This window comes from Xenopus tropicalis, chromosome 8 (assembly GCF_000004195.4).
Source record: "Xenopus tropicalis strain Nigerian chromosome 8, UCB_Xtro_10.0, whole genome shotgun sequence".
Lineage (NCBI taxonomy): Eukaryota > Metazoa > Chordata > Amphibia > Anura > Pipidae > Xenopus > Xenopus tropicalis.
This window is the reverse complement of record NC_030684.2, coordinates 39,421,420-39,524,505: the sequence shown is the minus strand read 5'-3', so window position 1 is coordinate 39,524,505 and position 103,086 is coordinate 39,421,420. Positions and strand designations below refer to the sequence as shown.

The 103,086-nt window shown below is 41.6% G+C and overlaps 4 protein-coding genes and 1 pseudogene across 4 annotated transcripts; 2 read left to right on the top strand and 3 right to left on the bottom strand.

The window, feature by feature from the left end:
* Positions 1 to 11,636: 11,636 nt before the first annotated feature.
* LOC100485581 (cyclin-O protein B-like) lies at positions 11,637 to 14,333 on the bottom strand. Its single transcript, XM_018096981.2, has one exon. The coding sequence runs from the start codon at positions 13,692 to 13,694 to the stop codon at positions 12,282 to 12,284; it is 1,413 nt and encodes a 470-aa protein (XP_017952470.2). The 5' UTR covers positions 13,695 to 14,333; the 3' UTR covers positions 11,637 to 12,281.
* A 2,954-nt stretch (positions 14,334 to 17,287) lies between these two features.
* Positions 17,288 to 81,206, bottom strand: LOC105948133 (annotated as a pseudogene).
* On the top strand, positions 25,259 to 27,718 carry LOC100497169 (cyclin-O protein B-like). The gene has a single exon (XM_031891491.1). It carries the CDS (start codon positions 25,691 to 25,693, stop codon positions 27,071 to 27,073), a length of 1,383 nt encoding a protein of 460 aa, XP_031747351.1. The 5' UTR covers positions 25,259 to 25,690; the 3' UTR covers positions 27,074 to 27,718.
* LOC101732872 (cyclin-O protein B) lies at positions 33,546 to 36,078 on the top strand. The gene has a single exon (XM_004916784.4). The coding sequence runs from the start codon at positions 34,051 to 34,053 to the stop codon at positions 35,431 to 35,433; it is 1,383 nt and encodes a 460-aa protein (XP_004916841.1). The 5' UTR covers positions 33,546 to 34,050; the 3' UTR covers positions 35,434 to 36,078.
* A 3,427-nt stretch (positions 81,207 to 84,633) lies between the features above and the next one.
* On the bottom strand, positions 84,634 to 96,195 carry ccnb3 (cyclin B3). The gene is made up of 12 exons (XM_002939199.5): positions 96,032 to 96,195; positions 92,318 to 92,424; positions 90,114 to 90,197; positions 89,287 to 89,405; positions 88,422 to 88,533; positions 88,219 to 88,323; positions 88,030 to 88,122; positions 87,311 to 87,448; positions 86,947 to 87,102; positions 85,638 to 85,787; positions 85,396 to 85,526; positions 84,634 to 84,912 (listed from the first exon to the last, which is right to left on the bottom strand). Exons 2-12 carry the CDS (start codon positions 92,408 to 92,410, stop codon positions 84,843 to 84,845), a joined length of 1,251 nt encoding a protein of 416 aa, XP_002939245.1. The 5' UTR covers positions 92,411 to 92,424; positions 96,032 to 96,195; the 3' UTR covers positions 84,634 to 84,842.
* Between the last annotated feature and the right edge of the window lie 6,891 nt (positions 96,196 to 103,086).

The window sequence follows — 103,086 nt, the reverse complement described above, 5'->3', positions numbered from 1 at the left end:
TAGGAAAAGGAAAGGTGAAATCACAGTGGGTGACTTTCATAGTGACTCTAATCACTAACCTGCTACACCGGGACAGCAATCCTCTTTGTCACAAAATGCACTAGCCCAGGGTACATTCTCCTGAGCGCTGCACTTCCATGTTTTCCGCCCTTTCCTACGCAATGCCTGTGCTGCCCTAAGCAAATACATTGCACCCTGGGTACCACCACTTAGTGATTTTACCCTTATCACTTCTTTAGCCAAATGCAATCTATTTGTAAGTGATATTTCTTCTATAATAATTCTAATCACATGTTCTTTTTTACCTAATGTGTTTTTGTGCATATGTAAATAGACTGGCTCTTCCCCAATACAGGAATGCTGGCCAATTTACTCATAAGCACATAAACATGATTATACTTGTAGAATGCTGAAAGGAAACATAACTATTGTGCTGTGAGCAACAAATGTTTTTTTTTTTACCTCAATATTCCTGTTTCTCTTACAGTCCCATAAGTGTATCTATGCTAGTGTTGCCATGCTGTTTCTCTTCATGAGAAGTTGTGTTTGGAAACAGAGTAGCCAGACACATAGATTAGGTCAGGTATGAGGAAATGGTTTGTATTTTTCATTTTCTAAACCATTAATAATTATGTACAAACAGCACTAAGCCAATGGTAGCGTGGTTATTCCAGAGGACTGCTTATAAGCAGGGTTATAGGGATCACAAAACTCTCTATTGTATTATTTTGTAAAGCCTTTTGCTTAGGAAATGTATTGTAATAGTGTATTGGTGAAAAGAAGTGTTCATTGATTGTTCCAGTATAGATATTGCACCTGCCCCGTGCAGGTAACACACCAGGGAGCAATACAGATCTAGATCTACTTATAGGCTTATTATTATTAACATTTATTTATAAAGCGCCAACATATTCCGCAGCGCTGTACAATAAGAGCATATAGGGAGTACAGGTCTGGGCTAATTAAGATGTGGCAAGCAAAGCAAAAGGAGACCTTTGTGACTTGGAGTTGTTTTATAGAAACATCTTTGCACCATTTATTCATTAAAGGGATAATTCAGCTTTTCAGATCATGTAGATGGTGACAGTCTGAGACAATTTTCAACTGGTCTTCAATTTTTGGCGTTTTTACATTTTTATCCAGCTCTACAGTTTGGAATTTCAGGCACATGCCCAAGGACTATAAGATGCCATGAACTGTCACTATTTATTGGCCAGACGTGGTGTGATCTTTTCTAGGCAGGAGTAGGCAATGTGTGTAGGCACAACGCATTAAAGGAACAGGTCAGTGTAAAAATGATACTGGGTGAAATATACAGACGGCACAAAATAAAAAATATTTTTAATATAGTTAGTTGGCAAAAATGTAATCTATAAAGGCTGAAGCGGGCAGATGTCTAACATAATAGCCAGAACACTGCTTCCTTCTTTACAGCTCTCTAAGCTGTCAGTAACCAGTCAGTAGAGGGGGGGCCATATGGGACATAACTGAAGGCAAATGAAATGCCAGGGCCTATTTTGAATCCCAGTCCAGACCTGAGTAAATGGGTAAGAAAGATGTAACTAAGCCCCTAATTAAAATGAAATTGTCGTAATTTAAAAAAAAAAAAAAAAATATATATATATATATATAAATTTTCAACAGACACTCATTAGCATTTGTTTAAAGTATCCTTATTAGCCAAAAAAACAGTGGCTCTATACTGGAAATCACCAGAGGGCCCCAGAGTTGCAGCATGGGAATCCATGATTAATAAAGCCATACCCTTATACAAGTTGACATACATAAGACGGGGGTGCCCTCAAAAATTTGACAAAATATGGGCAGCATGGTTGGATGCAGAACCCTCTTAAGATCTGTAGGCCAGGGAAGGCCCCACCCCCAAACCCTCCCTAGACAGCCCCCCCGCACCTCACACAAAAGGGTGAAGCTAGTACCCTAATCATGCCCAGGATGGTACACAGACGGGTGAAAAGGAAGGACCAACGGCTATAAAATACATGCACTAGCAAAGAAGACACTGCAATGTTTTTACTGTTAAATTGTTAATTTGGTTTTATTTACCTATTGTACAATAAACAAATGTCATTGGATTGTAAAATACTGCAAAATATGTACATTCAAACTCAATAAAAGAATTGTTAAAAAAAAAAAAGTATCCTTATTAAATGCATTTGTTTTCCTTAACTCTTTGCCTTCTATTCACAGGTTCAACACAAAAGATGCCCTCTCACGGCCCGGTACATGCTGCCTGCTTAGCAATGACTTATGTGTTGGCAGACAGCTTCTTCCTCTTGTGTCCAACTCACTGCACCCTTCTTTAGTATTGTTTTTTGCATTCTTTTATTGAAAACAATAATAACGGCTTAGACAAAGGGCAGACAAATAATCTGTAAAGCAGGGCTCTTACAAGGTGTTTTTTTTAAAGAATTAACCCCCACCATTCCCATAGGCTTTAGACAGGGTAATGCATTCACATACAGGTGAGGAGATACAAAGTTGCACCTAAATAGCGACTCTGTTGGAGTGATATGTTTGCTCAGATGCAAATGTGGACATTTACAATTATTTATATCTGTGGACATATACAAACACTAGGACCCCAGACTAAGGGAAAACATTAATATAGATTAAAGGAGAGCAAAAGTAAAAATACCCTAAATGTTGTAGGCAATAATGAGTAATATATGTGTCCGCTTTCACTCAAAAATGACCATTATCTTTAAAAATGGCCCCTTTACTGGAGCTCCCCATAGATCTGCTTTGGTCCCTATCTGTGTTTCAAATGAAGGGTGGGCGTGTCCTAATGGTTCCTGCCAGAAGCTCAGTAGGAGAGCCAATCACAGCTGCAATCAAACAAGCAAATATGTCCCTGTCAGGTCCACCTAGTTGCTGATTGGTTGCTATCCTACAGCACATGTACTGAAGGCCTGCCCAACACCCCCTGCACAGTCTGGGAAAGGGGTGAGCAGTAGGTTGATCAAATGGGCATGACTAGCATGGGTTAACAATAAATGAGCCCGATAATATTATTATATATCTATAAGAATATAATACACTGGCACATTCTTGTTCATTACACATTATACCTCCTTTAATGTTTATAGATGATGTGACTATAATCAATTTAAATGTATCATACTGATGGCAATCATGTTGTCACTATATTATTACTGTATATATTTCTCTCTTCATGTATAATTCTTGCATTTTGCTGGGGAAAAGTTATGTTATCAAACAAGTACAACGCCCATCCTCCAAAATACTGTTTATGAATACTAAATACTGCATTTTGAAGTGCAGGGTCCTTTGGCTTGGCCCTTGAATAGAACACTTCCAGAGTGAAGCAGAGCTCTATCCAAGGGGGGGCATGTAGGCGTATGCTATTCTTCCCTCTACCTGTCCATCATTCAGATTTGCAAGTTAAAGAGCAGCAAAAGGAGCACAATGTCACAATGTAACAGGGTAGGGGGCAGATGCCTCTGTACCTCCTCTGCCTGCCCCTTTTGGATAAAGTGCTGCATAACACAGTGTTCTCTCCAAGGGGCTAGCTGCAGGCCTCTGCTATTCCCTTTAGTGCTTGCGCCCCAGGATCACGTAAATGTCCCCTCATATGTGCCTTTTACAGGTTTTCTTCATGGATTCTCTATAATGCAGAAGGCCTCAGCAGCCATTGGGTGGTATAAATTTTGGGGCCAAGTAATTTCTGGGTCCCTAAGAATGACACAGGATGCCTTTAACTTGCAGTTGTATGAAGCCATAGTGAAGAAATAGGTTTTTGATTAATGCTAAGGGCCTAGAGACAGCAACACATTCTTAGCCCAAATCTAAATCACATGATTTGTACCAGAAAATGGTAAATTAAAAGAATTTTAAGGACCAGCAGATCCTTCTTGCTGTAGAGTACAAGACTTTTCAGATTGCAAACATTGCTGCACAAGAGGTTAACGTAAGAGATATAGGTTGACATAGCAGATATATAGACATATCTACTGATAGGGTGCCCTCCTGTGGTGACTTTTTAAATTGACAACCAAATACAAGTTAATAGAATTCTAGCCAACAAGTGAAATGCAGGTAAACAAAAAGTCAATTTGCAGCTGACTAAACCCCACAACCTACCAGGCAAGCTGGTATATTTATATGAAACAAAACAATTTTTCAGTGTGAATGAAATGTATAACCCACTCCAGATACCTTGTGCTTCGGTTTAAACAAAAAAAAAAATACTTAACTCTGGAGCGCCCTCCTCTGTCCAGACTTCTCAGATGAGGTCTTATGGGGTAAAGTAAAATAAATAATAAAAAAAAAAAAAAAATAGCGTAATACAGTAATGAGATATTAATAATCACCCCTCTAAAACGTGTTTATATCTAAAACAAATCTAGTGAACACCACTAATAAATTTACTTCACTTTTCTGTGAAAACACATGAATACAATCCACCACAAATTGTTTAAAGTTCGTGTCTATTTAAATAAGTGAATTTCCGTATTTCACACTCTTCCGTGACTTCTTTTTATCCTTAACCAATTGTGCATATACTTACAGACCAACACTATGGTCTTGGAGCTTGTAACAAATTCCCTCGTGGTTGAACTATAACTCCCAGCTTCTCTTTTTCCACTTTCTCCTGCTGCTGGACAAATATACAACGGACATGTGTAAAATCCTAAAACTTTATTCTAAAACATATTAAAAGTTTAAACTCACAAACGCCATAAAAATTGCGCCCATCGGGAGTCCTTTTATAAACAGCGTCGGATCCTTGCTTGCTTATCAGTCCCTTTATGCGATCTGCAGTACTCGCTTTGATCCCGGCTTGCAAATCTCTCCGTTCGCGTTCTCCCTTTGGCGTCTCTCTCCACCGCTGACGCGTTTCGCCGACTGGCTTCCTCTGACAGAGGAGGGCGCTCCAGAGTTAAGTATTTTTTTTCGGTATATTTATATACCCACCCTAACCTGCCTAGCTTAAGGAAGGGGGGCGGGGTGAGCATGAGTGTATAGATAGGTCAGTATAGGCTTGTGTGTGTGCTGGGTTTACTTGGAAAGGTTGAACTTGATGGACTCTAAGTATAATGTAGATAGCAGCGCAGTGTGCAAAGGGCAAAGTCAGATGAAATCAGCACCAGAAGTACTGGTAGGCAGAAGAGGCACTTGTCTAGGGGGCATGGGTGTGGGGTGCTGGGCACGTACCGCTTCTGCCTTCAGTTTGCCCCTTCTCTTAGTCCGACACAGCTCTCTCTTCCCTTTGGCAATGCGCTGCTGTCTTACTGAGGGGAGGTTGTGAATAGGGTGGCCACCTATTAAATCCACATCCTGCATGGCTAGTTAGCAATTATTTTAGATGCTGCATGGCTGCATAAAAATCAGTTTAGTCTGCAGCATGAGTCTAAATTAATTGCTAATTGGCCATGCAGGATGTGGATTCAACACATGTGCTGCTGCATTTTCAGGCAGAATCCTGTGCCAGTCACTTTTTAGCACTATGAACGTGGCAGTAATTTCCATTGCCTTTAAATGGGAGGGGGGATTTATTATCCCTTTTGTTGGTAAATATTTAGGAGACCTTCGTCCAATGACGGACCATGTCTGTGGTTGGATACAGGCCCAATATTAGACTAATTAGTCAGGATAAGGTAACAGAAATGTCTGACATTGCAGTAACAGATTGATAACCATTTTAGAGAAATGTCAAAATGCCATGTAACACATATTGCTGGAAGAGATGTCTAGCAAACTGCCCCTTTGCATTATGTGACAGCTAGTTACTGTGCTAGGGCTGCACCTCACAGGAAAAACCATAAGCTAATGGTAAACTTATATTCTGTAGAAAGATATTTCTGTTTTTACCTTTTCTGGAAATCATTGTGCCTTTTGATAAAAAAACGTCACGTATATGTTTTCTATAAAAACACAAGACCGCGTTATTTTCAATCCCCTCGTATCACATGTTGTAGCCTCCGTTTGTATGTGTTACTGAGACGGCCTCCACAAGACTTGTATTTTATTTGCCTAATAAATATCTCTCCCAGTCTGAGAAAGCCTTGTTCTCGAGTCATTTTTGTACAAAGTGCTTTGGGTTACAAAATTCCATTTTCATTACCAGCATAGGCTGTATATCTATTTGTGTGTATTCAAAGGGTTTGTTACCCTTACATTAACTTTTAGTATGACGCAGACATTGATTTTCTGAGACAATTTGCAATTGGTTTTCATTTTTCATTATTCATGGTTTTCCAGTTATTTCGCTTTTTGTTCAGCAGCTCTGCAGATTGGAATTTCAGCAGCTATCTGGTTGCTACGGTCTTGTTTACCTTAACAACCAGGCAGTGGTGTGAATGAGAGACTGAAATATGAATAGGAGGGGGCCTGAAAAGATAGAAAAGTAATAAAAAGTAGTAATAATAACACTGTAAGCTCTCAAAATAGTGTTTTAGCTATCGGGGGCAGTGACGCCCATTCAAAATCTGGAATGATGTAGAAGAGCAAGGCAAATAATTCTATAAAAAATTAATATTGAAGCCCAAATGCAAAGTTGCTAGGAATGGGACATATAACTTAAAGGTGAACCACCCCTTTTATATGGTTTCTGGGTCCTTGTACCTTCTGTGGGGCCATTCCTCCTCAGCAGGCTTTGGGTATTTCAGGCAAACAGAAGGAAGAATGGATGGTGCAAGCTACTGGTAAAAATACCACAAAGGGACCAGTTTTACTTTTAGCGGGACCAAACACCAAGGCCAGTGTAACATAGGAGTGACTCACAAACAAAATGCAATGGCCCAGTCAGAGCCTGAGAACTTCTGGCACTGTTTGATATTGAGATCAAGTGTCATTGGACTAACCTGAACAACATGGAGACGATCTGCCCGTTAGAATGGCCACAATCACTCCTGAGCAGACTGCAAAGCTGGAATCTACTTACACTCAAAGCAGCAAATGCAGCTAAAGGCCGTTCTACCAAGAACTGACTAAGTGGGGAAAAATTCTTATGCAACCAATACATTGACTTTTTGTCACAATAAAAAATACTTTGTCCCTTCAAATTGTTCAGTATATGATGTCAATTAAAAGGGAAGAATCCAATACAGATCCATTTTCATTGTATGGAATCAAACCGTACAATATGGAAAGTCTGAATGGGCTTCATATTTACATTTATAGGGCAGCATATAAGCACTTACGCCACATCTCACCCTAACTGGTGATTGGGTGGGGAATAGAACTACAGTATGGAAATGGGGATTAGAAGCGTGTAAAATGGTCTCATCTCTTGATGAACTACAATTCCCACCATCCCATGGGAGCAAAATCGACCCCTACACACACACCAATGTGGGATTGTAACACCAGCGTTTCAGTCACATATGGTAACAATCCAAAAGGGCACAAATGAAGGTCACCCTATGTGAGTGAAATGTTTTAATGAGATTTTTGCACAAGTTCTGATGAGTGAGGTGCCAGGGTGTTTGTACTTGTACTTACCTGCAGAGGGCATGTTGGTACAATCTGTTAGGGGTGTTCCTCTGTGTTGCACCGAACTCCTCCTGAACTGCACGGCCCAAGCATCAAACAATACGACTTGCTCACATGGCTCCTTCTCGCTCAGTATTCAAATGTGGGAAGCTGTCTCCCCAATATGGTAATATACAGAGTGCCAATGTGCTGTTATACAGAGTCACCCCAATATGGTAATATACAGAGTGCCCAATGTGCTGTTATACAGAGTCACCCCAATATGCTAATATACAGAGTGCCAATGTGCTGTTATACAGGGACACCCCAATATGGTAATATACAGAGTGCCAATGTGCTGTTATACAGGGACACCCCAATATGGTAATATACAGAGTGCCAATGTGCTGTTATACAGGGACACCCCAATATGGTAATATACAGAGTGCCCAATGTGCTGTTATACAGGGTCACCCCAATATGCTAATATACAGAGTGCCCAATGTGCTGTTATACAGGGACACCCCAATATGCTAATATACAGAGTGCCAATGTGCTGTTATACAGAGTCACCCCAATATGGTAATATACAGAGTGCCCAATGTGCTGTTATACAGAGTCACCCCAATATGCTAATATACAGAGTGCCAATGTGCTGTTATACAGGGACACCCCAATATGGTAATATACAGAGTGCCAATGTGCTGTTATACAGGGACACCCCAATATGGTAATATACAGAGTGCCAATGTGCTGTTATACAGGGACACCCCAATATGGTAATATACAGAGTGCCCAATGTGCTGTTATACAGGGTCACCCCAATATGCTAATATACAGAGTGCCCAATGTGCTGTTATACAGGGACACCCCAATATGCTAATATACAGAGTGCCAATGTGCTGTTATACAGGGACACCCCAATATGCTAATATACAGAGTGCCCAATGTGCTGTTATACAGGGACACCCCAATATGCTAATATACAGAGTGCCAATGTGCTGTTATACAGGGACACCCCAATATACTAATATACAGAGTGCCCAATGTGCTGTTATACAGGGACACCCCAATATGCTAATATACAGAGTGCCCAATGTGCTGTTATACAGGGACACCCCAATATGGTAATATACAGAGTGCCCAATGTGCTGCTATACAGGGACACCCCAATATGGTAATATACAGAGTGCCCAATGTGCTGTTATACAGGGACACCCCAATATACTAATATACAGAGTGCCCAATGTGCTGTTATACAGGGACACCCCAATATGGTAATATACAGAGTGCCAATGTGTTGTTATACAGGGACACCCCAATATACTAATATACAGAGTGCCAATGTGCTGTTATACAGGGACACCCCAATATGCTAATATACAGAGTGCCAATGTGCTGTTATACAGGGACACCCCAATATGCTAATATACAGGGCTACCCCACTATGATTTTATATAGTGGATATGATGTTATACAGAGAAATCCCATTATGCGGATTTCTCTATATAAGCTCTTTTGGGCAGGACCCCCTTTACCTCTTTTTACACATTTTTCTTAGAGTGATATCCGCTGGAAGTAACTGTGTCAAAATGGTGTTTGGAAAATAAAACACACCTTGATAAATTCACCATTTATTTTACTTTTTAAACCTTTTTTCTGGTGAATATTGTTTTACACAGCACAACAAATAGGCCCTTAGGAGTGCACTTCTGTGTGATGATATACAGATCCCGCACCTCTCAGTTTCCCACATAAGGCCAAGATAATCCACCTTGTTGGTTACCAGGAGGGTTGGGCCTTTCCCAATATGTGGGCAGGGTTTGTGTGGATTGGGCAAGAAGGGGTGCGGCAGAGGCAGATTTTGGACTAGAACATTCACCTTTTTTTATTTTGGAATGTTGTGAGTTACAGGAATGTGAATTGCACTGTAATATAGTGACACCCAGTATTCTAATATAGAGATTGTGCCCAATACTGCTTCTGTTGTGAGATAAAGTAAGTAGAAAAAAATACACCAAAAAGCCAAATTTCAGGTTTTTTTAACTTAAAAAAATCCCTGACTGTGCAGTGTGCTGTGATACAGAGATACCAGTACTATTCTGTTACATATCATTGAGCTCACACAGCCTGTGCCCTATATGAAAACCAAATGGAACAATACATTTATTGGGGCCTGTCTTAAGGAGGCCGTACACTTGCCGATAAAAGCTGCTGGCAGTCCGGCAATTTAATAGTCTGTTATGGGGCCCCCTGACAGGTCTACCTGACTAAAATGTGGCCAAAAATCAGCCAGATGGTGATTGGGCAGGTTTAAAAACCCTCGTCCCGAAGGCCTCTATCCCGGCAATGTGATCCAATCATTAAGGGCCAAGCGATCGGATCAATCTGATATTGTTCACCTCAAGGGGTATGGCCCCCTTAAGAGACCCATACAAATGAAGAGGGGATTTATCAATGCACTTTCCCTGTATCTAAGTATCTATGCAAGGGCAGGTATGGGACCTGTTATCTAGAATGCTCGGGACCTGGGGTTTTCCGGATAAGGGATCTTTCCGTAATTTGGATCTCCATACCTTAAGTCTGCTAAAAGTCCTTTCAATATTTAATAAAGCAGGATTGTTTTGCCTCCAATAAGGATTGATTATTATCTTAGTTGGGATCAAGTACAAGCTACTGTTTTATTTTTACAGAGAAAAAGGAAATAATTTGCTTGTAATGGAGTCTATGAGAGATTTCCTTTCCGTAATTTGGAACTTTCTGGATAAGGGGTTTCAAGATGAAGGATCTCCCTACCTGTATTAACAAAAGTTTTTAGTTACAAAATTATAGTCATAACATTGTCAAGCCACCATACTACGTTAAGGGAAACACCATATGGTGGTCCTAATTATTCACCGGCCATATTTTTCAAAGGCTGACACTTCACCGCACGGTGGCTTTTTTGGGGATAAGTATCTCCTGACCAGGGCATTTATATCAGTCACCAGGATCAAAATATCTCAGTAAAAATATTGTGGACTGGATTTTACTCACTCACTGCCCGAGTGGCACTGGTTGGCAGGGTCAGACTGGGCCGGTGGGCACTGGGAAAAACCCGGTGGGCCCTGCCAGCCTGGACCCGATCCCTGCCCCTACCTGATTGTACCAGACTGGCACTTTAGGAAGGCAATTAAATTTATGTAATGTTCCTCTATCTATATCTAGTACCACAGATATAAATAGGCCACTCAATTAATATTAATGGGTTCTCATTTGATACTATGGCAGGTTTGTATGGTGTGAGGCATTGTAGCATTTCTGGGTATCATGCATCATAAGGAATGTGATTCTGAAAAAAATAGTTTTTTCCTTTTTGTTCTTGCAAAGGAAAGTACAAACCATTGGCTGGCGGGGATCTATAATCTAAAGCAAGTTTCTGATTTTGTGAAAATAGAGCACAATAAGTATATTTGTCATTTATATTCATTGTTTATTCTTAACTAATTTTAAAATAAAGTGGCTGTTTCGCGGTGCGTCTGCCAGTGGAGCTATATCAATAGTACACATACATAATCCCGGAAAGTGCGCAGGCACATATGCCCAAGCCCGTGTGTGGACAAATAGAAGGCAAGTAAATGCTGGTGCGGAGCTTGGGCAGTTTTTTCAGAAGAGGAGCACCAGCCAATGAAAAATGTAGGGATTTCTTTCCCAGGGGGGAGGAGTTCCCAACATTTTGGCACTGCCCAGTAAAGCAGGCTTTCCTTGTCCTATTGGATGTCCTTTACTGCCGAGTTCCCTTCTGCAGGTGGCCTACAAGTGCCGGAAACTGGCAGATAGGGGAACCATCATGGCATTGGCACCTATGGAAGCCTTTGCATTGGCTTTCATGCATTCTGGGTACTGTCCTGCATACAGAAAGAAATGGCTGCATGGCAACCCCTCACAGATAATTTTAGCTTTTATACACACACATTGGCCTAAAACTATACATACAGGGAATATCCTACTGGAGCGCAGAGACAACAGCTTGAAAAATGTACAAACACAGACTGTGATATTATGATCATTATGTGTTTGATTATTTCTTCATTCCTCATTTTATCCAGTCTCATACTCCTTCTCCCTGTATGTTTCAGTATATTAAATCTAACTTTATCCTGTAGTACTCAGAACCCATTAATAATGACGCAGACAACAACTTTATGTTAAATCTGTGAAGATGACAGCTTTATTAAAACTATAATTTATGAAATGTGATGCTGACTGTAGGGTTATCAGATCACTGGAAATCAGAGGGCACATATAGAAAGAGCTGCACGCTGCAATATAAATGCACCTTCTATACGTGTCCTCCCATCACCAGAGGGTCTGGTAACCCCACCACATAGGGCTGTTTGATCCCAAGAAAGGCAAAAAACCTAGAGAGAAGCTTGGGCCAATCTGCTTCACTAGAGGCAAAAATTCCTTTCTGACTCCTAAATGGCAATCGGAATTACTCCCAGGATCAATACACCGCTTTCTAGTCCTGATGTCTGTCTGTAGGGAAACATGTTCTTGGTTTTTGGTAAAAACTAAAGCTGTGAGTTTAATATCAGTCATCAGTACGTAATGTGAGGATCTGTCAGTTTGGAAATGTCTGTCTGTATCTGTGAGATTAAATGAGCATGAATGCATTCTAATACAATCATGACTTGGATGGCATGGGCTCAATGTCACTATAGATGGATGGAAAGGCAAATTGCACTTCACCCATGGTCTTACCAGAAATAGTGATCCCCAATACTGGCACGTGTAGTAAATGGTAAGCAGTATGGGTATGTAGACCTCAGTGTGTGCCTGTGTGTCTACCAGTAGGGAAATGGGTATCCATATGGCAGTGAATGCATGTATGGGTGCCAGTAGGAAACTGGGGCCATGTATGGGTGCCAGTAGGAAACTGGGGCCATGTATGGGTGCCAGTAGGGAACTGGGGGCATGTATGGGTGCCAGTATGGAGGTGTTGGCATGTAGGGGTGCATATATACTTGCCCGTATGGATCAGTGGGCCAGTATGTGTTGTGTAGCACATAACCGGCCCCTTCCATGTCCTGAGAATGGCTGGATCTTTCTGCCATCTCTACGTGCTGGGAACCTGCTGTGTCCCTGGATGTTGTTGCCACCTCTGGTGTTCTCTCTCTGCCTTCAGGTAGATGTTGGCCCCTCTCCTGTTCTGGTGTTCTTACTCCAGGAGAATTTATATCCTTAGGTGTTGCTGCAGGCCTTGTGGTGGGAGGATTAAAAGCTGGAAATATTTCTGGATAAACTCCTGGCAGCAGCGGATGTAAAAAGTAGTGGCCTATAGTAACTAGATGGCAGATCTTTTCCATGCACTCCTCAATTTGGTGTTCTGGGTAGTCAGTGGGGGCCACTTTGACAGGGTTGTTATAATGAAACAATTTGTCTGCCACATTGAGGCAGCACAGTGCCATGAGAGATGGTTGGTGCATGTAGAAGTCTTGATGTTGGTTCAGGCACAGTGCTGCGATGCCTCGGGCAGCTGTTAGGCTTTTGGCTGCTCTTGTGAGCTGGGCAGGGGAACACTCCTCCTGGTTGGTCAGTCTTAACAGGGAGAAGTGCTCCAAAAAGAAATCGATGGTTGGTACCCCCAGGCGAAACAGCAACTTCCTTAGGATGGTTCTCTCCAGGTGACGCATTTCAGCTGGTGTCATTCTGTAGTCAAACAGAGGTAGGAAGTGCTTGGGGGGGAGGGGGTACCTTAATTCAGCCACTTTGTAAGCCATGTAGAGGCAAGTGGCTCCCACTCTTGTTAGGGTGTCGGGGTCAGTAGGAGTGCAGGACACATACCGCTCCAGGAAGTTGATACCCAGGCACAGGGTCTGAAAGTCCAATCTCAGGTACCTGTGCACATTAATCATTAGGGTGGTGATGTGGTTCCAGGATGTTGGATTTATTTCCTTCTGATCTTCTAGGAAATTTTCCAGCTGATAACCTCCCTCCAGGCCTTTTTTATAGAGGTAACACTCCTCTCCATACTCCCTGAAGGTCTGCAGGGCATCAGCCAGGTTGGTCAGGGTGTTCCATGGCTCCCCCTCTGGCACCGGTTCCTCAGCTGTAGGGGTGCTGGTCCCACGCAGATCACCCTGGGGCTTGGCCCTTTTGAATTCAGGGCTGCACCCAGGGGAAATGATCTCCTCTTCTTTCTCTTCTTCTTCTTCTCTTCTTCTTTTTCGCATGCCAACGCTCAGAATCTCCATCATTTTGCTCCTCTCTCACCAACTGTCACAAAAGACTGTTGGGACCAAGGATCAGTTATCCACAAGTCACCTCTGCTCTTCCCTGATTGGCTGGGCATGTAAACAGCTGATTGGCTGAATCTGAAGTACAAATCCATGAGTTGCTCTGTCACTTAACTTTATTAACTTTATTTCTAGTGCCTTGCCTTGTACTTCATCCTCTACTCTTATATGTGAATAAAGCTCTGTAGCTTTCAGAAAATCTGATACTGAAGCTTATGTAATGCAAAAATGATCTCTATATAGCTTTTGAATTTACAAATAGTTTCCCATAAAGTGACAGCAGATATATGTCAGGGTATATATGCTCGCTGTGTAGCTGAGTGCTAACTGTCCCACATTTATCCCATATTTTTATCTCACCAAATCTTTGAAAATGTTTTTGCCACAATTATGCCGATATTGCTTCTGATACAGAGTGCCCAATGTGCCGTTATACAGGGACACCCCAATATGCTAATATACAGAGTGCCCAATGTGCTGTTATACAGGGTCACCCCAATATGCTAATATACAGAGTGCCAATGTGCTGTTATACAGGGTCACCCCAATATGCTAATATACAGAGTGCCCAATGTGCTGTTATACAGGGACACCCCAATATGCTAATATACAGAGTGCCCAATGCGGTGTTATACAGGGACACCCCAATATGCTAATATACAGAGTGCCCAATGCGGTGTTATACAGGGACACCCCAATATGGTAATATACAGAGTGCCAATGTGCTGTTATATAGGGACACCCCAATATGCTAATATACAGAGTGCCCAATGTGCTGTTATACAGGGACACCCCAATATGGTAATATACAGAGTGCCCAATGTGCTGTTATACAGGGACACCCCAATATGCTAATATACAGAGTGCCCAATGTGTTGTTATAAAGGGTCACCCCAATATGCTAATATACAGAGTGCCCAATGTGCTGTTATACAGGGACTCCCCAATATGCTAATATACAGAGTGCCAATGTGCTGTTATACAGGGACACCCCAATATGCTAATATACAGAGTGCCAATGTGCTGTTATACAGGGACACCCCAATATGCTAATATACAGAGTGCCCAATGTGCTGTTATACAGGGACACCCCAATATGCTAATATACAGAGTGCCCAATGTGCTGTTATACAGGGACACCCCAATATGCTAATATACAGAGTGCCAATGTGCTGTTATACAGGGACACCCCAATATGCTAATATACAGAGTGCCAATGTGCTGTTATACAGGGACACCCCAATATACTAATATACAGAGTTCCAATGTGCTGTTATACAGGGACACCCCAATATACTAATATACAGAGTTCCAATGTGCTGTTATACAGGGACACCCCAATATACTAATATACAGAGTTCCAATGTGCTGTTATACAGGGACACCCCAATATGCTAATATACAGAGTGCCAATGTGCTGTTATACAGGGACACCCCAATATGCTAATATACAGAGTGCCAATGTGTAGCCAGATCCAACCTGGAAGGAGAAAGAACAATACCATTCTGATCAAACAAACACAGTTCAGCTTAAACTTAACTTTTTATGTCACAGAGACGGCAGCATTCCAACACAATATGCAATTAACCATTATTTAAAAAATGTATTTGATCAGAAACTCTCAGACTTGGAACTGCAGCTTCTGTCTGCCTGGAATCACCCCCATTCATTTCCATGGGAATTGCCTGGACCAGGGGGCCATGTGACTGTGGTCTGAAAATCAGGCAGACTGCAATTTTATGGGTTCAGGGGATTGTCATAGAAAATAATGGGGGTAATTTTGATCATTTTATTTGCCACATACAGTTTCTGGTTGAGTATTGGTCTTATGAAATAAGGTGTAAATGTGCCGTTATTACAAAACCCCTATCTCTGTTCTTTACTGTGATTATTTGAGGTCTTTTTTTATTTTACATCTTTACATTAACTCTAACCCTTCCAAACAAATCTCTATTTTATATTACAGGGGCAGCAGAGATGGGCACGTGTGCCAGTAGAACGCCCGGCTATTTACAGGTAAAGGTGCTCATAGCTTGTTTCCTCATTTTATTTTCTGGCAGCTAAGAAAGGAACCTTAGGGGTTAAAGAGGAGCCTGATCCAGTTATAAGCATTGTATATGATAAGGGTTGAGCTTAGTGTGTGCCCTGAGCATTACATTTCCCATATATCAGTTTAAAACTTACTAGTGAGAGTTGCCATATTCTTTCCCCTGTCTATAGCGATTAATTCAGCAGCACCCCTACTGGTAATAAATACACATTGTTTTTTGTGCTAAGAAATTGTCACTCTCATTATTACTACTGGGGATTAAAGAAAAACTGCTGGAGGTCTTAATGTCTTAGTGTTTGCTGCATTTCTCTAGGACACTTCATGGATCTACAAGATGCCTTCTGAGAATCCACAGGCGGGCGCTCATTTGGCACAACAAGAAAAGAACATCATGGACCAATTCAGGAGCAGAATGTACGACTATGTGGTGGCCACTTACTGCAGAGAACGTTCCCCAAATTGAGGGCCGAATACCGTCAGGACAAGAAGAGGGCCAAAAGACGTGTAGAATATCTGCAAAACAAACTAGTGGGGATAGAGATCCTTGTGATGACAATTGAGAGCTAATCAGGTGCAGTATATAAACCATCCTTCTCTCCCTTCCTTCTTTGTATGCTCAAATTAATATATTTTTTCAATCATGGTATAATAGAAAGAGTAAGGGGCTGATGTATAAAGTCCACTGCAATTCTGTGATTTTGTAAAAAAAAAAAAAAAATTGCATCAAAATCCCGTCCGGCTGAAACCTGTTCAGATGCCATACAAACCAATGGGAAGTAGAAAACTGCAACTCTCCCAAAACAGGCAGAAATCACTATCGTGCAAATGGTTAAAAAATGCACAGAAAACGGCATTTTCCAATTTTCCCCACAATCACAAAAGTTGTGGCAAAGGTGCCTCCATCCCCGTCCACCACAATTCCACCAGCAGTTCCCTTTCCCTTAATCCACAATATGGTTTTATACACAGGGGCACATTTAAGCTACAAGTAGACACTGCATTCCTTTTCACTCCAACCCTCAGACTGCAGGAGCCGGGTCTTTAGGCTGCCTGGGGTCCAATGGAATGAAAGGGATTGCGGCATTCACCTAATGGCTAAACTGCGCTCATGTGTATGCTGCTATATTATATATTTAATATGATACATTGCTGTACTGTAGGAACATTCAGCATCCAATCTATTTCATCTTTAGATGTATGAAATTCACCAGACCAAGAAGGGAAAGTCACTAACCCAAAGAAACTTTTCAGTAGCTCCATTATTAAAGTTTTTTATTCTGCAGCCCTACAGTTTACAATTTTAACAGCTATCTAAGTTGCTAGGGAGTGACTTACCTTAACAACCAGGCAGCAGTTTGGAAGTCAGATTTCTCCTTTAAACCAAGGAGCAGATTTACCAAAGTGTAATATTAGAGTTCACTACAGAAAATCTCACCCATATTCTATTCATTTTTATAGGATTTGGGATGGGATTTTTAGAAGCATATTTATGAAATACGCTTCTAAAAATCCCATAGGAATGAATAGAAAGTGGGTGAGATTTTCTGTAGTGAGCTCTATTTCCTAACTCCACAGAACTGTCACCATCTACTGTCACCGAGCTATTTTTAAAAATGATGGCCAAATTGCCCCCTAGCGAGTGATAAACCAGTGTCCCAGCTCACTCGTTATGCTCATACATGTGACACAAGAATAGGGGAGGAATCCACCAATCCCACGACAAACACATGTGCATAATCAGCCAACTGGGACACTCATTATGGGCATGCACTGATCCCAACATGGCAGCATATTGCTCACTAGGGGCAATTCCTGGCCACACCAGTATTGTTTCCCAATATGAACAATTTTGCTATGACAGGTGCCCTATAAATGAGTTCCGTGCCTTTTGCAGAGGGATACATGTGTATAACTATACAAATATCAGCCAGGGAGAACTACTTATCAGCAGTGCCAGTCTCTTCTTGCAGCTGGATGCACTTGTGCTTAAAGCTCTTCTACTCACTCCTTCAGCTCCACTTTCTCCTCCATCAGGTCAGCAGACTGGAGCTGAAAACCAATTAAAACAGATGGAAGAATTCCAGGTCTCTGCTGAGCAGTTTGATGCCCAATATGCATGGGTTAACTCAAGTATATGGCATAAATAATGACAATAATGCTTATGCTTTTTCATGGTTAACACTGCGGCAGCTGCAGAATAAGCACCCTCCATGCATTTTGTGTGTCATAAGAGCCCCAAAGAGTATGAGGGCCCATTCTGTGAATCTAAAATGGGTATGTCTTTCCAATCCAAATTGCAAATTATAGAAATTTCTCCAGCGCCGATGGCTATGGGATAGAAGCACAGAACAAATAACAAATATTATAGAATATAAAACATAGGGGCACATTTACTAATCCACGAACGCTCTGAGCATTCGTTCGATCGAACCGGTCGTATTTTCCGCGACTTTTTCGTACCATGTGTATTTTCGCCGATTTTTTAGTTACTTTGTGCAACTTTTTCGTACTGTGTGTTAAAAATTACACAACAAAATTGTATTGTCGCAAGTAGTAGGAAAGTTTCGGATTCATTCAAGCTTCATTATCGTGACTTTCCTTGGGCCAAGTTAGAGATGCAGAGTGCCATTGAGTCCAAAATCATGCACTGAAGGTTCAAAGTCGGAAAGGTTTTCCTGCATCTTACAATTGTTCGGTACGAAAATTTTGTGACTTTCGGATGGCCAATACGATATTATCATGACTAAAACGATTTTTTCGTAAGCATATTTGTGATATTTGCGATCAAAAGAAATGATCATATCCAATCCGAATTTATCCCATTCGAGATTCAAACTTGTGTTTTAATGAATCGGCCCCATAGTGTAGTACTTTTATCTTTGTTAGAAAACCCCTTTGTGAAAAGTGCTCAAATAACGGTGCTCAGTGTAAGAAAAGTGAACTTTCATAATCTGTTCTAAAATCAGACCCCTCTTATTTGGGGCAGACACCAATTAGAGCTTAAGTAAAGAGATTCAGATAAAAAGTGCAGCAATGATCTTGATGAACTACGATTCCCACATGGAGTGCTGGGTTAAATTGTAGGGGGGTACTCACAGACCCTCTGTAGATTCAGGAACATTACAAAATGCAGTTAAGACCTTCTCTTGTGGAATTCCTCCAGCATATTGTAAATCCTCACTTGCCAGTATAGAGAGCAGGAAGAGCGCCACATAGAGTAAAACCTTTCTATAATAAATATATAAATCCAAAACATTGCTCTTACAATGTTAAAAATCCCCAGCAGTCCAGAACTGCAGTGAAAGGAAAGTTACTTGGCCTCTTGATTCCTCCACGAGTTTACAGCAGGGCAGAAGGAAGTACATCTCACCTTTAAAAATATTAGACGTTTCTATGGAATTTCTAGCAGTTTCCTAAAAATTACTGCAGATGCATCTTGCACAGTTTCTTATATACAATATAAAACACCATAAATATGAATGCCGGGGATCTACTGAACAGTTGGATGCTCAATATGAATACTTGGCCTGTAGGGACCCTAAAATGAAAATAGTGCACATAAACGTTTAAATGTTCTCAGCTGGCAACTCAGCTTCTGATGCGAAGGGTATAAGGCTGATGCCACACGTGGCGTTTTTACGCTGCGTTTTTTCTCAGCCTAAAAACGCCGCACAAGCCACACAGCCCCTGACTATGGCGTTTTTCAGCCTAGAACTGGTGACGTAGCAAATCCCGTTTCCATGGTGCTAATAGTGCAAAATAGTAAAAAACGCCGCGTATTTCAGCTAGGTCTGGCAGCTACCTTTGTGTATACATAGGAATAGCTTGCTTTGCAAATACTGCCGTATTTCAGCCAACGCTTGAAAAATCCGTGCTAAGGCATTTTCTAGCGTATTTACGCTTTGTGTGGTTTGCCTCGAGTCTTTTCAAGTTATTTCTATGGATGATGATATTGGGCGTTTTTCAGCCGCTGAGAGAATTAGAAAAAATGCAGCATAAAAACGCCACGTGTGGCATCAGCCTAACAGAAACAGCCAGCACTGACCATTGTAGCCAGAATTCAGTGTGAATATTGTTCCATCCTCAAGGACATAATTTTCCGTTGGACTACTCAGTTGGCCCCAGACCATGACATTCAGCTGCTGTTCTGTCAGGCTTCCTTCCCTGGCACATGTAAAGCACAGACATGGGTAATGAATTAAAGTACAGGAGAAGATTTTCCTCCAGGCTCTGAATTATTGCTGGGGGGTGAAAGAGAGCCAGAGCTAAGGGTGTAACTAATCACACAGAGGTACTGCCCGTATGCCACAGCAATCCTGCAATAAGCAATTAGCCCTGTCACTTTTTGAAGGGGAAATTACATTTCAATTGAGATGGGGCGAAGGGGCTAAAAAACTGGGCAAGAGACTTGAAGAGAGAGAAGGGATTGATGGGTCTCTAACATGTAGATTTAAAATGAGTGCTAATCATCAGTGACCTTTGAGCTGACTGTGAGTCCACTCTTCATTTTGTTACGCTCCTGAGCAGCAATTGGCCATTCTCAGGGCAAGGGTGGGACTATCCACAATGCACCTGGTGCTGTGGGGGCTACTAAGGTTTTTTGGCAAAGATGAGGAAATAGGGAGGCCTTTCCTGTGGCATATTTAATGCTAGAAATATAATAGAAGAACAGATCATTTGGTGAGGTCATCAAAAGCAGCTCTTTCTCCAATGTGGCATCCCATGCACTGGTTGGCTGGTCCAATTATATGGAGACTTGTTGGATACAAGACCACATTAACAAGCCAATGTGGTCCTTATCTGGATTTTCTAACCTGCTCAATAGCTATCTGGGTGACTTTCTGCCAGGTATCAGTCAGGCAGGCCATTGGAAATGCCTATCTAGACAAAACCAGCTGCTTATAGTAATAACCTGCTGATTTGGTCTGGAGGGGAAAAGCTTGCAGCTTTTATTGGCCAGTGTATGGTCACATTAAAAGTTATTCAATTCTCATGTATTGCTATTAACCTGATTTTGATTCGGATCTGGACTTGTATGCCCTTGCTTCGCCCGCTTTGCATGTATACATGGCACATAATTCTTGTGAGATGTGAGAGACAGGTTGCCTTTTTAAAAGTGTTAATGATCTACTGGGTGGTTTCTGGCACATCCAGAATTAAGTCTTAAAGTATTGTCAAAGGGCCTAAAAACCCCCACCCCAAAGGGGCAACCAACTGAACTGTAAGGCAATAGTTGCCTGGAAAACCTTTCCAGGTATCAATCCGCTGACAAGCGTTGGTAAGGTGACAACTATGCAAGTTAATGAGGGCACTTCTAGACTCTTCTTCTAACCAGATTAAGGCTAATGCCAGACGAGGCGTAGGGCGGATACTTTTGGCAAGTGGAAAAGCGCTTGCTCAATATACCGCCCTACGCCTCCTACATGTGCCTGTACCCGAATGAATGAGATACGCTCGGGTGCAGGCACATGTCTTGACTTTGCATTCTCTCACATTTTTATGAGTATTTCGGCTACATGTGCCTGCACCCGAGCGTATCTCATTCATTCGGGTACAGGCACATGTAGGAGGCGTAGGGCGGTATTTTCAGCAAGCGCTTTTCCGCTTGCCAAAAATATCCGCCCTACGCCTCGTCTGGCATTAGCCTAAATGTGAAACTCAGTGAACCTTAAAATGCCTTGTTTGCCATTACCCTATACCTTAATTAGCTTTTAATTCTGCTTTTGTATTTGCCTTAATGAAATATTAAAAAATACATGTATAGTTGTTTGTCTCTTACGTTCAGCAGTATCATAATCTCCATAGGGTGAGTTGTCATATATTATGGTTTTGTCAGCTAAAAACACTCACAGCATTAGCCTGTGTGCCCATAACCTGCAGAGAGGGATTAAACAAAACTATACCAATATACTTAGTCCCCAATGTTGCAATGCTTAGTTTATTAGCAGGCTGCAGAATACCTAACTAATACCTTCACTAGTGAACTAGTGAAATTTTAAAAAATAAATGACCCATTTTCTTGAATAAATAAAAATACTTTTACATAGTATGACATAAAGATCTAGATCATGATTCCCCAACTACTCAAATGCACTGCAGGCTTCATTTATCAGTTTCCTGGACACAACTGCTAGAGCTCTTCTCCAGTGGAAACAATCCCAACGTGGCCAACATTTCACTCCTTCTAAAGGGGTTGTTCATCTTTAAATTAACTTCTAGTATGATGTAGAGAGTAATATCCTCAGATAATTTGTAATTGGTCTTTATTTTTTGTGGTTTTTAAGTTATTAAGCTTTATGTTCAACAGCTCCCTCTGTCTGGAATTTTAGCAGCTATCTGGTTGCTAGGGTCTTCAATAGGAGGGGGACTGAATAGAAAGATAATTAAAAGCAACAATAAAAATATAAAATTGTATTCTCATACATCAATTGTTTTTTAGCTGCCAGGGTCAGTGACCCCCATTTAAAAAAAGATGTAGCAGAGTAAGGCAGATAGTTTACAAAATAATACAAAATAAACAGTGAAGGCCAATTGTAAAGTTGCTAGGAATAGGTAATTCTATAATATACTATAAGTTAATTTAAAAGTAAACCACCCCATTAGCAGCTTATTAGCTCTTTCTTAGTCTTTATTCATCAATATCCCATTAAAGCACTGGTGACTAAAACTGCATTTGGTTTTCTAACCAGGGGCTTCCAGACTTTCTACGCTTAGCCTTAGGAATCGCTGGTATCATCCAGGCCAGCAACCTGGCCCCTCCCCCCGGATGCATGGTGACATCCACTTCTCTCCAAATGTTTTTTATATACAGGTGGAGCAAAGTGGATCTGCTCCCATCAGCTAAACAGAGCAGATATCATTGTGGAAAAGTGAAATTACACATTTTCAAACCAATATTTGTTCCGTGTAGCTGCATACAGGCCAATGCCATACCTATCAGTGTAGCTACACAAAGAGACGATGGCAGCAGATGCACTTCTCTCCTGTGTAGCACAGGTGGAGAGAATCAAATGATGTGCATTACAGAGGAACACTAAATAATGCAACAATAAAATATTGTTTAAGTAAAAAATACACTGCAAAGTTTGAGCATTCTAGACTAAACACCCCATATTCCTGTACAGGTATGGGACCCGTTATCTAGAAAGCTTAAGACAAGGGGTCTTTGGGGTGACTCTGTATAACAGCACATTGGCACTCTGTATATTACCATATTGGGGTGTCCCTGTATAACAGCACATTGGCACTCTGTATATTACCATATTGGGGTGTCCCTGTATAACAGCACATTGGCACTCTGTATATTAGCATATTGGGGTGTCCCTGTATAACAGCACATTGGCACTCTGTATATTAGCATATTGGGGTGTCCCTGTATAACAACACATTGGCACTCTGTATATTAGCATATTGGGGTGTCCCTGTATAACAACACATTGGCACTCTGTATATTAGCATATTGGGGTGTCCCTGTATAACAACACATTGGCACTCTGTATATTAGCATATTGGGGTGTCCCTGTATAACAACACATTGGCACTCTGTATATTAGCATATTGGGGTGTCCCTGTATAACAACACATTGGCACTCTGTTTATTAGCATATTGGGGTGTCCCTGTATAACAGCACATTGGGCACTCTGTATATTAGTATATTGGGGTGACTCTGTATAACAGCACATTGGCACTCTGTATATTAGCATATTGGGGTGTCCCTGTAGAACAGCACATTGGCACTCTGTATATTAGTATATTGGGGTGTCCCTGTATAACAGCACATTGGCACTCTGTATATTAGTATATTGGGGTGTCCCTGTATAACAGCACATTGGCACTCTGTATATTAGCATATTGGGGTGTCCCTGTAGAACAGCACATTGGGCACTCTGTATATTAGCATATTGGGGTGTCCCTGTATAACAGCACATTGGCACTCTGTATATTAGCATATTGGGGTGACCCTGTATAACAGCACATTGGCACTCTGTATATTAGCATATTGGGGTGTCCCTGTAGAACAGCACATTGGCACTCTGTATATTAGCATATTGGGGTGTCCCTGTATAACAGCACATTGGCACTCTGTATATTAGCATATTGGGGTGTCCCTGTATAACAGCACATTGGCACTCTGTATATTAGCATATTGGGGTGTCCCTGTAGAACAGCACATTGGCACTCTGTATATTAGCATATTGGGGTGTCCCTGTATAACAGCACATTAGCAATCTGTATATTAGCATATTGGGGTGTCCCTGTATAACAGCACATTGGCACTCTGTATATTAGCATATTGGGGTGTCCCTGTATAACAGCACATTGGGCACTCTGTATATTAGCATATTGGGGTGTCCCTGTATAACAGCACATTGGGCACTCTGTATATTAGCATATTGGGGTGTCCCTGTATAGCAGCACATTGGCACTCTGTATATTAGCATATTGGGGTGTCTCTGTATAACAGCACATTGGGCACTCTGTATATTAGCATATTGGGGTGTCCCTGTATAACGGCACATTGGGCACTCTGTATATTAGCATATTGGGGTGTCCCTCTATAACAGCACATTGGGCACTCTGTATATTAGCATATTGGGGTGTCCCTGTAAAACGGCACATTGGGCACTCTGTATATTAGCATATTGGGGTGTCCCTGTAAAACAGCACATTGGGCACTCTGTATATTAGCATATTGGGGTGACCTGTAAAACAGCACATTGGGCACTCTGTATATTAGCATATTGGGGTGTCCCTGTATAACAGCACATTGGCACTCTGTATATTACCATATTGGGGTGTCCCTGTATAACAGCACATTGGGCACTCTGTATATTAGCATATTGGGTGTCCGTATAACAGCACATTGGGCACTCTGTATATTAGCATATTGGGGTGTCCCTGTATAACAGCACATTGGCACTCTGTATATTAGCATATTGGGGTGTCCCTGTATAGCAGCACATTGGCACTCTGTATATTAGCATATTGGGGTCCCTGTAAACCAGCACATTGGCACTCTGTATATTAGCATATGGGGTGTCCCTGTATAACAGCACATTGGGCACTCTGTATATTAGCATATTGGGGTGTCCCTGTATTGGCACTCTGTATATTAGCATATTGGGGTGTCCCTGTATAACAGCACATTGGGCACTCTGTATATTATCATATTGGGGTGTCCCTGTATAACAGCACATTGGGCACTCTGTATATTAGTATATTGGGGTGACTCTGTATAACAGCACATTGGCACTCTGTATATTAGCATATTGGGGTGTCCCTCTATAACAGCACATTGGGCACTCTGTATATTAGCATATTGGGTGTCCCTCTATAACAGCACATTGGGCACTCTGTATATTAGCATATTGGGGTGACTCTGTATATTGGCACTCTGTATATTAGCATATTGGGGTGTCCCATAGGGGTCCCTGTATAACAGTACATTGGGAACTCTGTATCAGAAGCAATATCGGCATAGTTGTGGCAAAAACATTTTCAAAGATTTGGTGAGATAAAAATATGGGATAAATGTGGGACAGTTAGCACTCAGCTACACAGCGAGCATATATACCCTGACATATATCTGCTGTCACTTTATGGCAAACTATTTGTAAATTCAAAAGCTATATAGAGATCATTTTTGCATTACATAAGCTTCAGTATCAGATTTTCTGAAAGCTACAGAGCTTTATTCACATATAAGAGAGGAGGCTGAAGTACAAGGCAAGGCACTAGAAATAAAGGAGAAGTTAAGTGACAGAGCAACTCATGGATTTGTACTTCAGATTCAGCCAATCAGCTGTTTACATGCCCAGCCAATCAGGGAAGAGCAGAGGTGACTTGTGGATAACTGAGCCTTGATCCCAACAGTCTTTTGTGACAGTTGGTGAGAGAGGAGCAAAATGATGGAGATTCTGAGCGTTGGCATGCGAAAAAGAAGAAGAGAAGAAGAAGAAGAGAAAGAAGAGGAGATCATTTCCCCTGGGTGCAGCCCTGAATTCAAAAGGGCCAAGCCCCAGGGTGATCTGCGTGGGACCAGCACCCCTACAGCTGAGGAACCGGTGCCAGAGGGGGAGCCATGGAACACCCTGACCAACCTGGCTGATGCCCTGCAGACCTTCAGGGAGTATGGAGAGGAGTGTTACCTCTATAAAAAAGGCCTGGAGGGAGGTTATCAGCTGGAAAATTTCCTAGAAAATCAGAAGGAAATAAATCCAACATCCTGGAACCACATCACCACCCTAATGATTAATGTGCACAGGTACCTGAGATTGGACTTTCAGACCCTGTGCCTGGGTATCAACTTCCTGGAGCGGTATGTGTCCTGCACTCCTACTGACCCCGACACCCTAACAAGAGCGGGAGCCACTTGCCTCTACATGGCTTACAAAGTGGCTGAATTAAGGTACCCCCTCCCCCCCAAGCTCTTCCTACCTCTGTTTGACTACAGAATGACACCAGCTGAAATGCGTCACCTGGAGAGAACCATCCTAAGGAAGTTGCTGTTTCGCCTGGGGGTACCAACCATCGATTTCTTTTTGGAGCACTTCTCCCTGTTAAGACTGACCAACCAGGAGGAGTGTTCCCCTGCCCAGCTCACAAGAGCAGCCAAAGCTCTAACAGCTGCCCGAGGCATCGCAGCACTGTGCCTGAACCAACATCAAGACTTCTACATGCACCAACCATCTCTCATGGCACTGTGCTGCCTCAATGTGGCAGACAAATTGTTTCATTACAACAACCCTGTCAAAGTGGCCCCCACTGACTACCCAGAACACCAAATTGAGGAGTGCATGGAAAAGATCTGCCATCTAGTTACTATAGGCCACTACTTTTTACATCCGCTGCTGCCAGGAGTTTATCCAGAAATATTTCCAGCTTTTAATCCTCCCACCACAAGGCCTGCAGCAACACCTAAGGATATAAATTCTCCTGGAGTAAGAACACCAGAACAGGAGAGGGGCCAACATCTACCTGAAGGCAGAGAGAGAACACCAGAGGTGGCAACAACATCCAGGGACACAGCAGGTTCCCAGCACGTAGAGATGGCAGAAAGATCCAGCCATTCTCAGGACATGGAAGGGGCCGGTTATGTGCTACACAACACATACTGGCCCACTGATCCATACGGGCAAGTATATATGCACCCCTACATGCCAACACCTCCATACTGGCACCCATACATGCCCCCAGTTCCCTACTGGCACCCATACATGCCCCCTGTTTCCTACTGGCACCCATACATGCATTCACTGCCATATGGATACCCATTTCCCTACTGGTAGACACACAGACACACACTGAGGCCTACATACCCATACGGCTTACCATTTAATACAAGTGCCAGTATTGGGGATCACTATTTCTGGTAAGACCATGGGTGAAGTGCAATTTGCCTTTCCATCCATCTATAGTGACATTGAGCCCATGCCATCCAAGTCATGATTGTATTAGAATGCATTCATGCTCATTTAATCTCACAGATACAGACAGACATTTCCAAACTGACAGATCCTCACATTACGTACTGATGACTGATATTAAACTCACAGCTTTAGTTTTTACCAAAAACCAAGAACATGTTTCCCTACAGACAGACATCAGGACTAGAAAGCGGTGTATTGATCCTGGGAGTAATTCCGATTGCCATTTAGGAGTCAGAAAGGAATTTTTGCCTCTAGTGAAGCAGATTGGCCCAAGCTTCTCTCTAGGTTTTTTGCCTTTCTTGGGATCAAACAGCCCTATGTGGTGGGGTTACCAGACCCTCTGGTGATGGGAGGACACGTATAGAAGGTGCATTTATATTGCAGCGTGCAGCTCTTTCTATATGTGCCCTCTGATTTCCAGTGATCTGATAACCCTACAGTCAGCATCACATTTCATAAATTATAGTTTTAATAAAGCTGTCATCTTCACAGATTTAACATAAAGTTGTTGTCTGCGTCATTATTAATGGGTTCTGAGTACTACAGGATAAAGTTAGATTTAATATACTGAAACATACAGGGAGAAGGAGTATGAGACTGGATAAAATGAGGAATGAAGAAATAATCAAACACATAATGATCATAATATCACAGTCTGTGTTTGTACATTTTTCAAGCTGTTGTCTCTGCGCTCCAGTAGGATATTCCCTGTATGTATAGTTTTAGGCCAATGTGTGTGTATAAAAGCTAAAATTATCTGTGAGGGGTTGCCATGCAGCCATTTCTTTCTGTATGCAGGACAGTACCCAGAATGCATGAAAGCCAATGCAAAGGCTTCCATAGGTGCCAATGCCATGATGGTTCCCCTATCTGCCAGTTTCCGGCACTTGTAGGCCACCTGCAGAAGGGAACTCGGCAGTAAAGGACATCCAATAGGACAAGGAAAGCCTGCTTTACTGGGCAGTGCCAAAATGTTGGGAACTCCTCCCCCCTGGGAAAGAAATCCCTACATTTTTCATTGGCTGGTGCTCCTCTTCTGAAAAAACTGCCCAAGCTCCGCACCAGCATTTACTTGCCTTCTATTTGTCCACACACGGGCTTGGGCATATGTGCCTGCGCACTTTCCGGGATTATGTATGTGTACTATTGATATAGCTCCACTGACGGATGCAGCGCAGTACAGCCGAACAACGAATTGGCAAACAGGGATCATTACTTTAATACTTATCCGGAAACCCGTTATCCAGAAAGCTCCGAATTACGGAAAGGCCATCTCCCACAGACTCCATTATAAGCAAATAATTGTAATTTTTAAAAATGATTTCCTTTTTATCTGTAATAATAAAACAGTACCTTGTACTTGATCCCAACTAAGATATAGTTAATCCTTATTGGAGGCAAAACAATCCTATTGGGTTTATTCAATATTTATATGATTTCTAGCAGACATAAGTTATGGAGATCAAAATTACGGAAAGATCCCTTATCCTGAAAAACCCAGGTCCCGAGCATTCTGGATAACAGGTCCTATACCTATATATCAAACAGCACCCTGAGGGCTCTGGCACACGGGGAGATTAGTCATCCCACCCGTGAAAATGTCTTTTTCGGCGATTTCCCGAAATCGCCGCCGCGTGTGCCATCCCACCGGCGACTTACATTTTCGCCGGTGGGATGGCAGGGGGAGGCAACTCGGGGAGATTAGTCGCCCGCGAACAGGGAGTTTTGTCGCAGGCGACTAATCTCCCCGTGTGCCAGAGCCCTGAATGTATGCCCAATCTGGGCTTCTCCTATATATGAAGAGAACAGAATTTGGGTGAAGGATTAACACTGTATATGCTGTAAAATACGGTACTAGCACATTTGTACTTACATGGCAACATGATGCAGCAGGTCAGCACACGTGTGTGCCGGAGGCACGGCTACTCACTTTCCATTGGCTGCTGGATTGGAGCAACAACTTGTTGAACCTGCGGGTAAAAGAAACAGCCACTTTATTTTAAAATTAGTTAATAATAAACAATGAATAAAAACTACAAATATTCTTATTGTGCTCTATGGTCACAAAATCAGATACTTGCTTTAGATTATAGATCCCCGCCAGCCAATGGTTTGTACTTTCCTTTGCAAGAACAAAAAGGAAAAAACTATTTTTTTCAGAATCACATTAGTGCATTGCACATTGTTTTTAAGCACAAAAAAAAAATCTAAATATTCTGAGGATAGTGTTTCTTTATAGCAAATATTGGCAGAGGAAATGGAGGCAACCATACAGGTATGGGACCTGTTATCCAAAATCCTTGGGACCTGGGGTTTTCCGGATAAGGGATCTTTTCGTAATTTGGATCTCCATAACTTGTCTGCTTAAATTAATTTAAATATTGAAAAAAACCCAATAGGATTGTTCTGCCTCCAGTCAGGATTTATTATACCTTAGCTGGGATCAAGTACAAGGCACTGTTTTATTATTACAGAGAAAAAAGAAATCATTTTTAAAAATTAGAATTATTTGCTTACAATGGAGTCTATGGGAGATGGCCTTTCCGTAATTCAGAACTTTCTGGATAACGGGTTCCCGGATATGGGATCCCTTACCTGTACTCACTTTGAAAAGTACCATTGCAACTTATTATTCTGGCTCAGGAAGTTTCTCCCAGTAAGGCAGGAACAAAAATTAAAAAAATCAAGTTCCTTATGATGCATTATGAAATGCTACAATGCCTCACACCATACAAACCTGCCATAGTATCAAATGAGAACCTGCTTATATTAATTGAGTGGCCCATTTATATCTGTGGTACTAGATATAGATAGATAGATACATTACATAAATTAAATTGCCTTCCTAAAGTGCCAGTCCGGTACAATCAGGTAGGGGCAGGGATCGGGTCCAGGCTGGCAGGGCCCACCGGGTTTTTCCCAGTGCCCACCGGCCCAGTCTGACCCTGCCAACCAGTGCCACTCGGGCAGTGAGTGAGTAAAATCCAGTCCACAATATTTTTACTGAGATATTTTGATCCTGGTGACTGATATAAATGCCCTGGTCAGGAGATACTTATCCCCAAAAAAGCCACCGTGCGGTGAAGTGTCAGCCTTTGAAAAATATGGCCGGTGAATAATTAGGACCACCATATGGTGTTTCCCTTAACGTAGTATGGTGGCTTGACAATGTTATGACTATAATTTTGTAACTAAAAACCCCTGCTTTTGTTAATACAGGTAGGGGATCCGTCATCTGGAAACCCCTTATACGGAAAGGCAATCTCTCATAGACTCCATTACAAGCAAATAATTCTAGTTTTTCAAAAGGATTTCCTTTTCATCTGTAAAAATAAAACAGTAGCTTGTACTTGATCCCAACTAAGATAATACTCAGTCCTTATTGGAGGCAAAACAATCCTGTTTTATTAAATATTTAAATGATTTTCAGCAGACTTAAGGTATGGAGATCCAAATTACGGAAAGATCCCTTATCCGGAAAACCCCAGGTCCTGAGCATTCTGGATAACAGGTCCCATACCTGCCCTTGCATAGATACTTAGATACAGGGAAAGTGCATTGATAAATCCCCTCTTCATTTGTATGGGTCTCTTAAGGGGGCCATACCCCTTGAGGTGAACAATATCAGATTGATCCGATCGCTTGGCCCTTAATGATTGGATCACATTGCCGGGATAGAGGCCTTCGGGACGAGGGTTTTTAAACCTGCCCAATCACCATCTGGCTGATTTTTGGCCACATTTTAGTCAGGTAGACCTGTCAGGGGGCCCCATAACAGACTATTAAATTGCCGGACTGCAAGCAGCTTTTATCGGCAAGTGTACGGCCTCCTTAAGACAGGCCCCAATAAATGTATTGTTCCATTTGGTTTTCATATATGGCACAGGCTGTGTGAGCTCAATGATATGTAACAGAATAGTACTGGTATCTCTGTATCACAGCACACTGCACAGTCAGGGATTTTTTTAAGTTAAAAAAACCTGAAATTTGGCTTTTTGGTGTATTTTTTTCTACTTACTTTATTTACTTACTTACTTACAACAGAAGCAGTATTGGGCACAATCTCTATATTAGAATACTGGGTGTCACTATATTACAGTGCAATTCACATTCCTGTAACTCACAACATTCCAAAATAAAAAAAGGTGAATGTTCTAGTCCCAAATCTGCCTCTGCCGCACCCCTTCTTGCCCAATCCACACAAACCCTGCCCACATATTGGGAAAGGCCCAACCCTCCTGGTAACCAACAAGGTGGATTATCTTGGCCTTATGTGGAAAACTGAGAGGTGCGGGATCTGTATATCATCACACAGAAGTGCACTCCTAAGGGCCTATTTGTTGTGCTGTGTAAAACAATATTCACCGGAAAAACGGTTTAAAAAGTAAAATAAATGGTGAATTTATCAAGGTGTGTTTTATTTTCCAAACACCATTTTGACACAGTTACTTCCAGCGGATATCACTCTAAGAAAAATGTGTAAAAAGAGGTAAAGGGGGTCCTGCCCAAAAGAGCTTATATAGAGAAATCCGCATAATGGGATTTCTCTGTATAACATCATATCCACTATATAAAATCATAGTGGGGTAGCCCTGTATATTAGCATATTGGGGTGTCCCTGTATAACAGCACATTGGCACTCTGTATATTAGTATATTGGGGTGTCCCTGTATAACAGCACATTGGAACTCTGTATATTAGTATATTGGGGTGTCCCTGTATAACAGCACATTGGGCACTCTGTATATTAGCATATTGGGGTGTCCCTGTATAACAGCACATTGGCACTCTGTATATTAGCATATTGGGGTGTCCCTGTAGAACAGCACATTGGCACTCTGTATATTAGCATATTGGGGTGTCCCTGTATAACAGCACATTGGCACTCTGTATATTAGTATATTGGGGTGTCCCTGTAGAACAGCACATTGGCACTCTGTATATTAGTATATTGGGGTGTCCCTGTATAACAGCACATTGGCACTCTGTATATTAGCATATTGGGGTGTCCCTGTATAACAGCACATTGGCACTCTGTATATTAGTATATTGGGGTGTCCCTGTAGAACAGCACATTGGCACTCTGTATATTAGCATATTGGGGTGTCCCTGTATAACAGCACATTGGCACTCTGTATATTAGCATATTGGGGTGTCCCTGTATAACAGCACATTGGCACTCTGTATATTAGTATATTGGGGTGTCCCTGTATAACAGCACATTGGCACTCTGTATATTAGCATATTGGGGTGTCCCTGTATAAACAGCACATTGGCACTCTGTATATTAGCATATTGGGGTGTCCCTGTATAACAGCACATTGGCACTCTGTATATTAGCATATTGGGGTGTCCCTGTATAACAGCACATTGGCACTCTCTGTATATTAGCATATTGGGGTGTCCCTGTATAACAGCACATTGGCACTCTGTATATTAGCATATTGGGGTGTCCCTGTATAACAGCACATTGGCACTCTGTATATTAGCATATTGGGGTGTCCCTGTATAACAGCACATTAGGCAATCTGTATATTAGCATATTGGGGTGTCCCTGTATAACAGCACATTGGCACTCTGTATATTAGCATATTGGGGTGTCCCTGTATAACAGCACATTGGCACTCTGTATATTAGCATATTGGGGTGTCCCTGTATAACAGCACATTGGGCACTCTGTATATTAGCATATGGGGTGTCCCTGTATAGAGCACATTGGGCACTCTGTATATTAGCATATTGGGGTGTCCCTGTAACAGCACATTGGCACTCTGTATATTAGCATATTGGGGTGTCCCTGTATAACAGCACATTGGGCACTCTGTATATTAGCATATTGGGGTGTCCTGTATAACAGCACATTGGCACTCTGTATATTAGCATATTGGGTGTCCCATTGGGCACTCTGTATATTAGCATATTGGGGTGACCCTGTATAACGGCACATTGGGCACTCTGTATATTAGCATATTGGGGTGTCCCTGTATAACAGCACATTGGCACTCTGTATATTAGCATATTGGGGTGTCCTGTATAACGGCACATTGGGCACTCTGTATATTAGCATATTGGGGTGTCCCATAACAGCACATTGGCACTCTGTATATTAGCATATTGGGGTGTCCCTGTATAACATTGGCACTCTGTATATTAGCATATTGGGGTGACTCTGTATAACGCACATTGGGCACTCTGTATATTAGCATATTGGGGTGTCCCTGTATAACAGCCCATTGGCACTCTGTATATTAGCATATTGGGGTGACTCTGTATAACGGCACATTGGCACTCTGTATATTAGCATATTGGGGTGTCCATAAACCCGCATTGGGCACTCTGTATATTAGCATATTGGGGTGTCCCTGTATAACAGTACATTGGGAACTCTGTATCAGAAGCAATATCGGCATAGTTGTGGCAAAAACATTTTCAAAGATTTGGTGAGATAAAAATATGGGATAAATGTGGGACAGTTAGCACTCAGCTACACAGCGAGCATATATACCCTGACATATATCTGCTGTCACTTTATGGCAAACTATTTGTAAATTCAAAAGCTATATAGAGATCATTTTTGCATTACATAAGCTTCAGTATCAGATTTTCTGAAAGCTACAGAGCTTTATTCACATATAAGAGAGGAGGCTGAAGTACAAGGCAAGGCACTAGAAATAAAGGAGAAGTTAAGTGACAGAGCAACTCATGGATTTGTACTTCAGATTCAGCCAATCAGCTGTTTACATGCCCAGCCAATCAGGGAAGAGCAGAGGTGACTTGTGGATAACTGAGCCTTGATCCCAACAGTCTTTTGTGACAGTTGGTGAGAGAGGAGCAAAATGATGGAGATTCTGAGCGTTGGCATGCGAAAAAGAAGAAGAGAAGAAGAAGAAGAGAAAGAAGAGGAGATCATTTCCCCTGGGTGCAGCCCTGAATTCAAAAGGGCCAAGCCCCAGGGTGATCTGCGTGGGACCAGCACCCCTACAGCTGAGGAACCGGTGCCAGAGGGGGAGCCATGGAACACCCTGACCAACCTGGCTGATGCCCTGCAGACCTTCAGGGAGTATGGAGAGGAGTGTTACCTCTATAAAAAAGGCCTGGAGGGAGGTTATCAGCTGGAAAATTTCCTAGAAAATCAGAAGGAAATAAATCCAACATCCTGGAACCACATCACCACCCTAATGATTAATGTGCACAGGTACCTGAGATTGGACTTTCAGACCCTGTGCCTGGGTATCAACTTCCTGGAGCGGTATGTGTCCTGCACTCCTACTGACCCCGACACCCTAACAAGAGCGGGAGCCACTTGCCTCTACATGGCTTACAAAGTGGCTGAATTAAGGTACCCCCTCCCCCCCAAGCTCTTCCTACCTCTGTTTGACTACAGAATGACACCAGCTGAAATGCGTCACCTGGAGAGAACCATCCTAAGGAAGTTGCTGTTTCGCCTGGGGGTACCAACCATCGATTTCTTTTTGGAGCACTTCTCCCTGTTAAGACTGACCAACCAGGAGGAGTGTTCCCCTGCCCAGCTCACAAGAGCAGCCAAAGCTCTAACAGCTGCCCGAGGCATCGCAGCACTGTGCCTGAACCAACATCAAGACTTCTACATGCACCAACCATCTCTCATGGCACTGTGCTGCCTCAATGTGGCAGACAAATTGTTTCATTACAACAACCCTGTCAAAGTGGCCCCCACTGACTACCCAGAACACCAAATTGAGGAGTGCATGGAAAAGATCTGCCATCTAGTTACTATAGGCCACTACTTTTTACATCCGCTGCTGCCAGGAGTTTATCCAGAAATATTTCCAGCTTTTAATCCTCCCACCACAAGGCCTGCAGCAACACCTAAGGATATAAATTCTCCTGGAGTAAGAACACCAGAACAGGAGAGGGGCCAACATCTACCTGAAGGCAGAGAGAGAACACCAGAGGTGGCAACAACATCCAGGGACACAGCAGGTTCCCAGCACGTAGAGATGGCAGAAAGATCCAGCCATTCTCAGGACATGGAAGGGGCCGGTTATGTGCTACACAACACATACTGGCCCACTGATCCATACGGGCAAGTATATATGCACCCCTACATGCCAACACCTCCATACTGGCACCCATACATGCCCCCAGTTCCCTACTGGCACCCATACATGCCCCCTGTTTCCTACTGGCACCCATACATGCATTCACTGCCATATGGATACCCATTTCCCTACTGGTAGACACACAGACACACACTGAGGCCTACATACCCATACGGCTTACCATTTAATACAAGTGCCAGTATTGGGGATCACTATTTCTGGTAAGACCATGGGTGAAGTGCAATTTGCCTTTCCATCCATCTATAGTGACATTGAGCCCATGCCATCCAAGTCATGATTGTATTAGAATGCATTCATGCTCATTTAATCTCACAGATACAGACAGACATTTCCAAACTGACAGATCCTCACATTACGTACTGATGACTGATATTAAACTCACAGCTTTAGTTTTTACCAAAAACCAAGAACATGTTTCCCTACAGACAGACATCAGGACTAGAAAGCGGTGTATTGATCCTGGGAGTAATTCCGATTGCCATTTAGGAGTCAGAAAGGAATTTTTGCCTCTAGTGAAGCAGATTGGCCCAAGCTTCTCTCTAGGTTTTTTGCCTTTCTTGGGATCAAACAGCCCTATGTGGTGGGGTTACCAGACCCTCTGGTGATGGGAGGACACGTATAGAAGGTGCATTTATATTGCAGCGTGCAGCTCTTTCTATATGTGCCCTCTGATTTCCAGTGATCTGATAACCCTACAGTCAGCATCACATTTCATAAATTATAGTTTTAATAAAGCTGTCATCTTCACAGATTTAACATAAAGTTGTTGTCTGCGTCATTATTAATGGGTTCTGAGTACTACAGGATAAAGTTAGATTTAATATACTGAAACATACAGGGAGAAGGAGTATGAGACTGGATAAAATGAGGAATGAAGAAATAATCAAACACATAATGATCATAATATCACAGTCTGTGTTTGTACATTTTTCAAGCTGTTGTCTCTGCGCTCCAGTAGGATATTCCCTGTATGTATAGTTTTAGGCCAATGTGTGTGTATAAAAGCTAAAATTATCTGTGAGGGGTTGCCATGCAGCCATTTCTTTCTGTATGCAGGACAGTACCCAGAATGCATGAAAGCCAATGCAAAGGCTTCCATAGGTGCCAATGCCATGATGGTTCCCCTATCTGCCAGTTTCCGGCACTTGTAGGCCACCTGCAGAAGGGAACTCGGCAGTAAAGGACATCCAATAGGACAAGGAAAGCCTGCTTTACTGGGCAGTGCCAAAATGTTGGGAACTCCTCCCCCCTGGGAAAGAAATCCCTACATTTTTCATTGGCTGGTGCTCCTCTTCTGAAAAAACTGCCCAAGCTCCGCACCAGCATTTACTTGCCTTCTATTTGTCCACACACGGGCTTGGGCATATGTGCCTGCGCACTTTCCGGGATTATGTATGTGTACTATTGATATAGCTCCACTGACGGATGCAGCGCAGTACAGCCGAACAACGAATTGGCAAACAGGGATCATTACTTTAATACTTATCCGGAAACCCGTTATCCAGAAAGCTCCGAATTACGGAAAGGCCATCTCCCACAGACTCCATTATAAGCAAATAATTGTAATTTTTAAAAATGATTTCCTTTTTATCTGTAATAATAAAACAGTACCTTGTACTTGATCCCAACTAAGATATAGTTAATCCTTATTGGAGGCAAAACAATCCTATTGGGTTTATTCAATATTTATATGATTTCTAGCAGACATAAGTTATGGAGATCAAAATTACGGAAAGATCCCTTATCCTGAAAAACCCAGGTCCCGAGCATTCTGGATAACAGGTCCTATACCTATATATCAAACAGCACCCTGAGGGCTCTGGCACACGGGGAGATTAGTCATCCCACCCGTGAAAATGTCTTTTTCGGCGATTTCCCGAAATCGCCGCCGCGTGTGCCATCCCACCGGCGACTTACATTTTCGCCGGTGGGATGGCAGGGGGAGGCAACTCGGGGAGATTAGTCGCCCGCGAACAGGGAGTTTTGTCGCAGGCGACTAATCTCCCCGTGTGCCAGAGCCCTGAATGTATGCCCAATCTGGGCTTCTCCTATATATGAAGAGAACAGAATTTGGGTGAAGGATTAACACTGTATATGCTGTAAAATACGGTACTAGCACATTTGTACTTACATGGCAACATGATGCAGCAGGTCAGCACACGTGTGTGCCGGAGGCACGGCTACTCACTTTCCATTGGCTGCTGGATTGGAGCAACAACTTGTTGAACCTGCGGGTAAAAGAAACAGCCACTTTATTTTAAAATTAGTTAATAATAAACAATGAATAAAAACTACAAATATTCTTATTGTGCTCTATGGTCACAAAATCAGATACTTGCTTTAGATTATAGATCCCCGCCAGCCAATGGTTTGTACTTTCCTTTGCAAGAACAAAAAGGAAAAAACTATTTTTTTCAGAATCACATTAGTGCATTGCACATTGTTTTTAAGCACAAAAAAAAAATCTAAATATTCTGAGGATAGTGTTTCTTTATAGCAAATATTGGCAGAGGAAATGGAGGCAACCATACAGGTATGGGACCTGTTATCCAAAATCCTTGGGACCTGGGGTTTTCCGGATAAGGGATCTTTTCGTAATTTGGATCTCCATAACTTGTCTGCTTAAATTAATTTAAATATTGAAAAAAACCCAATAGGATTGTTCTGCCTCCAGTCAGGATTTATTATACCTTAGCTGGGATCAAGTACAAGGCACTGTTTTATTATTACAGAGAAAAAAGAAATCATTTTTAAAAATTAGAATTATTTGCTTACAATGGAGTCTATGGGAGATGGCCTTTCCGTAATTCAGAACTTTCTGGATAACGGGTTCCCGGATATGGGATCCCTTACCTGTACTCACTTTGAAAAGTACCATTGCAACTTATTATTCTGGCTCAGGAAGTTTCTCCCAGTAAGGCAGGAACAAAAATTAAAAAAATCAAGTTCCTTATGATGCATTACCTGAAATGCTACAATGCCTCACACCATACAAACCTGCCATAGTATCAAATGAGAACCTGCTTATATTAATTGAGTGGCCCATTTATATCTGTGGTACTAGATATAGATAGATAGATACATTACATAAATTAAATTGCCTTCCTAAAGTGCCAGTCCGGTACAATCAGGTAGGGGCAGGGATCGGGTCCAGGCTGGCAGGGCCCACCGGGTTTTTCCCAGTGCCCACCGGCCCAGTCTGACCCTGCCAACCAGTGCCACTCGGGCAGTGAGTGAGTAAAATCCAGTCCACAATATTTTTACTGAGATATTTTGATCCTGGTGACTGATATAAATGCCCTGGTCAGGAGATACTTATCCCCAAAAAAGCCACCGTGCGGTGAAGTGTCAGCCTTTGAAAAATATGGCCGGTGAATAATTAGGACCACCATATGGTGTTTCCCTTAACGTAGTATGGTGGCTTGACAATGTTATGACTATAATTTTGTAACTAAAAACCCCTGCTTTTGTTAATACAGGTAGGGGATCCGTCATCTGGAAACCCCTTATACGGAAAGGCAATCTCTCATAGACTCCATTACAAGCAAATAATTCTAGTTTTTCAAAAGGATTTCCTTTTCATCTGTAAAAATAAAACAGTAGCTTGTACTTGATCCCAACTAAGATAATACTCAGTCCTTATTGGAGGCAAAACAATCCTGTTTTATTAAATATTTAAATGATTTTCAGCAGACTTAAGGTATGGAGATCCAAATTACGGAAAGATCCCTTATCCGGAAAACCCCAGGTCCTGAGCATTCTGGATAACAGGTCCCATACCTGCCCTTGCATAGATACTTAGATACAGGGAAAGTGCATTGATAAATCCCCTCTTCATTTGTATGGGTCTCTTAAGGGGGCCATACCCCTTGAGGTGAACAATATCAGATTGATCCGATCGCTTGGCCCTTAATGATTGGATCACATTGCCGGGATAGAGGCCTTCGGGACGAGGGTTTTTAAACCTGCCCAATCACCATCTGGCTGATTTTTGGCCACATTTTAGTCAGGTAGACCTGTCAGGGGGCCCCATAACAGACTATTAAATTGCCGGACTGCCAGCAGCTTTTATCGGCAAGTGTACGGCCTCCTTAAGACAGGCCCCAATAAATGTATTGTTCCATTTGGTTTTCATATATGGCACAGGCTGTGTGAGCTCAATGATATGTAACAGAATAGTACTGGTATCTCTGTATCACAGCACACTGCACAGTCAGGGATTTTTTTAAGTTAAAAAAAACCTGAAATTTGGCTTTTTGGTGTATTTTTTTCTACTTACTTTATCTCACAACAGAAGCAGTATTGGGCACAATCTCTATATTAGAATACTGGGTGTCACTATATTACAGTGCAATTCACATTCCTGTAACTCACAACATTCCAAAATAAAAAAAGGTGAATGTTCTAGTCCCAAATCTGCCTCTGCCGCACCCCTTCTTGCCCAATCCACACAAACCCTGCCCACATATTGGGAAAGGCCCAACCCTCCTGGTAACCAACAAGGTGGATTATCTTGGCCTTATGTGGAAAACTGAGAGGTGCGGGATCTGTATATCATCACACAGAAGTGCACTCCTAAGGGCCTATTTGTTGTGCTGTGTAAAACAATATTCACCGGAAAAACGGTTTAAAAAGTAAAATAAATGGTGAATTTATCAAGGTGTGTTTTATTTTCCAAACACCATTTTGACACAGTTACTTCCAGCGGATATCACTCTAAGAAAAATGTGTAAAAAGAGGTAAAGGGGGTCCTGCCCAAAAGAGCTTATATAGAGAAATCCGCATAATGGGATTTCTCTGTATAACATCATATCCACTATATCAAATCATAGTGGGGTAGCCCTGTATATTAGCATATTGGGGTGTCCCTGTATAACAGCACATTGGGCACTCTGTATATTAGCATATTGGGGTGTCCCTGTATAACAGCACATTGGCACTCTGTATATTAGCATATTGGGGTGTCCCTGTATAACAGCACATTGGCACTCTGTATATTAGTATATTGGGGTGTCCCTTTATAACAGCACATTGGCACTCTGTATATTAGCATATTGGGGTGTCCCTGTATAACAGCACATTGGGCACTCTGTATATTAGCATACTGGGGTGTCCCTGTATAGCAGCACATTGGGCACTCTGTATATTACCATATTGGGGTGTCCCTGTATAACAGCACATTGGCACTCTGTATATTAGCATATTGGGGTGTCCCTGTATAACAGCACATTAGCACTCTGTATATTAGCATATTGGGGTGTCCCTGTATAACAGCACATTGGCACTCTGTATATTAGCATATTGGGGTGTCCCTGTATAACAGCACATTAGCACTCTGTATATTAGCATATTGGGGTGTCCCTGTATAACAGCACATTGGGCACTCTGTATATTACCATATTGGGGTGTCCCTGTATAACAGCACATTGGGCACTCTGTATATTAGTATATTGGGGTGACTCTGTATAACAGCACATTGGGCACTCTGTATATTAGCATATTGGGGTGACCCTGTATAACGGCACATTGGGCACTCTGTATATTAGCATATTGGGGTGTCCCTCTATAACAGCACATTGGGCACTCTGTATATTAGCATATTGGGGTGTCCCTGTATAACGGCACATTGGGCACTCTGTATATTAGCATATTGGGGTGACTCTGTATAACAGCACATTGGGCACTCTGTATATTAGCATATTGGGGTGTCCCTGTATAACAGCACATTGGCACTCTGTATATTAGCATATTGGGGTGTCCCTGTATAACACCGTATTGGGCACTCTGTATATTAGCATATTGGGGTGACTCTGTATAACAGCACATTGGGCACTCTGTATATTAGCATATTGGGGTGTCCCTGTATAACAGCCCATTGGCACTCTGTATATTAGCATATTGGGGTGACTCTGTATAACGGCACATTGGCACTCTGTATATTAGCATATTGGGGTGTCCCTGTATAAACCCGCATTGGGCACTCTGTATATTAGCATATTGGGGTGTCCCTGTATAACAGTACATTGGGAACTCTGTATCAGAAGCAATATCGGCATAGTTGTGGCAAAAACATTTTCAAAGATTTGGTGAGATAAAAATATGGGATAAATGTGGGACAGTTAGCACTCAGCTACACAGCGAGCATATATACCCTGACATATATCTGCTGTCACTTTATGGCAAACTATTTGTAAATTCAAAAGCTATATAGAGATCATTTTTGCATTACATAAGCTTCAGTATCAGATTTTCTGAAAGCTACAGAGCTTTATTCACATATAAGAGAGGAGGCTGAAGTACAAGGCAAGGCACTAGAAATAAAGGAGAAGTTAAGTGACAGAGCAACTCATGGATTTGTACTTCAGATTCAGCCAATCAGCTGTTTACATGCCCAGCCAATCAGGGAAGAGCAGAGGTGACTTGTGGATAACTGAGCCTTGATCCCAACAGTCTTTTGTGACAGTTGGTGAGAGAGGAGCAAAATGATGGAGATTCTGAGCGTTGGCATGCGAAAAAGAAGAAGAGAAGAAGAAGAAGAGAAAGAAGAGGAGATCATTTCCCCTGGGTGCAGCCCTGAATTCAAAAGGGCCAAGCCCCAGGGTGATCTGCGTGGGACCAGCACCCCTACAGCTGAGGAACCGGTGCCAGAGGGGGAGCCATGGAACACCCTGACCAACCTGGCTGATGCCCTGCAGACCTTCAGGGAGTATGGAGAGGAGTGTTACCTCTATAAAAAAGGCCTGGAGGGAGGTTATCAGCTGGAAAATTTCCTAGAAAATCAGAAGGAAATAAATCCAACATCCTGGAACCACATCACCACCCTAATGATTAATGTGCACAGGTACCTGAGATTGGACTTTCAGACCCTGTGCCTGGGTATCAACTTCCTGGAGCGGTATGTGTCCTGCACTCCTACTGACCCCGACACCCTAACAAGAGCGGGAGCCACTTGCCTCTACATGGCTTACAAAGTGGCTGAATTAAGGTACCCCCTCCCCCCCAAGCTCTTCCTACCTCTGTTTGACTACAGAATGACACCAGCTGAAATGCGTCACCTGGAGAGAACCATCCTAAGGAAGTTGCTGTTTCGCCTGGGGGTACCAACCATCGATTTCTTTTTGGAGCACTTCTCCCTGTTAAGACTGACCAACCAGGAGGAGTGTTCCCCTGCCCAGCTCACAAGAGCAGCCAAAGCTCTAACAGCTGCCCGAGGCATCGCAGCACTGTGCCTGAACCAACATCAAGACTTCTACATGCACCAACCATCTCTCATGGCACTGTGCTGCCTCAATGTGGCAGACAAATTGTTTCATTACAACAACCCTGTCAAAGTGGCCCCCACTGACTACCCAGAACACCAAATTGAGGAGTGCATGGAAAAGATCTGCCATCTAGTTACTATAGGCCACTACTTTTTACATCCGCTGCTGCCAGGAGTTTATCCAGAAATATTTCCAGCTTTTAATCCTCCCACCACAAGGCCTGCAGCAACACCTAAGGATATAAATTCTCCTGGAGTAAGAACACCAGAACAGGAGAGGGGCCAACATCTACCTGAAGGCAGAGAGAGAACACCAGAGGTGGCAACAACATCCAGGGACACAGCAGGTTCCCAGCACGTAGAGATGGCAGAAAGATCCAGCCATTCTCAGGACATGGAAGGGGCCGGTTATGTGCTATATATGCACCCCTACATGCCAACACCTCCATACTGGCACCCATACATGCCCCCAGTTCCCTACTGGCACCCATACATGCCCCCTGTTTCCTACTGGCACCCATACATGCATTCACTGCCATATGGATACCCATTTCCCTACTGGTAGACACACAGACACACACTGAGGCCTACATACCCATACGGCTTACCATTTAATACAAGTGCCAGTATTGGGGATCACTATTTCTGGTAAGACCATGGGTGAAGTGCAATTTGCCTTTCCATCCATCTATAGTGACATTGAGCCCATGCCATCCAAGTCATGATTGTATTAGAATGCATTCATGCTCATTTAATCTCACAGATACAGACAGACATTTCCAAACTGACAGATCCTCACATTACGTACTGATGACTGATATTAAACTCACAGCTTTAGTTTTTACCAAAAACCAAGAACATGTTTCCCTACAGACAGACATCAGGACTAGAAAGCGGTGTATTGATCCTGGGAGTAATTCCGATTGCCATTTAGGAGTCAGAAAGGAATTTTTGCCTCTAGTGAAGCAGATTGGCCCAAGCTTCTCTCTAGGTTTTTTGCCTTTCTTGGGATCAAACAGCCCTATGTGGTGGGGTTACCAGACCCTCTGGTGATGGGAGGACACGTATAGAAGGTGCATTTATATTGCAGCGTGCAGCTCTTTCTATATGTGCCCTCTGATTTCCAGTGATCTGATAACCCTACAGTCAGCATCACATTTCATAAATTATAGTTTTAATAAAGCTGTCATCTTCACAGATTTAACATAAAGTTGTTGTCTGCGTCATTATTAATGGGTTCTGAGTACTACAGGATAAAGTTAGATTTAATATACTGAAACATACAGGGAGAAGGAGTATGAGACTGGATAAAATGAGGAATGAAGAAATAATCAAACACATAATGATCATAATATCACAGTCTGTGTTTGTACATTTTTCAAGCTGTTGTCTCTGCGCTCCAGTAGGATATTCCCTGTATGTATAGTTTTAGGCCAATGTGTGTGTATAAAAGCTAAAATTATCTGTGAGGGGTTGCCATGCAGCCATTTCTTTCTGTATGCAGGACAGTACCCAGAATGCATGAAAGCCAATGCAAAGGCTTCCATAGGTGCCAATGCCATGATGGTTCCCCTATCTGCCAGTTTCCGGCACTTGTAGGCCACCTGCAGAAGGGAACTCGGCAGTAAAGGACATCCAATAGGACAAGGAAAGCCTGCTTTACTGGGCAGTGCCAAAATGTTGGGAACTCCTCCCCCCTGGGAAAGAAATCCCTACATTTTTCATTGGCTGGTGCTCCTCTTCTGAAAAAACTGCCCAAGCTCCGCACCAGCATTTACTTGCCTTCTATTTGTCCACACACGAGCTTGGGCATATGTGCCTGCGCACTTTCCGGGATTATGTATGTGTACTATTGATATAGAACAACAAATTTGCAAACAGGGATCATTACTTTAATAGAAAGCACAGTTATATTACAGGTATGGCATCCCTTATCCAGAAACCCATTATCCAGAAAGGTCCGAATTAAGGAAAGGCCATCTTCCATAGACTCCATTATAAGAAAATAATTGTAATTTTTAAAAATGATTTCCTTTTTATCTGTAATAATAAAACAGTACCTTGTACTTGATCCCAACTAAGATATAGTTAATCCTTATTGGAGGCAAAACCATCCTATTGGGTTTATTCAATATTTATATGATTTTTAGCAAACATAAGTTATGGAGATCCAAATTACGGAAAGATCCCTTATCCGGAAAAACCCAGGTCCCGAGCATTCTGGATAACAGGTCCTATACCTGTATATCAAACAGCACCTTGAATGTATGCCCAATCTGGGCTTCTCCGAAGGGAACAGAATTTGGGTGAAGGATTAACACTGTATATGCTGTAAAATACGGTACTAGCACATTTGTACTTACATGGCAACATGATGCAGCAGATCAGCACACGTGTGTGCCGGAGGCACGGCTACTCACTTTCCATTGGCTGCTGGATTGGAGCAACAACTTGTTGAACCTGCGGGTAAAAGAAACAGCCACTTTATTTTAAAATTAGTTAATAAACAATGAATATAAATAAAAAATATACTTATTGTGCTCTATGGTCACAAAATCAGAAACTTGCTTTAGATTATAGATCCCCACCAGCCAATGGTCTGTACTTTCCATTGCAAGAACAAAAAGGAAAAAACAATTCTTTTCAGAATCACTTTAGAGCATTACACATTAATTTTGAGCAAAAAAAAAAAATCAACATTTTCTGAGGATAGTGTTTCTTTATAGCAAATATTGGCAGAGTATATGGAGGCACCTATATATATATATATATATATTTGTGTGTGTAATTTATAGTATGAATATTCAGTAGGGACATTTGAATTGGTGATTTGATACCATCCAGCCCTTTACAATAGATGCCCTTTTGTGTTTTTTGGACCTACTAAAAAGTAAATAATTAGAGAGTTTATTATATAATAATATTTAAACATATTTATCATATCCCATATTAATCATCTCTTCTACATTGTAAACAACCCCAACTTGGCCAGTCTTCTCCCTAAAAGACTTTTCATACCCTTTATCTGCTTAATAATATGCTGTATAAGCAAAACAGCACGGCATATTCTAGATGGGCCTTACTGGCGCTCAGAAAAGTGGACCCCTTCCTCCTGCGAATCTATGCAAAATCTTGTTGAAAGTGAGTCTGAATAAATCAGAAATAGAGGCCTGGCTTAAACTAAACTAAGCTCTGTAAGTACTTTAGGGTGTGTTCTAATACTTTAACATCCATTTTGAGTAAACCTTTATGTAAATTATCCTGTGTCAACCACTCACTAGATTAAATGGAGCCAGCTGAGCCATAAAGAATAGGTCTGAAAACTCTGACTCCTCTATTGTATACATTGAAGGAGACAACTGATTGAATTACATTTTTTTCTAGAAACCTTGGGAGAAGTGATGGTAAAATAAATAACCTGCTACCTGGGAAGATGCATCTCATCATCAATGCACTGTCCCCTGGCACTTTCTTCTAGCTGCCATGCCACTATCTTTTTCTACTTTTCCAGGAATCCCCTGGGCACAGGAGAAGACGTTCTGTACTACGAATGCCCTCAGCCAAGGTGGCATGAGGAATACATGGAAAAGTGAAAAAAGATGGCGGTGTGGCCCTCATAAAAAAGTTTCTCAGCCAGATGCCTATGTTAAAGAAGAAGAGCATCAGTCAAGGGAAGCAGGTTAGCAATTAGAATCACTGGGGGTATCCAACAAATTGGCACCCCCCCCAAAATATTTTACCTCTTCTTCTGCTTTAATAGACACCAAACCTATAGTAGGCACTCACCTCTGAGTGTGTGTTTAGTTTAATGCTTCACACTGGAAGGCAATGCAAGTGTTAACTGAGTTCTGCCCTGCAGATCTGTACCCAGGGACACATACACCAATGCTAAATGCAGAAAAAATGTATCATATTTGCCCGGTACTGCATTCAACCCTGGTGCCTGCTTAATAACAGAAAAAACTGTTTCATACATATATTTATATATAGCAAAAAAAGGGAAAGTTGTGCTCAACCACTAAATTTTAAACCATTAGGCGGGGGTGCAATGAGGTTGTGACCACAAAATACATAGAAACAACAACAAGAGATCCTCTGCACTCACCCATTATCAATATATAGGACATTAAGACATATATATTGATAATGGGTGAGTGCAGAGGATCTCTTGTTGTTGTTTCTATATATATATATATATATATATATACACTTTTCCATGAATTACAGAATGAATGCTGCAATGTTCAAAGCTTCCAGTCGCTTTATGAACTTGATCAAACTGCCTGTTCCTTGTTCTGCTTTACCAATTAATTTCTTCACAAACTGCGTATAACAATCCCGGCAGTTCCCTTCTCGCTCCGCTAAGCAAACTTTGCCAGCGAAGTTAGTTTTTACAAAACGGAATATAAAAGGCAGAGACATCAATTAATTCCAGGTCATTAGTGAGATAATAAAATCCAAGTCCTGAAATGTTTAACACCCTCCTCCATATTAAAGGGAAAAAGGCAATTCAATGTTTAGAATTGGAATAGTTATGTGTGATTTACCCTATTTAGGATAGGGAACATCTTACTTGGCATAAATAATCTGCTGATCATATTATGTGTTGTAATATTATGTGATAAAAAGATAAATTTAATCTCTTGGGTCCACTATCCAGAGGCAGGCCAAGCCAGCCAGGCACCCTAGGCAGCCACCACGATGCCCCCCATCATGGTGGCTGCCTAGGGTGCCTGGCTGGCTCGGCCTGCCTCTGGATAGAGCAGGGGCAGACTAGGGCTGGACTAGGGGTAGGCAGAAGAAATACCTGCCTAGGCCCCCCCATTGTTGCATTCACACAGGTGCCATTAAAATCCTGAATGAGTCCAAGAACTCATGTGTTTTCTGCCTTTGTCTTACCTGAAAACAATAATCAAATTATCATAAATATACCCGTGTATTTTGGTGTTGGAAAAGGGCCCTGCACACACATGAGCTTAGGCAACATTGAAACAGTTTGTTTAATAAAGCCACATACCTGTAGCCCTATTTCACTAACTAAGCACACAAACCCAGGCAACTGCCATTCAAATACATGGCAAGAGATACCTATTGCACTGACAAAATGCTCCTAACTGCATACAATTGCCCTTAGGTTTGTGTCACTATAAGGCTTATGCCGCAGGTGGCAAATTTTCTGCCTTCATATAAACCCAAATTCAAAATCCACCCCTACATTTAAATCCGCGCTATTGTGTGCCTGCACCTGAGCCACTGTATCGTTCTGGGTACAGGAACATGGAGTGGATTTCAGCTACAATGTGCATACTCACACATTTCAGGGCTGAAACCCACTCCAACATGGTGGCTCGGTGTGCAGATACAGACTTTATACTTAACAGAGACTTTAAGTGGCCAGAAAAATATCATATCCTTCAAGTAAGAAGGCCTAATCGTACTCTGTCACAAGAATGGGGCTATCAGAGGGAAAATTTTGGTCTGACATTTGCCTTCTCATTCTACTCTCCCTAGCATAATCTTCTATAAAATAAACCCCATCAATAGTACTTTAGTTTAAAAATAAGAATAACTGGTTGCCTAATATGCACTTGGGGGTTTTCATTTCATTGACTGACTGATATTGCCCTAGTCTGTCCAGGAACACCCAAGATGAAATCTTCACCTGATTAGCAATGACAATCTATGTGCCCTTTCCAATGCTTCTTGCACAAAAACTTTACATCTTTTTATTTATCAGTGAGATCCAGTTGTATTGTACACAAGCTGTTGCAGCTGAGCCAACATTGTGCACCTCCTTACAGATAATCATTTTTTTTTTATTTCCATTATTTTAATAAGATTGTGTTTAATACTGTGATTGCCCTTTCCATTTGCCCACCTCAATTTTACCAGTAAGGAGTGCCAGAGGGTATGCAGATTCATCGGTTTCTAAATGTAATCAGCACAGTCTGGCTGTAGGTCATTTGAAATCCTTGTTGGCTGTGCCTTATGCTTATTGCATTCATCTCCACATCACATTCATCTCTACGGATGTATTTAAAAAAAAAATGAAATTTAGAAATTGTTTCACTGTTCTTTCATACTTTCTTTTTGTGCATGTCACTTGAACTGATTGCTTTTATTTATATGACAAGATTAAGGGCTCATTTACTACAACATAAATGCATTTACTCAAAATGCAATATTTATAACTGGCATTCCAGCCCAACTGAGCCACAAAGTATGTGTCTGGCACTTGTTGCTCCCCATTTGTTAATTGCCACTTTGGTAAATGAGGTGCAATTTGCCAACGTGAGCATTCTTATAGGCGGAGGGTGACTTTTTTGTTTGGGGAGACTAAAAATGGGCCATACATAGACTTACCTAAAGCTAATGTGACACTTAGTTGGGAGGTTCATTTTTACACCAGCAGCGATTCCACTACCTCTTGCAGTTCCCACTGACTTCCAGGGATACAGTGCAAAAGTACAGGTAGGAGTGCTTTTTTTCACCCTAAAATGCTTAAGATGTAAAAGTATACATACATGCACTTATGTGAGGGGTTCTCCATCCATTTATGTTTGGGATCAGTTAGCTTAAATGTGTTGTAGGTAGATTTATAGAGAGAAAGGCAGTGGCTACTGATATCCCAGGCACATTATATACAGTGAGATGCAGTCTATATTTACAAAACCAGCACATTATATGCAGTGAGATGGTGGGTACTGATGGCAGATATTCAGGCCCTCGCATTATAACACTGGCACTGATACACATTGGTTCAACTAGAAATGAACAAAACAGTTACAAAAGTAATGAAAAATAAAAATTAAGTGCAAAAAAACAACAACAACAAATATATAAAAGCACAATCAACTTTTTCGGGGGAAAGAGTTAATTTAGGACTGGAGCAAAGGTGATAGGGATATAGATGCCAGATGATGGAAAAAAAATATTTACATTTTGGCTAGTAATTCAGTCTTTAGAACATATGTAGTATAGTACCAGTGGGAGTGGGAGGATGATACAGTATAGCACCAGTGGGAGTGGGAGGATGATACAGTATAGAACCAGTGGGAGGATGATACAGTATAGCACCAGTGGGAGGATGATACAGTATAGCACCAGTGGGAGGATGATACAGTATAGTACCAGTGGGAGTGGGAGGATGATACAGTATAGCACCAGTGGGAGTGGGAGGATGATACAGTATAGCACCAGTGGGAGTGGGAGGATGATACAGTATAGAACCAGTGGGAGGATGATACAGTATAGCACCAGTGGGAGTGGGAGGATGATACAGTATAGCACCAGTGGGAGTGGGAGGATACAGTATAGCACCAGTGGGAGTGGGAGGATGATACAGTATAGAACCAGTGGGAGGATGATACAGTATAGTACCAGTGGGAGTGGGAGGATGATACAGTATAGCACCTGTGTGAGTGGGAGGATGATACAGTATAGCACCAGTGGGAGTGGGAGGATACAGTATAGCACCAGTGGGAGGATGATACAGTATAGTACCAGTGGGAGGATGATACAGTATAGTACCAGTGGGAGTGGGAGGATGATACAGTATAGCACCTGTGGGAGTGGGAGGATGATACAGTATAGCACCAGTGGGAGGATGATACAGTATAGCACCAGTGGGAGGATGATACAGTATAGCACCAGTGGGAGTGGGAGGATACAGTATAGCACCAGTGGGAGTGGGAGGATGATACAGTATAGAACCAGTGGGAGGATGATACAGTATAGTACCAGTGGGAGTGGGAGGATGATACAGTATAGCACCTGTGTGAGTGGGAGGATGATACAGTATAGCACCAGTGGGAGTGGGAGGATGATACAGTATAGTACCTGTGGGAGTGGGAGGATGATATAGTATAGTACCTGTGGGAGTGGGAGGATGATACAGTATAGCACCAGTGGGAGTATGATACAGTATAGAACCAGTGGGAGTTTGATACAGTATAGCACCTGTGGGAGTGGGAGGATGATACAGTATAGTAACTGTGGGAGTGGGAGGATGATATGTGAAATATGTGAGTTTGAACAGAAAATAAAAACCTGCCATAGCCTAAAGCTGGCAACACACGTGGCGATTTATTGATCTTTCGTGCGACCGCCGGTCGCACGAAAGATCAATAAATCGCCGATTTGCCATACACGCACCGAATATCGTACGAAACAAGGTTTTGTACGATATTATCAGTGCGTGTATGGCCAGCTTAAATGTCCACACCTTGCTCTGTTTCCATTCCTGTATCTAACCAAGGTCCATCTGTTTCTATCAGTTACTATTCCAGACACAGAATCCCAGGTATTTTTTCCTTGCAAGGTTCACTGCAACTACAGGTTCAATTAAGGATTTCAATCTTTGAATACTGAAAAAGAGAAATATCTCCAGAGGAAGAGCCCCCAGATATGAAACTGGCAGAAGGAAACCAGAAATTCTCTGACAGTGCCCAAGGATAGTCCTGATGCTTGTTTTAAAAACTGTTCAATAAAAGCAGAGTCGTCTGTTAAAGAGAAATGTCTCTATACAAATGCACAAAGGAGACAAACAACCTGTCAGCTATCATCACCCATGGTACAGAGATTAAGTATACAGTCTTTTGGTAAATCTATAAAGTGTACTCCCACAGGTACATGCACTAATATTTAGGCTCAGTGAGAGTTTTGGGAGCGTTAGGATAAAGCCAGACTCTTCACTCCTCCTGATTTTCCTACTTCCATGTACAGGAGACCAAAACTGCACTTTACTTTCAAGAAAAAACATTTTTAAATCAAATACAGAAGCAGAATACAAAGTGAGGCATGAAAAAGACAGAGACTCCTCCCTATCCAAACTTTATATTTTATGGATGCTAGGTTTAATATTTGATCAGTAGTATGTCTCTTTGAATCAGGGCTGCCTAAAACCGAATGCAGCTGTCTAACTAAGGGCCCCCTGGCCAGATATATTCCTCCAGGGTTATTATAACCAGGCAGGTACAGAAGTATCTGTATGACATTATTTTCATATAATACAGCCAACATAGGTAGTATATGAAATAATGACCCCACTTTACTGAAAGGTTGACAGCACTACTTTGGCAGCATTGCGGCTCATTGAATAACACTACTGCTTTGCAGCACTGGGGTCCTGAGTTCACTTCTAGGTAGAACGCTATCTGCAAGGAGTTACTATGTTCTCCCCAAGTCTGCAGGGGTTTCTTCCCACAATGTACAGGCAGGCTTAACTGTGTGTGAATGTGATAGGTTCCTTACCTGTACTAGAGCAGGGACTGAAGTATTGTCTCTGTAAAGTATTTTAGAAATGTGTTGTCGCTATATAAGTACCATGATAAAAATGAATAAAATCTGTTAATCCAAACAGGATGTTTCTTTACATGAAACAACTCTTGGAAACGTTGTAAACTATACAAGAGATAACATAAACCCAAATGTGGCTGAGGAGTTCTGCAGTCATATAGGTAACACTGAGGTGACTTCTAACATACTTTTTAAAATTACTTATTTTTTTAAACTATTTCTTGTAATAATACATAAGTATCCAATACCAGAAATGATTGTATTAATTAATGCAAGAATGAATGAAGCATTTTCATATATTGGCATTTTGTGCACTATGTACCAACCGGTGACTAGCAAATTTGTCCCATTTTGCTTCGCCAGAAATTTGCAATATGGCGAAAAAGAGAAAATGGTGCGAGTCCAAAAATTTTTTGTGTCCGTTTCGCAAAACAATGCACCAAAGGCAAAAGGCAGAAATTTACTGCAAATCCATGCCTGCTGGAAAACTTCGCACCTCGCTAGTACCAACCCTTGGCTGGAACCCTTCAAGATATGGTCATATTACTTTGTTGTCATATTGGATCAGCAATTAGATGTAGAAACCAACATATCGGTTCTATTTTTTCAAATAGGTAGAATTCATAAAATATCTTTCACTTAAAAAAAACAATTAGACTGCTTCTCGACCATACTAGACTGCATTTTAAACAGGGCTGTGGAGTCGGAGTCGAGGAGTCGGAGGCAATTTTGGGTACCTGGAGTTGGAGTCGGCAAAAAGTGAACCGACTCCGACTAAATTTAAATGGGAATAAAAAAAAATAAAGCAAGTTTAATAATTAATTACTTCTCTGCTATAAGAATAAAGCCCAATGCACGCAGTGCATAAACAAACACGTTGAGTGACCATGAAGCATGCTTTTCATTGACTGTATGAATGTATAAAATACATTAGCATATTAAAGAGAGGAGTCGGAGTCGTGGAGTCGGAGTCGGAAGTATTAGAAACTGAGGAGTCGGAGAATTTATCTACTGACTCCACAGCCCTGATTTTAAACATACATTGCTGAGAATAGAAACACTGTTACTAAATGGAAGGAAATAGAGTAATGCATCAGGAGACCATGATTATGCAGGCAATGGCTGTGAAATGTCAAATGGGTTGAAAGTTCAGCCCCACTGGGAGGGATTCATTTAGAGTTAATCAATTAGAGTTAATGGTTTTTTGACTTAAAGCTACTATTAGCTAGCAATGCCTGTCAAATAAGAAAAGGTGCATCAATTCATTTACTAGAATATTTTTTAATAATGCAGTCAGGAAAATAATAGCTGGATTTGAGGTTTCCAGTCTCTGCAAGCCAAATACATCCAATGCCATTGGTGAATGCCAAAAAATGCCAGACTGGCTATATTTAACTCTACTCAGTATCTCGACAGGCTAGAACATTAAAGCAAAAGTTTGCTCACCTCTCTGCTACAGTTTTAGCTCCCTGCAGAAACCTTGCATGATCGCTCTCCTTGAGTATATGATCTGTTTGGTTGATTAGTACTGTTGATCGTTCCAGGCGTTGACGACAATTGGCAGTTTGTTGAGCAAGTTTTCTTAACTTCATGACCTTAGAGATGTTACAACAGGTATTACGAAGAGGTTTAAACTGCTTACTGCACATTATGTACTTAGATCAGAGCAGCCAGATGCATCTCAGATCTGATGCACTCTGGTATTAAGATGTACAGTTCTAACAGAGAGGTTTCCCTGGCCCCCAAGGATAGGTGGGAACATGCCCACATTAGAAGACCAAATCTCCAAATACATAGGGTTCTGATTAGAGCTTTTTGATATTTTAAAGTGAACCAAGTTGTTCTATGGGAGACTAGAATGCAATTTGCTTTTATTTAATAAACCCAGTACTGGATCCAGCTTGTCCTGAAACTGAATTGGGAAGGACAATTGTAAAAGTGCTTTCCAAACCAGTTACAGGTCTCCAAGTTGCTATTACTTTAAATATTTGTAATAAGTGGGTTTGATCAAATGTTGGGATGGAATCCCAAAGGCAAGTCTATGTGAACTAGGACCCATCACAGAAACATATAGTGGCAGATTTACTAATGACAACAACAGGTCCTCTGCACTCACCCATTATCAATATATATTTATATGACATTAAGACATTTAGTGTATTAAGCTAACAAGAAATGTCCTCGCCTTTAAGCAAAACAGGGATTGTTTGCCCATATATTGCAATATACCGTATTTTTCGGACCATAAGACGCACCGGACCATAAGACGCACCAATTTTTTGGGAAGGGAAATGAAGAAAAAAAGATTCTGAAACAAAGTGTCCTAAAATATTTTATGTGCATTAAAACCCAACCTGTACCAGCAGCACCCAACATATTTCACCCACCTGTACCAGCAGCACCCAACATATTTCACCCAACATATTGCCCCCATCTGTACCAGCATATAGCCTACCGATATACTTTAAAAAAATGTTTTTACTTGCCCGTGTGGTCTCCGCAGGGCCCTCCTCTATTTACCGGCGCTTAGCTCTGGCGCATGCACAATGACGCGCATGCGTATGGGCATGCGCGTCATTGTGCATGCGCACAGCGCCATAGCTAAGCGCCGGCAAATAGAGGAGGGCCCTGTGGAGACCACACGGTCAAGTAAAAACATTTTTTTTAAGTATATCGGTAGGCTATATTCGGACCATAAGACGCAGGGACTTTTCCCCCCCACTTCTGGGGGAAAAAAAGTGCGTCTTATGGTCCGAAAAATACGGTACTGGCTATGTCAAAGTCATCCCCGGTCTGGCCAGTCCTACACCCACTTTTATCTGTTTCATTAAGAATTCTTATGTTTCAATATTCATTTAACGAAGGGACTAAGTTTTGACTGCAATTTCCTTGGTTTCAAGGTTAAAACCCCCAAATGGTTGCCCTGTTATTGGCTCAATTGGGATCACCTGACAGTAGCTGGGAAGGATGGGAGCTACAACATGGAGCTGGCCACTGCTCCCACTCATTTGAAATTCAGACATGGAACAAAGAGGATTTATGGGGATCTCAAATAAAGGGTTAAAGATAATTTATTTAGTGCAGGGCTGTCGGTGGGCTCCATACATTCTGAAGAGGCTAAATCAGCAGATTAAATATGCCTATGTATGGCTACCTTTATGTCCTATGTCCCCTTCAATCTACTGGCACACTTCCGGCACCTACACACATCAGCTGCTTTAATAACTAAAAACTTTGAGTGTTATATAAATATTTTCTATCCTATCCCTTTAAAGTACAATCAGTATTTCACAAAAAGAAACTCTTACTTTTGTCTCTTTGATTTTCACTGCTATCATTTGCTTTCTTCTCTGTATGATGTCCATTAGCTCGTCACATTCTTCATTGAGTTTTGCTTCATGCATGCTGGTGTTTACCTGTACAACAAGATTATACCAAAATGTATCAGACAGGATGCCCCCTGATTATTGTGATTGTTAGACCAGTGTGACCTTGTACAGCAGCACGCTCAATGGATTCTTAATATTCAAATAGTCATTCTACTTTAACAAATTGCACCATATCCCTTGAATAAATAATTTCCATCTCAGTAAGACCTCCTGTCATTAGCAGCAGCTTTATAAACTACTAACATCACTTTCTTTTTTCTTTGTAAATTCTGGTGTCTCTCTCATCTAAGAAAGTATGTTTTTAAGACTGGCTGAAGATGATGTATCACATCTACCATTGTTTTTGGATTCTCTACATAGTACTATTTCAAGAACTTTGCCGTTTGTTGTTATTATCAGATGCCTGCTCCTGTCCAATTAGTTATACACAACGAACACAAACAAGATGATGTTTTGCCATTATAAAATATATCAACATTTTCTTGGGGCTTCTGTGCTTGACTGTAAAGGAGATAAACAACTCGTTTATGCTGAAGGGCAGACAAGCAAAGCTTCCCCCCTGCAGTCTTGTCATATTCAGTATTTCTATCCAAACAGTCACAAGACTTAAAATGTTAATATTGTATTATATATAAAAGGAATACCCCTATGTGGAGAACAGGATCGAATGCACACTTCTGATTTACTACATACAAGATATGTATCTGCCAATGTTATACATCTCATTTTGGAATGGAACAATTGGATACATGTATTATATTACATGTTATATTTGCAGAACAAGAATACAAAATAAAACCACTAACTTGCCACCAGATTAAACATGTGCTGGAAAAAAACAACAGATACTGTATTGTATTTTATCCCAACCGATTGCAGGGATCCGTTCCAAATGGTAAATCAAGTTTTGTCGCCTTCACCCATTTACATGGCACTGTATCAAAATATCTGACAAGGATCCAGTGTCAGGTGAAATAAGCAAACAAATCAATATGATGTAAAGTAGCTCACTGTGAAATACAGCAATGTCTTTCCCTGCCTGATAAAACCACATTTGCACTATACCGAGCAAAGGATCGAATGCACACTTCTGATTTACTACATACAAGATATGTATCTGCCAATGTTATACATCTCATTTTGGAATGGAACAATTGGATACATGTATTATATTACATGTTATATTTGCAGAACAAGAATACAAAATAAAACCACTAACTTGCCACCAGATTAAACATGTGCTGGAAAAAAACAACAGATACTGTATTGTATTTTATCCCAACCGATTGCAGGGATCCGTTCCAAATGGTAAATCAAGTTTTGTCGCCTTCACCCATTTACATGGCACTGTATCAAAATATCTGACAAGGATCCAGTGTCAGGTGAAATAAGCAAACAAATCAATATGATGTAAAGTAGCTCACTGTGAAATACAGCAATGTCTTTCCCTGCCTGATAAAACCACATTTGCACTATACCGAGCAAAGGATCGAATGCACACTTCTGATTTACTACATACAAGATATGTATCTGCCAATGTTATACATCTCATTTTGGAATGGAACAATTGGATACATGTATTATATTACATGTTATATTTGCAGAACAAGAATACAAAATAAAACCACTAACTTGCCACCAGATTAAACATGTGCTGGAAAAAAACAACAGATACTGTATTGTATTTTATCCCAACCGATTGCAGGGATCCGTTCCAAATGGTAAATCAAGTTTTGTCGCCTTCACCCATTTACATGGCACTGTATCAAAATATCTGACAAGGATCCAGTGTCAGGTGAAATAAGCAAACAAATCAATATGATGTAAAGTAGCTCACTGTGAAATACAGCAATGTCTTTCCCTGCCTGATAAAACCACATTTGCACTATACCGAGCAAAGGATCGAATGCACACTTCTGATTTACTACATACAAGATATGTATCTGCCAATGTTATACATCTCATTTTGGAATGGAACAATTGGATACATGTATTATATTACATGTTATATTTGCAGAACAAGAATACAAAATAAAACCACTAACTTGCCACCAGATTAAACATGTGCTGGAAAAAAACAACAGATACTGTATTGTATTTTATCCCAACCGATTGCAGGGATCCGTTCCAAATGGTAAATCAAGTTTTGTCGCCTTCACCCATTTACATGGCACTGTATCAAAATATCTGACAAGGATCCAGTGTCAGGTGAAATAAGCAAACAAATCAATATGATGTAAAGTAGCTCACTGTGAAATACAGCAATGTCTTTCCCTGCCTGATAAAACCACATTTGCACTATACCGAGGCCACCCCCTTTCACCGCCCGCCCACCTCACCACGGACCCCCCCCCCACTCGCATGCGCATGACTTTGGTTGCATACGGAGCAGTGGGGAGAGGATGCACTAAAGTTTCTGCATGTCCAGTCCCCACTGCTCCATATGAGCAAAATTACAATGCGGCTGGGCGGCATGCCGCCCTAGGCCCGGGCCTTTGTGGCCTCACCACAAATCCGGGCCTTTGTGTCTCCTGCCTAATTTTATAGTTTAGGCTAAACTAAATGTTTTAAGTGGTATCTTTTGCATTCAAAAATGCTCCGTCTAATGCCTTATAGGATAATATAATCAAAGAATCATAGGCGGAGGGTGACTTTTTTGTTTGGGGAGGCTAAATATGGGCCGTACACAGTCCGACCTATAGCTAATGTGAGACTTAGTGGATTCGCTGCTGGTGTAAAAAATTAACCTCCCAACTACCTCTTGCCGTTCCCACTGAGTCCCAGGGATACTGTGCAAAAGTGCGGGTGGGGGTGCTTTTAACCCTAAAATGCTTAGGATGTAAATGCATTCATATGTGCTCTTCTGTTGGGGGTTCACTATACATTTGTGTTTGTGATCAGTTAGCTTCAAGGGGTAGTTCACCTTTAAATTAACTTTAACATGATCTAGACATTGATATTCTGAGACAATTTGCAATTGGTCATCTTTTATTTTTAATAGTTTTTCGGTTATTTAGCTTATTGTTCAGCAGCTCTCCATTTGGTATTTCAGCAGCTATCTGGTTGCTAGGGTCTTATTTACCAGGTAGTGGTTTAAACAAGAGATGGGAATATGAATAGTTAAGGGGCCTGCATGGAAAAATAAAACTGTAGCTTCACAGAGCAATACTTTTTGGTCAGTGACCCTCATTTGAAAGCTGGAAAGAGGCAGAAGCGAAAGGCAAATTATTCAAAAACTATATAAAATTAACTAGGAAGACCAATTGCAAAGTTGCTAGGAATAGGCCATTCTATAATATACTACAAGTGAACCTCCCCATTAGATGTGTTTAAGTTAGCTTTATAGAGAGAGGTAGCAGGTACTGACATCCCAGGCACGTTATATACAGCGAGACACAGTCTTTATATACAAAACCAGCACAATATATGCCATGAGGAGCAGTGGGTACAGATGGCAGATATTCAGACACTGGCACTGATACACAGCATTGGCCCCACTGTAACTAACTAGAAATGAAAAAAACAATGACAAAAGTAAAAGAAAAATAGAAAGTGCAAAAAACCATAACAAATATATAAAAGCACAATGAGCTTTGTCAGGGGGAAAAGTTAACTTACCCTCCATCTGTTAGGGTAGGGGATATTATAAATGTCAGATGACAAAAAACAATTTAATTCCAGCTAGTGGGTCAGTCTTTAGAACATATACAGTATAGTACCTGTGGGATGAAAACTGCAGCAAAAGTTCAAAGTTGTGCACTGGCTCCAGTTTGCAAAATCTCCCGATCCCTGTCTGCATCTGCGCCTTGATTGGTCAATTTTACTGCCTGTCAAAAAAGCTGTACTCTGATTGGATCGTTCTTCTTGTGGATTCTCTAATCAGAGCACAGCTTTCTTGACAGGCAGTAAAATTGACCAATCAAGGCGCAGGTGCAGACAGGGATCGGGAGATTTTGCACAGCTGATTTCTGCAGAACCCCGAGAAGATTTGCAGGACAGTGCAGCAAGGGAGCCAGGTTTTAAGGTGCCAAATCAGGTTTGGGGAGGCTTAGCCTCCCCAAGCCTTATTGAAAATCCGCCTATGCAAAGAATCAACTTTTGCCTAGGTTTAGTAACCCACCGCAACTAATTTTTTTAGATATAAAAAGCTGTATAATAAAAATAATTTTCTAATTTAGCATGAAACCCAAAACCTTTTTAAGTAACACATCCATACCCATTATAAAGGTATTAAAAAATCAACTGTCAATCATATGTTGCCTGCCCCACCTTTTATGCCTTAAGGTGGCCATACACAGTAAGATTTGCTTGCTTGCAGCGCCGGATTTCAAATCCAGGCACCCTAGGCCGCCCCCCATTCACGCCCGCCCCCCCCGCGCATGCGCAAACAAACCCACCTCTCCCCGTGCCACGCCGATGCAATCACGCATGCGCGGGCATTTAAACTCCCATACGGAGCAGTGGGGAGAAATCCACCGAGAAGGCACCGTTCACTTATAAAATTAGATGTTTTTTCTGACAATCGCTGAATTACTTTCCCTGCCCTTTCTGTTCTATACATAGAGTGTAAATAATTAGGCATTTCATGCTGCACACGCAGCTAGCAGCAATATGCTTGTTATGTTTTTTGTTTTTTTTAACGCTGTCAAAGGCAATGTTTATTTTCTTCTGCACTACAGCAGACAAAGAGCATCAGACTTATGTCCTTGAAATCTCTCTTAATGCACCACTAGCAGGTATTTTATTTTGTAGTACAACTATTTCACTGGCTTTTCTAAAGGATTCTGTATTCTTTTATGCTTCCACTTCCCTATACCTTAACCAGCCAATGCAGCCACAGCGGTCAGGTTTATTCATTGGCCCAATAACATGACATTAAGATTTCTGAGCTGAGAAAGTCTCTTTCTGCCTGGACTGTAAAAAGAACAAACATCTTATCGTTATAATAATATATATTGTTATAATATTCAATTTTGACTTAAAGGCTGCAGGGACCAGCTAGCCACAATATACCGAGCCACAGGCAGTCACGTACACTTTAGGACCTTTAACAGAAGAAGATACATTCACTAAAAGCACTGTATCAGTCACGGCCTTAATAAGTGGCAATGGTGTCGGTAACCCCACCAGGTGCCCACAAGCCATTGTTTTGGCAAAGTTACCAAACATTACAAGGTAAAAAAAAAAACAAAATAAACATTCTGATCAAGGAAGATATAACACCTTAAGAGCTTGCCTCACTCCTTTACCACGCGGCTTGTGAGGCCTGCCAAGTACCATCATCAGTTCTAATTATAAAGAATGATTTGAACTGTCCAGAGAACAAGTGAGCAAACAAAGCCACTGCGGTGTAATGCCTACAGTATCCCTGTTGGTGGCGTATGCAGAAATTGGTGCTTCATCGCACCTCTTCCTAAAGTATACACTATTCCATTGAATTAAATCACTTCACACAGCTCCAGTTTTCTCAAAATGGGAATTTCCATGCTGGGAATTTCTCTGTTCCAGAGCAAGTAGCTAGGGGCATAGTGCTATAAGCAGAAACGCAAGCACTTTCAGTCAGAGGCTCCTGCTCCATTTTCAAGGCTTGGAATTTATAATGTAAAAGTGGTGGTATCCTCTTGGCATTCAAATCCTTTAACCTTCTGGCTATCACTGAAACTTGGCTCATTCCTGCTGACACTCCCTCACCTGCTGCCCTCTTCTAAGGAGGCTTCTCATTAAAGCTGGCCATACACGCACCGATAATATCGTAGGAAACCTCGTTTCATACAGCCCTGAAGGTTAGTTGCGGGTCTGACGATCTTTCATGCGACCGATGGTCGCACGAAAGATCGCAGATCGCCACGTGTGTGGCCACCTTAAGTCATACCCCTAGACCTGGTGATTGTCAGGGAGGAGAAGTTGGATTTCTTCTAACCCTGAATGCAGGTTTCAAATTGTAACCACATCAACCTCTCTTTCCTTCACTTCCTTTGAAGTCCACAGCATACGCTTAATTTCCTCAATCTCTCTACGTGTTGCAGCCATATATAGCCCTGGTCTCTATTCTACCTTGGATCACTTTGCTGCTTGGCTTCCACACTTTCCCTCATCTGACACACCAGCTCTCATTATAGGTGACTTCAACATTCCACTTGACAACTCTTCTCCAGCTACCTCTAAACTCCTCTCACTAACCACTTCATTCTGCTTGCGCATGTGCAGTTGGAGGTAGCAGGAAATCAGCTTCCACTGCGCATGTGCAAGCAGGGTCCGTGTCGGCGGTGAGACCTGAAGAGTCTAGTTGGTAATAAGATGTCGACCAGATACGCAGGCATTCCAACACATCTGTTTAGGGAAGCATATTCAATGTATCTAAACTTATCAGAAATGTATAAATGTTTCATAAATCATGAATAAATCATTCATCAGTATCCTGATGGCGAGCAGGGCCCTCTGAGCCTATTGCTATTTGAAATTATTCTAAGTACAAAGGGACTTGTTCTTATTATAATATGCACCTCCTGTCTCATATCATGAGTCTGTTTAAATAATCATATTAAACTGGTGGTCTAACTGCAGTCTGTCCCTATTCATTTACAGATTCCAGCACAGGGATCTTATAGATAAAACCACATATGATCTTTGGCCAGGAAGCAAAAATGCTACAGACTGATGGACAGAGACCTGGCTTTACCTTGCAAGGCCTTGGGATATGCTGCAGGCAAATGAGAGACTGCCCAAATAAATTGGTGAAATTAAGCAAAAGAAAGACATTGGATTGAAATACTGAGCAGCTGTGCAAGATCAGTTCTGGGCCTGGTCGGCACTGGCTGGCCTAACATTTTGGCACCCCCCAGTGACATAGCCTTTACATGTCCTGTAACACCCCAAATTAATTGATGGTGCAAGTGCCAGGCATTGTGTTAGTATTAAAGGCACCTTCTCCACCCAACAGAGAAAGCAAGATTGTGGCAAAACTTTGCATTTTAACTTATCAGTGGGTCTTACTAAATAAAGATTACACTGACACCTTTTGGACTATATTGTATTTATTTCACCAAGTCACATTAAAATCCCCTCTATGCTAATTCAGTTAATACAACCTACTAAGAAAAAAGGTTGATTCCCTATACCTGAGGTATTTTCAACAATGCCACGCTTTTAAGTTTTAACTATATGAATAAAATGTTGTAATTGAATCTGTTATAGATGTGCCTGACTATATATATCCTTTTGTATCTGCTTCAGTTGTACTTATTTATATATAAAGGTGCATGCCAGCATTACCAAGTGCTCAGTTTGCCATTTATATTGTAAAAATCAGAATATAATTCATATATGCTTCCCATAGACATCCCAAGTGCATCTTGTCGCGCCTAGTAAAGTGTGAGTTTGCACAGGTAAACATATATGTGCAATCACCTCCTGCAATGGTTCCATTAGGCTTCCCCAGATGTTCCAAAACTAACTTTTATCATTCCTCTATCAGCCAAACTTGGTAAGGAAAGCTGGGGTTTTGTAGCTTGCACTGTCTGGTGCAACTAACAACTATGATCAACTCTACTGCAAAAACTAAGGTTTTTTAATATGTATAGTCTATTTTAAGTCATCTGCCTCATTCGTTTTATAGACTTTATCAAATCTTTACTACCCTGCACAAATACTGCTCTTACCTATAGTTTGCCTGTTCTTCTTATAGGCTGGTGTTGGGGCTGGGGAGAGCTGGGGGTGCTGTAAGGTGCAATATCATTGTTACTCTTCCCTGGCTTGGTCAGGGGCACTATAGCCAGGAGGTTTTCCAATACCATCCTGTCCTCCTCTCGCAGTTGGTCACTGGAGATGACAATACGTGAGGACCCCAACTGTAAAGTAGAGTCACGATTAGAATCTGAATCTGATTAGAATTTGCAAAAAATATCCAACAATAAAAGACATTTTTTAAAACTGACAATATTCTAAGACAATTACAGTTATTACAAATATAGTTTTTCCTTGGGCCGGCGCTCCTCTTAGGAAAAAACTGCACCGGGTCATGGAAAAACACTAAGTGCTGCAATCTTGCTCAGGGTCAGAACTAGGGGCAGACAGAACAGGCACATGTCTAGGGCACAAAAGTGGGAGCACAAGGCACGTACCACTCTGTTGTCTACCCCTAGACCAAGCACTTCCCCCACACACCCCCCATACTTCTTGTACCACTACTCCCGCTCCTTGCCAATGCATGTGTGTGCACACGTTTCCTCTCATGTGGGCGCGCATGCACATGGAAGCCAGGTTGCCTTCGGGTAACCAGCGGCCAGGCCCAGAACTGACCTTTCTGCATCTAGACTACTGCGCAAACAGGGATTTGCACAAGGGATGCCTGGGACATCAGTATAAAGGTAAGTAAAAAGCTGGTGCAGTTCTCTCCTAATAGGAGCACCGGCCTTGAGAAAACGTACTGGTTGTGCCTTACATTTTGGTCCCCTACAGTGAAATATACTTTATAAAGGTGAACTACCCCTTCCCAGTGCCACACATGGCATAGCCTTACCAGACTCATAAATGACTTTATGTCATGTATACAACTGTGACTTACTACTTCCACAAGATTCACAGATGAAAGGGGAGGTGTTTCAAGCGTGTGACCAATAACCACATCCAGGAAAGCAGCCACACAGCTATGGGTAGAGAATTGAAAAAGTTAAACAATTTATAAGATCACATATCAGTTGCTCACTCTTCCATATTAAAGGAACAGTAACGCCAAAAATGAAAGTGTATTAAAGTATTTAAAATATAATGTACTGTTACCCTGCACAGGTAAAGTTGTTTATTTGCTAAAGTAACAGTACTATAGCTTATATAAATAAGCTGCTGTGTAGCCATGGGGGCAGCCATTCAACCTGGAAAAAGGAGAAAAGGCACAGGGTACAAGCTCTGTAGAATATAATGGGGCTTTATCTGTTATCTGCTATGTGCCTGTGCCTTTTCTTCTTTGAATGGCTGCCCCCATGGCTACTCATCAGCTTTGTTTATATAAACTATAGTAGTCTTTCTGAGGCAAACACACCAGCTGTACCAGCACAGGGCAACAGTACATTATATTGTAATTATTTTTTATACACTTTCATTTTTTGGTGTTACTGTTCCTTTAAAGGTAATGGTAAGAGGTAAAGTACACATTACTACTACATTTACATTTATCTTCAAAACTGTCTCCTATCCAGCAGATGATGGAGCTGTTAGATGAGGATCACCTGGAAAAGCCAAAGCAATCATTCCCAAGCAATTCTTACTTTGATAGCATCTAAGTCTGCCAAAGACAGCATTTTCCCCCATTTGTTTGAATGATATGAGCCATCCCACCACCCTTCTCCCTGAGATCCCCACAGGGGTTAAAATGCAGAATGCAACGAGCAGGGCTTGTGCTGAAGATACATTTTGCCTATTGTTTTATTTAAGAAATATCTATGGTCTTCTGGCACTAAGGAAGAAAATTAAACCGGTTTCACTTTAGCCCTTCCTGCGGACCTGTCCATAGAGATTCTGCTCAGAGACTGCATTTAAGGGAAAGGTTTTTTTTTTTAATTCAAAGGCAGATAAGGAACTCTAAACAAAGTACTCTCACTAAAATGGGAGAAGATGTTCAGAAAATGGCATAAAATTAGGAAAATATTGATTTCTTAAATTAAAAGAATAGAATGCATTTTCAAGACACGTCATCCTTATTGTTCTGCCTTTGCCTACCTTGTGAGGATGAGTCCAGGTAATTCTTTGTTGCTTGGCTATCCATTCAGCATGTCATCATTCAGCCTCTGAATTAGCTGCTTCTCTGAGTTCACATAGAGCTGCTCTTGCTTCAGATGGTGAGCACCATTTCTGATATCCGGCTTCACAATCTTGGAACAGGAGGAGAACCATCACACCTGAAAGGAAAGAAGTAACAAGCGTGTACAAATACATTTGTTGGTTCAAGAATAAATGATTAAACGGTAGAGTGAATTATTTGCTATGTAAATATTTTAATTTAGAAATAAAAAATACACCATAAAAATTATGACAGAATCCCTTTGTTAATGTGGCCCTTACTTGCTCAAAAGCATTATGACCCTCTAATACCAAACAAAGGTCTAATATTTAAAAAATTAGGCGCTCATTTGCAGTAAGTGTTCGTTGGCGTCATTTAATGCAAAGGAACTGGTAGTAGGTATCCAGTTCCTTCACTCGCGAGGGATTGTACATAGGTAAGTGACCCTGCTCTATCAGCATCTAACTCAGCTCTTGTTTTTCCATTATCCCTAACATTATAATTAATATACCTTCAACAACTATACAATGTATCCAATTAAAAATCCCCCTCTTTTCCAGGGATCTGAAGCTTAATAATATCTTAGTGAACGCCGAAGGTCACATAAAAATCGTGGATTTTGGAATGGTCGCGGAGGACATTTCTGGGGAAAAGAAGATCACATCCCCAGCTGGAGTCTACCCCTTCATGGCTCCAGAGGTGAGAAATTCAGCTCGAATACAGTAACTAACAGGAATAGTGAGATGTGCACTCACCTACAGACCTACCTATGACGCACAAAACATGGAAAAAAACTCACTGTTGCTTCTAAAATTGGATGAAGGAGAAGGCCCCCTGCCTCCGGCCCACGCCACCGGCCCCCTACCTCCGGCCCACGCCACCGGCCCTCTGCCTCCGCCCCAAACCACCGGCCCTCTGCCTCCGCCCCAAACCACCGCCCCCCCCCGCCTACTGCCTCTGGCCCACACCACCGGCTCCTTGCCGTAAGCCCAAACCACCGGCCCTCTGCCTCTGGCCCACACCACCGGCTCCTTGCCACCGGCCCTCTGCATCTGGCCCACGCCACCAGCCCTCTGCCTCCGCCCCAAACCACCGGCCCTCTGCCTCCGCCCCAAACCACCGGCCCTCTGCCTCCGGCCCAAACCACCAGCCCTCTGCCTCCGGCCCAAACCACCGCCCCCCCCCCCGCCTACTGCCTCCGGCCCACACCACCGGCTCCTTGCCATAAGCCCAAACCACCGGCCCTCTGCCTCTGGCCCACACCACCGGCTCCTTGCCACCGGCCCTCTGCATCTGGCCCACACCACCGGCCCCCTGCCTCCGGCCCACACCACCGCCCCCCCCCCCCCTGCCTACTGCCTCCGGCCCAAACCACCGGCTCCTTGCCATAAGCCCAAACCACCGGCCCTCTGCCTCCGGCCCACACCACCGGCTCCTTGCCACCGCCCTCCCTGCCTACTGCTACCGGCCCACACCACCACCCTCCCTGCCTACTGCCTCCAGCCCACACCACCGGCTACTTGCCATCAGCCAAAACCACTGGCCCTCTGCCTTTGGCCCACACCACCGGCTCCTTGCCACCGACCCACACCACCGCAACCCCTGCCTACTGCCTCCGGCCCACACCACCGGCCCTCTGTTTCTGACCCATACCACTGCGCCCACACCATCACCCTCTGCTTAAAGCTCACACCCAACATTCCACATATTAGCCCCCTACCTTCAGTATACCATATTGGCCCTTTTTCTTTGGACCACACTATTGGCCCTCTACTTTCCTCACTTTTCAGTATTTTCTGCTTCGGCCACTTACTTCGTCCCTTAGCTTACACTATTGCCCCCCTTCCCATCACATCCCACACCATCGGTGTATTGATCCTGGGAGTAATTCCGATTGCCGTTAAGGAGTCAGGAAGGAATTTTTGCCTTAAGTGAAGCAGATTGGCCCAAGCTTCTCAAAGGTTTTTGCCTTCCTTGGGATCAAAGAGCCAGAGTTCCCCAAGGGAGGGTCATAACAGTCCATTCCCTATTCCAAGCTTTGCCTTTAGGCTGGCATTTCCATCAGGAATCTAATTGGGAGCCGCAGATCGGAGGGAACCCCATTTATAGACTTCTAATTTTTATCAATAAACCTGTGGTTTTCAGATTAACCCTAAACTGTTGTTTGTGTCATTCTTCTGGGTTTTCAGGGGGTAAATAATCCCTGGTGTTGAGTGACAATAGAGATAACAGGAGTACAAGATATTTAGCCCCAAGGTTTAGATAATTCAGAATTCAGAAATGACCACCTGTGGCAACCCTAGCTGGTATCAAAACATGGTACCCCATCAGGTCCGGACTGGGATTCAAAATAGGCCCTGGCACTGCAAGTACACAGAGGCCAAAACAGCCCCCTACAGGCCCAATAAATAGTGACTGTCTATGGCATCTTACAGCAGCCTCTCTGGCATTTGCCAGAATCCACAGATTGCCAGTCCAGGCCTGCTGCCCATGACTGATCAAAGGTAAGTGCTGATTGGCTGCTACAGTGGTGCAGATGTGCCTAGTATTAACGAAAAAATCCTGGTAAAGCTGGTGAAACATAGGCCGATTTTAGCTGCCAACTCACCAACAACTCCAAAACAAGCCGACAAGTTCTTAAGGGAATACGGTCATAGGAAAACACGTTTTTCCCCTAAATATCTAGCTGACCAAAATTTAATATTGTCATGAAAGAAAGGATCCATGGTTCTCTATATGAGAGGTGACATTCAGTGTGTGTTACAAGCTGACAGGCAGCATTTAGAGAAATACCATTCCAGATACCATTCTCCAGAAAATAAACTAGAAAAGTGCAGACATACTGGGGAAAAGGCAGTAGCTCCAGGGTTCCCTTCATGCCCAGCATCAATAGGTGTGGCAAACTTGCATCTAAAGAATTGGGCACAGAGGTCACTCGCACGCAAACGCCAGAAATTACGCCAAACAGACTTCCGTGCAATTGCATCTAACAGTTGACTTAATTTTGCTGAACAGGACACAATTGTGTAAGGCACATTGCAAATGCTTCAGACGGAATGCCTCCTTGCAACATCAATGATGCTGGAATTCTGGAAAAAAACTTGTTATTGCACTAGCAACTGCACTTTGTTCACTATACTTGTGACCATAAATGTCCCAGTTAGTGTAAGACAACGATCTCCAACCTTTTATCCCACATTCAAATGGAAAAAGTTTTGGAGAGGAACACAATCATGAAAAAAGTTCCTAGAGGTGCCAATGACAGCTGTAATGTATGACAGCTCCTATGTTGACTGGCAGCCTACAGAAGTCTCTGGTTGGCATTATACCTGGTTTTATGCAATCAAAGCTTGCCTCCTAACCAGAAATTCAAAAATAAGCAGCTGCTTTGAGGCCACTGGGAGCAACATCCAAGGAGTTGGGGAGCAAAATGTTGCTCACGAGCCACTGGTTGGGAATAACAATTAACCCTAAAAGTATAAATGAATGCTCTAATTAATTGCCCAAGTTTGTGTATGAGCTGGTAATGAGACAAGTCCTTGTTTGTGTTCATTTAGTACAGTAAGAAGAGCTAGTCTAACGTTGAAGTATCATACCCAGTGTTCAAGGTGTTTTCTGACCAAAGATTCATTTTTTTCATGAAAACTGTTGGCATGCTAAGGGGTAAATGTAATAAAAGATAAAAGTAACCAATCCGCAGGTAGCCTCTACTGGTCAGCTGATGAGAAGGAAACATTTTACTGGTTGCCAAAGGGCTACTGCACCTTGGTAAAGTTTGTGCCTTCATTATATATGCAGTTAATGCTATTCATGGCATGCTAAGATTTGATTAGTTCTGCCGGGCAGTGTGCGCTACCACTAAGTATGCTACTGTGTCTACTATAAGCCCGCAATCCTTTTTCTATTTCTGATTGAGCTGCAGTAAAGATAACTCATTGTTTGGTTCTGAGACATCATACCACAATAGCATATAGCATGGCAATACCTTTTGATTTAATAAGGATTTTGTTGCATTACAACACATGAGGGCTGATGCACTAAAGTGCGAAATAACGAGTGCTATTTATAGCGTGCGTTAAAATTTTTTATCGCGTCTAAATTTTAATGACTTATCGCACGATTCACTATAAGCATACTTGCGCTATTTTACGCGCGATATTGCATGCGTTATTTAACTCGCGAAGACTATTTACGTGCGGTATTTGCCGGTACATGCGCTAAATAACGCTCGCGTATATTCGCCGCATATAAATAGTAGCCACATATAAATGGTAGCATATAAATAGTAGATGTTTATAAATAGTAGCCGCTAGTGATGAACAAATGTGTTCTGGTTATCTTTGGTGAAAAATTCGCAAATCTTTCGAAAGATCGACGACACAGCAAAAATGTTGTGCGGCCAAAAAAATTGTTGCCCGCGACTATTATTCTTTGACGCCTGTGTAAATTTTTGGAACGTGCGGTGAATTTTTGCGTGGCAAATTTTTTCATGCGTTTTGCCATTGGCAGATTGTTTTGCTGCGAATCCATGCCTGGCGAAACATTTCATCACTTGTAGCCGCATATAAATAGTCATGCGAATAAACGCACGCCATGTTAGCCATACACGCCAATACTTGCGGAAAATTACTGTATTAAAAATGACCATTTCGCTGCAAACCGGCGGCTGCGTCACTCTAGGGGAAACACAGACTTGAATAAATAACACTGCAAAGTCCATATTTTATTGTCAAAAGCTCATTTACTGTACTTTTCTATAATTATTGCCTGCCTGAAGTAGGTGTTAATTTTCGCATAGACCAATGTGATATTTAGCGCGCCTAAGTGTTTGTGAATCATGTGATCGTATTCTTTTCAGCGCAAAAATTAACGCATGCGGTCGCGCGAAAATTAACGCATGCGATATGGTGACTTAACGCACGCGATAATACTATAGAGAATCACGCGCTAATTATCGCGTCTATTTTAACACAAAAAAAGTGCGATAAAATTTATCACACTTTAGTGAATCAACCCCATTATATTATGAGTCTACAATAACATTTCCAGCTTTCTCCAAAGCCAGAAGCTGTACAGGTCAGCTATGAACAGACTAAATTATATCATTTCAATTAAAGGGGAAGTCACTTTTCTGGCTCTCGTGGGGCCTATTTATCATGCTGGTAAAACAATGGAAAAAGCAGTGTAAATAAAAAAAGTAAATTTAAAGGGGAGTACTTTTTTTTTACGCCACCTAAACAAGGGTTTTAATGCCATTATTGCTATGGTGATAAATCATTCAAAGACAAATTCAGACGGTAAAAAAATGGTGTAAAAACATGATAGATGATTGCGGTTTTTTCGACAGCATTTTCAAGCCCCTGACTTTAAGCCTGGAATTCTAAACAAACTTTTTATGCAGAAAATAAATACACATTTTAATAAATACAATATTTTGTTAGTAGCCCTATGGTATGGGGATCCAAATGAGGGAAAGACCGAGCACATTCTGGATAACAGGGTCTATGTCCCTTGAATTATTATTATTATTCTATCATCTGCTGTGACCAGAAATGGAGAAGTACTTCCAAATAAATCATGATTTATTTATACAGTGGCAGCAAGTTGCTAACATGGGTTAAAGAACAAAACAGTGGGATTAGTAGCTGCTCTCCAGAGCTTATTTTAAGAATTAGTTGTTTCTAACAAGTTATTAAACTAGCAGAAACCTTGGGTCTCGGGCTAATCCAAAATCACAAAGTGTCAAAGTAGATTTGCTACTTGTTCCTCCATTACTTAAAGGGCACCATGTTGGTTGGGAGCATAGGCGCATAAGCTATCTCCCTGCTTGCTCACTATGCGCATGAACCGGACGTAGGAGCAGTGAATGTACATCACCCTCCTATGTGACACATAGTTGTGGCACTCACTCATTATACGCATGTATGTGCCCCAACATGGCTGCCCACACCCCTATCTGGAGTGTGGGCTCTATTAGCCTGCACCTCTTGTTGGGGAAACAATATAGGTGCCCTTTAAGGTGGCCATACATATACAATGGGCAAATTTCATTGCTAATAATAAAAGTTTTCAAACCTGAAATGGCTTTGACAGGATCACGCTTGACCATAAAAACATTTTATATTTTAGAAAGAACAAGACATACTGTAATATACTGAACCAGAAATTAAAAGGTCACTTAACTGAAAATATTTGTAATACAGGTATGGGATCCCTTATCCGGAAACCTGTTATCCAGAAAGTTCTGAATTACGGAAAGCCCGTCTCCCATAGACTCCATTTTAATCAAATAATTCAGAATTTTAAAACGGATTTCCTTTTTGTCAGTAATAATAAAACAGTACCTTGTAATTGATTCCAACTAAGATATAATTAATCCTTATTGGATGCAAAACAATCCTATTGGGTTTAATTAATGTTTTATTGATTTTTTAGCAGACTTAAGGTGTGTAGATCCAAATTACGGAAAGACCCCTTATCTGGAATACCCTTGGTCCCGAGCATTCTGGATAATGGGTCCTATACCTGTATTCAAATGTTTGTGCAAAATTGTCAATTACATGTACTCCCGGTAGCGACTCAATTCAGAACTGCACCCCTCAAGGAACACTCCCTAGGCAGGTGCCTAATCCTGCTTCCCTTAGTTCCAGCCCAGCTTTTAGGCTCTTCCAGTCTCTTTGGATAAAGCTCTCCCCCAGAGTTTGCTAAACCTGTCAACTAAAAGCAAACAGCACAAGTCACCCTCAGCAACTGGCAACCCAATACTTAAAGGAAAGATCAAACAACAAAATATATACCTCTCTACCTCTTGCTGGGGATGGCTAATTATTATTATTTGTTACTTTTCCTGTTCCACAATAATAACACAAATATTTATATCACATTTCTACTAATTATTGCCAGACAGCCTTCAGATATGAATCAAACTCCATCCTCCCTGGGCCAACATTGCATAAGTACTAAGGCTCATTTATCAACACTGGGCAAAATTGCAGGTAGAACAATTTGATTGGCTGCCACGGGTTACTGCTCAAGGTCAAATTTGCCCAGTGTTAATAAATGACCCCCAGTCTATGTGTGTGCTTCTGTGGCAATAATGCTTGGAGCAAAAGCCAATCAAGAGAAAAGCTGAAACGTGTAGTTCACCTTTAAGTTAAATTTTAGTATGTCATTGAATGCCCTATTCTTAGCAACTTATCAATTGGTCTTCCTTTTTTATTCTTGATCGTTATTATTTGCCTTGTTCTTCTACCTTCTTCTAGCTTTTTAAAGGGGTCCCTGACCCAGTAGCCAAAACATTTGCTTTGCGAGGTTATCATTTTATTGTTGCTTTTTATTAGTCTACTTTTAGGCCCTTCCCTATTCATCTTACTGTCTTTTCTTCAATTCACTGCCTGGTTGCCAGGGTAAATTGAACCCTAGAAACCAGAGAGCAGAACCACACAGTTGAAATTCTAGACCAGAGAGCTGCTGAACAAAAAGCTAATAATTCAAATATAATCAATAAAAAAAGAAAACATGAAGACCAATTGCAAATTGTCTCAAAATATCGCTGTCAACATCATACTAAAATTTCATTTAAAGGTAATCATCTGAACTGCTATTCGGTTCCTTCCAAGGGTGACTTACCATAGCTACCGGGAAGTAATATATTTAGATGAACAGGAGAGACTCAAAATAGAAAAAAGTAAGATACCTTGTGTATTTTAGAATTCTAAAATGTCATGCTTTCCAAATAAAAGATCCATAAACCTTTATAAAGCTTTCAGCTTCTTAATCACTCTTTATATACAGGTAAGGGATCTGTTACCATTAAATAAACCCAGTAGGATAGTTTGCCACCAATATGTATTCATGCTACGGTTATATTATTACACAGAAAAGGTGTGTAAAACTGAGTTACCTGCTTAAAATGGACTTTATGGGAGACATAATTCAGAACTTTCTGAATTACTGTTTTCCGAATAAGAGATCCCATACCTGTAGTGTTTCAATACAACCGTAGCTGGATCCGAGTGAACAAGGAAGGTGCTACACTGAGTATGCGCCTTTGTGCTACCGCTGCTTCCCCGAGTAGCGCTGGATTTGTTATTGAGGCGCTTCCATTATACAGAGTGTTATGTACACACAGAAGGGAAGATATAGCTTGTGCAGGACAGTACTAGAGCAACAGAACAAATTATTGCTAAACCAAAGTAGACAAGAGCGGATGAGTTGTATAAAGTACTGCAATATAATTATACCCAGAGTGTGTCTGGAATAAACACAAACAAAACGCTTTTTAGGTTTTAGGTAGACAGGTGCATACCATCCAATACACGACTAACTGAAGGGGGGAAACACAGTGGGGAAAGTGTTGTCCCTGTCCACTTTGTAGGCTCACCCTAAAATACAACACCAAAATGAACAAAAACTTTTACATGGTTGAAATGACAGACATATTATGGCCCCAACATTTTATGGCACTGTGGCCCCCAAGTACTTCACAGCAGACACAGTGGTGGCCCCAAACCCATGACAGACACAGTGGTGGCCCCAAACCCATGACAGACACAGTGGTGGCCCCAAACATTTCATGACAGACACAGTGGTGACCCCAGGTATTTCATGACATAGTGGTGGCCCCAACCCATAACACGTAACATAACATAACGTAAGCTGCCAATTAACTTGGGGGTGTGGTTATTAAATTTGTATATATTCACTCTGTCTGCACTGATCTGTATGCTTGATAAAGAGGCTGATTGGCCTCGAAACGTTGCATCTTTTTCGCAAATAAAGACTTTCTAATAAGGAATTATTTCCCGTTAGCCCTGAGTGCCATTTTGCTTTTTGTTTTCCCAACCCATAACAGACACTGTGGTGACCCCAAGCATTTCATGGCACAGCGGTGGCTCCCATTTCATTACAAACACAATGGTGGCCCCAAGCATAACATAACAGACAAAATGGTGGCCCAAAATATTTCATGACAGACACAGTGGTGACCCATAGCATTTCATTACTCTGTGACCCCCAAGCATTTAATACCAGGCACAACTGTGACCTCCCACACTGCAAGTTGGTACCCCATTAGCACTCCCAGTCCTCTCCTATCCAGGCAGCTGTGAGTAACATCATAGTCTCATCTTGCAAGACTCTGATGGGATGACAACAGGACATTTAAGGCACAAGTCCACGGGCACGGTGGCAAAAGTAGAGACTGTCCTGCAAAAAAGCTGCAGTATAATAAAAGTGGCAAAGATTGTACCAGGGCTAGTAATTCATAATAACCATTAGATGTTTCAAAAAAGTGCCCTGTAAATGACATCCGCTGATTGGTCACTGAGGGCTACTAGATCTGTTGGAATCTTTGCCACCAAGATATTGTCAAACTAGCACAAACTCCCAGCTTTTAGATTGCAGTGGGTTGCTGGGAGTTATCGTGTATTATGATTAAGAGGCACATTGGATGCCATTAATGCTCAAGAAAGCCAATTTTAAATCCCAGATGCTAAGAACTGAAAAAAAAGTATCCAATTGCAATGCAGACAAAAAATATTTTGTGTTCTGACTTGACATAACTTTTCTGTGGATGGAACTGAAGGCATTGTGCATGGAACAATCTCACTATGTCTGTGAAAAAACAGCATGGTTGGCAGCACCAAATGTAAGAGCCCCTCTCTGCACAGATTTTACACAGTCTTGCATAAATATTCAACCCCCCTCCCCTGGTTTTTTCCACATTTTGTATTACAACCTGAGGTAAAAATGGATTCATGCTGAAGTGGGAAAACTTCTACAGGTTTTTCGAATACAAATACAAATCTGAAAAATCTACCCCCTTGGCTGTAGAGCCCCTCAATAAGCAACAACAAATTAAAATCATAGAAGAAAAGATTAGAGCAGTACCAAATCACAAAGCCACAGTCACACAAGCCAATAGGATATGGCTGTTGCTCTGAATAGAATGAAAGGGGAACTCTGGCTTCCGAACAAAAATTTGTTGAAGAGCCCCATACAACACCTACCCCTAATATACCTATCACTGTAATCTGTTCCTTCAAACGGTATGAATAAATACCATTTATATATACTGAAATCCAGCCGAAAAATGTTCTTCTCGTTCTGCATCATTTAAAATCCTTGCAGGGGGCGGGGACTAAAACACTGATGTTATAATTCAACAACTTCTCCACAGCTTAAATACATCATGCAGGAACTACATAACTCACAATGCATTGCACTATGATGCTCCTTTCCTTACTGACATCACGTGTGCAGGGAATTGTGGGATTTGTAGAACGCTGGCAGACTGAGGACAGTGGACTACTACAGTCTCAAAGTAGTCAGCCAGATCAGCAGGAGAACAGGGGCCAGGCTTAGGTAACGGTTCCAAACCATATTTTATTAAAAGGCTGAATATTTTTAACTGATGTATATTGCAAAAATGCTTGAAATTATGTTTACTTTTCAAAAAACTTCATGTTGTTTTTGAGGGGAATTCCCCTTTAGAGTGAGCGATATGTTTTTATTGTAGAGCAGTTACTAGTTTCTCAAAAGTAACCAGTTACTCAAACAGATACAAACAATTTAGACTGCATTTTATTACCCCATTATATTGCACTTATCGATATATGAATTCATTACATGTGAGTTCACATATTAAAAAACAGGAGTCGTGTCTTGTGTGTAATAGATGTGGTATTAGGATTTATTGGGGGTGCTCGCAGGATATAGGGTAATAAAACCAGCACTAGAGTGAGTTATAAACTTTATATGAAGTGTTTTACAGTTATTGCTGTTGGGTAAATACTCTCAGTTTCTTACCTTGAGATAATCCTGATAAGCTGATCGTCTACTGTACAGTACATATTGACTTTCTCATTTTCATGTTCTAGACAAGCCATGCCCCGAAAGTGACCGTCTGGAATTGGTTCCACCAGTCTGTGGCTGGTAAAGGGCTTTTTATTGGGGTGAGTTGCCCTCAAACAGCGATCACAGTAGGACACCTCACAGGTGATACATGTTTTCACGGCATCCCTTGGTGGCTCTGTCTCACAGAACTGGCACGGGATCCTTTCGGAGGCCATAATAGGGACAGTCCTATAGATTTTTTTTTTTCCCTGTGATTGTCACTAGGAGAGTTGGGAACACTTAAAGAAGCCTTCTGAAAGCGATCAATAATGTTCTGCAAGGTAACGTTGCGTTTTAAACCTTCCAGACCGCGGTGATTTAAAGATATAACATATCTGCAAGTCGGACACTGAAAAGCTGGTACTGGCTCCGCTATTTCGTTGGAAGCACATCCGGAAGTGAGAATACGGTGGGCACAGCTGAAGCACAAGCTATGGGCACAAGGGAGAAGCAGCGGGTCCTCAAATAACTCCAGGCAGATTGGACAGGTCAGTTCTGACTCCAGTGTTTCCATGTTTAGTTGAACATTTGGCTTAGAATAAGACAGGGCTGTTCCATTCACCTGCAGGAAAACAACAGGAATTGCATTTTAAAACTCTCCACATATAATAAATCCATCACGCCGGCTCAGTGTACCCCTAGGGGAAATTACCAGACACATGCAGATAGTCACAGGATGTTCCATGTAATCAGATTAAAACTCACATTTAGGGCTGTTACACACGGGGAGATTAGTCGCCGCACGACAAATAAAAATAGACTATCTTCCCCCTATAAGGGGTGGTTTACCTTTAAGTTAACTTTTAGTATGTTACAGAATGCCCTATGCCTAGCAACTTTGCTATTGGTTTTCATTATTTATGTTGTATAGTTTTTGAATAATTTCCTCTCTTCTGCCTCTTTCCAGCTTTTCCCGGCAGCCAAAAACTATTGCTCTGCAAGGCTACAATAGTATTATTACTGTTGGTTTTTATTACTTACTATTCTATGCAAGCCCTCTAATATTCATATGTCCATCTCTCTTTTAAACAACTGCTTTGGTTGCTAGGGTAAATAGGACCCTAGCAACCAGATAGCGGCTAAAATACCAAATGGAGAGCTGCTGAACAAAAAGCTAAATAACTAAAAAACTATAAAAAGTAAAGACCAGTTGCAAATTGTCTCAGAATATTAATGCCTAACACATATTAAAAGTTAAGTTATCCCATTAAAGGGGAACTCCAACTTCCAAAACCAAAATTTGTTAAAGAGCCCCACACAACACAGAAAACCCCAATATACTTATACATGCTGAAATCCAGCAGCAAAACTGGTCTTCGTTTTCTACATCATTTGGAATCCTGCAGGGGAGGAGGGACTAAAACAATGATGTTACAATTGTGACAACTTCATCACAGCTTACAGACGGCATGCAGGAATTACAAAACCTACACTGCATTGTAACTGTTAAACACCATATAATTACACTAAAAATTATTAAAAGGCTGCATATGTTTTAACTGATATATATTGCAAAGTTGCTTAAACTTAAGTTTACTGCAAAATTCTTAAGCTGAGTTTAGATGGAGTTCCCCTTTAATCAACTTCCAGGGCCAACTCCCTCAATATATATTCTATGCAACACAGTGCCTCGCTAGCTATTCCTGGTGTTCAGATTTAAGACTCCCCTTACAGCCAATCACAAGACTAGAGGTGACTTTAAAACTGCCATTCCCATTGGTAGATCACTAACTCCAAGGCATTTGGAGTAAACATTTGGTTCTGGTTTTTTCAAGATGGGGCTTAAGTAGTACTAAATGAAAAGTGGCGGTAGGACATGTAACTGCAGCTCAAACTTAGCATCCGAGTGTGATGCAACCGGACACATCCAAGCTAACACCAGAGCACAATAGTAGGTCAATGTACAGAAAAGTCAAATTAAAAGCACTTTTCATTTTACGCTTATGTATAGATATGTAACTATAAAGTAAATAAAAAGCATTTGGTGTTTAGTTGGCAGAACAAGCAAAACACATTTAAACATATGCACTGCATTTTGGCTTCTTTGTAGATTTAGTTTTATCTTGACAGCTGAATTCTAAAACAATTTGCAGTTGGTCTTCATTTTATTATTGTAACCTCTATTTCAGCTCAAAAGCTGCCTTCCCAGACTAGTATAGGTATAGGACCCGTTATCCAGAATGCTCGGGACCAAGGGTATTCCAAATAAGGGGTCTTTCCGTAATTTGGATCTCCTACCTTAAGTCTTCTAAAAAAAATCAATAAAACATTAATTAAAAGGCCCATTTCCGTAATTTGGAGCTTTCTGGATAACGGGTTCCCAGATAAGGGATCCCATACCTGTACAGTAGAACATGGGTTACACTGTACTCTCACACAGAATGGGCCTTCGCTAAGTGGAAGAGGAAGGTGAGGGTGTTGTGCAACTCCACCTCTCTTGCTGCTATACAGAAAAATAAAAACAGAGGGCGCCAGAGGTTCTTACAAATAACAAAACACCCACAGGGTTACTCACAATACAGCTTCTCAGGGGCCAGTGGTACAGGCAACACCACATACAGAGTGCAATACAGACTGACACTCCCCTGCTGACAGCCTTGGCAGGAATCTCACTTCATCTCTGCCACACCCTGTTGTGGATCCCCTCAGGGAATTCTCTATCCTGATTCCCTATTCACTTGGATTCCCTACACTACAGGCAATGTGGCCTGGGAGAGATACCTCCAGAACTACCAGTCCTATATAGGAGGTCAGAACTACTCTTTCTAGCTCAACCCTAACTGCCTTACACCCCTAGAGTGTACTATACCTGCCTCATTCTAATGCCTCATTCACGGGGCCCTGTTCCCCCACTTTAACTAGGCCTGTGCCCCGGGCTCACAGCAACACCCACCCTGTTCTTCAGGTGAAAGCAAAGAGGAAAGAGCCACTCCTTTGCCAATACTATACCAAAGTGAGGCAGGAAGTGGTCACCATCCCTGCTAGCCAATAGCGTCCATATGTAAATTAACTTAGATACATTCCCTTCCGCCCAGCAACCAAGGGAACTGAACTTGTAAGGATTTAAAACCATAAAAAAATAAGCAAAAAAACTAAATAAAATCGAAGGTCAGTCTATGTTTTGGTTGCTGGGTTGGTGACCCCCCCCCCCCCCCACACACACACACACACACTGCCCACAACCAGATAGCAGCTGGAAGCTGGAAAGAGCCAGATAAGGAAGGCTGGTAATTCAAAAACCACACAAAATCAAAACTCAAAACCAACTGAAACACTGCATAGAACATGTCTATCTATAACATGAAGTTAATGTAAAGGTGAACTTCACCTTTTAAACAAAATTGTGACGCATTTGATACAGCGCATGTCCATCACGTACCCCATTTGTTCTGTAAATTTCTGGCCTGTATAAAAAAAACTCAGGGCTACAGGAGAATAGCTTTAATCCCTTAATAGAATTAAGGGGACATCCTAAAAGAGGCACATATAGTCATAGGCAGTAACTGGCAGAATGTAATGTACAGTATCTGTTCCTTCTTAAATAATGAATAAGGGCGATAACAATGTTTAAATTGCTCAATTGTGATATCACCACATGGATAATATAGAGGGAAGCCACTTTCATAAACGTTATACAGAGACAGTAGCCTAATTATCACACAGGGTCATACAAGCAATATGACTGATATATAACCAACAAAAACCCCTGTTCCTTCTCTGGAACCACATGAAATTAAACATATAAATAAAAGATGTCAAAAATAAAGCTGAAAAAACCTTTACACGGGTGTTGGTTACAGCACCAGGGGGCCCAGGATTATTAGGATTTGTGAGTTAAATGATCCCCTGGAGTAAAATCTGCCCATAACCACGGGCTGTAAGATTCACTCTCAGTCAGCAATCCCCCAGTAAGCCAGTGATTCGCTAGTTAAAGCTACCAACCCATTGATGCCAATAACACATACATATGGTATATTTATTAAATATGTGATTATCATCCAGATGGCAACAGGCAGCGTGAAAACAACAGGACAACAAATATGGGATTGGGCTTTCACCCCTGGATACTGTAGTGTGGAGTCCCAGTGTAAGCAATGACTGTACTCATTAAATGGAAATACAAACCCACGATATAATAATGGTACATATGCCAAAGTCATTTGCACTGGACTATAGTTATACTGTGCATAAAGTCCCAGCAGCTGCCACATACAGAGAAGGAGGCACGCCAGATAATATAGCGACAGATCTCATGACATTGCATTGAGAGAAATGGACCTATAAGTGTATAGCCCTTATTAATATGCCCAGGCTCGGAGCCAATGTGATGCCCCAAGTAGCACTAACCCATGTCAAGCGTGTACCCTCCTGTAATGTGGCTAGAACCCCCCCATGCCCCTGCTGTCTGTCTGTCTCCTCCCCAGTTACACACATGCACATCATGGATTACCCGTAACTTTCCCAGCAGCTGCCCATCTTCTATGGAGAGAGGGTGCAAGGCGCAGTCAGTCACAGAGAAGCAGCGATGGGTCCAATGAGAGAGGCAGACAGGTGCTGGCTTGGCTGCCCAGGGGGGTATCAGAGCTGCTATACAGGGTAATGGCCAAATCCAGAGCTACTGAGTCGGAGCAAGCACAGAGCTGTCACTCCCATGCCCAGTGCTAGTGCCCATATGCCTGTCCCAGAGCTGATGGGCTGGAGACAACACAGTGGAGCAAGCAGGAGGTGCAAAGTGACTGGCAGGCAGCAGCAGCACACAGCTGGCTCTGGGTACATGTGCATAGCCCAAAAGCTGCCAGCATGGGATCAGTGCCCTGTGCCAGGCTCTAATAATAGCAACATCCAGTGCAATAATCACACACAGCAGGGCAAGGGATCCACGGTGCCACACTCATAGAGGAACGGATCCTGTGCTCTGTGCCAGGGTGCCCAGACATCCATTGCAATTTCCAAAATCCAGGAAGGGATCAAGTCTCTGCCAACTAAGGGGCAGGCTGCCAGTTGCCTGTGTCTGTGCCAAGAGGAGGACAGGATCCAGTGCACAGAGCGGCAGAGACTCTCAGATGGTGTATCTCTGATAGAGAGGGAGGGGGTGACATAGAAGAGTAACAGGCAGTGCAGTTACTTCCAGGATCGATCCATCTTCACTCCCACTCCCTGGCACGTTGGGAAGTCACACATTCACAAGCTCGCTTAGCAAGGAAGAAGGCTCCCTCTGCCGGTAGCAGCGCAATAGTGCAGCTCACTCTGTGTCGGTAGAACAGCAATCCCAGGAAGCGTGTTGTAGGTGGGTTGTGGTGTAGACGACTATTGAAGCGGCCTTTGCGCACAAACCAGCACCACTATTTAAAGGAAATTGTGTATCGCTTCTTACTTATATGTATTAAGAGATAATACCCCCCCCCCCCAGGGTCTGCTTCCTCCGTAGTTAGGCCCTGCTGGTTAGGCAGCCCGGCAGCAAATAAGCAGCTAGGTATTCCCTCAGCTTTTTATCATATTAAGCTGGGCCGCCAAGGCATCAGAAAAATAGCCGGTGGGCCCAGCAGCCAAGACCTCATCCCTGTTGCCGCTCATGTCCCTCACCTGGGTGGTGGGGGCCAATGTGGGGGGTTAGGGGTTGTGCCGGGGCAACCTATCGATTGGCCGGGTGAGAGAATTTCTGTCAGGTAATAATACCTGTGCATGTATTGCCTATCTGATGATATTCTTCTTTTCCAGATACAGAACCAAAACATCAGTTAAATCTGAATGTTAGTTTTAAATTGTTGCATTGAAACGTACAATCAATATCCGAACTTTCATTATACAACAACTAAAATCTGAACGTGTATGGCTGGCTATAGACTGGGTTGCAGTTAAAGAAATAAATGGCACATTTGATACTATCATTAAAGGCAACATAACTTATTCATATACAGGTATGGGACCCATTATCCAGAATGCTCGGGACCAAGGGTATTCCAGATAAGGGGTCTTTCCGTAATTTGGATCTCCGTACCTTAAGTCTACTAAAAAATCAATAAAACATTAATTAAACCCAATAGGATTGTTTTGCATCCAATAAGGATTAATTATATCTTAGTTGGGATCAATTAAAAGGTTCTGTTTTATTTCTACAGAGAAAAAGGAAATCAGTTTTAAAATTTTGAATTATTTGATTAAAATGGAGTCTATGGGAGACGGGCATCCCGTAATTCGGAGCTTTCTGGATAACGGGTTTCCAGATAAGGGGTCCGATACCTGTACTATTAAAATATTATTCATTAATCATATGAGTAAAATATTTAGGGTGGAATGTTATAAAAATTGTGCACACATAAGAATAAAAATTTGCATTTCGCAATTACATATATTCAGGCATGCCCTGGCACTATTACAATGGCCCTGATACACAACATTGGTTTGTTTCCCAGCTATGCAGTCTGATCAGGGCTCCATTGTAACTAACTAGAAATGAACAAAACAATGACAAAAGTAAGAAAAAAGTAAGTGCAATAAAACAACAACAAATATATAACAACACAATTTAGGACTGGAGCTGTTTTCAAGCTGATAACCACTTGTACTGGCAATGTATGCAGGGTCCCATTGAAGTGAAAGGCAGGCAGCAATGGTGGTTTCTGGCTGATATTCGCTGGTAGAGAAACCAAACTGTGTTCCGTTAGCACAAGAGTGGATAAAGAGTGCAGCAGCTGCAGTATTGGATGGGGCACCAAGGGCTGAATTGAAGCCCTAGGTTTTCTCGTTGCTGAAAAATCATCCTCATGTTTGAGAGATTTAAAGAAGGAACGGTTTTTCAGAACAATATGCCTGCTAGATGCAAGTTTATGGATCATACATTGGCAATACAATTGGCTTCTGTCTTCTTCCTTACCCCATCACAGATGGTTCCAATAAGAAGCAAGTGACTAGAACTGCTGGCGGTATCTAGCAACTTGACACCCCCAGTGATCCTACCTTTCCTTCTCTATCAGTAGGGGTGCAGTTTATTATTTGACTCATTAGTAAATGGCCGCACTGTAGATTATAAGGGTATAAAGTGGGCTAATTTACTAGCACTGTGCACATTTGCACTCTCAGCAGTAACCCACAGCAAGCAATGGTTAGCTATGTTGAGCTGTGGGTTACTACTCTGGTGCTGCGCATCACGCATGTATATAATATTAAAGATTTCCCCTGTACTTAAAATATAAAGATATTATCCCAGTGAATTTCTGGGTTTTGATTTTGGGGCAGTCATTTACTGTGCACAGGGGACCTGTATAAAATGACTGGCAAGTACAAACCCTAACATGGTGGAACACTAAAGGGTAAATGTAGCCCCAGGCCTGGCCTGGCAAATGCCAGAGACGCTGCTAAAAGATGCCATAGACAAAATGCCAGGACCTATTTGGAATCTCAGTACAGAACTGTGTAACCCTGCGTCACCCTCACCATATAGATAATAATGAATAAGATATGGTGCCTTTTTTCAAAGGGAGTTATAAAGGGCTGTTAAACAAAAAAATGGCACTTTTATTGGAGATCCCCATTGAAACGCACTGCTCTGTGTGTCTTACAGTTGAGAGGTGGGAACCTCCCAACAGTCCTAACCCAGAAACATGGTAGGATCCAGTGTAGCCAATAACAGCTCTGCTTGTACACAGGAAAATATATGCTGCAGTTCCCTGTCAGGTCCACCTAACTGCTGACTGCTATGCAAAGTGCTGGGAGCATCAGGCTCTGCTATGCAGTTAGGGAAAGCAGCCAGCAGAAGGGAGATATGCTAACTGGAGGGTTCTCCTGGGGTTTAGTCTGCATTAAAGCAGTACAAACTGCAACATTTAAAGGCATATTTCTTTGCTCTTTAGGAGGTGTATAATGCAATGGCATGTTTTAGATCAAACAGCCCTATGTGGTGGGGTTACCAGACCCCCTGGTGATAGGAGGACACGTATAGAAGGTGCAATTAAACTGCAGCATGCGGCTCTTTCTATATGTGACTTATTATTATGTGATTTCCAGTGATCTGGTAACCCTAGAGCTCGTGTCATCGATAGGGTTCTGTTGGGACCCTCACCTCAAACTGTTGTCCGTATCTTTTAAAGGAAAATGATTAATAAAGGGAAGGTATATACATGGTAGCACTGAAAGCATAAAGCAAAGAAGATGCTCTATAGACCTAAAAACCACACACCCCCTTTTTTTTTTTTTTTAAACTGTTTTTTCTTTGTTGTGCCATTTATAATTCAAGGCTAGTGGAATATTTAAGAGTAAGGCAGGGTTTTCCCTCTTTTAAAGGAAAAAATGTATAGATTTAACCCTAGTAAGCTGACATTATTTCTCATCCTGTACAACTAGGTTATGTATGAAATAAGCAGAATATGTAAATTCAAATCAGGCTGTTAAACCAGGAGAATGAGGCATGGTTTGCAAAGAAGAACAGAAATAATTAAAATGGAGGGTCTGCATCACTATAGTTATACTATTGGTTGAAAGTAACTAAACAAATACGGTTTCCATTCTGTGGCAAGAGTGGGTCTCCATTACCCCTGTTAATAATGTAAATGCCCTGCTAGACAATTGAAATAGAATTAAGCTGCATAATGCTACATTAAAACCCTTTATTATGAAGTAGACTCCTGGTGGTCCAAAAGTGGATGTGAACATCTTCAGTTCCTCCCCTCATCCCAAAGAAATAAATGTAGCCAACACTGATAAATGGTATCCTCAGCATTTTTTTTAATTAACATTTGCATCCCATGAGGCTCTGTGGTATCTGAAGCTCACACACAGTTCATATAAAATGCATAAGAGTGCGCATCAAGCTGCCAAGACACAGAAAATACATAATATATAAAAGTACATATATTTACAGCCTATATACACAAGGGCAAGGAGAAGAGATTCTGGGGCAAGTTGGGCAGTGTTAGCTCTGAAGGGACTCTTCTATTGTTAGCACGTCCATGGGGGGCAATTTTGCCACTTCAAAGAAGACCCTGCAAATACAAGAGAGAAATATATAAGTAAAGTCATTAATGGGCAGATGGGGTAAAGGCTTTCTAGAAGGAGAGACAGAGAAACTGGTGAATGGAAGAGATTAACTCTTACAGGGATTTGTTGTTCGGGAATAAGGGTTCGGCTTAAGGGTTGCTTGGGTAAGTCACATGTAGAGAAGTAATAATCGTAATAATCAGGAGAAGAAAAAAAAAAAAAGTCTCTGTTAGGTGGTCACTGTTTGTACCCAGGTTCCTAGTTCTAGGATGGGCCCCTTATTTAACATCTGTATCAAGCAACTTAGCCATAGCTTCAGCAGATGCACGCAAAGTCTAGTCGGTAATGCATTTTTACCTCAGGGGACCATGGCTCAAAACACCCTTCCCTGTCTGAAGTCTCTTCCCATTCAAATAAAAGGAAAATGCATTGCATATGATCCCTGGCTGTGATCAGGAACATTTATAATAGGAAAGGTTAGTACATACCTGTGTGAGTATTTTCCCCGCACTGCCTTCAACTTCTCATTGGGTGGATGTGTGAGAAGGAAATTCAACCTCTTCACCAAGGGCAATAAATCCTTGGTCTGATACCCACTGTAATGCTGTAGTGTGGCAGTCTGTATATATTAGAATGCAAAGTAAAAATCAGCATTAAAATGTTTGCATCCACTTTAAAGCACCAGCAATTGCACCCAAATGTAATGAATAAGTAACAGTAAGGAGCTTACCCATCCGCCCAACCCCTTCATTTTAAGAGCAAGCAGAAGGCAGCCGGCAGCCATCTTAGATGCACTCTCTTGCACAAAGTCATATTCCTGTAGGGTGAGTTCACAGATGTACCTGGCAAGTGTCAGAGTCTCCATAGTGGCATGGGCACACTAAAAAAAAACAAGCAAACACATTAAGGAGATTAAAATAGAGGAAACACTTGAATGATATAGACTGTGGCAATGGAAGGTAGCATTATTATCTGGTTGCTTGGGACTCCGTGGAGTGACAGTCTGAAATATGATCTGCTAGTACAGAAAATGTATCTACCTATAACCTGATTCTGCACATGGGAGGGGCCAATAATAATTTCTTACTGCGCTCTAATCATTTTTGGATAAAATATTTCATTTTTTGTAATATAAGCAGTTGTCCTCTGCTAATGGAATGTTTATCAAAGGTGCTCCCTGCTGTTATTTGGATGGGGGGCTGTCCAGAACACCAAATCTTAACTAACTGCAGGAAGCAAGTTCTGTTGCTTATGTGTCAAAACACAACAGCATAGGGCTCTCATATTACTCATTCAAGCTAATAGAATGAAAAATAACTGCTAATATCATGAAAACTAACAAAAAAACAAAATGTTAACTGCAAAAGCTTTCAGAGGAGCAAATTTATATTACATTACATTTGTCAGGTGGAGTTTCCTTTTAATGAAGAGTTTTTTTTTGTTTTTGTTTTAAAGCAGGGCATGTCCCCAAAGCAGCAGACGGAATTGGCTCCAGTGTGAAGGCCACTTAAATGGGTTCTGAAACAATTTGCAATTGGTCTTCATTTTTTGTTATTTGTAATGTTTTTAATTATTTCAGTTTTTGTTTGGCAACTTGCCAGCTTGGAGTTTCAGCAGCTATTTAGTTGCTATGATCCAAATTATCTTAGCAACTAGGGTGTGGTTTGACGGATATATGAATAGGAGAGGACCAGAGGAGAAGTAACCATAACAATTAAACTGTAGCTTCACAAAGCAACAGTGACCCCCATTTGAAAGCTGCAAATAGTTAAAAGAGGGCAAATAATTAAAAAACTATGAAAAACAAATAATGACGACTAATTGAAAAGTTGCTTAGGATTGGCCTTTCTAGAACATAAAGGTGAACCACCCCCTTAAACTGAGATTTGGTATGTGATTTACTTTGCCAGAACGGATCTGCAGTATCAAGGCTGTCATTGCTCTCAATGTTGGATAACATATTAGGGAGGGAATATTACTTTTATCAGTAAAAATTCCACCATTTGGAGAGGGTAAAAAGGCCTTTGACAGACTCATACCTTAGCAAACCTGCGCAGGAAACGATAAGGGACTGGGATATTGATGTCAAAGTTGAGTTTCTGCAGGATTTCCATTTCCATAGCAACGACTTCATCCCTTTTGTATGCATCATCACAGATGTACATGAAATCATCAACACAGGGTGGGCAGCGCTCCTGCAAAAGGGAAACCAAGAAAAGGCATTAGAAAGCCGCCAGCTGGGGAAAAAATCTACATTCTACATTATGTTACATCACAGGATAATAACATTTGTCCATGGGTTACTGCACTAGTGCAAGATTTGCTCACTATTAGTAAATGACTACAATAGGAAAGTACTGTACATACAGTATAAGGTCATACATCACAGTCATTTGTGATTACCTCAAACTTGGATGCAATGAGTACAGCAGTTGAGCCAATGAGCTGGAGTTTCTCCTTCATTGAGACAGTCGCTGCTAAATAATGGTCCACCATTTTCACTGCCAAGTAGAGGGTTTCATGGTTCAGCTCAAAGTTCTCCTGCAGAAGATAGGGGATAAGCCATCATTTTGGTCAGAATCCCAATCACTCAGAAGCATGTATATAAAAATAACAGCAGTTGTATGTTAATGTTAAATGTTCTAGTCTCTTCTTCTGTTACCTATTGACTAGGTATATTCAAGCCCATTCATAAGTCACACACCTATAGATATGGTGAATAATTTTAGAGAGCTATAGGACAGTTCGCTACACAAAGGACCCAAACTAGTGTGTTGGAAGCAACAAAGGAGGCTGTAAAGCAACCACCTTATGCGAGTTTGTATTGCCAAAATGGACATGACTGTGGTTAGGACACAGGGTGTGAAGGTCCATCAACAAAACTCTTCATGTTACTGCAGAATTACTCTGAAGTGCAGATCTGCCAAGCTGCTAGGCTCTTTTTATATGGGGGTTATATATGTGTAATATATAACCAAATAACTATAATTCCTCCCCATCAAGATGTCTCATCTCACTCAACCTGCTGTATAATCATATTAATATGATGGTGCAGCATGCCTAAAATTGGTACTGCATAGGGGAACAGGGGAGGGTCATCCAAAACACAATCTGATTCTCACCTGCACTTCCACCATCCAATCCACAAGGATGGCCCTCATATCCTTGCTAATATCTGTTTGCATCTCCATGTAATTAGGAAGCAGAAACTTCTCCTGCAAAAAAACAAAAAGTATGTAATGAAGGCAGTTCATAGTAGGTAAGTAAATAATTCACAAGGGCCACAACACCAAGGGGAAAAGAACCAGTACCTCTCTGTCCCGCATATAGTTGAAAATATCCATTGCGTATTCAGAGTTAGAAAATGGGTCGTCAAGAGAGTCCTGATCTATATCCTCAACACCAGGTGGGAGAACCTACAGAGAGAGAAGTTTCATAAGTACAGGGAGGTTGGTGGAACAGCACTTTATTACAAACAAGGAATATCCTTCCTTAGACAAACTATAACACATGCCTTTTCCTCAGGTATTTCCTTGGCAGTTACAGATTTTTTCTCCTCAGCACTTAATTTTTCTTCTTTCAATTCAGGGAGAGGCTCTTCAGTTACTATTGCCTTCTTTTGAGTCCTGTGTGGTCAAAGCAAAACTTTATATTAGTAACGAATAGGAACTTTTTTTTAAAAAAAAGGTATAATTAATTAATTTTCAAAACAAAAAAACAATTTGCCATAATATAAAGCTCAATAAAATGTGAATATTTTTTACACTTGATTTCACATCCGTGGTTCTAGATTGCACCAGTGGGAAAAGAAAAAAAGCAATATCTAATTCTGGTATAATAGAGAAGGTGTGGAAAACAGTCAGCCAAGCTTTTTAAAATCACTGATGAGTGGACACGACCAAATCACGTGGAGAAGTCTGCATCCTCCATACTACATTAATTGGGTATTTTCAGTGAACTACTAATAGGTACAATTATTTCAAGGTTGTAAGTTTCCTTAATCTTTTACAACAGTGATCCCCAACCAGTGGCTCGTGGGCAACATGTTGCTCCCCAACCCCTTGTATGTTGCTCCCAGTGGCCTCAAAGTAGGTGCTTATTTTTGAATTTCTGGCTTGGAGAAAAGTGTTGATTGCATAATGGTCAGTGTAAAGCCAAACAGAGCATTCTATAGGTTGCCAGTCCACATAGGGTCTGTTTGAATTAAAAGTAATTGTCTAAGTACCTTGTTAGGAGCGAATGATTGTGCCATAGAAACTCTAAGACTTCCATATGTATCATATATATTGATACAGGTGGATGTTAAACAGGCTATGACTAGGGCATCAATTCACTTCTCAGGATCAGTGTTCAGGACAGCCATAACTTTAGAAACTTACTTCTTGATATTGAGTTCATTATTCTTTGTAACGTCATTTGTGGGGACATTTTTTGTCTTCTTGGTGGAAATTTTCTGTCCTTCCTTCTTCTTCTGAAGTAGCTGTGGGTTTTTGTGAGCCTAAAAAGAACAAAAAACAGTATTTCTCTCTTTTAGATGTAATTGGATTTGCCAGTGCTAATATAGGATTAAATAATATATATATATATATATATATATATATATATATATATATATATATATATATATATAAAGCCTTTTGATGTGTGCATATTTAAATCTACTGCTATTAGACTGCACGGGTACAAAATGTACATTTGCTTTAAAAGCTCTAATATATATATATATATAAATAAGCTAGGCATGGATGCCCTGAGAAAGGTCCCAATGGGGACTGAAACGTTACGTCGGCTGTTTATGCTACTTTGAATACATGTTTTGATTTTTCACAAGAAATCCCGGAGTTGCTGGTCTTTTTTATACTATTGGAACCCTTTACCGAGCACCCGAGTTATGTTATGTAGCGGTGTGCCATCCTTTGTGTATATATAAATAAGCTATTATGTAGCCATGGGTAGTTCCAATTTAATTTCAATAGGGCTGTATTTGTATTGCAGATAACAGATAAACTGCATAGAATACCATCATTCTCAAGTGATGAGAAACAGGGGTCCAATGTTATTCATGGCTGTCTACATATCTATGGGAAGAAAACTGTGTAATATGTACATAACTTTTGGCAGGTCTCTCTTTCAGTAAAACATAAGCAAATCAATTAATACCAAGTTAGGCCATAGTAGGAATATGCTTGTACTATATCATACTCACATTGGTAATGTCCCCAAATGCTGCTCTCTTCTTTGCGCCTCCCTGTGGAGAGGAAGGTGAACGCTTCGTCTGACTGATCTCCACCTGTAACCAAAAAAAAACATCTCATAAAACGAGTTGCCTGTCTCACAAAGTATACACTGCATGTTTTGGAGGCCATTTGTACTGCCAAACAGAGCCTTCTGTAGGCTGTCAGTCCACAATGGGCTACCAAATATCTAATCACAGCCATTATTTCTCATGCTTGCATTGTTCCCCATCTTTTTATATATTTAAATGTTGCTCACAGGTAAAAAAAAAGGTTGGTGCCCCTGCACTAGAGGGTGCCACTTGAAAAACACTATTTGCAATGCCTCCAGGCACTTTCTGAGTTGGCTGCGGCCATAGGGGAATACTGCTAAAGGTCCCACATCTATAAAGAAGAAGGGGCACATATATTTTGCACTTTCATCTGTCTGAATGAACATATTTAAAGCAGATATGCCTCAGTATTTTGTTGCTTTCACAAAAGTCACTTTTGTGATCTACACTATAAAAGGAATCTTGTTAGCTTTGGTTTTAAAACAAAATACCCCTCACCCATACACAAACGTGGAGTTTGTCCTCTGGCATGTAAAAGGCTGGTCACAGATTAAATTAGTAGGACAAACAGTTGGACAAAAATGCTCTGTGGGGGTCACAAGGAAATCCAATGGGACCTAATGGCTACTAAACATTCTAATCAGAGCATACAATGTGCCATTGTCAAACATTATAGGGGATGTACTATATACACATTGACATTTTGTTTTTCTTATGGCAATAGTACATAGGTGTTAGACTGGGGCCTTCTATCATGTGAATGTATAGTGTCTGTCCATTTGCCCAAGAGAACAATGGTGAACTAAAATATCCATATGCCACAGGCCTAAAGAGGAAATACTCAGCAGCTGATTAAAATGACCACAGAGAAAAGATAGTTCTGTTATTCGCTGTACACAAACCTCTCTTAGTTGAGGGATACCTTCCTATCTAGCAAGGATGTGTGTTTCAGGCAAACCCCTGGAAGCTAAATACCAAGCACACCCTGTAAAATCTGTGAACATTCCACACATTCAGTCGCCTTCTTTAGGGCCATTTTATACAGATTTTTCTGAGGAAGAGGGTGAAGCTGGACAGGGCAAGGGGTGAAGGAAAGGTGAAGTGTGTGACATTGCCTGTTAGGCTGAACTTTAGTCCTGGGTTCACCATATAAACCATTGTTGTAAACATTTTTTGCAACAGTTTTGTTGTACCATCTTATTCTGCAATTTGTGTACCCTTTACTGATCTGAAATAAATACCATCCATGTGGCAACTTGTCCACAGTGAATCTGCTTTGTATTGTGTACATGTGCTTAGCCACTGCAAAGTTGCTTAATGCTGGGCAACCATAGCAACTAATCAGCAAATATAGCTCTGATCATTCTGCTTCAGGTAGAATGATTAAAAGCAAATCTTACTATAAGTATGGGACCTGTTATCCTGAATGCTCGGAGCCTGGGATTTTCCGGATAAGGGGTCTTTCTGTAATTTGGATCTCGTAACTTAAAAGTCTGCTAAAAATCGTATAAATATTGAATAAACCCAATAGGATTGTTTTGCCTCCAATACGGATTAATTATATCTTAGTTGGGATCAAGTACAAGGTACTGTTTTATTATTACAGGGAAAAAGGAAATCATTTTTAAAAATGTGAACTATTTGATTAAAATGGAGTCTATGGGAGATGGCCTTTCCGTAATTCGGAACTTTCTGGATAAGGGGTCAGATACCTGTATGTTCATAGAACTCTCCACTGTCCCAAATTTGCTAAGTTTTATTAAATGAGACACAATAAAGGGGAATTTATTATTGACCTATTGTAAGCAACTTTTCAATTTGTATCCATTTTTATGGGTTTTAAATTACTCCACTTCTTTCTGGCCAGGGGGTCGCCAACTGCCACAACCCTAAATACAAAGTACACCATAAAAATCATGACAGAATCCCTTTAATTAAAATGGGAACTGCTTGGTTGCTAGGGTAATTAAGCCCTAGCAACCAAGTAAAACAATTGTAAGAACAACAGAAAGTAAATTTAAAAGCAAGACAAAATGAAAAAAAAAAAAAAAAAGGCCCCAGCACCCCAACAATAACTGAGCAATAAAGAAATAGAACTACAGCAATAACATCACTGGCCTCACCTTATCAGGTCGATTATTTTCTGCAATAACTGGCTTCCCCAGTTTTGGGAGTTTGGAAGCCACTGGCCGAGATTGACGAAGAGAAGGCATCATGATGAAAGATAAAGCTAGAACAAGAAATGAAATGGAGAAGAATTAAACATAACAGTATTGCCAGGGGGTCATATTAGTACTTTTGCTGGGCCCCTTTATTTATATAAAGGCAATGCTGCACAACCTATTGGTCTCTAACTGGAACCCCACAGCAATCACTCTACTGTATTTATCAAGGCTTCAACAATAGCGACGGGCTGCCAGATGAGCACCACTAATATAATAATGTTAGGCACACTGGTGCCTTTTGTAAAAAATCTGCTCAAACGTAGCATTATATTACACCACTGTGCTTGAAAAGACAAAAATCTTCAACTGTTTCCAAAAAGGTCAGGATGCTGTTTAAAATGTAAATAAAAAGAGAATGGGATCATTTGCAGAAAATGAAATCCTATATATAATTGCAAATAATTCAAAGGCAAAATATCAAATGTTGAAACTGAGAAATGTTAATGGTTAGCTGAAAATGATATGTTCATTTAAAAACCGGTGCTGGCAACATGTTCCAAAAAAGTTAGGCGAGGGGCATGGTTCCCACTGTGTTGCACCCCTCTTTGTACAACACTCTGGAACTGTTTGGGAACTGAAGAGACCAATTGCTGGAGTTTTGAAAGTAAACTGTTGCCCCATTCTTGCCCGATATGGGATTTCATCTGCTTGGCAGTTTCAGGGTGTCCTTTTTTCATTTTAAAATGTGCTAAATGGTTTCAATGGCTGGCAAGTCATCTGGATGGCAGCATATGTTGCCCCGAGCCCTGTATATATCATTTAGCATTAATAGTGCCTTCCCAGATATTGCCTAGGGCACCCGGCCGGCTTAGGCCGGCACTGAAAGATGGCATTGTTTTCAATCATGTCTATATGTAGTTTCTTTTTTGCATGGTAGAGATTTAACTTTGTGGGTGCAGCATCAAACTGTGTTTACAGACAATAGTTTTGGTGAATACTCCTGAGCCCACGCAGTGATTTCCACTACAGAATTGGGTTTGTTTTTAATGCAGTTCCGTATGAGGGCCAGAAGATCACGGCCATCCAGTATTGGCTTTTTAGCCTTGCCCCTTGCATATAGAGATTTCTTCGGATTGTCCAAATCTTGCAATATTTAAAAGACCCAGCGTCTCTGGAAATCTGCTCTTTATACCAAATCATGCTATTGGTGCCAGTTGGTGAGACGTTCCACCAAGGCTTTGCGTTTTTTTTGTTTTTGTTCTTTAGCATCATGCAACTTTTTCCAGTCTTTTGTTGTCCCAACTTTTTTAAAATGTGTTGCTGACAAATTCAAAATGAGCATATATTTTTCATAAAGAAATACATTTATTCACTTTTAATATTTGATATATTGGGACAGTTTTAAATTAAATATAGGGTTCAAAAGATTTACAAATGATCCTATTCTCTTTTTATTTACATTTTACACAGTGTCCCAACTTTTTGGAACCAGGGTTGTACAAACTTCAGAAATCTGTCTTTAAAATCTCTGTAATTACCCCCCCCAAAAAAAACCAGTCATCCCCTTGTAGATTGTAAGCTCTTTTGGGCAGGGCTCTCTTCACCTCTTGTATCGGTTATTGATTGCTTTATATGTTACTCTGTATGTCCAATGTATGAAACCCACTTATTGTACAGCGCTGCGGAATATGTTGGCGCTTTATAAATAAAGGTTAATAATCCCCTGCCTATGGAGGGGTGCCCAATATCATGACACCACCAGTGGCTCAGGAGCAACATGTTGCTCACCAACCCCTTGGATGTTGCTCTCAGTGCCCACAAAGCAGGTTTATTTTTGAATTCTTGGCTTGGGGACAAGTTTTGGTTGAATAAAAACATTATGTACCACCAAACAAAGCCTCTTGTAAGCAGAGATTATGCATAGAGGCTACCTAATAGCCAATCACAGCCCTTATTTGGCACCTCCATGATCTTTTATGATGCTTGTGTTGCTCCCCAAGACTTTTTACATTTGACTGCGTGACATTTTGGAAACAATAGGGTTTTATTTTTTACTAAATGTGCCCCTAGCCAGCGCTAAGTCACCTGCATGGGGAGAAAGCTCCTGGCATGGGTGGCCATGTTGTGGCACATGTAGGTGAACATTGAGCAAGTGCCACAACTCACTCATTATGCATATAGGTGTGACGTAAGCTTGGTAGACTCATCCACCACAGCTATGCCAGGCTCATGCGCATAATGAGCAAGCCGGGAGACTTGTTGTATAGCGCGCATGCGCATTATAAACATGGCTGGGGGGTAGGAGCTCCGTCCCAGTGCAGGCAGCCTAGCTCTTGAGGGGGTACCTCTGGCAGGGGAAACAATTATAGGTTTGAGGCCAACACATGCCTTTAGGTGTGCTAAGTGGCCAAACAGGGGATACTTTTTTTTCAAGGCTAAGTTACACTTTTAGTTGCCCAAAATAGTGCCCAATGATTGGAGGCCCTGACAGACAGTCGCAGTTGAGTCCTTTTTGTCTTGAAACTGCTCACACCCTCATCCCCTATGCGTATGAATGGGAGCCACGGATGGCATGCATACTATTCAGTCAGTTGATATGTACATGACATCTTTAGCACAAACTGGGAACAGCAAAAGGAAGCACTACACAGCATGATCGATTATTGGTAACAATGACAGAAAGTAGCCATGGTCTCGCTGTTAACCAAACACAATGGGAACACAACAATCAACACACAAAATTAAAATTTCCCCCATAAGTAAGGCCTCATGCTCGAGTTCTCCTAGAAACTTCCTTCTCTAGTAGGTATACGGTAACACTGGCTACATACAAGATGGCCACATTTTTTACCAACATGGTTACGAGTTGCACTGCACTTCATGCTCAACAATGTTCCTTGATCTTGCATTACACCCAGCATTGTGGGATGAGTACTGCAGGCCAAAACATCTAGCTGGCTCTGTGCCATAGTCCTAACAGTTTTCTATTGGGTATTATTATAAACCTCTGATCAGCGAGTTTTCTCTTCTATATTCAATTCTGCACCAATGGGGACTAAATAAGCACCGCACAACAACAATCTTCTCTTTGTCAGCAATTATTAAAAGAACACTTTTAGCAAATGGGAGTTGTAGTTTAACAATAGCTGAAGAACTACAGGTTGTGCCCCACTAAAAGAAGGATGACAAGCATTAGGGCACCATTGCCTACTATTTATAACCTTCCATTTGTATAAAGGGCATATGATTTTGACACTGATTTGGCCACTCCATGCAAACTGTACAATCACAGATGCAGCACACCAGGGACCAATGCTGAATAAGGGGAATGCTTACACGGACTACAGCAGTGGAATGATACAACAGCTGTTGTTACATTAACAATAGTAGTTACTTCATATTCCCCAAGCACAAGCCATGGGTGCAAGCACATATACTTCTTTACAATGTAACACAAATGTACAACCTGGGGCACTTCAGCTGCTGAACTAGAGCCCCCACTATCCAAGCCGCATAGAATGGTGGGAGAAGAACCTCTACCATCCTCACAGAGCAAGCCAGCAGGGAATGGTGGGAAATGTAGTTCTAAACAGCCTATATAGGGCTAAAGATCCCCTAGCACAAAGGGCAGAACATGCTTGAGCACAGAGAGCGATCGGAAGCTGTTTATACCTTACGGTGTTGAAGGCGTAACGGCAGCCCGGTCCCTTGTTTTCCCCAATGCTCGCTGTTACGGCGCAAGTCTTTATCCTTCCCCGGGACAGAGCGATCCACACACCCAGCAGCTCCGCTACAATCAAGAATTTACACACACAAAATTTTGAACGCATTGGTAACCGCCCACCCCTTGCTCCCATTGGTCATTAGCCACCCAATCAGGAAGACGCCTGGAATGCCGTTGCTATGGCGATTTCAAAAATTCGAACGCTCACTCCTGAAAGCGGCTGTGGAGGGGGCGTGACCGCATGCAACGCTGAGGCCCTAGTGCAATCATTGGCTGCCGGTCCATAAACTGGGCGGGGCTGGGATTAAATCCCTCGTCTAACATTTAAAGGGCACGATGTAGGGGGCTTGCGGAGTGAGACAGATATTCCGCTCAGCAGGCGGATTGTTTATAGAAAAGTAGTCCTGTACTCTGCAGCAATGCCGTGTGTCTGTGCGTCTGTGCTTTTATTTAGCTACGAACCAGGCCCAATGGTCTGGGGTCGCGCCCAAGTCAGGGCAATCAGGCCAGAACGGTAAAAAGCATTGGCCTTTAGTAAGACTACGTAACCTTTTAAAAATTATCCCATTCCCCCAAAATGACTTATTGCGCTTTTATCGTTCAGGCTAACATCTTTCCCAGCACAAATCTGCAGAGCAGATGTTCCACTTCCTGTACGGGACAGGAAGAGAAGCATCGGTGTCCAGGGTTGCATTTATATATAGGCACTGGAAGGCCCGTGCTAGGGCTGCAGGGGGGGTAGGGTAGCCCTCCGGTCTTATGTAATAGATTTTCTTTTTCTTCAAAAAAGAACCTACCCCTCCCCCCAAGCCCCTGCCGGAAAGTTTATGCAGAACTCCAGCTTGGGTCTGTGCAATGCGGTGCATGTGACATCACAGAAGTGACATCACACATACGCTGGTTTGATGTCACTCTGAGGCAGCATATTATAATTTCAGTGCCCAGGGTGGAACCAGACCTAAATACAGCATTGCCTGTACCAGTGTGAAGCTTCTCCCCCTTTAGTGTGAAGGCACACAGAGCTACTAGTAGCAGCTACTTGTCATGGCTACTAAAATAGACAATGCTGATCATTTACTGATAATTGTCTCTATGTGTGTTTTAGCAGAGGCAATTCTCAGTATTGTCTATGACAGCCCTGCAGTCACACAAGCACAGACAGGCTTCAGTTCCCTATCAGGTCAGCCTAGCTGCTGATTGGTTCCTATCCTACAGTGCAGTGTACTGAGAGCCGCTGGCCCCCCTGCACATCCAGAGAATTCAGCCAGCAGGAAGTGGCACAGATGGGCGGGACTAGTGGGGTTTTGGTGGAATGTCTCAATAAATCAGTCCGAAACACAACTTTTTTTAAGCACAATCCTGTATCTCGAGTATAATTCAGTGGTACATTCTTAATTTTTATAGGATATAAATGGATGGGATTGATAGAGATCTTTACATGGATAGCAGGAAGGAAGGTCTGTGCATGAATGAGGGAAAGGAATGTACATGGATGGGGGGGTATAATAGTCTAAACAAGGAATGGGGGAAAGGAAGGTCTTTACATGGATATGGGGGGATGACGCTCCACTGCAGGACTGGGAACAAAGAGCCCACCAACTGGAGCCTTTAAACATTTTGTTAAGAAAACATCAGTATCTCCATGTTTGAAAGATTACTTGTTCAAATGAAACTATTAATATAGCCTAAAAGACTTTTTTTTACCGCGTGTTGCATTATTGCTATGTAAAGGATTCCAAACGAGCACATCTTTCTCCCAATATGTCCACCTAAAGTAGGCGATAGGCTAATATTGTTTAGCCCTAGGACAATCAAGCCTGCCCAATTTTCAGCCAGATATCAGTTGCCCATTGAAAGGTCCCCATACAAGGGCAGATAAGCTGCCGAAACTTAAGGACCCAACAGCATAAATCTGCCCATGTATGGCCTCCTTAAGAGCATAGAGCACTGCAAAAGATACAGACTAGACTGCAGAGCATAGCACAGATAGACAGGATGCAGGTAGCTCTACCAGTACCTCTATATCATTGCTGTTCAAGGTGCAAATTACATGGTTATTTTAGGGAATTCTATATCCAATTTACACTGTACAAATGGTGCTGGCACAATATATTAAGCAGCTTCCCTGGATTCTCCTGCTTGTCTTTGGCTTGTGTCTTTTTCCTGACCCCATCACAGGCTCCTAAACTATGCTTCTCACTACTGGGAATAAATGAAACACAATCAGAAACTGGAAAAGTTAAAAACAAGTAAATACTCTGTGCTCCAGAAAGAGCAAAGGGCCTGCTGGCATACCATGAAAAATCATGGTATCCCAGCAGGCAAATCTAACTCTGTAAACTCTATTCACTAGGAATGATGGAACCTTTCTTCTAATTAGAATGGCTGCCCTTGTGTTTGCTGAAAGGCAATACCTTGCTGGCCTTTTCAGCTGCTGACTGGCATTGCTTGCTACAGCTGCATTTATTAGCTACCAGTTTATCCAGCCAGGCCCAGATTTGTGGAAAGTCCACAAAGGCCCGGGCCTAGGGCGGCAGAAACCTTGGGGCGGCATGCCACCCCGCCGCACCGAAATTTTAAAAGTTTTGTCCCCATACGGAGCAGTGGGGACTTCTCCCCACTGCTCCGTATGCATGATTTGGCCTACAGCGCATGCGCGCACCCCTCACCCACTGTTCGCGTGAGCGCGCAAACCCCGCCTCCCTCTGCACGCATGCACACTTGGGGGGGGGGGCATGCGACCGGGGGCGGCCTCGGGACAGCCAATTGGGAAATCCGGCCCTGTATCCAGCTCATATAGCAAGGGTGCCACATTATGGATAGAATATATTGGGCTGCATAGTTTTGTGTAATTGGCAAACAGATACATTGCTTACAATACCCACCCTCGTGTGAAATAAAAGAGTGCCCAACACAAAACCCTGCAGCACCCCACTTAGAATCCCACCAAGAAATATTGTATGAGAACTGAGGGGTAATTTTCAAAGTGCAGGGCTTGGTGCATATTGCTACAAAATGGGAACACACTGCAATGCTCTTTTGCACACTTGTAATGTAGCTCTGTAGTTACCACCGATCTGGATCTAGAAGCAGAGTACAGCCAGACCCCAAACACAAGTGCTTTTTGAATGAATACTAAGGGTCATGCTTTTGCACCTCTAAGAGCTCTAGCACTAAAATGTACTTGACCTTTATGATTCCTTTCTGTTAGTAGATGGGATCCTTGATGGACATCAGTTTTTCCACTCGTAGCGACTATGTATTTTACCATGTACCTATGTCACTGCATTCCAGTTTAAGTCTTGTGGTGCCAGCAGCACAGAAAATTTGCAAAATGGAGGGCCATTAAGGATCAAAAGTTTGCTGAAAAGGTAGGCCTGGTCAATCTTCAACACAGTACAGGTATCAGACCTCTTATCCGGAAACTCACTATCCAGAAAGTTCCGAATTACGGAAAGGCCGTCTCCCATAGACTCCATCTTAATCAAATAATTCACATTTTTAAAAATGGTTTCCTTTTTCTAAACAAACAACAGTACCTTGTACTTGATCCCAACTAAGATTTCATTAATCCTTATTAAGCTGGCCATACACGTGGCGATCTCACGATGTTTCGTACGACCGTCGGTCGCACAAAACATCGTCAGATCCGCCACACACCATTCAGGGCTGAATCGGCAGGTAAGGAGGTAGAAACAATAGGATTTCTACCTCCTTCTGCCGATTCAGCTCTGAAGGGAGAATTTTGGTCAGGCGCCTTCTATGGCGCCCGATCAAAATTTTCTAACTTGGCCGATCGGCGAGCCGACCGATTTCAGCAGCTTCCTGCGATATCGGTCGGCTCGCTGACATGCCATACACGCACCGATTATCGTACGAAACGAGGTTTCGTACGATAATATCGGTGCGTGTATGGCCACCTTTAGAGCCAAAACAATCCTGTTGAGTCTAATTACTGTTTAAATATATTTTCTTAGTAGACTTAAGGTAGGAGATCCAAATTACGGAAAGATCCCTTATCCGGAAAACCCCAGGCCCGAGCATTCTGGATAATGGGTCCCATACCATGCAAAAAAGCCAAGGCACTCGGAATGCAGGGAAGAGTGCTCCAAGTCATTTTTATTATGTTGCACTATGCAAAGCACAAGATTTCAGTTTGCCACTTTCTCAGGTAAAGAAAAATGTCCACTTGGTTCTGCTGGAATCCTGCACTTTTGGGGTTCTTGGCATCCTGTTATTTTCGCTTATACAATCTTTAAACAAAAAAAAAATATAGGTGAATGAGACCTTGTAATACTAACTGTTATTCCTACTGTTTCCAATAGCAATTACATTTACAGTACAAACAACATTTAAACAATTTCAATTGTTTTATTGTTATTTTATTATTATTGAGTTTCATTAAAGTAATTTGATTAGAATGATAATTTCTTCCATTATGAAAAAACAGCTTTTGGGTTGAAGACACATTTTGTTACAGAATGTCCTATTCATAGCATTTGCGATTGGTCTTCGTTATTTATATTTTATCATTTTTTAATTACTTGCCTTCCAGTTAGCAGGTTATAGAATGTCCTACACCTTTCCAGCTTTAACTTAGGGTCGCTGACCCCAGCAGCCAAAAAAACCAATTGCTCTGTGAGTCTATAATTGTATTATTATTAATTTTTATTCCTTACTTTTCTATTAAGGGCATCTCCTATTCATACTCCAATCTCTCATTTAACCATTCCCTGGTTGCTAGGGTATACAAGACCCATGAAACCTGATAGCTGCTGAAATTCCAAACTATAGAGCTGCTGAACAAAAGACTAATTGAAAACCAACTGCATTTGTTTTTCATAGATGGATCATTTGCACCCTGTTACCACACTATGTTTGTGTATGTGAGTATGTTTATATAGACAGATAGCCACAATAATCTGCACACTGAAAAACACAACATGATTGCCTGTTTGCATGAACAAACGTTATTCATTGATAATGCAAAACATTCAGCACTCCACAAGACTTTCATGAAGCTTTCTTCATAATATATAAATTATTATAAACCCATGTTTTCTTTTTTGGGGGTTTATAATATGAAACATTGATTGAATTTTTTGTAGCACAAGTCCTGTGGAGTGCTGGATGTTGTGCATCATGAATGAATCACTTTTGTTCATGCAATGATGTGTTTTCCCGAGTGCTATATGCAAACATAGTAATATACAAGGAAGAAAGTGCTGCCGTCTCCCTGGTTTGTTCCTAAGGAGGAGCACACCTTGTTCCCTGGGTACTTTGTTCTATATATATATATATATCTGATACCCCAGGTCAGTGTTCCTGTTAGCAGAAAACTGCACCGGCCCAGGGTTCTTCTGTGAAAACATCATGTAAGGCTGATAGAGGATGGGCAGAAAAGGAAAATCATGATAACTTACTTAATCAAGATGGCAATGCAGAGGGCCACAACTACAAGCAAGGGAAACAGCAGGACCCATCCTGGAAACATTTCACCCACTTGTTGAAAGATTGAGTTGATATGGAAGATGGTGGAACTACGTTCAACTAGAACACAAAATGAACAAAAGTTTCGGGAATACATAAACTACACATTTTCAGCAAAACATAGGAATCTAAGTGTGTTGTTATACTGGGTCCCATTCATTTTATTCTAGATTATTCTTCTCTTCTTTGGACCCTGCATTTTCTGGCAGTACGGGTACGGGACCCGTTATCCAGAATGCTCGGGACCCAGGGTTTTCCTGGATAAGGGTCTTTCCATAATTCAGATCTCCTACCTTAAGTCTCCTAAAAAAATGATTTAAACAGTAATTAAACCCAATAGGATTGTTTTGGCTCCAAAAAGGAATAATTATATCTTAGGATCAAATACAAAGTGTTTTATTATTACAGAGAAAAAAAATTTTGACTTATTTCATTACAATGGAGTCTATGGGAGAGGGCCTTTCCATAATTCGGAACTTTCTGAAAAATGGGTTTCCGGATAAGGGGTCTGATACCTGTACTACCAAATGGTATAACCAGAAGTTGGAGGGGGGCTCTAACACCAAAATCTTGGGGTGGAAGAGTAATTATATGTACATATATAAATATATTAGATTAAATATAAGGACAAATAAATTGGGTCCCTTATACTCTCTGGATCAAGTCGGCTGTCTCTATTGTTATGTTTCTGATTCTGAATAATAAGGCATGATGCAGTTGGGGACGCAGATCTGGACTGGGATACAAAATAGGCCCTAGCATCTCAAGGACACAGAGACCCAAACAGCCCCCACCAGGCCAATAAATAGTGAGTGCCTATTGCATCTTACAGCAGCCCCTCTGGCATTTGTCAGAATCCCCAGATTGCCAGTCCGGGCCTGTGGGGAAGGTATAAACATGCCCTACAATAAAAGGGGTAACTATGCCTAAAGCTGGCCATGTACGTTCACATTTTAGTTGTTGTACAACGAATATTTGGATATAGATCATACATTTTAATGCAACGATCTAAAACTAACATTCAGCTTTAAAAAAAAGCTTTAATAGAATTAAAATCAGAGAAATAACAAATCGGATGATGTTCTGGCCATTAATTGACAGACAACCATTGTAGCACTTGGCTACATTGGCAACAGCACATCAGGAAAAGAAGAATATCATCAGAGAGGCAATACATGCACAGATATTATTGTTATATTATCCATCAAACATTTTATAACCTGTCGGATTGACTAAACGACAGAACGTCATGGTATGAAGATTGTTTTGGGCAATTATATTGGTGCATGTATGGCCAGCTTTAACCCAATGCCAGATTTTCCATCCCACCACTTTAATGTTAATATTTCTCTAATTAAACCTATTTCTGCTTATCTTAATTAGTGCTCTTTAAGGGAGGGTCCTTAGACACTCTGAGGAACATTTTAAAACCATATACCACATATACTAATGATCTCAGAACAGCATATACATACTCACTGCATCTTCATGCTTTGCTGTATTTGCCGCAGGG

What these genes read in the sequence shown, in the direction of transcription:
- LOC100485581 (XM_018096981.2), bottom strand. Translation starts at nt 13,694, where the DNA reads ATGATGGAGATTCTGAGCGTTGGCATGCGAAAAAGAAGAAGAGAAGAA.
- LOC100497169 (XM_031891491.1), top strand. Translation starts at nt 25,691, where the DNA reads ATGATGGAGATTCTGAGCGTTGGCATGCGAAAAAGAAGAAGAGAAGAA.
- LOC101732872 (XM_004916784.4), top strand. Translation starts at nt 34,051, where the DNA reads ATGATGGAGATTCTGAGCGTTGGCATGCGAAAAAGAAGAAGAGAAGAA.
- ccnb3 (XM_002939199.5), bottom strand. Translation starts at nt 92,410, where the DNA reads ATGATGCCTTCTCTTCGTCAATCTCGGCCAGTGGCTTCCAAACTCCCA. An exon ending in TCATTGCATCCAAGTTTGAG is followed by an intron (nt 87,103 to 87,310) that starts GTAATCACAAAT and finishes TCCCTTTTGCAG; the next exon opens with GAGCGCTGCCCACCCTGTGT. An exon ending in CGGGGAAAATACTCACACAG is followed by an intron (nt 84,913 to 85,395) that starts GTATGTACTAAC and finishes TTGTATTTGCAG; the next exon opens with GGTCTTCTTTGAAGTGGCAA.